This window comes from Capricornis sumatraensis, chromosome 20 (assembly GCF_032405125.1).
Source record: "Capricornis sumatraensis isolate serow.1 chromosome 20, serow.2, whole genome shotgun sequence".
In the NCBI taxonomy this organism is placed as follows: domain Eukaryota; kingdom Metazoa; phylum Chordata; class Mammalia; order Artiodactyla; family Bovidae; genus Capricornis; species Capricornis sumatraensis.
In genome coordinates this window covers 16,451,919-16,593,763 of record NC_091088.1, presented here as the reverse complement: position 1 = coordinate 16,593,763, position 141,845 = coordinate 16,451,919, and the positions used below count along the sequence as shown (strand labels likewise).

Below are 141,845 nucleotides of genomic sequence, written 5' to 3'. Positions count from 1 at the left end.
GGAGCCGCGGGAGCTAGAAGGGGCAGGAAGGACTCTCCCAGAGCTGCTGATTTCTGGAGGGAGCCTGGTCCCGCTGACACCTCCATTTCAGACTTCCGGCCTCCAGACGGCGAGAGACTAGATTTCTGTTGTTTGAAGCCCCAGTCGTGATCGTTTGTTCCAGGAGGCTTAGGAAACTCTGCTCTCATTTACTCCTCCCCTCCCCCACTCACTGTGACCTTCTCCAGGGCAGGGCGCTGTCCCCAGGCCCTTGCACATAGGGGGTGCCCCGCCAATAGTACACGAGTGGGGCTCCCCTGGGGCAGGTGTGCCTCTGCCTGCCCTCCGAGCCCCACACAGAACCCGAGCCTGCTTAGAGTAGGGTCAGACTTGGCTCACGCTCAACCAGGCAGAGGGCCCACGGGCTTCCTCCCCTCCTCCAGCTCTTACCTCTGGCTCTGCCAAAGGGCAGGGATGTACCTCATCTTCCTGTCTACCAGTCCCTCCCACCTGTCCAGCTACTCCACCTCTGGGGGCTCAAACCCACACCCTGATTTCTTCTCTCTTATCATTGCCTCTGGAAGATTTTTAAGATATCTCTGGGAGGCTGCTGCAGAGGCTGGAGTGTGCCCCCAGGCTGGGCTGGCCAGGGGACCCCGCGGCTCCCTCGGGATGGGGCAGGAGAGGGCAGGTTGGCCCTGAGGCTGAGAGCTGCACCAGAGAGTCGAAGCTCAGGTGAGGACTCGGCCTTCTGAGACTTGCACATCCCTCAAAGTCCATGCTGCAAGCCCGGGGAGGGGTCAGTTCTGCCTGTCTTTGCCCAGGATCTGGAAGGGGGGCCCAGCGCCAGCCAACTCTGGTTTGGGGGAGCTGCCCGGCAGCTGGGGGAAGAGGGAGGAACCGAGGACTAACAGCCTGCTATGGGTTATGTCTGGTAAAGCCAAGAGAAGTAGCGCAGACGTTATATGCCCCGGGCTCACCCCCGCAGGCCTGTGTCTGATGGCACCGCTGAGGACATGCAGAGCCATGGACAGCATGCACAGGCAAGACAAACTGGTCTTTCCGATAAGTCTCCAAACATAAAGGTGGGTGCGAAAGGCAACTTGCAAAGCAATGAGGGTACAGAGTGGTAACATCAGAGGTAAATTTTCAGGCTAAATAACACGATCTGTTGGTTATGCATACACACCCATGATTAAAAATACATCAAATGCTGTGAGAATGGGTAAGCCAGGGGGAGGGGGGCCTCATGGAAACGGAGGGTCAGAGCGAGGCTCGGGCTGTGTCTGTCTGGTTCATTTATTCCAAAAAGAGCTGAAGAAAATCCACACAATGGGACCACCTGTGTCACGGGCACCTGGGAATTCGTCAGGTGGTTTTCTCTGATCTCCTGTCTGTTTTGGAGTATAGAAGTTTCAAAACATTTTAAAAACAAAGACACAAAAGAATTCACCAAGCAAGGGCAGGGAGGAGAGACAGAGAGGGCCCCCCTGGACAGGTGGACTTTGAAGTATGACGAAGGGATGGGGCTGTGGAAGCTGGGAAGAGCCGTGAGCAGATGCTCAGAGGCCCTGCCCAGGACGGACAGCCAGGCTGCTGCCTAACAGCGTGTTTTTTTTTTAAATTGAAATATAGTTGATTTACAATGTTGTATTCTTTTCCCCTGTGCAGCAGAGCGACTCAGTTATACCTGTACATACATTCTTTTTCATATTCTTTTTCCATTACAGTTTACACAGATGTTAAATATAGTTCCCTGTGCTCAAACAGTGGGACTTTGTTTATCCGCTCTGTGTGTAATGGTTTGCATCTGCTAACCCCCGACTCCCGCTCCCTCCGTCCCCGACTCCCCCTGGCAGCCGGCTGCTCTCTGTGTCTGAGTCTGTTTCTGTTTTGTAGATAAGCTCATTTGTGGCATATTTTAGACTCCATGTGAAAGCGCTGCCATAGGGTGTTTGTCTTCCTGCTTCTGATGTGTTTCCCTTAGCATGATCGTCTCTAGTTGCACCCGTGTTGCTGCACACGGCATTATTTTGTTCTTTTTTACGGCTGAGTACCATTCCATTGTGTATATACACCACATCTTCATCTCTTCATCCACTGATGGACACTTAGGTTGCTTCCATGTCTTGGCTGTTGTGAATAGTGCTACTATGAACATAGGGGTGCATGTATCTTTTCAGATTATGGTTTTCTCCAGATGTATCTCAGGAATGGGATTGCTGGGTCATATGGTAATTTTATTTGTAGTTTTTGGGGAACTTCTATACTGTTCTCCATAATGGCTGGATCAGTTTACATTCCTGCCCACAGTGTAGGAGGGTTCCCTTTTCTCCACACCCTCTCCAGCATTTGTTATTTGTAGGCTTTTTGATGGTGGCCATTCTGACTGGTCGGAGAAGGCGATGGCAACCCACTCCAGTACTCTTGCCTGGAAAATCCCATGGATGGAGGAGCCTGGTAGGGTGCAGTCCACGGGGTCGCGCAGAGTTGGACACGACTGAAGTGACTTAGCAGCAGCATTCTGACTGGTATGAGGGGTTATCTTGCAGCTTTTATTTGTGTTTCTTGAATAATAATTAGCAATGTTGAACGCCTTTTCATGTGCCCCAACAGCACATATTTTGAGTTTGATGATCAAACACTAACTGAAGTGGAGCTGGTTGCTGTTGAGAATGAATCATTGGTTTGAAAGATCATGAGAAGGAATGTCCCCACACACTCCCAGTGCCCAGCTCCGGGCTGCCTCCCTCTACACCCAGGACACTCGCTGCCCAGGGGCCTGCCTCATGTCTCCCCACACCCCAGCTAATCAGCCTCAGCAGAAGGCTTCCACTGGGTGCTTGTTCCTTCCGCCCCCAGGACTGCCCCTGGAGGGAGGGATGTGGCATATGGGTCTGTCCAGTTCCTGCCACAGTGCTGGGCACACAGCAGGAACCCACTGCATACCAGTAAATGGGTATCACCCAAATGAGCTGGCACTGCAAAAGAGTGCTGTGCTTCTCAAGGGTGTCCCCTGGCACCCACAGCAGAACCATCTAGCATATTTGCTAAAATGCAGATTCCCAGGCCCCAACTCAGACCCCCCCCGCCCCAGGAGTCACTGTCTTTGAGGATCATCCCAGAATCTGCATTTTTAGCAGGTTGATGGAGGGATTCTTAGATACCCTGATAAGGAGGTCTTTTCAGAGGGTAGAGCCTAGTCTTGCTCTTTCCCACTGGTTCTTGGTGGGTGTGGTCCAGGCCCTGCGTGAGCTTGTGAACTTGAGCATCACCTGGGAATTGGTGAAAGGTGGACTCCACAGCCCAGTCATTGGTCTATTGAGTCCTAGTATCCCCAGGGTGGGTAAGTGGGGTCTGTATTTAAACATGCCCTTAGGTCAATGCTGACACATGTTTGAGGTTGGGAACCCCTGTATTTGACCACATGTTTGGAGAAGGAAATGTCACCCCACTCCAGTATTCTTGCCTGGAAAATCCCATGGACAGAGGAGGCTGGTAGGCTACAGTCCATGGGGTTGCAAAGAGTCGGACACAACTAAGCGACTTCACTTTCACTTTCACTTTGAGTTTGGGAACCCCTGTTTTTGACCACAACCCCACTTTCCACCGTTTTGCTAGGAAAAAAGCTTTGATGCCATTTAAAAACAAATTTTGAAATGAACTTAAACTTTTTCATTGTGTAAGGATTACTTGTCATCATGTCTGTGTGTCTGTCTGTGTTCAGTCACTTTAGTTGTGTCCAACTCTTTGCAGCCCCGTGGACTGCAGCCTACCAGGCTCCTCTGTCCATGGAATTTTTCAAGCTAGAATACTGGAATGGATTGCCATTTCCTCCTCCAGGGGATCTTCCTGACCCAGGGATCGAACTGCATTGCAGGCAGATTCTTTACTGCTGAGCTACTGGGGAAGTCTGAAGGTACATACTCACCATCATAAAAGAATTTAAAAAGCAGAGATAAAGAAGATGAGGATAAAAATGATCCAGTACTACACCTCAAGATAGAATTTTTATTCCAGCTGGGGGTGTATCCTTCCAGATTTTCTAAAGCAGCATATACATTTTTATTTTCAAACCTTGAGCTTGTACTCTGTCCATGGTTTTGTCACTTGCTTTTTCCATTCATCAATATATGGTGAACACTCTTCCATATCACTGGATACTACTGTGCGTGCATGTGTGCGTGCTCAATCATGTTCCAACTCTTTGCAACCCCATGGACTGCAGCCCGCCAGGCTTCTCTGTCCATGGGATTCTCCAAGCAGGAATACTGGAAGGGGTTGCCACTTTCTCCTTCAGGGGATCTTCCTGACCCAGGGATTGAACCTGTGTCTCCTGCATTGGAAGATGAATTCTTTACCACTAAGCGACCTGGAAAGCTCCCGAATACTACTATCATTGTCGTTTTTTTTGTGGCTTATACTGGATAGTTGGACAATCATTAACTTAGCCAAACCTCTAAGGCTGGATTAGAGAGTTGGAATTGGCAAGTTGTGACCCACAAACTAGATTTGGCTCCTTGATGTGATGGGATTACACATATATAGCTGCACAGTTTGCCCTGAATTTACATAAGACTACTGAGCCCAAATGCTTACTCCTTGGAAGGAAAGTTATGACCAACCTAGAGACAATATTCAAAAGCAGAGACACTACTTTGCCAACAAAGGTCCATCTAGTCAAGGCTATGCTTTTCCTGTGGTCATGTATGGATGTGAGAGTTGGACTGTGAAGAAGGCTGAGCACCGAAGAATTGATGCTTTTGAACTGTGGTGTTGGAGAAGACTCCTGAGAGTCCCTTGGACTGCAAGGAGATCCAACCAGTCCATTCTAAAGGAGATCAGCCCTGGGTGTTCTTTGGAAGGAATGATGCTAAAGCTGAAACTCCAGTGCTTTGGCCACCTCATGCGAAGAGTTGACTCATTGAAAAAGACTCTGATGATGGGAGGGATTGGGGGCAGGAGGAGAAGGGGATGACAGAGGATGAGATGGCTGCATGGCATCACTGACTCGATGGACGTGAGTCTGAGTGAACTCTGGGAATTGGTGATGGACAGGGAGGCCTGGTGTGCTGCAATTCATGGGGTCGCAAAGAGTCGGACACGACTGAGCGACTGAACTGAACTGAACTGAACTGAACTGAGGCCAGAGTTCTGCAGCATATGACCTGCACAACAGTACTCAGAAGCCCAACTCCAAATCTTGAATTGGTTGCCAGTGTTTCAAAATGGAAAGATTTCACATAAAAATCCAACTCTCAACTTTCAACAAATCTGAAGATCCAGTAACAGTGGGATTACATTCCGGCAGAGAGATGAGGGGCTGGACTGAAATGGCTGCTCTTACGGATGGGGACGTGTGCATGCTCTCCAGGGCCTTACTGCTCCTAACTCTCTGATTAAACCCCTGGCCAGCCTTTTAAACGAACTCCTTTATGTTATCAGTCCGATCCTGTAAGCATTTGAATTTGCCACCCCTGGATGACACTTTTAAATACTTGTTGATTGAACGAATCACTTGTCAAAGCCACAATAGCCTAGAGATGGAAGATGCTTCTTCTGTTTCATTGAAATAATGCAGATGGGAGTTGCTATAGCAACACTGGGACTGTAGATTGCTTCAGGGATGGTCACAGAGCATCTTCCAAGAAGCAGTATCCCTCCCTCCCCCAGACCCTGACCTGGTGGGAGTCACTCCCAGCAAGGCTATGGTTACAGTGGCTTTTTAGCGGGGGGAAGTAGGTGTGCTTATAGAGCGGAATGTTAGCTTTGACAGGAGCACAGGTGCCGTTTAGTCCTGTAGATTCCAGCTCCTCCCCCACGAAGGATTCCTTTTATTATTTACGTCCCCATGCATCCCATATTTGGGAACAGTTGTCTTCCAAACAAATAGCACTTGGGATGTACAGATCTGTTTTCTTATTTAAAAAGAACATCAAAGAGGAATCGTGGTAGCCAGTGTCATACCGTGGTTCAATATATGGGTGCTAATCCTGGTTCTGTCATTCACTTGCTGTGTGACCTTGGCCAAGTTACAAAACCCCTCTGAGTCTCAGTTTCATCACCTCTTAAATAATACCAACAGGGGCTTCCATGGTGGCTCAGTGATAAAGAATCCGCCTGCCAGTGCAGAAGACATGGGACGATCCCCGAGCTGGGACGATCCTGCGGGCTCCAGAGCAGCTTAGCCTGTGCGCCACAACTATGCAGCCTGGGCTTGAGAGCCCTCGAACTGCAACACATGAGCCTGTGGGCCTCAGCTACTGAAGCCCACGTGCCTAGAGCCTGTGCACCACAACTAGAGAGTGGCCCCCGGGCAGCAGTGAAGACCCAGGTCTCCTGCATTAGGGCGGATTCTTCACCATCTGAGCCGCCAGGGAAGCCCAGTGAAGACCCAGCACAGCCAAAAAAAGAAAAAGATCGTAACTAACAATAACCACAGCAGTAACAGTCTCCATCTTACAGGGTTGCTGCAAAATATCTGATACAGGGCAATGCGTGAAGCACTCAGCACCGTGCATAGCTAATAATGGCAGCCACTTGATACAGAATAGTCATTAAAAATTTTTTTTCTCTTTCTTTCTTTCTTTGTTTTTGTATTTTAATTGGAGGATAATTGCTTTATAATATTGTGTTGGTTTCTGCCATACATCAACATGAATCAGCCACAGGGATACGTATGTCCCCTCCCTCCTGAACCCCCCTTCCTGCTCCCACCCCATCCCACCCCTCTAGGTTGTCACAGAGCCCCAGTTTGAGTTCCCTGAGTCATACAGCAAATTCCCGCTGGCTGTCTACTTTACATTTAGTAATGTGTATGTTTCCATACTATTCTCTTGACTTGTCCACCTCCTTCTTCCCCCACTGTGTCCACACGTCTGTTCCCTATATCTGTGTTTCCATTGCTGCCCTGCAAATAGGCTCATCAATACCGTCTTTCTAGATTCCATACATATGTGTTAATATACAATATTTGTCTTTTTCTTTCTGATTTACTTCACTCTGTGTGATAGGCTCTAGATTCATCCACCTCATTAGGACTGACTTGAAAGCATTCTTTTTAATAGCTGAGTAATAGTCCATTGTATATAAGTACCACAATTCCTGTATCCATTCATCTGTCGATGGGCATGTAAGTTACTTCCATGTCCTAGCTATTGTAAAAAGTGCTGCAATGAACACTAGGGTACATGTGTCTCTTTCCGTTATGGTTTTCTCAGGATATATACCCAGAAGTGGGATTATTGGGTCATATGGTAGTTCTATTCCGTTTTTTTTTTTGTTTTTTTAAGGAATCTCCATACTGTTCTCCATAGTGGCTGTAACAATTTTCATTCCCATCAACAGTGCAAGAGGGTTCCCTTTTCTCTACACCCTCTCCAGCCCTGTGTGAGCTTAGCTGAAGTTAATCTGTGCAGCCACACTGAGGTTAGAACAGAGAAACCTGATCCTTATTTCTTCGTTTAAGGGCCACAGGGTTCATCCAAGAAATGACTAGAGGCCATGTCAGGGCTCTCCTCGCTGCCTTGCTAGTGTGTGGTTGGCCCCTGGCGCTGGGCTCTGCCCTGTCTCCCAGGCCCCCACTGGGATCCTTGCCCTCCTATGCTGTAGTCTCTCTCTTGGGTAATGAGCCTGGGTACTTGGGGTTCGTTCTAACTTTTTTGAAAAGTTAAAAATGAATTTCCCAAACTCTCTTGGAGCTCCAATTCCGGATGTGAGTTTGGCCGTTGCAGTTCGGCATTCTCGGGAGATTTGGAAGATGGGAAGAAGATGGGCGCTGTATCTCTGGCCTGTTTTCCCCTGACCGGCAAGGTCATGGGGATGCTGGCGCCCAGTCTCCAGTTCTGGGGTGTCTAGCAGCAGGTGCAGGGCGGCAGTGGGGGCTATCACTCCTGGGCTGCAGCGCTGAAGGTGTGCTCTGACTCCACAGTCCCCTCGAAGCTTTGTGTTTCTCAGTCCTCCTGAGTGTGGCAGCTCCTGTTAAGACATGTTGAGGGCTCACAGCCGCAGTGGGGCCTGGGGCTGCTCCTTCAGGCCACCATCGGCTTTGTAAGCACCCAGTGCGTCATGTGAAACTGTTTTCTGCTGGAAAGACTTCAGATTGTTTCTACTTTCTGCATGGAGCCTGACTCATGACACCCCTCTTCCCGGTACCCCAGTCCTGCTGACTGCCTGGCCTGTGTGGCTGTCCTGCCCTTCCATCAGCAGCCGGCTCTAATTCTAAGCCTGACTCAGATCTCATGGGCTGCTGCTTACCTCCAGTGTAGACAACCCACTTCAAACTCTGACCTGCCTGCCCTGAGGCGTTTGCTCCCGTCCCCCAGCCTTGTACAAGGTGTGGCTCTGAATTCTCACTACTCTGATTGCTGGGAGCGCTCCCTTAGCAATGAGTAACTTCAAGAGTCACTAAGGAATATTTCAAAACGAGAAATAATGAGAAAATGAGTCTGGCCTGAGAATTACTCCCAACATGGTCATATCATAAAAGCCTGGGGGGCAAGGGGAGACATGGAAGAGTTTTCCTTTCCATGCCTTAAAACGCAGTGATTCAACTGGTGACTAAATTGTGAGCTTTCTCTTATTCATGTGTTCATCTTTCTAAGCTACATAAATAATAGATACTCACTGCAACTGATTCCACATAATACGCAACTGGATGAAATAAAGTTTAGAGACCAAACTATAAATGGTGAGCCCCTCAACCATCTGTATTCTTCATCATTTTTCTTTGTACATGTACAAACACACACACATGTACAGGCATACATAGTTGTTTTTGATCAAATGAAATTGTATGTGTAAAATTGCACATCTATAAGAAATTGTATATATACACACACAGAGGAAAAATAATATATAGTTTTGCAATGTGCTGTTTTCACTTCACAGGGCATCAAGGAAGATGTTCCCCATGAGTGCATATAGATAGTTCTTGTTTTATTTAAATTCTTTCCAGTTTTTGAGATCATGAAGCTACAGTGGTTTACTGACATGGTCTCCTACTGATGGACACTGTGACAGGCAGAATTCTACGGTGACGCCACCCTTAAACGGCTCCTTCTCCTTGAGTGTCCGCTGCTACTGCTACTGCGGCTGCTCAGTCACGTCCAGCTCTCTGTGACCCCATGGACTATGGCGCATCAGGCTCCTGCGTCCACGGGATTCTCCAGGCAAGAATACTGGAGTGGGTTGCCACGCCCTCCTCTTGAGTATGGGAGGAAACTACAAATACGATGGGCTGTCGCTCCTGTGAGTAGAGTTCATGTGGTTGGTACCGTGGATTTCAAGAAAGGGAGGTTCTCCTTGGTGGGCTTACCGAGTCAGGTGAGCCCCTAAAAGGAATGGGTTCTCCCTTGTGGGGAGATTCTCCACGGTTGAGGGGTGGGGGGGGCACGTGGAAGAGCCACTCCTGGACAACGGTCAGCAAGAAAAGGGGGCCTCAGTTATAAACCCCGAGGAAAATGAATTCTGCCACCAACCTAAGTATGCTTATGAGAGGACCACGATCTCTAGGCGAGGCTGACAGCTTGATTTTGGCCTTGATACCTTGATCAGAGAACCCAGCCCAACAACGCAGGGACTTCTAACCCACAGAACCTGGAGACCCTAGGTGGGCAGGGGTAAGAGAAGTCTGGTTTTAAGCTGCCATATGGGGGTAATTTGTTCACAGAAAACTAATGCGGCATATAGGTGGTTTTCGATTTTTGTGTGTTCGTTTGTTTTTATTGTTTATTTATTTTTAAAATATATATTTTCAGCTGTGCCAGGTCTTAGTTGCGGTATGTGGGATCTTTAGCTGCAGCATGTGGGATCTAGTTCCCCGACCAGGGATCAAACCTGGGCTCCCTGGATTGGGAGCGTGGAGTCTGAGCCACTGGGCCACCAGGGAGGTCCCTGTCTGTTTTGAATTAACAGCTCCATCTTGAACCTCTTCGCATATGTATATTGATGTTACAGGAGTTTCTACAAGATTTTTGGGTACAAGCATTTAGATGATGATGCGAACAACCACACCGCTCTCCTGAAGCCCTGTGTTGATTGACACTACTCCTGTGTCCCTACACCCTTCACCATCACTGGCTAGGCCTTTTTAAAATTATGGTAAAATGCACATAACATAAAATCTACCATTTTAACCATTTGAAAGCGAACGATTCAAGTGGCATTATATTCACATCACTGGGCAGCCATCACCTCTATGTCATTCCAGAACTTTCTGTCTCTCCAGAGGACGCCTCATACCAGTTTAGCAGTTGTTCCCTATCTCCACCCCCACCCCCTGGCAGCCGCTAAACTGCTTTCTGTTTTATTAGTAATCTTTTTTACTATTTTTGCCAATCGGATATGCAAATAGCGGTGCTTGTTTCAAAATGCTTTGACGACCGGATGACGCACCGCCTCCTCTTTGAGTTCAGGCCTGTGTATTTCAGTTGGGGCTCAACAAACACCAAGAGGACACCTCCTTGCCCTCCTCTTCCTCCTCGGGTTCCCCATCTCCATCCACCTCCATCTCAGCCTCAACAACCTCCCAGCTCAAGACCTACAGACCTGCGTGTCCCTCTCTCTTCCTTGTCTGAGTTCTGTTGATTCTAACTGAGAAAGCCTCCTGCATCTTCTCCTGGCCCCAGCCCACTTCAGTTCCTCCTCTGACCTGGACAGCCCCCCAGAAGCCTCTCTGGAAAGGGGGCTGAGGGCGGGGAAGGAGGCTGAGTGCCAGGGAGGCAGCAGGGAGGGGTGGGCACTGTGGCTGCCGGGGGAGGCCATGCCCTGGTAAAGAGGACACCTTCACCCACGCTGTATGGTTGCATGTTCCCAGAATCTTCTGATTTTTCAGAAGAAGCCCCAGGTCTGGATATTTATGTAAGAAGGCTTGGCATCTCATTCCGAGAGCAAGTTCTCCTTGTTCTGGACAACCTGGGAGAAGCAGAGGCGGTGGGAGCCTGGAGCCATCTCACCCTGCTGGCTACTTCTCTGCCAAAAAGAGAGTGTGGGGACAGTGGGTCCCAGGTTGCCGAAGGCTTGAAAAGTCCCAGACAGACGCCCCAGGCTCATCTCCAGGTCCTTCTCCCTGCTGCCAGGCCCTTTAAGGATTCTGAAACATTCTCTCCGGCTGCCCCTGGGACTGTGGCTGTTTCCATAGCAGTACCAAGTATCTGCAGAGCTTCTGCGGAGCAGCGGGCTTTCCCGGGGCAGGTACCCCACCCTGTGTGAGAGGGGCATGCCTGCCGGGTGGGGGTGTGCGGGTGGGTTTCTGAGCAGATGCTGTGGGAGGGCTCCGACCTGCCCAGCCTGCTGAATTGTGCTGAGATGGCCTTGGGGGCGGGGCTGTTACTGGGCTGAAAGAAAGCAAACCTCAGCCCCCGGCTTTGGGAGCAGGCTGGGGCCACACCAGCTGTCAGGGAGTGGGGGTGGGGTGGGGTGGGGGCAGGGAATGCTGGCTCTAAGAGCCGGCTGGGGCCTTAGAACCTGGCTCCTGCTTGCAAGTTTTTCCAAAAGGCTTTTATTGGGAGTGCCCTGCTGGCCCAGGGGTTAGGATCCAGGACTTTCCCTGCTGGGCCAGGGTTCAGTTCCTCACTGGGGAACTGAGATCCCACAAGCCGTGTGTGGAATGGCCAAAAAAATAAAAAGAAGGCTCTTCTTGACGATAGTCATTAGGCCCCAGGGTCTGCTGTCCTGTAAGATTTCAGGTTTCATTTCCACATGGGAGGGCATCTGGCTTCCTGCCGAGCCCACTGCCTAAAACCTCCGTGTGATGAGAAATTGGTGGGGTAGATAGGAGAGGGGAGCAAGAGCACCTCCCTTTTAATTGAGGGCCTGCTGTGTGACAAGCCCCCCTCCTCCTCATCTAGGCGGGATGCAATACGATTAAGCCATTTTACAGATGTGGAACCTGAGGCGCAGAGAGGGCAAGCTACTTGCCTAAGGTCACAGAGCTAGGAAGTGGTGTGGCTGGCATTTGAACCCAAGTCTGTTGGCCCAAAAGTCCATCCTTGTATCTTTCCCTCAGTTGCTCCCCACCCCTTCCCTCTCTCCTTCTCCTTTCCTCTCTCCCTCCCTTCTTCCCCATCACCTCCAGAACCAACCGTCCTTTGATCTTTTATATTCCAAGTTGGATATTTCTCTGACCTCCAAGCTGCCGCTATCCTTTGTGTGGACCATCGCCACAGTCTCCTGACACCCCCTTGCCTGGTTTTCAAGATCTAAGTCAGATCACATCCTTCCCTGGCTCAGATCAGATCCTCTGTGGGTTCCTCTTCACACAGAGCAGAACCCGAAATGGTCACAATGGCACCAAGGCCGAGTATGAGCAGGACTCTGATGTCTCGCTGACCTCATCACCTGCCCCTGCATCGCCACCTCTGGCCCAAGCACACTGGCCTTCTCCCTGGGCTCCACCCTCACTTTGCACAGTCAGCCTCAGGGCCTTTGCACGACTCCCTCCCCTCCCTGTGCCTGAAGCTCTTACCCTGACATCCCTGTGCCGATTCCCTCTTTCATAGCGCTCTCTGCCCAGCGTCTCTGCCCTCAGAGAGGCCCGCCCTGACCCCTGTTCTAAGTCAGCCCCTGGACCTGGTTGATTTCTCTTCAGAGTGCTAATCACCACCTGCGCAGAAGGAATCTGTCTCTACGGCCCTGCTCCTCTGTATCCCTATCTGTATCTACAGCTCTTTCTACATCTGTGTCTCTATGCATATCTACCTGGAATTCTAGCTATGTGGGTGAGTAGCTTAGGGGGTTTAAAAGATACCTACAGTTCTATGACCTTGTTTCACTTTGTTCCACCTTATTTCACCTCGTTTTGGTGTCCTTGGTTGAGGTCAGATCCGTGATTCTCAGCCAGGGGCAGCTTCGCCCCCTAGGACATGGTTGACTGGAGACAGTTTTGATGCTCTCAGCGGGAAGGGTGGCGGGTGCTCTATGGCGTCCAGTGGGTCCCGGCCTGGACCGTCTCCTCTTCCCTTCTACCCTCCCAGCACCTAGGAGGACGCCTGGGCTGCAGCAGGCGCCCAGTGAGCACCTAGGAGGAAGCCGGGGCCTCAGTGGGTGCCTGGTGGATGGGGTTCCTGTCTTTGCCATGAAGTCTCAGCACTGTGCTGGAAGAAATGTGGGAAACCTTTCAGAGCTTGTGTTGATGAGGCTTTTGTGACATAAAAGCTGAGGATGGTTGAGATGGTTTGTATGTCAGCTTCTCCAAAGATCAGCCTGATGACTTCACTAGTTATTTGTACTGAAGTCAAAACAGTCTTTAACAAACCTGAAAGGAGAGGGTTGGGGGTGCAGGGGTAGGGGCTCCAGGTCAGGGGGGAGAGGGCACAGGTGCTCCCTGTAGCAAATGTCCTCCTCAGGGACCCTCGGCAGAGACGACCCACCCTTGCGGACCCCTGGCAATGACCACCCCCATCCTGACACACCCAAATGCTCTGGGAGTCCCTGGGAATCTACCCTAAGGATCGAACAAGACAGCTGTTTAATTATTCATGATTCACATTTTATTTCAGTTCAAAAAAGGAAAAAGTTAATTCCAGTAGTCGGAGTCGCGGGGTCCTCGGGTTCCCCTCTTACGCACTGCTCCTGAGCTCTAGTGTCGGGGTGATTTCGGCCTGGGATGACCTGGGCCTCTTGGCCTTCAGGTGCCAGGTGTTGACCCAATGCCCCTATCCTTCATGAGCCCGGCCCTGGGGGTGGGGTCACACAGCCAGCAGTGATGGAGCCGGCCCTTGAAAGGCTGAGTGACTGACCCCCAAGTCTGCACTTTCTCACATGAAATCAGGTTCCCTTCACTCAGGGGGCTTTGAGAATCAGCACACCCACTAAAGTAAGAAAAGTCAAAATGCCCAAAGCATCTGCTTGCTCCACCCCTAAGCGTCACTGAGAGGGGCACTGGGCAGAGAAGAGAGGGTCGGGAGCAGCCGTCCTGACTCTGACTCTGGTTGTGCCAGGGACAAGCTGTGTGGCCACGGGGCGGTCCCTCTGCTTCCACGGCTCTCAGTGTCCCTGGGGTTCGGTCAGTCTCCCCAGGCAATTCACGCGGTGATTTAGGGACACCCGGAGGAACAGTCATTCATGTTAGTCACCACACCATGGTCAGAAGGTACTAACACATGCAGCGCTTGCTTCCCTGGTGGCTCAGTGGTAAAGAATCCACCTGCCAGTGTAGGAAACACAGTTTGAGCCTCGTCTGGGAAGATCCCACTGGCTGCGGAACAGCTAAGCCCACGGGCCCCAACTACTGAAGCCTGAGTGCTCCAGAGCCCCGGGGCCGCAGGTACTGAGCCCTGTGCTGAGAGTTGTGCTCGAGAGAAGACACTGCAGCAAGAAGCTGGCGCACCATGCCCAGAGAGCAACCCCTGCTACAGCGCGCAACAGCAAAGTCCCAGCACAGCCAAACAGAGATGAAATTAAAAACACGTGCAATGCAGAGACCTAACGTGGCCCCCAGGAGTTCTGACACGTGGGCATGCAAAGAACCCCCTGAAGGGCATGTTAAAGATCCCCAGGCCCACCCCTAGCATTTCTGGTCCAGTGGGTCGGGGTGGGACCCAAGAATCTTGAAATTCTTGAAGGCCCTACTTGGTGCTGATGCTGCTCCCATGGGACTGGAACCAGTGCTGACTGCACACCTCACATGTGCTGAGTGGGTCGTGGGTGTTCACTGCATACGTTACATGGAGAGGACTGTCTGCCCATGGAGGCTCAGGGAAGCTAAGAGTAGAGAAATCACAGAGAAATCTGGAAGTCAACCTCGGGACTCTCCAGCCTCAAATTCCTCCCCATCGACTGTGTTATCACAGGGCCTTTCAGTCAGCTGAAAGCTTTGTGAGCCCATTCAAAGACAAACTGCCAACTCATCTATTCATGTAACAAACAGTTATTGTGCTCATACTATGTGCCAGGCTGGGTGCTGGGTGCTGGGCTAGCAGAAGTCAACGACACAGAGGCAGAGAGTATGAGAAAATAAAATAGGTAAATACTCTGCGTCATTACAGTTACTGCCAGGAAGGAAAGAAGCAAGAGGAAGGAGGGGCTGCTAAGGATGGAGCTGTGGATGGCAGAGGTGCCGGAGCCCCTTTCAGCAGAGGGACCCTAAAAATACTCCTTTGATTGATACAGTTTAAGCTGAAATCAGAAGGCTGCAGAGGCGTGGCCCAGGGACGATCTGGGCGTGTTGGGGAGAATGGTGGCTGATGCAAAGAGCCTCCTAAAATGTTCAGATCTTAATCCTTGGAATCTGCAAGGATTACTTCATGAAGGCCAAAGGGACGCTGTGGGTGAGATTAAGACCCTTGACGTGGGGCGCGTGACCCTGGATTATCCAGGTGCGCTGATGCAATCACACACGTTCCTCTCAGAGGGAGGCAGCTGGATCTTTGATCACAGAAGAGGTGTGGTGATGGGAGCAAAAGATTGGAGCCATGCAGCCCACAGCCAGGGAGTGTGAGCTTCTCCGGGGGGTGGGAGCGGCAAGGCATGGACTCTCCCCTGGGGCCTCCAGGAGGAACCCCTCTGCTGACACCTTGCTTTTTGCCCGATGAGACTCATCTCGGAACTCTGACCCACTGAACTGTAACAGGATCATTGCAACGTTTGAAGCCCTTGCCTTTGTGGCGATTTGTTATAACATCGAGCAGTCAGGGATTAACCTTGCCTGATTCGACTCGTTCTGGGAGTCACCTTTGGAATATCCTGCCCAAAAGTGTTTACCTGGAGCCACAATGAATGGTCTGTGCTGACAATGTGACTTCTGGAGGGGGGCCTTGGACTCAGCCTCTGGAGAGGTTGTAGGTTGCAATCAATCTTGTGTGTGGTCAGCCAAGTCCACGTGCCTGAACCCTGATAAATACTCTGGAAGTCAATGCTGGGTGAGCTTCTTTGCTTGGCAGTATTTCTGAGCATGTGGTCACATGAGTGCTGGGAGAACTAAGTGCTGTCCACCCGACTGCCTTGGGAGGGGCAGTGGGGTGCTTGCGCTTGGTCATGCCTGGTCTCTCCCGGACTCTGCCCTTTGCTGAACACTGCAGAAAATTGTAACCACAAGTAAAATGGCTTTTCTGAATTCTGTGAGTCCTGAATTATGAAACTGAAGGCTGATCTTGGGGACTCCCACGTGCAGTTGGTGTCAGAAGTGAGGTCTTGGGATTCCCAAGCTTTGCACGCAACAGTGGGCACCGACTACAAATGCAGGGTCTCTGGGTAGGAAAGTCATGTGATGCACTGGGAGCCTCACTAAAGCCACCTTAGCTGGGATACAAAGGAGGGGGGAGGCCTGCCAGCCACGGAGACACAGGGACAGCGTCTCCATCACCAACCATGGTGGTGGTTCGTCCACATTCTAAATGTGCTTTGCTCTGAGTGTGCTTTGAGTGCGGTCCAGCTGTCCACACTCGACGTCTAGCCATCCCCTGCTGGAGATTCATAATGTGGGCCTCCAGAGCTGGGCTGTAAAACCTTCACTCCTCTGCCTGGCTCTCTCCCTGACATCCAGAATCTGTTCTGGGATGTTCGGTGGGTTGCTCTTAGATCTCTGCTTCTGCACTGACCACGGGGAGGTGTTTACTCTGAGTCAGTTCACACAGCTTGTCCATCAGGCATGCTCACTGAAGATGAATCTGGCTCATCCTGGTGTGGCTACATCAGCCTCTTGTGTCCCAAGGTAGCATGGGCCTGGGTGCCTAGAAATCAGTCCCTCAGGGTGCTGACAGCCTCATTACAGGACCACTTCGGGTCCTGTGGGTTGGGGTAGATCGAGACACCAGGAATGCCGATGGGACACACACCATTGGGTCAGTACCACATTTGGGTAAGAAATGAATGAGACTGTGTAGATATATTTAAAGTAGACAATACTTTCCAGGCATTATAGGATGGTTTTCCTAAAGGACTAGAAGATTCTATACCTTTCTTTTAGGCCCTAATTCATTATTTATCTTACTGTATATTTTACATGAGCAGACTTAATTTCTGTACTCTAAGGCAGGGATTGGCAGACTACAGCCTTAAGTCACATGCGGCCACACTGCATTTACTGTTGTCTATGAAAATCCCATGGATGAAGCAGCCTGGTAGGCTGCAGTCCATGGGGTTACTGAGGGTTGGACACGACTGAGCGACTTCACTTTCACTTTTCACTTTCATGCATTGGAGAAGGAAATGGTAACCCACTCCAGTGTTCTTGCCTGGAGAATCCCAGGGATGAGGGAGCCTGGTGGGCTGCCATCTATGGGGTCGCACAGAGTTGGACACAACAGAAGTGACTTAGCAGCAGCATGGTTGGTTTTTGGACTTCCCTGGTGGCTCAGCAGTAAAAGAAATCTGCCTGCAATGCAGGAGACGCAGGGGATGTGGGTTTGATCCCTGGGTCAGGAAAATGCCCTGGAGTGGGAAATGACAACCCGCTCCAGTGTTCCTGCCTGGAGAATCCCATGGACAGAGGAGCCCGGTGGGCTACAGTCCATGGGGTCACAAGGAGTCGGACCCCACTGAGCAACTGAGCACACAGGCGCCTCATGCAGACAGTGCAATGAGTATTCCTGCCTTACCCGGCTCATTCTTATAAGCACCATTTGGGGTGAGTGGTGATTATCTTCATTTCACAGATGCAGGTACTGAGGTTCAGAGGGGGTAATAAGGGACACAAATGCAACTAGAATCCAGGTCTGACTCCAAAGCTCTGCTCTTAGGCCACAGTGTGCTGCCTCTTGCACAGCAGGAAGGCTTCACAAGCCCTGGGGAGATTGCTTCTTCTGTGGTTTGTGCAAAAATGGTTTTTGAGTGTCCCTGCTGCTGGACTCTGTGCTGGAGACTATGGCTGGTTTAGTTTGGGTTCTCAAACCAAGAGAACCCGAAGCAAGGATTCAAGTGCAAGGGGTTTATTCAGGTGGTCTTGGATAGTGATCAGGAGAGTGAGGGTGAGACAGGGAGGGGAAGGAGCCAGTGACGGGAGGGGTTGTGCCCACCTTAGGCTGCCCCCAGGATACACCTGAGTGTCTTCCTACCCAGGCTCAGGCATTGGCTCAGGGTTGCCTTCACTCTATCTGGTGGGCCAGCTTTAAAGGTGGATAAAGTGGGTCCTAGCAAAAGAAAGCTGCCAGACAGAGAAACGCAGGTGTTGGTGGTCAAGGACAGGTAGGGACATCACGTGATAAAGGCAAAGGGGAGTCAGGGGCTGGAGTGGCAAAAGAAAGGGGGAGGCATGTCATTAACTTGTGATGGGAAAGAATCTGCCTGCAATGCCGGGGGCCTGGGTTTGATACTTGGGCCAGGAAGAGTCCCTGCAGAAAGGAATGGCTACCCACTCCAGTATTCTTGTCTGGAGAATTCCACGGACAGAGGAGTCTGGTGGGCTATAGTCTGTGAAGAGTCAGTCGCAAAGAGTCAGACATGACTGAGCGATTAACACTTTCACTTTTTTTCCCCAAGTATATTATTAACAAGGTCCCAAACTATGATGCTGGGGCCAGAGGGACCAAAAGTGAGCAAATGGTCTGGGTGGGGACCACGGTGATCAACCAGCCCCGTTTACCCCAGGACGGTCCAGGTTTAAAACTGGAAGGCCCATGTCCCAGGCAATTCACTGCCCCCCTCCCCGCATGCCCTGTGGGGACTAGGGGGCTGTGCAGAGCAGGTGCTTCCTCCAAAGTGACAGCCCCACCTAGCTCAGCAAACTTCACCACAGTTCTGCCAGATCATCAAAATATTTCAAGAGTCAAAAAGCTAGATTTTGTGTGAAATTTCTCAGTTTCAATGGTTTGGAATTAATCAACATTTTAAAAGCTCTAGGTTGTCTAGGGAGTGATGGGGACAGCTTCCTTCATAAGTGGGCACAGGTCATGGCTTTGGTGAGCAAGGGTCATCTTGGGGGCAGGGCCCAAGGCAGGGCGCTTTGCCCTTTGGTCCTCCAGGCTGTCTGTGAGGGGGTGAGGGCTGCCTGCGGGTGCCCACGACGAGCCCATTGGTGAGGATAGTCCTCCCTGGGTCTATAGAGCCCCATGGGAAGCGAGCTGAGCACCTCTGAGTCCAGTCCCTCATTTCACAAAAGAGGTGCAGAGCCTGAGAAGGCCCTCCAGGGTCCCGTAGCAAACTGCTGACCACAGTTCACCCATCCTGACATCTGTCTGGCCCCCACCTTCTTCCGCTTCACCACCCCTTCCAAGATCTCTGTTACAGGGTCTCAGATTCTTCCTGAACATAAGCACCTTGAACAAGTAACAAGATCCGCTGGCAAACTGGAGGGGCCGCAAGGGCCCAGCTGCTCTTGAGGTTTTATTAGAGATACCTGCCCAATTAAAGGAAGCTGCTGGTTGACTTTTCAAAACAAAGAAGCTAATGAAACAAGATCTTCAGAAGGAAGGATAAATCTGCCCTTTCCTAGTTTATTTTTCAAAAATCTTATTTTGAAGAGAAGCCAGATCTCCTCTGATGTTGCCTTAACATATAATTATTTTAATGACAGAAGTTTGCGGTTCTATGCAGCCTAGACCATTAGTTCTGAACCCTTTCAAATACAAGCCCCCTGCCTCAGGCAAGTGTAGAAAGTGTGAGTGCAGGTGTTGGAGCTGTTGGGAGCCATCTGGCTCCCAACAGGAAATGAAGGAAATTTATTGGAAGTGACCAAGGGCAGCAGTGCCTCAGGAGAGAGTCGGAACCAGATGCATCCCTTCTCAACCCTCTCACTGCCAATCTACTTACTCTCCTCTGCCCACGTGGCCTATAGCTGCCCCCGGTGCCTAAAATTATGAATTGCAAATCTGAGGCACAATATGGTAAGCATATGCTCAGGGGAAGAACCTGATTGGCCCAGATGAAATCAGGTGACCACTCCTGGTCCAATCATCTACGAGTGATTGAGCAGCTGACTTGCAAAGTACAAACAGGGCGTCCTGGGTCCGTGCCAGAGGGGCTGGGGGACAGCTTTGTGGGAATCTGCAGTGCGTGGGTGAGCTCCTGGATGGAGCCTCCTACCCATGCCTTCCATCATGAAATGATACAGAAAATGCCTAAGGACAAAAAGCCACTGCAGATTTAAGACACCAGTGGTAAGGAACCACGTGTTTTATTTCTTAAAACTTCGTTGACATGACTTTGTGGAAGAGCAGATATACTTTGGAGGCATTTAAAAATTCTGTTTCCTAGTGGATTGCAGACTTCTTGTTAGGACTCCACCCATAGCCTGCAGTTTAGGAGCTTCTTGCGTAAGGATAATGAACCCTTTGCTGATACCCTATCAGTCTTTCTCCCCCCACCCCCGGGGTGCCCCCACCTGTTGGGCCCAGGAAAGAGCGCCTCCTGTTCGCTTTTTAGAAGGTCCCTCTAAGCCGGAACAATCCCCACCAAGCTGAGGGGCATGGAGAGGACCTGCCTGGGTGTTTTCTCTGCATCCTGAACCAAGTGAGGAACCAGGAAGGAAGGAGCCAGAGGCTCAGCACGTCAGGTTATCAGCTAATCACTCACCTTCTCCTTCACTCTCGTACCTCTTTCCATTCATGTATTCATTCCTGAGAGTATTGACTGATGAGAAAACAGGCTGTCTTGAGGCTGAGTCCACCCTGGTGTCGGGGTGTGAGAGCCCAGGAGCCCAGGGCAGGAACCTGCCAGAGAGGAGAGGGCATTTGAGTTAGCCTTAAAATTAGGTGCATTCATTCATCCAGTCACCAAATACTTACCGACTGTCAGCCTTGTGCAGACAGTATCCTAGGTGCTGGGGGCACACCAGGGAGATAAACAGCAAGGTTCCAGCCCTTGTTACAGGCCAGGGGATTGGTTCCAGCTGGTAGGGATGAGGGCAAAGCCAGTTGCCAGCCTTTGACTCGTAATACTTGTAAGCCTAGGGCTTCCAAGGTGGTTCAGTTTGTAAAGAAACTGCCTGCAAGGCAGGAGACCTGGGTCAGAAAGATCCCCTGGAGAAGGAAATGGCAGTCCACTCCAGTAATCTTGCCTGGGAAATCCCATGGACAGAGGCCAGGCTACAGTCCACAGGGTCCCAGGAGTCAGACATGACTTAGTGACTAAACTACCGCTTGTAAGCCAGCAAAGGGCTCACGTGCCTGAGTCACAGAAAACCAAACCCTGGCATCGACAGTCTGCAGCAGAGTAAGGTTTATTTGTTGCACGATGCCCAGCGAGGGACTGGAGACGAGCCTCAGATCCGGTGAGACTTGGTGTTTGAATTGGGTGTGTTTTAAGGTCAAAGAACAAAGAAGCTGGGCTTAATTATCATCTTGTGACATTTCATCACAACAAACTGTGGAAAATTCTTAAAGAGATGGGAATACTGACCACCTGACCTGCCTCTTGAGAAACCTGTATGAAGGTCAAGAAGCAACAGTTAGAACAGGACATGGAACAACAGACTGATTCCAAATCGAGAAAGGAGTACGTCAAGGCTATATATTGTCACCCTGCTTATTTAACTTATATGCAGAGTACATCATGAGAAACAGTGGGCTGGATGAAGCACAAGCTGGAATCAAGATTGTCAGGAGAAATATCAATAACCTCAGATATGCAGATGACACTACCCTTATGGCAGAAAGTGAAGAACTAAAGAGCCTCTTGATGAAAGTGAAAGAGGAGAGTGAAAAAGTTTGCTTAAAACTCAACATTCAGACAACTAAGATCTTGGCATCTGGCCCCATCACTTCATGACAAATAGATGGGAGACAGTGGAAACAGTGAGAGACTTTATTTTTTGGGGCTCCAAAATCACTGCAGATGGTGACTACAGCCATGAAATTAACAGACACCTGCTCCTTGGAAGAAAAGCTATGCCCAACCTAAACAGCATATTAAAAAGCAGAGATGTTACTTTGCCAACAGAGGTCTGTCTAGTCAAAGCTATGGTTTTTCCAGTAGTCATGTATGGATGTGAGAGTTGGACAGTGAAGAAGGCTGAGGACCAAAGAATTGATGCTTTTGAACTGTGGTGTTGGAGAAGACTCTTGAGAGTCCCTTGAACAGCAAGGAGATCCAACCAGTCCATCCTAAAGGAAATCCGTCCTGAATGTTCATTGGAAGGACTGATGCTGAGGCTGAAATTCCAATACTTCGGCCACCTGATGCGAAGAACTGACTCATTGGAAAAGACCCTGATGCTGGGAAAGATTGAACGTGGGAGGAAAAGGGGGAGACAGAGAATGAGATGTTTGGATGGCATTACCAACTCAATGGACATGAATTTGAGTAAATTCCGGGAGTTGGTGATGGACAGAGAAGGCTGGTGTGCTGCAGAGAAGAGGTGTGCGACCTCTTTGGGGTCCCAAAGAGTCAGACAGGACTGAGCGACTAAACTGAATTGTGACATTTCTGTGACATTTTCTTAATCATAGCTTTGGGAATCAGGATATCTCTGGTTTATGATTCTCTGGCCAGGCGGTTCCTGGCTGGGGGGTGGGGGTCCTGTGAGTTCATTTTGCCCTGGATAAACAACCCGAGTTTATACATTTATGATGATATCTATGTAGTGTTTTTAGTACGTTGTCGATGTTATCGACAACAGCAATCTGAGTCATCTGATTCTAGGCGATTAGTGTTCAGTTAGCACAGAATTAAGGTCAAAGGGGACAAGAAAGGGAGTAATGTTTCAGATAGAGAGATTAATCATGACTGGGTAAGGGAATTTGGCTTTAGGGGGATTCGGTTTCCTACTCAGCTGGTGAGAATTCCCAGGCCAGACTCCTTCTCCCCAGCTGACATTTATTAAGCACCTACTGCCTGCCAGGCACCGTGCTTAGTGGTTGACCTGACTTTCTCATCTGTCTTCACGCCAGTGCTCTTCAGCGGTCACTCGTTGTTAGCCCCACTTTGCAGAAAAGGGAACAGAGGCTTAGTGAAGCTAAGCCACTTGAACTCTCTTCCCACTCATGCGCCGGGAGATCTGTCCACGGCTCTGTTATAATTCTCTGTCCATCCAGTGCCCTCTCTGGAGGATGAGGACCTCCCCTAACGGGTTCATGGCGGGGCCCCGTGTCCTTCCTGCCCCTGGATCCCAGGTGTCTGGCCCCCACCGTAGAATACTTGCTCTCTGCACCTTCCTGCAGGGTGAGGGCCCAGGTCCAAGAGCAGCAGAGAGTGTCCTTCCAGGGGCTGACACGGATGGAGGCTTTCATACTGGACTTTCAGGCATCAGGTTGGAGAGAAGATTTTTGTTTTATTTTTTTGCCACATTGAGTGGCATGTAGGATCTTAGTTCCCTAATCAGGGATTGAACCCGACTCCCTTACAGTGGAAACATGGATTTTTTTGTTTTTTTTTTTTTTTTTGGCTGTGCTGGGTATCTTCATTGCTGCTTGGGGTTGTCTCTAGTTCCTGTGAGCGGTGGCTACTGTCTAGTCGCAGAGCTCAGGATTCTCATTGCAGTGGCTTCTCTTGCTGCGGAGCACAGGCTCTCGGGCACGTGGGCTTCAGCAGTTGTGGCGAGTGAGCTCAGTAGTTGCAATCCCGGGCTCTAGAGGACAGGCTTAGTAGTTGTGGCAACGGGCTTCATTGCTCCACGGCATGTGGAATCTTCTGAGATCAGGGATTGAACCCATGTCTCTTGCACTGGCAGGCAGATTCTTTACCGCTGAGCTACCAGGGAAGTCCTGGGGAGAAGATTTTAAGCCCCATTTTCCTTCTCCTGGAAGTTGCCCCATGGGATTGCTGGCAATATGTGGATACAGGTTGGGGAAGGATCTGACCCCAAGACTTTCCATTTCTATGTCACAGTGATCTTTATGGCCCACGGGACACCTGCCTGCATTGATGCCCACAGGTCCCCTGGATCCTGGGGTGGGTTCCTAATGCTCCATCTCCCAGCCGAGTTACCCTCAGTTTGGGCCTCACAAGGCGCTCAGTACCCTTTCCGCAATTTTTTTAAAACTGAGAGAAAAATTGAGAGTTGCCACACTTGAAGCACTGTCTTCTTCCAGTCAGTTCGGACTGCTGGCCTCTGTCCTACACTCATAGCCCAAATGCAGTGTTAACCTCAATAGCGGCATGGCCTCCTTCCTGCTCAGATGCAGTTAACCTATCCTGCATGGGATGATGTCCTGATGAAACCAGGGTCCCAGCCGCCAGTCTCCCATCTGCATTGGTGTGTGACCTCAGTAGGCTGCTTCCGAGTCTCAGCTCCTTCACCTCAGAAGTGAGAGGTTCTCAGAGTCCGCAAGGGGTGGCTGAGGCAGTTAGGGGGGTCACACCCTGGCTGACTGCATGGGAATGAGGGCTCATCTTTCTAGGGCTGTTCATTTGTCCAGAGAAACCAGAGCTTTGTGTTTTGTCTCATGTTAAGATTTTACTGTATTTGCTATTGTCATTTTAAAGTTTTTCACATTAACATACAACATTCATGCCCCACAAAAGGTGTTTAAGTGTCCAGCTAGATGGGCCTTTGAGGACTGAACACAGTTCTGCACCCACATCAGAAGCAGGGCGCACCTGCCATGAAATCTCACTTTCCTCCCAACCCCCACCATCACTGCCTTGGTGTCTGCCCATCCCGCACCCCCAGAGGGGGCCACTGTCTCAGCGTCTAACCCTGGCCATCAGCTCTGCTGGTTTGCATAGTACCAACTCTTTACATCCAGGGTATACTTCCTGTTTTGTTTTTAAAATGTGGACCGGTTTCAAAGTCTTTACTGAACTTGTTCCAATATAGTTTCTTTCATGTGTTGGTGTTTTTGGCTGCTAGGCATGTGGGATTTTAGCTCCCCAACCAGGGCTTGAACCTGCACCCTGGGCATTGGAAACACTGAGTCTTAACCAATAGACTGCCAGGGAAGTCCCCAAGGTGTACTTCTGTGTCTGACTTCTTTACCCCACATTATGTCTGAAATCCAGACAAGTTTGGGGCTCAGCTGAAAACCATTCACTAGCAACTTCTATACCATATTTCATGATATGAATGTACCGCAATCGGTTGGGTCATTGTGCTGTGATGGGCATTTGGGTGGTTTTGTGTGTGTGGGGCTAATAATAATACAGCTGCTATGAACATTTTAATTTGAGCCTTTTGGGGGTACAGACAAACACATTTCTATCAAATTACAGGGGTGGAATTGTTGTGTCATAGGGAGGCAGACATTCAGAGAAAGCTGAATTTGGTGTGAAATCTCCCTACTTTATAGTGACAGAAAGCAATGAATATTTGTTTAAACAAGGATTCAGCCAAGTAAAACATTCTTCAGGCAGATTAGGCCAGCTGGCAGCCAGTTCATAAACTATGGCTGGGTTGAACTTGACAGTCTGAATTAGCCCTCATGGTCTGAGATTAGCTTCGTTGGTGTTTTTGTCTTGCTTCTTAAATTTTTATAACACCTTTCATTGTAAAAGAAAATTCAGGAAAAGGAGGAAAACCTACCCCTGAGGACTCTCCCCTGAAGCAAGCATGGTGACATCTTTGGGTACCGTGTTCTAGTGCTTTCCTCCTCCTCTGAATATATGTGTGTGTCTTTGTTTTCTTCAAATGTGCAGAATTGCTCTGCATAAATTATATATTCTGCCTTTTTGACTCAATCATAAGCATTTGCATGTTATTACACGGTGTTCTTGGGCTTCCCAGGTGGCTTCAGTGGGTAAAGAATCCTCCTGCAATGCAGGAGACAGGACATGAATTCGATCCCTGGGTTGGGGAGATCCCCTGGAAGAGGGCATGGCAACCCACTCCAGTGTTCTTGCCTGGAGAAGCCCGTGGACAGAGGAGCCTGGCGGGCTACGGTCCACGGGGTCACAGAGAGTCGGGCACGGCTGAAGCGACAGCACACTGTCTTCCTGTCCAACTGGGGTTGCTTTTAGATTCATTTAACTTTCCACGAGGAGAGAAAATAATTCCTGTCTCTGTTTTTAGATTTATCATTACATCTATGAATACAAGGGCCGCTGCTAAGAGAGTGTTTCCTCTTACTAATAAGCCTTTATTCCAGGCATATAGGAAAGTGGTTTTAAGAGTGTGAAGTCTGTGGCCACTCTACTCAGGTCCAGAATCCTAGTTATACTGATCTCCCACCGTGTGACTTCTCCAGGTCTCAGTTTGCTTTATATGGAAAATGGGGACAATAAACAGTGTCTGCCTCACGGTTTGTTGTGAGGATTGAATGAGGCGACGCATGTCATACGCTTAGAACAGGGTTTGGCATTTTGTAAACATATAGCAAGGTCTAGCTGTTTATTTTTAGCTATAAGAACTATTTTTAGGTGTATTTTCCTGCATATAAAACCAATATTTGTTCATTACAGAAACTTTAAAATACTCAGAGAGAAGCCCTCTGTGAGTATATTGGGGCTTCCCTGTGGTCCAGTGGCTGAGTCCGTGCTCGCAATGCAGGGGGCTTGGGTTCCACCCCTGGCCAGAGAGCTAGACCCACATGCTGCCACTAAGACTTTGCATGCTACAGCTAAGTTGCTGTGTAACGCAGGGAGCCCAGCCTGGTGCTCTGTGATGACCTGCAGAAGTGGGATGGACAGAGGCGGGGGAGGTTCAAGAGTGAGGGGATATATATATATATATATATATATATATATATATATGTATATGTATATATATATATATAAAATTATGACTGATAGAGCAGAAACCAACACAGCATTGTAAAGCAATTTAAAAAAATCCCACGTGCCACAACTGAAAAAAAAAAAAAAAAGATCCTGCATGCCACAACTAAAGGTCCCACACACTGCCCTCTAAGACCTGGCACAGCCAAATAAATGTGGATGAAAGTCAGTCGTGTCTGACTCTGCAATCCCATGGACTATACAGTCCATGAAATTCTCCAGGTCAGAATACTGGAGTGGGTAGCCTTTCCCTTCTCAAGGGCATCTTCCCAACCCAGTGATCAAACTCACCAGGTCTCCTGCATTGCAGGCAGATTCTTGACCAGCTGAGCTATCAGGGATAATTATTAAACAAACAAACACACCCCCCAAAGCTATTTGTGAGTATATTCTGCCAGTCCATTCTCAGGGCTTATCTACCACGCATGTGTGTTTACTCAACATCGTGAAGAGCGACTGTTTGGTAACCTGTTTCGCAGTGATCTGCATTCTTCTCTGTCACTGGGAGCTGTTCTCTGTGGGCCTCTCAGGTTTCTTAATGTTTTCAGGCAGAAGCATGGACCCTCTGTTCAAGGATGTTTGTATAGTGGTGGTTAGATGTGGTGCTTCCCCCTCAACAAGAGGGCAAGACTGGTTTCTGCTCAGTGTAATACAGAATCGCCCTCTAAGACGAGGTCAGCAGGCTGCCTGCCCCCCCCAGAAGAGACCCTAGTGCCCTAAGTTCGGGGTTCCCCAGCAGGGGAGGACGGGCAGTGTGTGCGGCACACTCTGGGGCCCCCTCACATCACCCCGGGGGACCTAGGCCAGGAAGCCCGCTACAGTAAGAAGTCAAGTCCTTTGTCTCTGATCCGGGAGTTGTAGGTCCTTTCCAGGCCCACCTGTGGGCTTGCGCGTTAGGTACAGTCTCTGCTCATCACAGGCCTGGCGAGCACGTCCACGGTCTTCTCCAGCGTGACCTCCAGTGGCTCTGCAGCAGTCCCTCATTTTCTTTATCCCTCTCTGGTCCAGTCTCTCATCATTGGAAACATAGGTTATTTTAAATTTTTCACCATTTTAGCCTTTTAAAACATTTTATCGGTATATTGTTGATTCACAAGGTGGTGTTACTTTCTGCTGTATGGCAGAATGGCTCAGTTACATGAATGTACACATTCTTGGTCACAGTCTTTCCCGTCATGACTTATCACAGATATAGAATACAGTGTGCCCTGTGCTTTACAGTGGGACCTTGTGGTTTAATTTTTTTCACTGTTTTCAACAATTCTGCAGTGAACTGTCTTGGAGCTGAGCTTGGCGCTCAAGTGACTGTTTCCATATGATAAATAGAAATGACAGGATGCTGGTATTGGCATGGCAGTATGCCCATTGTAGGTTGAGGCCCAGCTGAGCCCCTGGAATTTTCTATGTTGTAGCTCTTGGGCTCTTTTTTTTTTTAAATTTTATTTTTTTTAAATGTTATTTATGTTACTTTTTGGCCACGCCTCGAGGCGTCCTAGTTTCTGGACCAGGGTCGAACTCTCGCCCCCTGTAGTGGAACGATGGAGTCTTAACCACTGGAGTGCTTGGGAAGCTCCCAGACCCTGAGCTCTTGGAGGACAAGGACATTCTCATCCTTGTCGCCTAATACTGAACACATAGCAGGTTTTCATCCAGTGTTAGTTGGAGTCAAACAAGGTCCACCAATAGCACCAAGAGAATGCCTCAGAACCATGTTGAATGGCTGGTTGAACACACTGGGTATCTTTCATCACCATTGTCCTCAAGAGATAGTCTCAATGTCACGAAATCATGTAAGGAGATAGAAGGCAAAGGAAATCTAGGATCTGGGGGGCTGCCCTGGGGGGTGCTGCGTTGTCTCCTTAACCCCCTAGATCGTCCCCACAGTTGTGTCTGAGATCCAGCCCTGTTGTCGTCATGCTTGTCATTCTTCCTTCCGTGTGGCTCCCTTCACCCGGGAAGACCACATTAGTTTAAGAATTGTACAGTTGGTGGCTGTTTGGTTATCATATTTCCACGTAGGGCTCTTGTGAGCAGTGCTGCAAAGAGCAGTCTAGCACAAGCTGTCACGCATGGAGGCGTCCCTGTTGGGCAGACACAGAGGAGAGAAATTTCTGGCTGTGGTATGCCTGTGTGCAGCTTTCAGTCACTCAGTGGTGACCAGCTCTGCAACCCCATGATCTGCAGCATACCAGGCTTCCCTGTCTTTCACTATTTCCCGGACTTTGCTCAAACTCATGCCCACTGAGTCAATGATGCCACCCAACCGTCTCATCCTCTGTCACCCCCTTCTCCTCCTGCCCTCAATCTTGCCCAGCATCCTGCTCTTTTCCAAGAGTGGGGCTCTTCACATCAGGTGGTCAAAATATTGGAACTTCAGCCTCAGCATCAGTCCTTCCAATGAACATTTAGGGTTGATTTTCTTTAGGATTGACTGGTTTGATCTCTTTGTTATCCAAGGGACTCTCAAGAGTCTTCTCCAGCACCGCAGCTTTAGTAGCTACTCCCAAATGGTCAAAAAGTGTTTATTCCATAAATGGCTTCTTGAATCCAAGAATCAGGGTGATGTATAAACTGAAGTCATCTCTGCAGTCAGGCCTCCCAGGCAGATGGTCCTGCACTTAGACGGGCCTGGGCTTGGGATTTAGTGTTGCAGGAGGCTTCTCAAAATTGTTAACAATTTTATCTTTATGTGTGTGTTTTGTAAGTGATGTGTGATAGGATAACAGTGCGTGTGCTGGGGCTTGATGGGTCTGCCTGCCACTACCTCCCTGCTTCCCAGAATGAGTTTGAGTCACTGGCTCACTGCTCCCCTCCCCAACCCCCCAGTTACCTCCACTGCCCTCCACCACCTCGTCCTGTGGCCATCCTCTGTCTGAGGGAGCCTGTCATTAAATAGCAAATGAAGAACAGCATGACCGATTGAGTCAGAAGAAGGGAAGAATGAAGAAGAGAAAAAGGTGTTTTCTGCCTTTTGAACAAGGGCTCCACATTTTCACTGATTCCGCAGTGGCCCTGGCTGGGGTTTCTCCCCTGCTCCCCGGGGCCAGGCTCTCTGCCAAGCACTTCACACATGTGATCACACTGAGCCTCTCACCACTCCTGTGAAATCAGCATTATTGTCGTCACCCCCTTTTGCAGACAAGGAACTGAAGACAGGGAGCAAGGAAGTAGCCTCCTGAGTGGAAGCTGGGAAGCGGGCATCGGGCAGGTTTGAAGCCTGCAGCTTCTGTTCCCAAAACCTGTGCCTGTTACCCACTTAGGGCACCCGGCCTCCTGCAGGTCTGGACTCCCGCAGGTCTGGGCCATCTTATCCAGGAGAAGTGGAAGAGCTTTGTAGAAAAGGGACCCTGCATCCGCAGGCATCAGCCAGGGCAGCATCAGCAGAAGGCCTGGCTGGCGTTTAGGCTGGGGCTTAGTCCCCAGGAGCTGGCGGGGGGCAACGTCGGGGTTGGGGGGCAGCGTGCTGGGCCAAGAGGGCTCTGCTTCAGGGTGCTGAGCTTCATGAAATGATCGTGAGGTCACAATTCATAATGCATGAGGGGTCAGGTGGGGGGGCCTCGCCGGACACAGGGCCTTTGTTCCCGCAGGGTTCTGCGGGAGCACTTTGCTTGTAATCATCTCAGAGAGGAAGGAAGCCAACAAGATTTATCTCCCGGAGTCTAATCAACTTCCTCTGTGGCGGCCGCTATCTGTCCCGCACAGAACTCAGAATGTCCCCCCAGAGAACACTTTCGATGAGTTACTAAGGATCAGACTTTGAAGGGCCCAAGATATATAGCTTGCTCACAGCGTCTTAGAAAATACACGTTCTATTGTGTGTGTGTGAGTGTAGCTGCTTTCCCAGACCAGCCATTTCCCAGATCTATGTGTCCTTCGCACTCCTGGCCTCTTTGTGAAGTTTTGTTTATTTATTTCAGTTTGGTTTGTTTTTAAATTGAAGGAGACAGGAGATGACAAGAGGGGATAGGATTTGCCCCGATCAATAGCTCAGCTGGAGATGGACTTAAGATCAGAGGTCAGCCAATCAATCACCAAATGGGCTTTGAGGCGCTCTGGCCTAGAGGCGAGGTTCATGGGAGAGTGAGCACGGTTCTTAAGCCGTGATCCCCAGGCTGAGGCAGCCTGGGGGCTGTAGACCACCTGTCCAGGGAAGTTTCAAGGCACATTTGTTTCTTGCCAACTGCTGACTCTGCTGCTTTCTGGAGGCTGTGTCGGTGGGACCCTGCCCCACCCACCACCCGCAGGCCAGAACTGGTTGCACGAGGGCTGGACATCTGAGCCACGCCAGGCTGGTTGGCGTCTCTGGCCTGTGAGATGTCGTCAGAGCTGATGCTGGAAACAGAGGAGGCAGAATCTTGGCCGGCAGTCCTGTGTGTCTTGTTCACAGGCTAAGCAGGGGTGCAGATGGGGAGCTCGAGGGGCCAGGGGTGGAGATAAAGAGGAAGAGATCTCCTGGATTTCCAGGCCCTGCTTCCAATACCGTGAGACGCAACCACATGGATGCCTTTGGCCTTCCAGTGAACTTCCCTTTAATGATCCAGGGTTCTAGAATGGCCTTATGCAGGACCAGCAACATAACACAGGTTCTTAGTGTAAGGAAATCGTGGGGCCCCTTGTTCAGATGTTATTAAGAATTTCAAGGGGACAGCAGCAGAGCAGGAAAGCAAGTGTGAGGGGGTGCTTCTAGGCCAGGCTCCGTGACTGTGCGGCTTGTGGGCCCGTGGGAGCCAGCCCTGGGCTCGTGTTACCGGCCACCCAAAGAACGTTGAGCAAGACAGACAGGACCCAGCAGGAAAGGTGGCCTTCCCACCTGAACAAAAGGTGTTAGAAAATCCTTCCCAGAGCTGCATCGAAGAAGGCAGCCATAGGCCAGGAAACCAGAATGGACAGAAAAAAGCCCAGGAATAAAAGGAAGATGTTCCCAGGGCCAACGCCTAGCAGGGAGCCCTGGGGTGGGCTGTGAGTTGGGAACAGACTCCTTTAAATTCCCTACCGCTGGGCAGATGGAGAAGAGGCTGAGGTCCAGGGGAGGAAGACACCCAGGGCAGAGCAGTGCAGCTCACGGACCTCACACGGGGGCCACCAGAGCGCACGGCAGTGAGGAGGGGAGCCTGGGCCAGATCAGAGCAGGGCGAGCACGTCCCCTTCGCCCAGTGCGGAGAGCGGGGCCACAAAGCACCACTGGAACCTCTCGGCGATGCGGCCGCATCCCTGTCCTTTGGTGCCTGCTGCCGTGTTTAACCGAGGGGTGAACTGAATCCTCTTCTCGTTCTCCGTCGTGAGCTCAAGTATTCCCATCCCATTACACCCCTAAAGGCCCGTCTCCAACTGCCATCACGTTTGGGGGTGAAGGCTTCGCCATATGAAATTTGAAGGGACACGAACATTCAGACAATAACATCTGGCTGTGGGTCTTACCCTTCTGACCTGGCTTCTGTGTTCTGACTCTGATGCTGTTAACCCATCTTCGCTGTGGAAATTGCTCAGTTCTTCCAGAGAGTCTCTGAATGTGGGTGTGGCCCAGAGACCCCCGCCAGCATGGGTGTGTGTGATTTCTTGCTTTAAGTTTCTGGAAGGTAGTTATATTACTCTCACATGGAACGAACAAATAGGCTTTAAGATTTTGTTAGATGAATGCACAGCAATGGTGTTATTTCAGCAACAGGATCACGTTCTAAGAGCAGCATCCGCGTGGATGTTTCCAGCGGCTGCTCAGCTGGGCGGCTTCCTTCCTGCCCTTGGCCCTTGGCTCTGACCTCCTTCTGATGAGGAGATGGTCGGAACCCACGCCCGCCTCTCCTCCTGCCACGGCAGCCAGGAAATGACGGGGCTGTCCTGGAGCGGGGCCTCACCCCCTGGAAGGGAACCAAATGTGCTTTGCAGCCAGAACTCCCGAATAGAAGAGGAGGTTGTGAGCAGTCCAGGAGGATGCTTCCAGAGACAGTACCCAGGGCCTCAGTGGCTCCGGGGGAATTCCTCTCAGGAATGCAGAGGCGGGACTAGCCATTCTTTTCTGGAAACATCACTGCTCACATCACATTCACTGCCCTGTTTGCGCCCCTGAGTGAGAGGATCAGAGCAGAGTGACTTCAGCAGGCAGAAAGCCATTGTGTCAACAATGCAAACCCGGCAGCCCAGATTGCTCATACATTTGCAAGTCGGTAAATTTTTGTTTCTTCGTTCCAGTTCTGGCTTGCCTGCTGGGACAGCTGTTTGTCCAGTTTCCCAACTGGTCCTCAGGGGGCTGTGCTCACCCAGGAGATTCCCCCTGGCCTGGATGGCAGAGGGAGGGAGTGGGAGTGGGCCTGGGGGTCCTCTTTCAAAGGCAGCAGACCAACCCAGGGTCCGAAACGGGCAGGCAGAGTGACATAGCAGGAGAGCATAGTGGTTAGCACAAGGGTTGGGGCATCAGACGACTCGGGCCCCGCCCCCTGCCCCAGCTCTCCACAGTCACAGTGACTGGGGCTTCACAGGGCCTCGCCGAATGTCTGTTTTGTCGTCTGTAACATGGTGACCGTGGTTTCTACTTCACCCTGAGAGGCACTGAGGCCGAAATGAAATTGTGTCTATAAAGTGCAGGCGTTGGGCAACTGTTGTTAACTGCTTCCTTCCCAGGGCCATCGCGATCACATGCTGGGCGAGGCTCAGGGGGAGGAGGAACTAGCCTTTATCAAAGTCAATGACGTACCAGGAGCTTTACATTTTATTCACGCCAAACAAGAATCCCGTGAAGTGGCCAAAAAAAAAAAAAAGGACTTCCCCGGTGGTCCAATGGTCAGGACTGTGTGTCTCCACTGCAGGGGCACAGGTTCGATCCTTCATTGGGGAACCAAGATCCCATATGCCCCGTGGAGGAGCCAAAAATAAAATTAAAAAATAAGAAAGAGGCAGGGCAGGGCTTTTCCAAATTTTATGTGCATACAAATTCCCTGGAGGATCTTGTTAAACTGTGGACTCTGGAGTCTGGGGCGGGGCTGGGAGCTGGGGTTCCACACTCCTAACAGACTCTCAGGCCACGCTGGTGTTGCTGGGCAGTGACCACACGGTCCTGCAGAGTGGCCTGACCCGCCCTGACCGGGTTCCATCCTTTGTGACCCTTTCTCCTCTCCTTGCCCTGTTATACTGTCCTCATAGCCCTTGTGATCAAGGGATTACGTCCATTTTACAGATGGGGAGACTGAGGCCAGCTGAAGAGCTGGTGCAGGTCGCACAGTGAGAGAATCTGCAGAGCTCAGCTCCTCAGCCCTCTCTGGGGGATGGTGGGTGCATCACAGAATCTGTCCAATGGGTACTGGTCAAGAGGATTTTTGCCCTTAAATTCAGTGAGTTTTGATCCTGTTCATGAGCCAAACCTGCTTCTCTTTTCTTTTTCCTTTTCTTTTCTCTGTTTCCTTTCTTTCCTCTGTGGCAGAGGGCAGCAGTTAAGCTCACCAATTCTGAACCAGGTGCCTGAGTGTAAATCCCAGGTCCGACCTCCTCCTGTGATTTCCAGAAAGTCTGTTAGAGCCTTTCTGCGCCTCCATTTCCCCAGATGTAGTACTTGGCTAAAGTACTCCTGGAATTGTGGAGATGATCAAATAAATCTGCCATTGAAGGGCCCAGAGCAGCAACTGGGCAGGTCGTGAGCACAATTCCTGGGCTTGGTGTTGTTATATTTGAAAATAACAACAAACCTATGTTTGCACAAAGAACAGAGCTCTGTTGGAAGACTCTTTTCCTTGGTGGCAACCGGACTGTGTGACGCTGGGCAAGTTCCTAGACTTTTCTGGGCACTGTTTCTCCCATCTGAGAAAGCAGGGCTCGTCCTCCCTGCAAGATTCCTCTGGGCAGTCAGAGAAATCCTGGGTCTTCAGCAAGGGGCTTGGGTCTCTCCCTCAGAACTAAGGATCTATGATTCACACCATATGACTTCCGAGGCGGAATTGTGTTTCTCTGAGGCTGGAGCGAGCACCACTGGAAAGCCCCTGGGTCGTTGATGGCTCAGCCTCACAAGCTGCAGGCACTGTCTCTCCATTTCCTACATTGTGGGCTGTGGAGGGGCGGGTTTGTCACACCCATGGTGGGGTTGATGCCATTAGAAGCGAGTGTGTCAGGGGAGCTCTCAGTCCTGACCCAGGAGGCGGCTCGCCATCGGTTCTCCCAGACCTCGGCCTCCACTAAGAATGTGCTGGGGCTCGGGCCTTTCGCCCCCGCTCTGAGTGTCACGTGGCTTTCCGGAGCTGGAGGTTCCAGAAGGTCTGGGCAGCGTCTTGGACTGGCAGGGCTGGCGAGGGCAGACTGTGCTTTCCGAGGGCGATTGACATGGAGTCTTTTGACTTCTTAGCTTGGCTGGTGCAGCTGAACAAAAGAGGGAGACAGAGCCCCGGGCTTCATGACTGCGGGGAGGCGAGGAGGGGGCTTGGGGGTGAGCAGGAGAGGGGAACCTCCCCTGGCCTGGGGTTGAGATGCTTCTCTGCACCCAAGGCTGCAAGGGCTGAGGGCAGCCTGCCCCTCTGCCATCACTGCCAAGGTCAGGCTGGGGAGGGGGCTGTGAGAGTCAGGGCTAATCACTGAAGGGGACATGCCTAAAACGGGGCTCCTGAAAATGTGGTCTGGGGACCACTGGCTGGTCAGGAGGAGCCCTCCTTAAGTTCTTCTGGGCCGGTGCTCAGCGGTTCCCTGGACTTTCATCTTTACATAAAGGGGTGTGTGTGTGTGCTCAGTCGTGTCTGACTCTTTGCAACCCCAGGGACTGTAGCCAGGCTCCTCTGTCCATGGGATTTCCCAGGGAAGAACACTGGAGTGGGTTGCCATTTATTTTTCCAGGGGATCTTCCCGACCCGGGGATGGAACCCACGTCTTTTGCATCTCCTGCATTGGCAGGCGGGTTCTTTACCTCTGTACCACCTGGGAATCCCAAGTAAGGGATACTTAGCCGTGACTCAAAAGTTATATTGAGTCCTTGTAAAAAGTTGTTGTCCACGGGGAAAATCTTCACAAAAAGTATGGACACCTGTCTCTAATCTCCCCAGTGGGACTGATGACAGGGTTGCCTGCTGCTGCTGAGTTGCTTCAGTCATGTCCGACCCCATAGATGGCAGCCCAGCAGGCTCCGCTGTCCCTGGGATCCTCCAGGCAAGAACACTGGAGTGGGTTGCCATTTCCTTCCCCAATGCGTGAAAGTGAAAAGTGAAAGTGAAGTCGCTCAGTCGTGTCCGACTCTTCACGACCCCATGGACTGCAGCCCACCAGGCTCCTCCATCCAGGGGATTTGCCAGGCAAGAGTACTGGAGTGGGATGCCATTGCCTTCTCCGATGGCCCCTCTCAAATTTTTATAACTCTGAGCAGGGAAAAGGGTTATGTTTCTTTTCTGTTTCTGTATAACTTTGTTTCTTTAGTACACACATAGCATACATATTTACCAGTAAAAGTACAGTGATATGAAAAAGCCAGGTAATCACCACCCAGACCAAGAAAAGAAGATATAATGTACCCCAAACCTCATTGACTCTCCCCCTTTCCACAAGGGCTATCAACTATTTTGACTTCTGTATTAGTCATTCTCTTGATTTTTAAAATTACCATCTTTACTACTTATATCTTACTTAGTATTGCCTGCGTTAAACTTTATATAGATGGAATAATGCAATATGTTTCTTGTAAATTGCCTTTTTCATTTGATGTTCTAAAGTGTCGGTGGGTTTGATCATTCATTTTCACTGCTGTGCGATATTCCACTGGAGGAAGACATCGCAGTTTATTTCTGGTGCATTCCTTTATAGAGTTCTGCTGTGACACAGCCCTGCTGATTTGTTCATACGCGCTTCTGTGCCCTTATGGCAGAGTTGAGTAACTGCGACAGAGGCTGCATAGCCTGAGAGCCTGAAATGTTTGCTTTTGTACAAATGGGTTGTGTTTCTATCAATCAGAAAAGGAACTGTGGAAGGATGCCCGGAAGAGGAGACAGGGTCTTTGAAAGGAGGGGAGAAAGCCTGGAAGAGAGGGGAGAGCAAGGAGTCCTGGGGAGGACGGGGTGGGCTCCCTGCTGCTTGGGGTGGGGCTTCGGGAAAGACAGTACAGAGGACTCTTGCCGCGTGGTGGCCCCGTGTGTCTCAAATCCGGTTCCTGGCTGTGGGACCCACTCCCTGCTGAGTCTTGAGCTCAATGCCAAGTTGAACTCTGTGTCAGTTCAGATGCCTGGTTGGACTCAGACGCTGCCAGAGGCTGTTCGGGTGGGACACTTGTGATGGGTCGGCGGGGAGGGAGCAGGATGGGAGAGCCCTGGTGCGGGCCTGATACCGGAGAAAGGAGAGGGAGAGGGAGAGGCTCGGCCTGCAGGGCAGTGAAGGTGGGGCGGCAGTGGCTCAGTCCTCATCTCTGTCCCTGGCCGGGAGCAAGGGGGCCATCAGGTCCTGTCCTGGAGGGCGTCTCCTGCATCAGCAGGTGGATTCTTTACCGCTGAGCCAGGGTGGATGAGCACCTGCCAAAGGAGTTCTTTGAAAACAAAATCCAGCTGCCTTGAAAAATCTTATCAGGTGCCTGCTTGGAATTCCCTTCCCCGGCAGGGCGGCTCACTGGCCCTTCTGCCTGAGAATGAGGCTCATTTGGCTCTGGAGGTGCCTGGGGCAGCCGGGCAGTGGCCCCCAGGGCAGGATGGGGCTCCTCATGGAGCCTCTCCTTACGGAACGATGCCCTTGAGGGTGCTGGGTGAGCGCACACGTGCAGTCTTGGGTCCCTGCTTCCCTCGAAAGATGGTGTTGAAAACCAGCCCAGGAGGAAGTTACTGCAGGTCTGGAGTAACTGAGAAATGCGAGTCTTCTACAAAGCAATGCATGTCGGTTTTTTTGCCTTTTAAAAATATCTTGTCTTTCTAAGAGTTCAGTGTTAAAGTGATTTTACTTTATGAAACAGGTGATGATAAATGATATTACTTTTTTTTTTTTTAACGTCCTGGTCAGTAAATAAGCAGACAGCCTTGTTTCAGCCCCTCGGTGTTTTTAATTGGTCCCTGAAATCTGCAAATTGGGAGACCTCAGGGTTCAGCTGTTGGTATAAAGGCACACGCACAAGGGTGTTAAGTGCAGCATCACTGTAGAAGCAAAAGATGGGGAGCATCCGTGGGGCACTGGCTTCGTCGGTTACATGTCCTCAGACAGCGATATGTAATGAGAACAGAGGCTGGTGGGGCTCCATGACGACGTGGAGGATGGAGAGGGATAAAAGTGTAGTTGGCCGCTGGAGTGTGTGTTTAAGGGGAATGGATGGTGGTGAAGATGGATTCATAACAAGAGTTCTGAGAAAATCCACAGCGAGCTTCTGGCCATACTGGCCTCTGAGGAGCAAGACTGGGCACCATGGTGAGATTTCCTTCCTCTCTCCCGACTGTTTGGAATTGTTACTGCGTTCGCATATTAAGGTTTCAACCAACAAGTTAATTAACAAAGAAACTGGGAGCCAGAGTTGGAGGAGGATGTTGATCAGGAAGGAAGTACCCGGTTTGTGGCCTGTAATGGATTTTTCTTCTTTATGCTGATGGTTCTGAAATTCCCATTGGCTGGTACCCTTGGAGGCTGTTAAATGCGCACAGAGCTTGGGTCTCTCATCTCGCTGAGGCTTTGTTCTCAAAACTTGAGGTGTGTGGGAATCAGGAGGCGGGGGCTCCTTCAAACACAGCTGGCCGGGCCCCACCCCAGAGTCTCTGAGACAGGTCTGCCTGGGGCACGAGGGTCTGAATTTCTACCAGGCTCCCAGTGACGCTGCACTGCTGACCCAGGACTCTGTGCTGAGGAGCCCTGCTTTGAGTGCTCCAGCCCTGGAGTTGGGTGCTCCTTTCCCCAGATAACTTGCTGTTGTAGCGCTTGCCCACAAAGCAGTAGGCAGCCGATGGGGGATGTGCCAGCCACTGTGATGGTTAACTGCGGACGCAGAGCAGTGAACCCCGACCGGCTGAAGCTGGGAACCCCTGGGAGCGTTACAGACACCCACACCTGAGCCCCCACCGCAGACTAGCTATGTCAGACGCTTTCGGTGTGGGCTCAGCTGGAAGGAGCTTTGAATACCGAGTGTCCTAGGGCTGGTGCAGTGGAGTACCACAAGCCGCATGGCGTGAACAAGAGAAGTGTGTCCTCTCTCAGCTCTGGGAGCCAGAAGTGTGAACTTCTGACGGTGGGGAGCTCTGCTTACGAGGTCTTTCTCCTTGGCTTGTAGTCATCTGACTACTCTCTCTCTCCTTTTTTCAATTTTTATTTTATATTGAAGTATAGTTGATTTCCAGTGTTGTTAGTTTCATGTGTACAGCAAAGGGAATTTAGTTATACATAAACAAAATATTCTTTTTCAGATTCTATTTCCCATTATAGGTTATTGCAGAGTATTGAGTAAAGTTCCCTGTGCTATATAGTAGGCCCTTGTTTTTGTTTGTTTTTATGAACAGGAGAAAATCAAACTTCTAATAACATGTATACATAGGCTCAGAGGAGGCAATAGCACCCCACTCCAGTACTCTTGCCTGGAAAATCCTCTGGACGGAGGAGCCTGGTAGGCTGCAGTCCATGGGGTCGCTGAGTTGGACACGACTGAGCGAGTTCACTTTCACTTTTCACTCTCATGGTTTGGAGAAGGAAATGGCGACCCCCTCCAGTGTTCTTGCCTGGAGAATCCCAGGGACGGGGGAGCCTGGTGGGCTGCCGTCTCTGGGGTCGCACAGAGTTGGACACGACTGAAGCGACTTAGCAGCAGCAGCAGCAGCAGCAGCAGCATACATAGGGTAGACCCATAAAAATTGAGTGACTCCCCGAAATGGCCAGAACCCTCACCTTTTAAGTAATATCTTCAGCTAAAGACAAAAGAGGGTGTTGGGGGTAGGGCTTTGGAACTTCAAAGCTGAGGCAGGCAATTTACCTGGAGATGGAACAGCAAGTGTTTGGTAAACACTTACTGGGCTGTGCAGAGACAATAGGGCACAGAGTGGACCCTTATCTGAGAGTCTCCGTCCCATTCCTAGCCCGTCTTCATTGCAGGTATCTGGTGGCGGAGGCTCTCTTGCAGGAATTTGTTGTTGTTTAGTTGCTAAGTTGTGTCTAGTTGTTTTGCGACCCCATAGACTATAGTCCACCAGGCTCCTCTGTCCAGGCAAGCATACTGGAGTGGGTTGCCATTTCCTTCTCCAGGGGATCTTCCTGACCCAAGGATTAAATCTGTGTCTCCTGCATTGGCAGGCGGATGCTTTACCACTGAGCCACCTGGGAAGCCCAGGCAGTTAGAGGAAAGTCAAAATTTCTTCCTCTACCTTTTGTGGTTTGATTTTTTTTTTAAGCTCAAAATAATCCACATGTCAAAGGCATTTTGGTGTGGCAAATTTTGTTCCTCTAAAGTCCCACCTTTGAAACTTTTAAGTTTCACAGTCCAGGAGCTGAATTGGTGGATTATTGTGTCTCATGAGTCTTAGTGCTGACAGTAGGTCAGTCCTGTTAAACTGATTGCAAGAGGGAGTACCATATTGTTTTGATCACTGTATCTTTGTAATATAACTTGAAATCAGAAAGTATGATGGTGATCTAACTTTCTCAAGGTTGCTTTTGGCTGTTTGGGCTCTTCATGGTACATACGTACTCAGTCATGTCCGACTCTTGGCGACCCCATGGACTGTAGCCCGCCAAGCTTCTCTGTCCATGGAATTTTCCAGGCAAGGGTACTGGAGTGGGTTGCAAATTGTATTTATTATTATTATGTTTGGCCACATTGCATGGCTTGTGGGATCCTAGTTCCTTGACCAAGGACTGGACCCAGACCACCGCGGTGAAAGCTCCAAGTGCTAACCTAGAGTAGGTCCTTCTTGAGCATCTATTTTGTGTACACGGCTGCGTATATGTTCATCACAACCTCCTGGTTTATCCGCCTCCCTAGCCTTTCTCCTTTGGTAGCTGTAAGTTTGTTTTCTATGTCTGTGAGTCAATTTCTGCTTGGTTTTAAAGTATAATTTTACTGATTGATTTTTGGCTGTGCTGGGTGTTCGTTGCCGCATGGGCACCTCTCCCGCTGCCATGCGCAGACTTCTCGTTGCTGTGGCTTCTCCTGTTGTGGAGCAGGGGCTTCAGGAGCTGTAGATCCTAGGTTCAGTGGTTGTGGCACATGGGCTCAGCTGCTCTGGGCTATATGGGATCTTCCCAGATCAGGGATCGAACCCGTGTCTCCCGCAATAACAGGGCAAATTCTTTACCACTGAGCCACCAGGGAAGCCCCCAGTTTCTGTTTTTTAAGTAAGTTCCTTTGTATTATTTTTTAGATTCTACAAGTAAGTGGTGTCATATGGTGTTTGTCTTTCTCTTTCTGACTTCCTTCACTTAATAAGATAATCTCTAGGCCCAGCCATGTTGCCGCAAATGGCATTATTTCATTCTTTGTCATACTCGGTCTCTTCACATCATCTTCCCTTTATGCACGTCTGTCTCTAATTTTTAAAATCAGGGTACCAGTCATGTTGGATTAGGAGCCACCCTATGCCACTCTGACCTCATCTGAACGAATGTCTGCAGTGATCCTACTTCCAAATAAGGAAGTCTGAAGTCCTGGGGTTAAGACCTGGATGGGTCTTGAGGGAGACAGTTCTACAGCAGACTGGATATAGCGTTTGCTTGTCCAACTAGCATGAACACAAATTCTTGAGGACCTTATGAGGATGCAGGTTCTGACTGAGCAGGCCTGGGGCAAAGCCCAGGACTCAGCGTTTCTAATCAGAGTCCATGGAGTGAAGACCAGCTTTTATTAAGGAAATATTGTTAATGGCATTGTGGTTAGGTAAGAAGGTATCGTTTTTTACAGAGACACGGACAGATTTAAGGCTAAAATGTTAGGATGACTATCATTTTCGTTCAAATAACTCCCGAGAACAATAGGAAATAGGGCAAAATGTTGATGACTGTTAAATCTAGATGGTGGGCGTAAGAAGGTTTGTTAATCTGCTTTTCCTCATGTTAGAAATTTTTCTCTTTTTTGCATGTGTGAATGTTTTTTTGTTTTTTTTAACTGAGGTATAGTTAATTTATAATGCTATTAATTTCTGCTTTTTAGCAAAGTGATTCAGCTTTACATATATATACGTTCTTTTAAAAATATTCTTTGTCACTTTGGTTCATCACGTTGTTCAGTTGCTAAGTCACGTCCAACTCTTTGCAACCCCGTGGACTGCAGCACACTAGGCCTTTTTGTCCTCCAGTATCTCCTGGAGTTTGCTCAGACTCATGTCCATCGTGTTGATGCCATCCAACCATCTCATCCTCTGTCACCCCCTTCTCTCGCTCTCAGTCTTTCCCAGCAGGAAGGTCTTTTCCAGTGAGTCAGCTCTTCACATCAGGTGGCCGAAGTATTGGAGCTTCAGCTTCAGCCTCAGTCCTTCCAATGAATATTCCGGACTGATTTCCTTTAGGATTGACTGCTTTGATCTCCTTGCTGTCCAGGGGACCCTCAAAAGTCTTCTCCAGCACCACAGTTTAAAAGGTTTACCGCAGGACACAGAATATATTTGTCTGTGCTCTACAGTAGGACCTTGTTGATCCGTCCGATACATACTAGCTTGCATCTGCTAACCCCAGCCTCTCACTCAGCCCCTCCCCCAGCCCCTTTTCCCTTGGCAACCACAGTCTGTTCTCCACGTCCTTGAGTCTGAGATGCGTGGAAGGACAGGTGGACGCATGGGGGCTGGGAGATGCCTGGGAGTCCGGCGCTGGAGTCCAGGACTGCGCTGAGTTCTCTGCCTGGGAACGGCAGCTGCGTGTTAATATATACATCAGCATCCTCCGTGTGTTTCTCTCCCACTGCCACTTCCTTCCGCTTGCCTCCCACTGAGTTCTGAGAGGTGGGAATTCAGGAAGGGCCTGGAATTCTGGGATCCCCTGCTGGATTTACGGGCCCTGGGGGCTGGGGACAATTCCTGTTTAAGCCAGAGTCTTTGCTTCTGTGTCCCCAGCCTTTAGGATAATGCCCGGCACACAACAGTCACTCAATAAATGCACTGATTGAACGGACAGTTGTACATTTACTCTGAAAGCCTGGTCTGCTCCAGAGGAGCCAGGCTCAGGGAGGTCAGGTGACCTGTTCTAATGGCCGAGGAGGGTCTGAACTTCTAAGCCAGAGTTGTTCACAGGAAGAGGGCAAGCCCCGTACATGATTCTAATGTAGTGGCGCATTTTCAAAGTGAAAAGAAGCAGGCAACATTAATCTTAATGATCTCTTTAAAAAAATTTTTTCTTACATTTGACCGTACTGGGTCTCAGTTGTGTCGCGTAGGATCTAGTTCCCTGAGCAGGGATTGAACCCGTCCCCCCTGCACTGGGAGGGCAGAGTCTCAGCCACTGGACCACTGGGCAGGTCCCTTAATGATCTGATTTTTTGTAACCCAACACAGTTGATAACATTTCAACTCGTCATCTCTACTTTATAATCAAGGAAAGATAGCACAAGGGGGACCTTTGTGGTATGGGAAGAGTCCTATATCTTGATCGTGGTGGTGGTTACATGAATCTACGCGTGTGATGAAAGGCATTATTCACACATATGTCAGTTTCCTGGTTTTTATCCTGTGTAGTAATTACGGTAACTACATAAGATGTCCCCATATGAAACGGAGCAAAGGGTACCCGAACCTCTGGGTACTATCTTTGCAGCTCCCCGTGAATCAATGCTGATTTCAAAATGAAGCTGAAAAATTTGGAGATATTTTAAAATTAAAATTTCCTTAACTTAAAAAATTTAAAAATATACACCCAAGACTCTGAACTCCAGTGTGGGTTCCACACTCACAGCCCATCTCGGTTGGGACCAGTTAAAAGGCTTGGAAGCCACGCGTGGCCCGTGGCTGCATTGAACAGTGATCCTTCTCAGAGGGGTGTTCCTGGGGGCCTCTTCCGTCTCTCCCGCTTGCCGGTTGTCTGGTAGAAAAGTTACTTCTGTTAACCTTAGATAAGTCGCTGCCCTCCTCTGAGCCTCAGTTTTCCTTTTCTGTAAAGTGGGACTAATAGTGGTTCTTATGCTGTCCCACTGTTGTGAGCATTAAGTGAGAGCTGCGTGTCGGGCACCCGGTTCAGGCCTGGCCCATTGTTCGCTGGGAGCTGACATGTACTCGTAGTGTCACAGAGGAGAGCCCAGGCTGAAGCTTCATCTGCTTCCCCTACTGTTCTGGCACCCTCCTGCCTGGCTGCCTGCTTCTTCTGGCCCGAGCGTCTCTTCTGGTTTTAACTGCCGGGGAGGAGGAAGGCCTGTGTCTCCATGCATCTTTGGCATTTAACTCCTGCTTGTTAGCAGATACCCCGAGACACCCTGTAGTGAGCTGGCTGCAGGCTTGTAGGCCAGACGTGCAGAGACCCCTGCAAAGCTTCTGCAAAACTGAGGACTTCCTCTTTGAGCCCGGGGCTGAACCCGCAGCCGGGGCGCCTGATTTTCACCTTATAAGGCAACCCCTGGAGGCACAGGTGAGCCGGGCTGCAGGGGCCTCGCGGCCCAGCCCCCACGGCGCTCCCAGCAGAGCCTGTGCAACGGGGATGTGACACCTTTTATGGTTTTCGAGAAGACCGAGTACCACAAAAGCAGGAACCCAGAGCTTTATCGTGATGAGAAGGGCTGGGTTGACCTCCCAGACACTGACTGCGAAACCAGGATGCAACTAACCCCGCAGAGCACCTGGCTCGCAAAATACCGCGAAGGAGGCTGCTGAATGTGCCCACGGGAGGCCAGAGGCGGCCACAGGAATCAACTGTAGAACTTAAGCCTTGGGGTGGGGGGTGGCGGTCATGGGATGGGGCTAAATCCCTGAGCCCCAGGGCTCATCCTTGGGGTCTGCCCTGCCAGCCAACTTAGGTTTTCCCGCACAGCCCTTGAACCCTGTTGTGTCTTCAAGGGACACTACCCTCTCAGCTTCCACTTCACAGTGGCATCTGGGGCAGAGGGCAGGAAGGTCTCTGGGAGGTGGGCTCTGACCCAAGGCCTGAAGGTGAGGGGATGGAGGAAGTGGGACCCTCGTCCTGGTGATGGGAGGGCCCGTGTGAGCTGGGGAAGTCGGTGTGCTCCAGGCCTGAGGTGTGGAGAGGTGGCTTGGCCCTGCCGTGGGGCCCACAGGGTCTGCCTTGGTTGGTGGGAAGTTGCTGGAGTGTTTTTTAAGTGTTTTAAGAGAGGTGTGATCTGGCTTAACTGGTGGAAACTCACTGAGCTACAAGGACACCGGCCCGGATGGAGTAGGGGGCAACCAGCCTCTATCCTGGGCGCCTCCTGTGGGGCCGGGTGTGGGGTGCATGGGGTCTGGGGGCGCATGCGTGATGCCAGGCTCTCCGAACACCACATGCCTGGTGCTGCTCCCCGGGCAGGGTGGCACGGTCTGCTCTCTAACCGTTCTCCCTGGCTGCCCCCTCCTGGATTTTTCCTTCCTGTGACCCCTTCAAGGACACTGATGGTGTTTAACTTGGATCATTGGTGGGACCGGAAGAAGCAAGAACCTCAAGTAGCTGTCTTAGGGTCCAGCCTTTGTAAACCCTGGGCTGTGTGTCTCCACTTTGTTCTCCCACCATGTGGCAGGCACCCCCGGGCCCTACTTCTTACCCCACCCCCAGTCTCCTAACTGAACCAGGAGAGACAGGAAATGGTTTAAAAAAGTAAAACCTTTGAGAGGTCCCTGGTGGCCTAGTGGTTAGGATTCTGGGCTTTCATTGCTGGGGCCTGGGTTCAGTTGCTGGTTGGGGAACTGAGATCTTGCAAGCCACTCAGCACAACTACCGCCCCCCGGCCCCTCCCCCAACAAAAGGAAACCTTAGAACACACACACACATGATCCAAGGAGCTTATTATGGAAAAGGCGAGCAAGGGTACAGAGAACAAACTGGACAGGGCCGACCTTGGCCGGGTGATCAAGGTCAACCCCAGCAGTGAGGATTCTCAGGGACCACATGGACCCTTGACACGTTGCGGTGCGAAGGGCACTGTACCTCTGGCGTCTTCATCCCCCAAAGTCCAACCCCAGTCTAACCATGAGGAAAAGCTCCGATGAATCCCGTTAGAGAGCCACCTTACCAAACACCTCTCCCGGTTATCAGTAACCAGGAAAGTCTGAGAAACTGTTACAGCCCAGAGATGCCTAAAGAGATGTGATGATTAAGGAGAATGTAACGAGAAATCAATATTGGTTCATCAGTGGTGATGGATGTTCAGCACTAATGTAAGACGTTAGTCACAGGGGAAACTCAGTCTGAGACATACACAGGAACTCTCTCAGTATCCTCTTCTCAACAAGCTTGTAAATCTAAAACCTGTTCCGAAACGTTCATTGTGAAAACTGACCAGAGCACATTGTTTTGTGGTGATCATGAGCGCCACCTTGTGGGCACATGGCTACATTAGCTGTGCCGCGTCTGGGCTTGGGAAATGGAGAAGTCCTGCCTTTAGCCCCTCGGTGGTGGCTCCTTATTCTGTGGGAAGAGCAAGCACAGGGTTCCTCGTGGCAGCCAGCATCTGCTTGCACCCAGCCTTGGGTTGGAGACTGAGCCGATCCATCCCATTATCACTGGTCCAAGGTAGCAGGTGCCATCACAAAGCCAGCGTTATTTCCTGCTGTCCCTCTTACCTGCTCAGTGTGATGGAGGCAGAGAGCCACCTTTCTGTCCTTGGATGAAAAACCCAGACATTCCCTGGGATTTTTTTCTCTCCATTCTTAGGAAATTAGGTCCCAGGCTCACTTTAGATGGAAAGTGGTCCCAGTTCATTCCTTAAAGCTGTGTCATACCTAGCTAACAGGTGTGGAGCTGGATTTAACATGAAATCTCTCTCCTCCCCTGGAGTGTATGCCCTGGATCTTAAGGGGGAGGGTGGTTTTCTTCTTCTCTGCTCTGTCCTTCTCCTGCAGCTGCTGTTTCTGACTAGGATTGCCAGATAAAACCAGGATGTCCAGCTAAATTTGTCTTTCAGATGAAGAACAAATCCTTTCTTTTTATTTAAGTATGTTCCAGGCAATATTTGCTTCCCTGGTGGCTCAGAGAGTAAAGAATCCGCCTCCGATGCAAGAGACCCAGCTTTGATTCCTGGGTTGGGAAGATCCCCTGGAGAAGCAAGTGGCAACCCACTCCAATATTCTTGCCTGGAGAATTCCATGGACAGAGGAGCCTGGTGGGCTATCGTCTGTGGGGTCACAAAGCGTTGGACACGACTGAGTGACTAACCCTTTCACTTTCAGGCAATATTTGGGTTTATTCATACTAAAAAATAGTCATTGTCTGAAATTCAAATTCTACAGGGTGTTTTGTGTCTTTATCTGCTACATCTGGTGACTCTTGTTCTGCCCTCTGCAGGCTTGTGGGGGAAGCAGGAGAGGTGGTGACAGGCAGAAAGTTTTTATTTGACTGATGAGAGTTTATAGGTTTCCTGTTGCTGCCGGAGCAAAGGACTGCACATTTAGTGGCTTAAGATGTTCATTTATTCTGTTACGGTTGAGGAAGTCAGAAGTCTGAAACCAAGGTGTCTGCAGGGGTATGTTCTCTCTGAAGGTTCTGGAGGAGAATTCCTTCCCTGCCTTTTCCAGATTCTAGAAGTCCTTCGTCTTCTAACTAGTAGACATAGCCTCTTCCAGCCCCTCCCTCCTACCAGTCCTGTCCCCTCCCCACCTCTTCTATCATCACATCTCGTCTGACCTGCACGCTCTCTCTCACGAGGACCTGTGATGACATCGGGCCCACCCGCATAATCCAGGATGATCTCCCATCTCAAGATCCTTAACTTAATCAGGTCTGCAAAGTCTCCTTTGCCATGTCAGCTCATATCCCCGCAGGTCCTGGGAATTAAGACATGGATGTCACTGGGGGCTGCTGATCGGCCTCCTGGGGGGCAGGCTGGCTTCAGGCCATCTGGGACTGGCCCGTGATTTGAGCTGACTTTGATCCCTTCTGTGCCTCCTTGGGGGGCCTTCTGGGCCACTGTAGCTCCCCTGACTGGGCAGTGTCTATCCCCGGACTGGCGGCTCCCAGTCTGCCCTGGGCTGGCTGAGCCCCTGCAGCCTGTCACCGTGGGGCCCTGGGGAGAGCCACCGTGATTCTAGGTGGCTGCGCCCAGTGTGTGCCCTGAGTCCGCCCCAGATCTCATACCTCTGACCATCTGCTGGGTGGCAGGATGGTCACCGCCAGGAGCAGACCCCGCCCCGCCGCCCCCACCCCTCGGCTGTGGCATGTGACGTGGCCACTGGCTGGAGCCCTTGGAGGGGCACTGTGCCCCCACCCCCGAGCCCTGAGGTCAGAGGCCGGCTCCCTGCCCGCCTCCTGGGGACGGACTCAGCCCTCCAACACGTCTCTCCTCAGATCCCCCCTCAGCTCCGTGACCTTGACCCTCTGACACCTTCCTCCTTGGCGGTGTTCACTCTCCCTCCCGTGGAGATGTGAGCTCATGGAGAGAGGATAGAAGGTGTCCAGACGGCTGGAGGAGCTGTGCCCGGTGGGGCTGGTGGAGATAAGGACTGTGCAGAAGGTCCAGGGAAGTACAGACGAGCCCAGGGGTCAAGGGTCCTGCGCCTCAGGCCAGCTTGCAGAGTGAAGAAGCTGCCTTTGCTGGGTCCGTGATGAGCTGAGGGCACCCCAGACCAGAGTCACAAAGGGGCCCTCTGGTTAAAGGGGCCTCTTCTGTCCACGCAGTTTATCACTGTTGTTTTTTTTTTAATAATTAATTTATTTGCCTTCACTGGGTCTTAGTTGTGGCATTGCAGCATGCAGGATATATATATATATATATTTTAAGTTGTGACATGCGGCATCTTTAGTTATGGCTTGCAAACTCCTTAGCCTGTGGCATGTGGGATCTAGTTCCCTGACCAGGGATCGATCCCGGGCCTCCTGCATTGGGAGCGAGGAGTCTTAGCCCCTGGATCGCTAGGGAAGTCCCAGCGTATCACAGTTGATGTCGGCCACAGTCACTCCCTGCGGTGCCTGGTCAGTCTCGTCGTCCATACAGTTCATGCCCGTCCTGTCCTCTTTGGAAGGAGGCTACTGCCTGCAGCCCAGGCCTAAGGAGAGGGAGCCATGGTCCACCTCCTCCCCCTGGGAGCAGCTCTGCAGATTACTGGGGTTCTTTGAAAGGGAGATTTGTTTTCTCTTGCACATTTATTTTGTCCATCACGTGTGTATGAACATGTTTTATGAGCTTTGCCTTCCAGAAGCAACAGCTATATGAATAGAGAAAGCCTCAGGCTACGTTTGACAGAGATTCACACAAATTTCACGTCATAGTACGGTCCAGAAATGGAAAAACCATTTATACTTTAGTTGCTTTGGGATTTATTTTAAAAGCTTAGATTGTTCTGCAGTTGAGACTTTTTAACACAAAAAGTCCAAATGGTCGTGTAGAAAGACGGCACTGAAGTAGCCTATGGCCTGTTTCTTAGTCTTCCCCATCACCGTGTTTCTGATGCTTATTTCGAATCTGTTCTTTCAACCTGGGAACACATACCACCGGAGGGGCTGGAAACCCAAACTGTGCTGTAAGTGAGCTTGGAAAATTCTGGGTATTTCCAAACTTATTATTGAGATGCTGGAGCAAGATCTGTAACTGGGCATTCTCCAAATAAACACAGTTTTCTTGTTTAAAAAAATTACTTTTTACTGAAGTATAGGTGATTTACAAATATCATGTTAGTTTTAAGCATACAGCCCAGTGATTCAGTTATTTGTATGTTTGTGTGTGTGCACGTGCTCAGTCTTGTCCAACTCTTTGCCACCCCATGGACTGTAGCCCACCAGGCTCCTTCTGTCCATGGGATTCTCCAGGCAAGAGTACTGGAGTGGGTTGCCATGCCCTCCTCCAGGGGATCTTCCCAACTCAGGGATCAAACCCATGTCTCTTGCTTTGGCATGTGGATTCTCTACCAGTAGCGCCACGTGGGAAGTTATATATATGTGGCTGGGAAGCCGTCTATATATACATATCCACACGCACATACACAGATATGTATATGTGGGCTTCCCTGGTGGCTCGGACAGTAAAGACTCTGCCTGCAATGCAGGGGATCTGGGCTCGATCCCTGGGTCAGGAAGATCCCCTGGGAAAAGGAATAGCTACCCATGTCAGTACTCTTGGGCTTCCCTGGTGGCTCAGATGGTAAAAGAATCTGCGTGCAATGCCGGAGACCCGGGTTTGATACCTGGGTCGGAAAGATGCCCTGGAGAAGGGACTGGCTAACCACTCCAATGTTTTTGCCTGGAGAAGTCCATGGACAGGGGAGCCTGGCAGGCTACAGTCCATGGTGTTGCAAAGAGTCAGACATGACTGAGTGACTAACACTTTCATTTTTTCAGTTTCATAATCTTTTATCATATTCTTTTTTTTAAAAAAAGATATTTATTTATTTGACTGAGCTGGATCTTGGTCGTGGTACGCAGGATCTTTGGTTGTGGCCTGGGACCTCTTAGTTACAGCATGTGGGATCTAGCTCCCTGACCAGGGATTGAACCCAGGTCCCCTGCACTGGGAGCATGGAGTCTTAGTCACTAGACCATCAGGGAAGCCCCCAGATTCTTTTTCATGATAGGTTATTACAAGATATTGAGTGTAGCTCCCTGTACGATACGGCAGATGCTTGCTGTTTAGCCATTTTCTTTCTAGTTGTGTGTATCTGTTAATCCCAGGTTCTCCCATTCCCCTGCTGGTAACTGTAAATTTGTTTTCTGTTTATGGTTTCTATTTATGAGTCTGTTTTTTAAATGTTTGTATTATTTTTTAGATTCCACATGGAAGTGACAGCATATGATATTTGTCTTTGGCTGACTTCATTTAGTATGATCACCTCCAGGCCCATCTGTGTTGCTGCAAATGGTATTATGTCATTCTTTTTTATGGCTGAGTAATATTCCATTGTATGTATGTACACATCTTTTTTTTTTTGCATTCTTGTATTATTTCTTAAATTTTTCTTTATTTTTTAATTGAAGGATAATTGCTTTACAGAATTTTGTTGTTTTCTGTCAAGCCTCAACACCAATCAGCCATAGGTATACATATATCCCCTCCCTTTAAACCTCCCTCCCGTCTCCCTCCCCATCCCACCCCTCTAGGTTGATACATTCACCTAGTGTCATAATGATACTATACATTAGCCATTCATCTGTTGATGAGCATTTAGGTTGCTTCCATGTCCTGGCTGTTGTCAACGGTGCTTCAGTGAACATTGGGGTGCAGGAATCTTTTTGAATTATGGTTTTCTCTGGTTATATGCCCAGGAGTGGGACTGCTGGGTCATATGGTAACTCTATTGTCAGTTTTTAAAGGAACCTCTGAACTGGTTTCCATAGTGGCTGAACCGATTTACACTCCCTCCGACAGCGTAGGCGGGTTCTCTTTCCGCCACGTCCTTTGCAGCATTCACTGTAGACTTTCTGATGGTAGCCATTCTGACTTGGGCTTCCCTTGTGGCTCAGCTGGTAAAGAATCCGCCTGCAATGTGGGAGACCTGGGTTCAATCCCTGGGTTGGGAAGATCCCTTGGAAAAGGGAAAGGCTACCCACTCCAGTATTCTGGCCTGGAGAATTCCATGAACTGTATAGTCATGGGGTCACAAAGAGCTGGACATGACTGAGTGACTTTCCCTTTTGCTTTCATTCTGACCAGTGTGCAGTGGTAGCTTGTAACATTGATGCATTTCTCTAGTAATTAGCTATGCTGAGTATCAAGTGCCTTCTGTCTGTCTTTGGAGAAGTGTCTATGTAGGTCTTCTGTCCAGTTTTTGATTGGGTTTTTCTTTTTGTTTTTTTAATTTTTATTTTGCATTGGATTACAGTTGATTAACAATGTTGTGTTAGTTTCAAGTGTACAGCAAGGTGATTCAGTTTTATATGTACATGTATCTATTCTTTTTCAAATTCTGTTTTGTTTTGTTTTTTATTGAGTTGTATGAACTGTATGTATATTTTGGAAATTAAAACCTTGTCAGTGGCATCATTTGCAAATATTTTATCCCAGACTGTAGGTTGTCTTTTCATTCTGTTTATGGTTTCCACTGCTGTGCAAAAGCTTATGAGTTTAATTAGGTCCCATTTGTTTATCTTTGCTTTTATTGTTTTGCTTTAGGACTGAACGGTACGATTTATATCAGAGAATGTTTCGCCTGTGCTCTCTTCTAGGAGTTACAGGGTGTCATGTTTTATATTTCAGCCTTTAAGCCATGCTGAATTTCTTTTTGTGTATGGTGTGAAGGAGTGTGCTAACTGCACTGATTTCCATGCATCTGCCTAGCTTTCCCAGCACTGCTTGCTGAAGAGACTGTCCTTCCCACTGTATATTCTTGCCTCTTTCGTCAAAGATGAATTGGCCGCAGTGTGCAGGTTTATTTCTGGGCTCTTTATTCTGTTTGTTGAGGCAAGTGCCTGTTTGGGTGCCAGTACCACGTTATATTATTTGTTTCTTTAGGCTGCCCTGGGTCTTCACTGTGCTGGGTGGGCACTTTGCTGCAGCACGTGGGCTTTCTCTAGTTGTGGAGTGTGTGGGCTGTGTGATTGTGGTGCGTGGGTTTAGTGGCTTTGCAGCATGTGGGATCTTAGTTCCCGGACCAGGGATTGAGCCTGTGTGCCCCGCTTTGCAAGGTGGATGCCCTGGGCCCCCAGGGCAGTCCTGGTGCCATGCTGTTCTGATTCCCATGGCTTTGCAGTGTTGTCTACAGTCCCGGAGGGTTATACCTCCTGCTGGGTTCTTTCTCCTCAGGATTGCTTTGGCATTTCTGGTTCTTTTGTGGTTCCATGTCAATTTTAGGATTATTCCAATTCTGTGAAAAAATGTCATGGGTAATTTGATGGAGATCATATTGAATCTGTAGACTACCTTGGGTAGTATGCCATTTTAACAATGTTAATTCTTTCAATCCAAGAACATGGCATATCTTTCCATTTCTTTGAATCATCTTCAACTTCCTTTATCAATGCTTTACACTTCTCAGCATATAGGTCTCTCAACTCACTGGTTAGATTTTTTCCTAGGTATTTTATTATTTTTTGGTGTAATTTTAAACAGGATTGGTTAAACCCAGTTTTTCCTTGTATTTATTAATTTCTGGCTGTGCTGGTCTGCGTTGCTGGTGGGCTTTACTCAGTTGCCCTGTGAGCGGGGGCTGCTCCCTAGCTGCGGAGCTCGGGCTTCTCACTGTGGCGGCTTCTCTTGTTGCAGAGCACGGGCTCTAGGGTGTGTGGCCTTCAGTGGTGGCAGCACCTGGGCTCTAGAGCACAGGTTCAGTAGTGGTGACACAGGGGCTTAGTGGGATCTTCCCAGACCAAAGATTGCACCCGTGTCTCCTGCATCGGCAGGCAGATTCTTTACGACTGAGCCACCAGTTTTTAAAAGGAAATGTAACAAACCCAGGTTTTAAAGGAAATGTAGGGTACAAGGGGTGGCGGGGGCGCGGCGCGGCACGGCGGTGAGGCGGCGGCAGGAATGTGTGGCAGCGCGGGCGCTCAGCATGGCTCGCCTGGTGCTTGGTCTGATGAGCTGTACCCTCTCTATAACAGTGAATGGTCTGTATTCGTCTAGTGATGATGTAATTGAATTAACCCCCTCGAACTTCAACCGAGAAGTTATTCAGAGTGACAGTTTGTGGCTTGTAGAATTCTATGCTCCATGGTGTGGCCACTGCCAGAGGTTAACACCAGAATGGAAGAAAGCAGCAACTGCCTTGAAAGATGTTGTCAAAGTTGGTGCAGTTGACGCAGACAAACATCAGTCCCTAGGGGGTCAGTACGGTGTTCAGGGATTTCCTACCATTAAGATTTTTGGATCCAACGAAAACAAACCGGAAGATTATCAAGGTGGCAGAACTGGTGAAGCCATTGTGAACGCTGCCCTCAGTGCTCTGCACCAGCTTGTGAAAGACCGCCTTGGCGGCCGGGGCAGTGGCTACAGCTCTGGAAAACAAGGCAGAGGTGACAGTTCAAGTAAGAAGGATGTGATTGAGCTGACGGATGACAACTTTGACAAGAATGTCCTTGACAGTGAAGATGTTTGGATGGTTGAGTTTTATGCTCCCTGGTGTGGACACTGCAAAAACCTAGAGCCAGAATGGGCCGCGGCCGCTACAGAGGTGAAAGAGCAAACGAAAGGCAAAGTGAAACTCGCAGCTGTGGATGCCACTGTGAACCAGGTTCTTGCCAACTGATACAGGATTAGGGGATTCCCTACAATCAAGATATTCCAGAAAGGTGAGCCTCCTGTGGATTACGACGGGGTACGCACGAGATCCGACATTGTTTCCCGGGCCCTCGATCTGTTTTCTGATAACGCCCCACCTCCTGAGCTGCTTGAGATCATCAATGAGGACGTCGCCAAGAAGACGTGAGAGGAGCATCAGCTCTGCGTCGTGGCCGTGCTGCCCCACATTCTTGACACGGGAGCTGCAGGCAGAAATTCTTACTTGGAAGTTCTTCTGAAGTTGGCAGACAAATGCAAGAAGAAGATGTGGGGGTGGCTGTGGACAGAAGCTGGAGCCCAATCTGAACTAGAAAATGCGCTGGGGATTGGAGGGTTTGGATACCCTGCTATGGCAGCTATTAACGCACGCAAGATGAAATTTGCTCTCCTAAAGGGATCATTCAGTGAGCAAGGCATTAATGAGTTCCTCAGGGAGCTGTCTTTTGGGTGTGGATCCACGGCGCCTGTAGGCAGTGGGGCTTTCCCCACCATCAGCACCAGGGAGCCCTGGGATGGCAAGGACAGCGAGCTTCCCGTGGAAGACGACATTGACCTGAGTGACGTGGAGCTGGACGACCTGGAGAAAGATGAGTTGTGAGAGGCTCCGCAAAGACTTCAGCTTTCTTTTCTTGGGAGCAGATTTTCCTGCGGTGAAGGAACGTCCTTTCTAGTCCAAGGAACCTACCAGTGGCCTTTTTAACCGAGAAGTAACCCTTGACTGGTCATTTGAAAACACTGCAACAGTGAACTTTTGCGTCTCAAGAAAACAATGAAAAATTCTATGAATTGTCATAGCCAGTGAAATGAGTTGTATCCTGTCAAGTAATATTTTGAAGAAAACTGATGGGCTGTTGAAGTGTTTTTCCCTCCCTCTGACTTGCTGCTTGGATGTTCTTGGAGGCTGTTTCTTACAAGTTTTTTAATGTGACCCTTTTCATTTGAATATTAACAGCTTTTTTCCATTAAAGAATAAAACAATATTATGGACAATGCCAAAAAAAAATAAAGGAAATGTAACAAAAATGCACAATTTGGGGACTTCCCTGCTGGTCCTGTAGTTAAGACTCTGTACTCCCAATAGAGCGGGCAGAAGTTTAATCCTTGGTTGTTGAACTAAGATCCCACATGCTGCATGTTACGGCCAAAAAATAAAAAGTACAATTTGAAACTTATATAAACGTCAGTTAAAAAATACATAGATTAAAAAATATAAATATTAAAACATGACAGTAACTGCAGTCTGGCCACTGTCTGCTTTTATATAGCCAATGAGCTAAGAATGATTTTCTTACTTTAAACAGTTGGACACAAAATCAAAAGAATAATATTTTCTGATGTGTGAAAATTATGTGAAATTCACATTTCAGTGTCCTTAAAGAAAGTCAGAGAGGAACACAGCTACGTCCAACTGTTTTTCTATTGCCTGTGGCTATTTTGGTATCAACAGCAGCTTTGAGTAGCAGTGACAGAGATGGTATGGCTTGAAAAATCAACAATATTTACTATCTGGCCCTACATAGAAAAAGTCTGCCAACCTCTGGTTTAGTGCATAGCCCAATAAAAGGCTTTTTCAGGGAAGCAAATGATATCACTTGATGATGCTTAGAATTGCTGGCGCTTCGTGATGAATATCAGACTGAATTTTAGTTGGTTTTACTGTTGTGATCTCTACAACTGGGGTGCTCCCAATGCCCCCCACCCCCAATGCCTACCCCTGGGACCACCATGGCCCCCTGCCCTCAGTGGGCTATAGGAAATTGCCTTTTGGCCTAGAATGCAGCCACCCTGGATATTCCTGAAACTACTGTCGTGAGTTTTGTGCTCATAAGTTCAGCGGATCTAATCCTCCCACTCCACTGGCTGCAGGTGGCAGAAACCTGAGTGAGCAGAGCTGGAGCGCTGGGGTTGCTGCCTCTTGTCCCCATCTGCAGGAGGCTGAAGGCTGCTGGGCTTCGGGACACTTTGCTCTTATGGGACAGCCTCCGTGCTCAGACTCATCTCTCCATGAGGGATCAGGCATCGCCGGCTGGCAGCACCCAGGCAGCAGGCAGGAAGGGGCTCTGGCCAGGAAGGATCTGATGGGTAGGAAGATGGGGATGAGGATGGACAGAAAGAGCTTGGAAGACAGTAGACCCCTGATGCAGAAGAGGAAAATGTCCAGATGGCCTTGAGTTCTTTTTTTTTTTAATTGAAGTACAGTTGATTTATATGCAATGTGTTAGTTTCAGGCATAGAGCAAAGTTATTCATATTATATATATGTGTGTGTGTGTGTGTGTATATATATATATATATATATTGTTTTTCAGATTCTTTTCCCTTATAGGTTATTACAACATATTGAGTATAGTTCCATGTGATACACAGGAAGTTCTTGTTGGCTATCTATTTTATATATAGTAGTATGTATCTCTTCATCCCAAACTCCTAATTCATCCCTTCTCCCTTGCCCTTTTGATAACTGTTCATTTATTTTCTATGTCTGTGGGTCTATTTATGTTTTGTAAATAAGTTCATTTGTATCATTTTTTAGATTCCACGTATAAGTAACATCATATTTGTCTTTGACTGACTTAGTCTGGTGACCTCTAGGTCTGCTCTTGTGCTACAGATGGCATTATTTCATTCGTTTTTACGGCTGAGTAATAGCCCATTTGTGTACACGTTCCGCGTCTTCTTATCCATTCCTCTGTCGATGGACACTTAGGTTATTTCTGTCTCACTAGTAGTGTTAGCTGCTCAGTCGTGTCTGACTCTTTGCGACCCCACGGACTGTAGCCTGCCAGTCTCCTCTGTCCATGGGATTTTCCAGGCAAGAATACTGGAGTGGGGTGCCATTCTCTTCTCCAGAGGATCTTCCCAACCCAGGGATTGAACCCGGGTCTCCTGCATTGCAGGAGAACTCTTTACCATTTGAGCTACAGGGAAGACCTTTTGAGCTACAGGGAAGACCCGTCCTCTATGTCTTGGCTATTGTAAACAGTGCTGCTGTGAACATAGGGATGCATGTGTCTTTTCAAATGCTCTGTTTCTCCAGATATATGCCCAGGAGTGGCATTGCTGGATTGTATGGCAACTCTGTAGTTTTTTAGAGAGCCTCCATACTGTTCTCTAGCTCTGCGCTCTTTGTAAGCCTAAAAGTCTCTGTATCTTATAACAGCCCATCTGTTTTTCCAACATAGCCTTTCATTGTCCCAGTCTTTCTCCCCCTTATCTTCCCAACCCTCTCCTCCACAACCACACTCCCCCCTCATGACTGTCCCCTTTCCTCAATTTAATCTTCCGCCTCTGCACTCATTCAGCGGGTGGAACTGAGTGATAACGGACCAGCGGCTGAGGGCGCGGGGTGTGATGCTCACAGTCCTGTCACCATGCCTGGCCTGCAGTAGGTGGTCAGTACTCTCTGGGCACCTTTGACCACCAGGGCTCAGCCCCACAGGTCCATGAGCACCAAGGTCAGCCCTGCAGTCTGACAGGTCAGGCCTATCCGTCCAGGGCATTGGGAATCCTGGACAGCTGAAACTGACAAAGGCAAAGAAAGTTTTCATAGGATATTGTAGAAAGGGGGAGTTTGGATAAAATTTTTAAAAAAGCAGTGTTTCAACAGGCTTAGGGCCAAACAGGGCCAGGTAGGAAGGGGCCAGCATCCGGTCTGGGCTGCAATGTGGACCCAGCTCCTATTCCCATGGGAACCACGGAGTTAGGAGGGCTGTGGACCATCATGGTCAGAAACCACTTATCTGGATCTGCACTTCGGTTGGAAATCCAGGCTGCTCCTGTGTCAAAGTTAAAATTCTCCCGGGGCGGAAAGTTTCATTCTGAAAGGTTTCATTCTGAATGGTAGAATTGCAAACAGCAGAGTTTCTGCTCATCTATAATTTTAGAGTTCAGTTTCTTTTTGAGTAAAACAGTCACAACACAAGAAAGGGGGTTGTTATGACGCTTTACAGTGGCAGCTGCATTTCCTTGAGAAGTGTGGTTCCTTCTGAACTTGAGAACAGCGAAACCTAGCAGCTGGTTTTATCTGTGTCTGTTACCCTGCCTGATCCTGTGATGCCATCTCTGTCTTGGGGGCAGGATAAGGACTTCTGTGCTGATTGTTCTATTGACTCTGGCTGGAGGAGGGAAAGATGCTATTATTGGGGTCTGGCCCAGACCAGGGGGCTCTGGGGATGCAGAGGGAAGTGGGTGGATGCAGGCCAAATCTTGGAGGTAAAACAGATTCAGGAAGTAATGGAACATGGGGAGAAAAGCAGCAGGAGGGGCCTGGGGTGGTTTCAGGTCTCTGACTCAGGCCTAGAAGGTGGTGGCCAGCCCTCAGGAGGGAGGAGTTTGGGTTTGGCTGGGCTGAGTTTGAGGTGCAGCCTTGCGGATGTATGGAGTCAGGGTGCAGGCTAGATTATCAGTTGGACGTGCAGGCTTGGGGGTCTGCAGCACAGACAGGTGGGAAGTGAAGTCACCAGGAAGGCAGTCAGTGGAAGGAAGTGACCTCACGGAGGATGTGTGGAGTATAAATTATCGGGTGGGGGTGGGGGAGGAGACAAGCCAGGGCTGGTGATCTAGATCCCTAGGAAGGAGAGTTTTTATAAGGCAGGAATGCTAACTGTGAATTCAGTGTAGTTCAGTCGCTCAGTCGTGTCCAACTCTTTGCGACCCCATGAACCGCAGCACGCCAGGCCTCCCTGTCCATCACCAACTCCCGGAGTTCACTGAGACTCACATCCATTGAGTCGGTGATGCCATCTCAGCCCTTCACATCAGATGGCCAAAATATTGGAGCTTCAGCTTCAACATCAGTCCTTCCTATGAATACCCAGGGCTGATTTCCTTTAGGATGGACTGGTTGGATCTCCTTGAAGTCCAAGGGACTCTCAAGAGTCTTCTCCAACACCACAGTTCAGAAGCATCAATTCTTCCATGCTCAGCTTTCTTTATAGTCCAACTCTCACATCCATACATGACTACTGGAAAAACCATAGCCTTGACTAGATGAAACTTTGTTGACAAAGTAATGTCTCTGCTTTTTAATTTGCTGTCTAGGTTGGTCATAACTTTCCTTCCAAGCAGTAAGCGTCTTTTAATTTCATGGCTGCAATCATCATTTGCAGTGCACTGTAGATTTAATGAAAGGGCCCCTGGGGCCTGGTTTCAGTGGTTTGGGCAATGAATGGAAGGTTAATAAATCTGGACAGCAGTCCTTAGACATTATGGAGTGAAGCTGGGGTGGAGGGCATGAGGGTGGGCTAGGGTGGGATAAGCTGGACAAGGCCTGAGGGTCAAGGAGAGTTAATTTATCAGGACTGGACAGACTTAAGCACATGGAAATGCTCCTGGAAAGGACTGGTAGAGAACGCAGGCTGAAGTGAGGGTTCCCAGGACGCGGTAGGGTCTGGGTTGTTGGGGAGCAGAAGTGGAGGGGACAGGGAAGCAGGAGCCCAGGTCAGGGATGGGAGGATGAGCCCAGGTTAGCTGAGCGGAGCGGAGGGGTGCCAGAGTGGGTGGAGGGTCCAATTGCTGGGTGACCTGCCTCTCACTGGGGCTCCCTGGGGCCCTCTCTCGTCTCTCCCAGCTCCGCCCTCATCCCAGCCACACCCACGCTGCTCCCACAGCCACCGGTTTCTTCGCTCTAAACCAGAAACCCCGCCCTCCCCACGTGCTCTTCCCTGGCTCCTCCCTTCAGCCCTAAGCCGAGTCCCGAGTCCGCCTCCGGCTCGCTTCCCAGCTCCTCCCCCGGCGCGGCACCTCGGGAGTCCCACCTCCTTTCTTCCTGCATCTGGCCCCGCCCACGGCCCCGCCCTCGCCTCTTCTGTGCATACCCACTGGCTGGATTTTTATCACGCTCCACCCCCTGACTTTCACTCCTGCGACTGGGACAGAGAGCTGTCTGTCAGCGTAGTCGCCTGGCAACGGGGTTGGGCCGCTCCAGACGAAAATCTGGACTGCAACCGGAAAGGCAGATCGGTGGACTCTGGGGAGGAGGGCCAGGACCTCGGTGAGCCGAGCGGTGGACTTGAGGCTGGGGGTAGGGGAAGGTCACCGGCCTGGGGGCCCAGAGGGAACAGCCTGACCAACGAAGCTTTGGGGATGATGACCTTCGTCCCGGGAGCAGTTAGTGCCGGGGTGGACCTGGGCCCTGACCCTTCCTGGCAGCCGGTGCTTCTGCCTTGGGGTGGAGTGGGGAGTGATAGGGGGACAGCTGCGAGGGAGGATATCCCCGCTAGGTCAGTTGGAGCACAGAATTACTCCTACTTTTCACGTCGTTGAGGTCAGAGGGTTCCAGGCCGATGCTTGCCGGAAGGTCCCCAGGGTGAAGGCCAGCTGTCAGGAGGGAGAGCGAGAAAGAGCTGTGTAGACGCGGGAAGAACTGCGGAACATCTTCGGGAAGAGGCGAGGCAGGGGGTTGTGCTGGAGTGTGTGCTGAGTTGGACACAACCTACTTGCTTTGTCCCAGGAGAGTGACGCTGACGGCTAAATTCAGGGCAGCGGGGAGAGGAGGAGAAAGTGCCCCCTGCAGATCAGTCACTGGGGCTCCCTGGACGGACGGAGGCTAGCATGGGGCAGGAGCGGGACAGGTCACCTTCTGGCCAGCAGGGACTCTGTGCAGCCAGCAGCTGGCCCAGGCTCAAGCTGACCCCTCCCAGAAAGGCTGCTGGTTCTGGGATGTAAACAAAGCTTGATGCAGATGAGGTGGTTGGAGTCTTCCCAGAAAGGGTGTACTGAGGGCCAGGTGACTGCTCCCAGGACCATGCTCCCTTGGAGGAGGTGGGGAGTCCAGGGTGTCTCCTGAGGATGGGAACCTTCAGAAAGGCCCTGAAAAGAGTCGTCTGAGCCATCCTTGGATGCCAGCCAGTTTACTGTGGTCCATTCTGCAGGAAAAACAGCTCCTGGCTCCCTCCCCAGCACTGAGAGGTTTGCTTCTTCCAAGCTGGGCTGTTCCCCTTGTTGCAAGGCAGATGCGTAGATCTGGGTTCAAGGTCTCAGATCTTGTTGCTTTGAGCTCATGTGTCTCCTCTGGCCTCCAGAAAGCTGAGTTAAATGCCCTGTGTTACCTCATTTAATCCTCCCCCCTCCTCCTCATTACAGGACTGGAGGCACTTTCCCTGTTTTACTAGGGCTGGAAATGGCTTAGTTACTTGCCCACAGTCACACCAACCAATGTCAGAACTTGAACTCAGATCTATACATCTTTGCATCCCCTGTCCAGAGAGGCAAGCGCTGTGGAGATCAGCGCACTCCAGTGCCGACTGTCCTGCTCTGCCCCTCCGCTCTATACATCTTTGCATCCCCTGTCCAGAGAGGCAAGCGCTGTGGAGATCAGCGCACTCCAATGCCGACTGTCCTGCTCTGACCCTCCGCTCCACCGGTTTTTCATCCCCAGCCCTCCTGACATTTGGGGCAGGGTACTCTTTGTTGTGGGGACTGTCCAGTGCATTGTAGGGTATTTAGTAGGACCGCTAGTTTCTAACCACTAGATGGCAGCAGTGGCTGGAACCACAGCCTCCCTGGCTGTGACAAGCAGACATCATTGCCAGCTGTCCCCTGGGAGAGGAAACCACCCCCAGTTGAGAACCACCGGGGTTAGCAACCTTAAAGGAACATCTGGGTGTGTCCCCTTGACAGAGAACATGATCTATGTAACCCTGCGGGAGACTCAGGCCAGCTCTGGGTGGTTTTATGCACAGCTTGCCAGGAAAGAAAAAGTCTGTTGCATGTACCAAGGTGCACCCAGGACCGTCCTGTGAGAAAACCATTTCAGGGACTGAAAGTTCAGAAACGTGCTTTTGGGGAGAAGTAAGGGCGCGTCGAAGGCCTTCAGCTCCTCCCCAAAGTTAATTGAAGAGGTCTCAGGCCTGGTTCAGGTGATGGCGTCCAGGCAGGATGGACTTGGGAACGCTGTACCACTGCCTTTACTTCACCCTGCCTTTTGGGGGCCTTTTTAGCAGGAGGCGGGGTGTCCTTAGAGCTGTCTTTTCTTTTCAGATTGCATTCACTTATTCAGTCGTTCAGCCAGTTTTTATGATTATTATCACTTTTATTTATGTAATTTTAACTGTGCTGGGTCTTTGTTGCTGGGTGGGTTTTCTCTAGTTGCGGCGAGCGGGGGCTGTTCTCTGGTTCTGGTGCTCGGGTTTCTCATATCAGTGGCTTCTCTCTTGGAGCGTGGGCTCTAGAGCATGCCGGCTTCAGGAGCTGCGGCTCCCTGGCTCTAGAGCTTGGGCTCAGTAGTTGAGGTGCACAGGCTTAGTTGCTCCACGGCATGTGGGGTCTTCCCAGATCAGGGATCGAACTCGTGTCTCCTGCATTGGCAGGCAGATTCCTCACCACCGAGCCACCAGGGAAGCCTCCTAGAGCTGTCTTGAGATGCGTCCTCTCACCGGTGCCCTGCAGACACCCAGACTGGTGGGCCGAGGGGGCGTGGCCCTAGAGGCTTTCCTTCTCCCAGCTCTTCTTGACTCCAGGCCTGTGGCTCCAGCTCCGGGCCGCCACTCCCCGTTCTCCCTCTTCCTGGAAGGAAAGCCAGTGTTGCTGGCTGCCCCGCTTCTGGGCCTTTCCTGGCATGTCCTCCAGGCGCGGCCCTGAGCTCCCATGCCATAGGTTGCACGTCTCCTTACGTTTCTTCCCCGCTTGCCCCCGCCCCGGTCCTCCCTGCAGGCGCCTCGCCCAGCCTCGGTCCTTTCCCACGGGTGTTCAGACAGCAGTGGAGGAGCCTGTTTCTGGTGGGTCCGAGGAGGGGCTGGGTGGAGGCAGAGGAGCGCCAGTCTTGCTCTGTAGCTGCCTCAGGCGCCCTCCCCACACCAGACCTCGCCTGGACGACCCTGGATTTGCCCTGCACCTTTGTGCACTGTGTTTGCTTCCTGGGTGAGCCACCCCTGGGTGCTGGAAACCCAGCCAGAATGTGTCCTTCGGGACACGTTCTCGCCACCCCTCTGTGTGCTCTCATCCCTTCCCCGCCAGTCTCCACAGCGTTTGCTGGACGGGATGCTCCTGCAGGCCCTGTCTGAGGCTTCTGTCCGCTTGCCCTCTGATGGGGCCTGGCCCAGGCAACGCCGTCCTCTGTGGAAGGACTTAGATGCCTGTGCCAGTGTCAGGAAAGCCAGCATCCTGGAGGCGGCGGGCCCCGTGACCTGGGGGAACAGCCCCCGGCTGCACTGGGTCCTCAGCCATGGAAGGGGATGTCCGAGGAGAGGCATTTATGGGCCAGTGGCCTTCCAGCCCCAGCTGTCCCCCTTAAAGAGGCTGGTAGCCCCTGAGAGAGCGATTCCTTGGTCCTGAGAAGGAAGGCCCTCTCCCAGGATGTGGGGAATCTGAGGTGCGGCATTTAGAGGCATCACTGTTGATACCTCCAGGTGGTATCAGCTGGATCCCCTGTCCCATCAGCTCTCCCTGGGGAACCAGGCACCGTGGGCTGTGGGGTGCAGAGGTGGGGAGGGGCTGGTCACGGGTGGTGAACTGAGGGCACTGATCCAAGGGGCCCCTGAGTGCCTGGGGCCTTGGAGTGTGTCCCCTGGGGGCCGAATGCGGGGGACCCGGGCCAGGCCGGCCTCCTGGAGTTTGCACCCAGGATCTGATGAGGTGGTGGGGAACGGGCTGTCCACCTGAGGGGCGGGCAAGGAATGCCAGGCCTTGGATCAGTGTGTCCGCGTGTCCACATGCGCCAGGCTGGCTCGGGTGCTGGCCGCCAGGTGGCCGTGGGGCAGAGTCTCTGTTATGATTTTCAGATTCTACGGGTAAGTGAGTCAGGCATGACCCTGGGGGTGGGTGGGAGGTGGAGGTGGGGTCCAAGCAGAGTGAGCAAGGAGGGGTCTGTGTCCCTCAGGGGAACAGTCAGTTCTCTGAAAGTCAGGAACACTGGGTAGTCTTGGAACCTGAGGCTGAGGAGATGGTGAGGTGTGCAGAGGCAGACAGGAGGGCCTTCCGAGCCAGACAGGGGACCCAAGGGAACTGCTCACGGGGTCTGGCATCTGACGTTCCTAGTGGACCACACGCATCTGCCAGGTCAGCCTTGGGAGCCCACCGGGGTGGGCACAGCTGTCAGCTAGCCCGGAGGGTCCAGCTCTGAGGTGGAGCTGTACTCACATCTCAAAAACCCCCCAGGTGTTCAGAAGGCAGTCATCTCTCCCAGCATAGGAGTCATGGGCCTTCTCTTGTCACAAACCTTCAGGTTTTCTAGAGGAAGTGAAAAGGCGTGATGACCTTTGGTATGAAGACCCTGAGAACAAACTGGAATTCCTAGGGTGTATTTTTATACACTTGCATTTTCAAGATTTCAGCAGGATAACAAGATAGGGATGCAGGGAAGGTTGAGGGATTAGTTTTTGGTGATTTGATAAATTAACAGAGATCTTGAGAGAAATCTTGAATTTCCCTGCTTGGGGAGGGTATGAATCTGAAAATATTTTTGACTAAAGCTGTTGTGATTTACCAGTAATGTAAGCAAAGCGGAGGTAGCAATAAGCAGAAGCAAAACCCCAGGCAGATCAGGTCACCATGTGGGGTCCCAAAATAACCCACAGCCCCCTTCCCGGTCAGAACGGTGCAGATGGCTCATCTCCTCAGCACGTCCTACGCGATCAGGTGGTTTATTGGGCTCTTAGAAGAGTTGACAAAGAGGATGGGTCTGCCTTAGCAAAGCCGCTTGGGCTGTGCCCCCGAGGGAGACCAGGCACCAGCTGGCGCCGCCCCCTGTATCTCAGAGATAAGGAAGCCTCTCACAGACTGGAACCCTAGCCGGGGGCCGAAGGCTTTCCTTTTCAGCTCTTAAGCTGCTGAGAAAGCTGAGCAGTAGAAGCATTTAGGTCAAATGGCCTGTGAGCAACAGCCGCAAACTGCATTGTGTAAGCCCCCATTTCCAGCAGTGTGTTGGAGCCCCTTCTAGGAGCCCTGTGCTGGAAACTTCCTCTTAAGGGCAGATGCCCTCCCCTGCCCCACAATGGTGGGAGTAAAACATGGAAGAATGTTGGAGAGCATGTGGAGAAATGGGAACCCTCATGCTTTGCTGCTGGAAATATAAAATAGAAAACAGTTTGGTAATTCTTCAAAAAATAAACATTAGATTATATGACCTCACAATTCCATTCCTAGGTATATCCACCCCCCTCCCAATCTGAAAATAGGGACTTGAACAAGTACGTGTACACATATGTTCACAGCACCCCCAAGATAGAAAATAGCTCAAATGTCCATCAACAGCTGAATGGATAAGCCAAACACAGTCTCTTCATACACTGCAGTATTACTCACCCATCAAAAGGAATGAGTCCCATTCATGCTACAATATGGATGAACCCTTAAAATGTTATACTGAGTGAAGAAAGCCAAACCCCAAAGACCACGTGTTGGACGACTCATTCACACGAGGTGTCCAGAACAGGCAGCTCCACACGGACAGTGTGTTGGTGGCCGCCTGGCCTGGGGAGCCCGGAATGGGGTGTGACCACTAATGGGCATGGAGTTTCTGTTCGGGTCATGGAAATGTTCTGGGTCTAGATGGAGGTGGTGGTCTCACCCCGCTGTGCGTGTACCAAATGCCACTGACTCACTCAGTTTGAAATGGGCCATTTTGTGCTGTTGTGTGAATCTCACTTCAGTAAGAAGAAAGGCCCCACGTGCACCCCACTTCCTCTTGAGGTCTGTGATCCACGCTCCACCTGGATTGTGGACAGCCTGCCCCCTCCACGTGACCTGGGGGAAACTTACCGGCTGTTGCTTTGGTGGGGTGCCCCTCTCCCCAGCAGTTTGACCATGGTGGGTCCCAGATGAAGTCTAAAGACAGGAGTTAGGAGGTTGTGGCACTGTGCCCCCTACGTGGTTGCTTCATCTCGGATGTGCTGTTCTGTCTGAATCCGTGGATCGGATGGTGCTGGACCCCTTTCTGTAATGAGGTCTGGGACCCGATTGCAGCCCCTGGGCCACCTGCCTTTGGGTGCCAGCCTCTCTTAGTATCCCTCCCAGAGATGAGGCCTAGGCTGGGTTCTCACAGCTTTGGCTAGCATGTGCCATGATCCCATCCATATAAGGTTGGGCTGTGATTATTAACCTGGGGCGCAGAGAGTTTCGGTCACTTGCCCGAGGCTGCCCAGCCACCACGAGAAGCCAGGATCACAAAGGAAGAACGTGTCCCACGGCACTTCTGCTCTGTAGGTGATACTTGCAAGGTGTTGATTTTATTTAAATACGTGTAATCATCCACCCTTATAGATTATTTTTTCAACTCAGGTTTTTAAAAAAATGAATATTTTGATTAAAATCCTGATTTTTCTACCTTTTAGTTACATTAGCTTAGAAACTATTTTGGAACAAAGAAATCCAGATGGTTAGCAGTTATGAGCAGGCTTTGAGAAGTCAGAGGAATCTGACTGAGTTTTCGCATTTTATTTGTGTCAACTAATTTGTCCCCTGGAGAAGGAAATGACATCCCTCTCCAGTATTCTTGCCTGGAGACTCCCCATGGACAGAGGAGCCTGGTGAGCTACAGTCCACGGGGTCACAGAGTCGGACACGACTGAGCAACTAAAAAAAATAATAATAATTTCTACCACATGAAAACACTACATAGGTCTGCATTTTTGCTGCGTTTTGCAAGTAAATCCATGTTGCTTACCTTGACCATATAATTATTGACATTTATTTTCTATGATTGACATATTTTGGGGCTTCCCTGGTGGTCCAGTGGTTAAGATGCCACACTTTCAATGCAAGGGGCAAGGGTTCAATCCCTGGTGAGGGAACTAAGATCCCACACGGCATGGGGCAATAAAATAAGATAAAACAGCAAAATAGTTAAAATATATATATGGTTTAGTCGTTAAGTCATGTGTCCGACTCTTGCGACCCCATGGACTGTAGCCCACCAGGCTCCTTCTGTCTGTAGGATTCGCCGGGCAAGGATACTGGAGTGGGTTGCCATTTCCTTTTCCAGGGGATCTTTCCAACCCAGGGATCAAACCTGGGCCCCCGGAACTGCAGGCGGATTCTTTACCAGCTGAGCCACCTATACATATTTGATTTCTGTCTCTAACGGGTGTGAACTTCTCTCCTGCAGAGTCCTGCCAGCCGCAGGGACAGATGGGGAACAGCAAGAGTCACCCAGGACAGGAGCGCTCCTCGCGGTTTCTCCCCACGGAGCAGGCCGAGGTCAACAGGCTGTTCGATGCTCTGTCGTCGGAGAAGCTTGGCTCCAGTGCCTCGCCCAGAGCCTTCTCTCTGCAGGCATTGAAGGCAAGGGTAACATCTGGGAGTTCGTGTTTAGTCTGGAGCAGGAGTCAGGCTGCTGCTGACCCTCAGTTCCTGTAAGGCAGGTGTGGGAACACGGAGAGATGTGTTTTCTGTGAAGAAACAGATAGTACCGACTGTCAGCCTGCCGGGGTCCAGCCCTGGTGGATCCAGGGTAACTCGAAGCGGGGACGGCGTGGCGAGGAAAAACTTATTTATTTAGAAATATAAAGAGAGATTAGGAAGAAATAGTGTAGTAGGAAAATTTAGTGGAGAAGAGAGGCTGAATAACTTGGTTTACGCAGAAAGCTAATAAAGTTCCAAGACAAGGAACCTGCACCGTCTACATTAGGCCACTGGCGCCCACTTGAATAGTGGAGGGTGCCCCACCTTAGGCTCCCTCTTTCGCGGGTCTTAGAAGCCAGGGCAAGTAAGGAGACACGGAGAGCCTCCACGCCCCAGAGGGGAATTCAGCCTCAAAAGGAGTAAGAAAAAAAGACACGGGGGAAACCAGTTTTTCCAGTGACAGACCCATCCTCTATTATCCGGAAAGGCCTTTTATACATTTGATTTTACATAGAGATCAATGGATAATACAAAATTATGCAGCGTCAGCAGCCCTGACTCTTTATCGAGACCAGGCTTTCTCTCTGCATACCTAGTTGTATACACAAGTCTTAGGTGATTTACATCATCTGGCCGGAAGGCCAATTAGCATTTTACAGCCCTTTTCTGATAAGGGTAATAGTGTTGTTCTTCCCAAAGTCTGGTGCCACTCTCAGAAAGCACTAAATAAAGTTACATTCTTACATAGCAAGGACGCAACAATTTATAACAGAGGAAGAGAAGTACAGTGATTTATAACAAAGAGAAAATTCATTAACTCAAAAGTCTAGCATTGCTAACATCAAAAACTACTATATTCCTATTTCTGCATCCTGTTTACATTGATTAATATCTTCCCAGGTGCCTAAAAGATAAAGGATATGGAGGCCTGGTGGCAAACAGTAACTCAACAAACTCTTCCCCAAACTAATTCTTGGCTCTAAAAGGCTCTATATCTTTAAGATGTTTTAACCTTTGTGCCTCTTACGGTTGGGGGCCGTAAACAATCCACAAGTTGTAAAAGTCCGGGCAGACCTGTCAGATAAGCTAGAAAGCCATCAAAGGGGTTTAAACCGAGACATTCTTTTTATATGCAGGAGACTTGGAGCTCTGAGTTAACTTTCTCCAGAGAAAGGTGGTAATGTCAGAAAACTATAGTATAGCAGACAGCAAACACACAGATTTTGGTTTCGGGGTAGATGCTCAGGCAGAGGACCCCTTGAGACCTGACTCGCCTTGCCCATCAGGCCTCTCTACATGACCTTGTCGTGGGTGGGATCTCCCGTGCTGGCTCCCGGCATCAGCCTTGTGGGCTCCGTGGTCAGTGTGGCAGCTGCTCCACTCTGCCTTCATCTCACACTGTTCAGGGACTTTTCCCACTTGCGGTTGACCAGAGGGGCTGACTGCTTCCCGTCTCTTGCACCACCGTCCCCTGATTTCTCCTTGCAATGGGTGACGGGCTGCCCAGGCTGTATTTGTGGGTCTGATAACCACCAAGTCTCAAGTCCACCTTGGCCTTCAGGATTCGTAAGTGTTTGTTGTCCTAGGAATTTTGTTGTTGCCCCCTCAAAATAATGAAGTTTCAGGGTCAGGGTGCACCTGACAGGGAGTGAAGACTGCCCGTTTCCCCATCTTTTGGGCCCGTTCCGTGAGGCTCTTAACCACGTGCGTTTGGGTGCTCAGAGAGCAGCAACATCACAGGCATCTTTGGCCCATCTGGTGACTTTACAGTCCTGTGTTAGTTTCAGGTGCACAACAAAGTGAGTCAGTTATACAAATACGTGCACCCACTCCTTTTTAGATTCTTTTCCCATATAAGTCGTTACAGAGGATTGAGTAGAATTCCCTGTGTTATACAGCAGCTCCTTGTTAGTTGCCTATTTTATATGCGTGTATGTGAGTCACTCAGGAGCCCACCAGGCTCCTCTGTCCATGCACTTCTCCAGGCAAGAATACTGAAGAGGGTAGCCATTCCCTTTTCCAGGGGATCTTCCCAACCCTGGGATAGCACGCAGGTCTCCCGCACTGCAGGCAGAGTCTTTACTGTCTGAGCCACCAGGGCAGCCCTGTTTTACATATAGTAGAGTTCATATGTCAATCCCAACCTCCCAGGTTATCCCTCCCCCACTTTCCGATGCATATTGAGCACAAAGAACGTGGATAGATAGTTAATATATCTGGAGGTCCCTAATCTAGAGGAGACCAGTGTAGCACTACACAGACCGTATGTTCCATGTGGAAATAAATCCAGATATGCAAATGACAGCTGCCGGAACTAGAATGGAGAAGATGTTAGTGAAAAGCAGCCAGTGGCCAGAGGCAGGAAGGACATGGCCAGTCTGGGGAGACTGGGAAGTGTGGAGGGCAGGATGGGGACAGATGATGGAAGAGTTTGATGGCCCAGATGAGCCACAGCCCGGGACACGTTAGGTGTGTGGGTCCTGGAGTGGTATGACACCCTCAGTGGGCAGAGATGGTGCACCAGGGGTCCGGGAAGGTTCTCTGCGGTTGGTCTTGGTCCCTTAGCTGTTTTCCCATCGTCCTACTGCGTCTGACTTGCACCCTGTCTGGGATTTTCACCCGCTTGTCCCTGCAGGGCCATGTGGGGGACGCTCTTCCCCCCGAGATGGTCACCAGACTGTTTGAGGGCATGCGCAGGGTGGACGGCAGCGGGAAGGCAAAGGGGCCCAGCGAGCGCGTCTCCCAGGAACAGTTCACAGTGTCCATGTCCCACCTGTTGAAAGGAACTGCCGAGGAGAAGAGTCTTGTGATCCTGAACATGATTTCTGCCTTAGGAGGTCCCGTGAAAGCAAGAGATGTCCACAAGGTGAGAGGCCACCAGGCACTTTGCAGCCACCCCAGGCAGTGTTGGTGGCCTTTGGTGGGGGGCTTAGGATGGTGCAGCAGCTGATGGAGGCCTTGTGCAGAAGTGCCCCCTGGGGGGCCCTGGACCACATAACCGGTTGAGGTCAGGACTCCCGGACAAAGAGGCATCAGCCAACTAGACCAGCCGAGGGCATCGTTGGAAAGCTGAATAACTACCCAAGTCACGTGGTTCTTCCCACCCTGGGGTCCGCCATGTTGGCCTTAGTGAGACAAGACGCCCTTCTCCATGTTGATCTGATGTAGGTCAGAGGTACAATGGTGGTGCAATTAATGGTGAAATTGTGATCTTCCAAGTTTACAGAGGACTTGGTTGGCTCTGTGGTACACGTGCTAAACTACAGACGGCAGCTGCGAGGCTGGAGTCAGAAGCCACCCCCAGGCTCCCCATCCAGGGTGCAGGTGCTGGCTGCCCAGCTGTGCTCCGAGATGAGGCTTCAAGGCAAGTGCCCCGTGCTAGTCCCTAGACCTTGGCGTCGGAGAGTGGTTCCACGCCATCTCATATTAAAGTTTAAAGTCAGTAAGTGCGTCTTCCAAATTTGGAGGACCATTGAGATGATCTCTTCCTTGGCATACAGTTGTTCATAGTATTTCCTCATAATCCTAATTCCTGCCAGGTCCGTAGTGACGTCTCCACCTTCATTTCTGATGTTAGTCATCTGAGCCTTCTCTTTTTTTCTGGGTCAGTCTAGCTAAAGTTGTATTCACTTCTTGTTATTTTCAAAGAGCCAGCTTTTGGTTTTGTGGACTTTCTCTGTTGTCTAACCTCTGTTTTATTTATCTTCAAGTCTTTTATTTCCTTTCTTCTGCTTCCTTTAAATTTAGTTTGGTTTTTCCTTTTCTTTTTTTTTAATTGAAGTGTCGTGGATTGTGTTGTGTTGATTTCTGCTGTACAGCAAAGTGACTCATTTAGGCTTAAATATATTCTTTTCCATTATAATTTGTAACAGGATATTGAATATGGTTCCCTGTGCTCTACAGTGGGCATTGTTGTTTATCCCAGTCCATCTATAATAGTTTGCATCTGCTAACCCCAACCTCGGGCTTCCCAGATGGCACAGTAATGAAGAACCCGCCTGCCAGTGTAGGAGACACAAGAGACGCGGTGCGATCCCTGGGTCAGGAGGATCCCCTGGAATTGGAAATGGCAACCTGCTCCAGTACTCTTGCCTGGGAAATCCCATGGACAGAGCAGCCTGGTGGGCTACAGTCCACGGGGTTGCAAAGAGTCGGGCATGACCAAGTGTGCACACACGCACGCACGCACAGCCCCACCCTCCCAATCTGTCCTCCCCCGTCTTCTCCCGCTGGCAGCCACGCATCTGTTTGTTGTGAGTGTGAGTCTGCTTTTGTCTCACAGGCGTATTGGCTTGTGTCGTTGTTCAGATTCCACGTATAAGTAATAGCACACTTTGTCTTTCTCTTTCTGACTTCCTTCACTCAGTATGATCATCTCTGGGTCCATCCATGTTACTGCAAATGGCCTTGCTTTGCTCTTTTTTTATTGCTGAGCAGTATTCGGTCGTATGTAGGCCCCACATCTTCTTTATCCACTCCTCTGCCACTGGGCACTCAGGTTGTCTCCACGTCTTGGCTGTTGTGCTGCTATGAACCTTGGGGTGCATGGATCTTTTTGAATTGTAGTTTTGTCTGGGTGTGTGCCCAGGTGTGGGATTACTGGATTGTGTGGTGGCTCTGTTTTTAGTTTTCTGAGGAACCTCCACACTGTTCTCCATAGTGGCTGTACCAGTTTACATTCTCACCAACAGGGTAGGAGGGTTCCCTTTTCTCCAGACCCTCTCCAGCATTTATATTTTGGAGATTTTTTTTTGAGGACGGCCTATAGATGTCTTCTTTTTTTACTTACTTGATTTTGGCTGCACTGGGTCTTCCTTGCAGAGTGCAGTCTTTCTCTAATTGTGAGTGGGGCTGCTCTCTCGTGTGGCGCGTGGGCTTCTCATTGTGGTGGCGTCTCTGGTTGCAGGATGTGGGCTCCGGGCACGCGCACCAGTATCTGTGGCACGCGAGCTCGGTAGCTGTGGCATGCGGGCCCTGGAGCACGTGGCTCAGTGCTTGTGCTGCGTGGGCTTGGTTGCTCTGGGTCACGTAGGATCTTCCCAGACCAGGGATCCACCCATGTCTCCTGCACTGGCAGGCGGACTCCTAACCGCTGGGCCACCGGGGAAGTCTTGTACATGTGTTCTTGATGTCTTTGTGGGAAGAGGTGAGCTCTGTGTCCTGTTACTCTGGCATCTTGATTCCGATGTCTAGTTTGGTTTTCTTCATCTGGTTTCTCAAGGTAGGAGGTTAGGTTATTGATTTGAGGTCGCTCTTCTTTTTCGTATCGGCGTTTATGGCTGTGCGTCCCCCTCTAAGCGCTGCCTCAGCTGACTCGCATCACTTTTCTATGCTGTGTTCTGGTTTTCATCCAGCTCAGTGTTTTCTGACTTCCCTCATGATTTCCTCTCTGGCCCATTGGTTGTTCAGAGGTATACTCTTTAATTTCTACATATTTGTGAATTTCCCAAATTGCCTTCTGAGTTGTAATTTTATTATGTGTGACTGAAGAACATACATTACGTGACTTCAGTTCTTCTCAGTTTGACAAGGCATGCTTTATGGCCTAACATATGGTCTGTTCTGAAGACTATTCCAGACCTGCTGGAGAAGAACGTGTTCTGCTGTTGTTGGCGGAGAAACAGTATATATTTCAATCTACTTGGAATTTAAAATTGCCTTGAGGTGAATCTTGTAGCCTTGTTGACGTATAAAACAAAGTTGACTTATTTTATAAAAGCGTTACTGATTTATTATAAAGCTGGATTTCTAGACAGAGTTTGAAACATTAAGCGAGATAGTTGGGACTTGGAAAGAATAGTGAGACAATCTGCTGTGAATGTATGAGGCCGTCATGTTTGGATGGAGTCCCGTTGGTCTGTCTTCTGGTGCCACTGCCGCGCCACCTCTGTTCTTAGTAGGTGAGAAACGGAAATCAGAGCCATAGGTGTTGCTTAGAACCATGAAGCATAACCAGTTTTAAGTTTTAAGTTTCGTAGTTAATGAAACCCGTTCTCCCCAGATAAATCGAGGGGTTCCCAGGACGTTACCAACCTCTACCCTGATGTGGGCCTTCCCTGGTGGCTTAGTAAAGAACTCGCCTGCCAGTGAAGGTGACCAGGGATTGATCCCTGGGTCGGGAAGATCCCCTGGAGAAGGGAATGGCAACCCACTCCAGTATTCTTGCCTGAGAAATCCCATGGACAGAGGAGCCTGGTGGGGGCTACAGTCCCCAGGGTCACAAAGAGTCAGGCACGACTTAGCGACTACCCCACCGCCAGCCTGACGTAGCTGGAGGGCAGTGGACGTCTGAGTCCTTCCCAGATGGCTTTGTTAAACTAGTGGCTTTGGTGCAGCCAGCCCTCTCAGGAAGGGGTGCTGGGGAGTTTCAGGGCCCCAGGGGGAGGGTGTAACTGCCTCTGAAATGCAGCTGGGAATGCAGAGAAAAGATAAGAGCATTGATGTTGAGTTGTTTAGATGAGCACCGTCCAACAGGGGTAGGATGTGAACTGCAAGTAAACCACATGTGAAATTTTAAATATTCTAGTAACCACATGAAAATAGCCAAAAGAAACAAGTGAGATTAATTTTAAGAAAATTTTCAAAATATACTTTAACCTTGGCAATGTTAAAAAAAAACCACAAGTTATTTTACACTTTTTTTTTTTCCACACTAAGTCTTTGAAACGGAATGTGCATTTGATACTCGCCACACATCTCGATGCGGATGAAACGCACGTGTGGCTCCCCTGTTGGACAGAGCAGGTTCAGGAAAGCAGATGGAAGGAGATGTCACTGCCCCCCACCCCCCAGCACTGTCTTCTCCTCCACTAGGTGGCGGGAAGCTTCTGGGCCCTCAGTGGCTGGACCGTGACTGTGACCGGGCCGTGCTTGAGGACTGGGTGTTCCGGGCCCACCACGTGGCCACGTTTCTGAGCCTGGTCATCCACCAGGGCTTCCTCCTCCTGCGCTCATCCTTTGAGCTGGCCACCCTGGTCCCTGAGCGCCAGGTGGACCCTCAGCGGGAGTTTGCCAGCATCCTGGATGTCCTGTCCGTCATCTACATCAACTCGCACCTGCCCCAGGAGCGGCGGCTCCGCTGGCGCCTGCTCTTCGCGACTGAGCTCCACGGGAACAGCTTCGCCCAGCTCTGCGGGCGCATCGCACACGGGGGGCCCTGCCTGGTGCTGCTGGAGGACCGTGACGGGCACGTGTTCGGAGGCTTCGCCTCCTGCTCCTGGGAAGTCAAGCCTCAGTTTCAAGGTGAATAGCCCCACGTTGGTAGCGCAGCGTTCCTGGCGATTTCTGGTCCCTCATCCGCCATGTGGGGACCTCCGAGCCCGCCAGCCCGTGTGCGCTGTTTCTTCCGTCTCCTCCCCCAAGCATTTTTTTCTAGATGTGTTTGGGAGGATGGGGAAGCATGGTGTTTATGAGGTTTAACTTCACGCATTTCTGCATAGCCTCTGGCTGCTGGGTCAGGGAAGCCGGACAGGTGTCCTCACCTCCGGATTTCAGGCGAGGAAACAGCGGCTCAGCATCATTAAATGGTGCAGTGCTGTCCAGTGGGGCTGTGTTAGAGCATCAGTGCCCAGGGTTTGTTTTTTTTTACTGGGGAGCCGGCCCTACCAGCGCCCTCTGCCGACACCCACCCACGCCCCAAACTTGCAGCAGGACGGCAGGAGCCCAGCTCTGGCTCCGCTGTCGGTGTACACGGTTAGGGACAGAGAGCCGCTTGCCCACCTTGTCACAGCATCATGGGGAGGGGTCCCTGGGGGTGAAAAGCTGGGTCTCTGTGATTGGAGGCTCTGCTCGAGGACGTGGAAGAACAGCCCCGAGAGTCATTATTATCTAGACGAAACTTGCACTTCTTCCAGCTCCTCTCGTATTAACCCAAAGCTCAGCTCCGCTGTGTCTCCAGCTTTCATTTATGAGAGCAGCATTCATTCCTCTGTTTGAAGAACTGGGAAAGAGCAGTTACCAGGTTTTCAGACGTGAGCTCTTTCTGCCAGGATTCCGGCAGGGGGCAGCCCAGCCTTGCAGATGCCTTTCACGTCCTGGGCGTTTCTCACATATTGGTGCCCCAGTCATCTCGAGTATTTGCGCCTTGAGGAGACGTGACACCCACAGGGTCACTTCGTTTCCGCTTTTGCCGGCCGAGGGGCAGCCGAAGGCCCGCAGTGCTGGGCAGAGTCCAGCTCCGTCCTGGGCGGGGTGCTTTACCCTCTCTGGGCCTGGGGTTCCCAGAACCATGGGGAGGGCAGCCTGTAAACCGTGGGGTGAAGGGGGGTGGTGTGGTGGTGGGAGTCGGGTGAGGAGCCCCCCGTGGGACTGACGCCTTTGTAGGTCATGTGACTCCTCGGTGCTTGCCATGTGCCCTGGAGTGGAGGGTCGTCTTCCCCAGGTGGCCCTGCCCTCTGGGTGTGGATCCTAGGATGGACTAGTGTGGGGTCCATGCTCTGTGGCCCCGACACCTCACTCAGCACCGGGAGCCAGGGAACCCTGGCTGAAAGGCAGCCTTGGGACCAGCAGGTGAAGTGATGGTCCCGGGGCTGCGGGTGGGACCAGGCTGTTACTTGAGGCGAGACCCATCCTTCTGGGCACATGGACTCAAGCCTGAGTCTTTAGCCTGGAGGGCAGCCCTGTGTCTCCCGGTCCCGGTGGCCTCCCCAGGCTCACCTTCCTTCCCCCCCAACTCCAGCGCCCACAAACCTCGCTCTACAGCCAAGGGGTCCCACTGTTCCCTCAGGCCTGCCTCGTCCCTGCGGGGGTCCCTCCTCCACGGAGGGGCCCTCACCTGGCTGTCTCCATCTCAGGCCGTCCTTCCTGGTTTCAGAGGAGCTGAGTCCCTGTGGAGGCCCCCGGGGTCCATCTGGAGGGGAGGCCTGAGCATCGCGGGTCCTGACTCTGTGCCACCCAGGGCTGTCCTCCCTAAGGCCTCCTGGGGCTCCACGCCCGCCTCGTGTCCCCCCTCCGCATTCGGGCTCCCCGCCTGCTTCCTGGAGCTCCCTTCCCCAGAGCCGGAGCTGGGTCCTTTCTCAGGTGCCCTCACACTGTCACCGGGGTGGGGCAGTGCTTCTGGCGAAGGTCCCATGGCTGTGGGGCACGTCCCTGGTTCCCACCTAGCTGGGAGCTCCCCGGGGTGGGGGTGTGTGCCCTCCGCAACCGCCCCTCAGTAAGTGCATGGGGGTGGGGAAGGAGTCTGAGGTGGAGGGCTCCTCATTTCTGGAGCTCTGATTGCACCTCCGCTGAGTGGAGCATGTCTATGCCTGTGCCCAGGTGAAGGTGGAGGGTCACCTCTCCCTGGGTGCGGCCCCCTGCCCAGCCAGCTGCATCTGCAGGCATCCTCTGTTCTCTGGATGGCATGCCTGAGGCCGTGCGGGCGCCCAGCTGGGGCCCGCAGTAACCACCTGCCCTTTGTGCTCTTTCTGACTCTGGGAGGCGGGGCGGCGTCCCCAGCAGGCAGACGCCATGTTCCTTTCTGGCGGTCACCCTCGCCTCCCAGCCGCAGCTCATCCTACGGGCCCCGGGCAGCCGTGGGTCTGGGATCCGCCCGCTGGTCTGAGGGCTCTGCCCCTAAGTGTGGTACCCCCCCCCCACCAACCCCTGCACACCGAGGACCCCAAGAAGCTCCTCCAGCTCGGCCTTCTGAGAGGGCCTGTTTGCGTTTCCTGCTCCTCCCGTGCCCGGCTGCGGTGGGTGATCCGGCTCCTTTGCGCTCTGCTCCCTTTCAGGGGACGACAGGTGCTTCCTGTTCTCCATCTCCCCCAGCATGGCCGTGTACACCTGCACGGGCTACAACGACCACTACATGTACCTGAATCAAGGGCAGCAGACCATCCCCAATGGCCTGGTAAGGACGGGGGCGGGGGCGGGGGCGGGGCGCGGCCCTGCGGTGCCGTCCACCCCATGGTGCCAGCCCCGGCCCCGACGTGCCCCGGGGCGTGCGCCCAACTTCTCGGGCAGCGTGTGGTGTCCAGTCCATCCTGCCCGGATCTCGGGGTGCTGACGCCGGGAGCGACAGCCAGGATCGACCTTCTCCCTCGGAAAAAAACGGGGCCTCTTTTGGGGCGTTTCTGGGCTTTGTGTGTGAATGACGGGTTCCGCCAGTTTCCTGGTCATCAAGTGGTTGGTCTGTGGCCTTTGTGGCTGGAGACGCCGCCCTGGCACTCGTGCCGGGGGCAGGGCTAGGCTCCCTGGACCCGTCAGGCTGGACTCAGCCACAGGAAGAAATGGGCAGGAGTGAAGCCCACAGGTGACGGTGGGGACAGGGCTGTGCGAGGAGCTGGGATGGGCACCCGCACAGATGCTTACCTCGGGTGCGAGAGGCGTCTCCCGGCAGCCCCAGTCTCCTCCTCTTCCCCGCTGCTTAACGAGAAGCATCTCTTGGGAAATTCCCAGTCCCGACTCTGTAGCGCCGAGGGGCGGGGAAGGTGGGTCAACCTCGGCGGTGTGGAGCGGGCCCCAAGCTCCTCCCCGGTTCTCTCTGGGGCTCCCTCGGGCCCCCCGACAGCCCGAGACGCCTTCTGAAAGGGCAGTTTGGTGTCGACGGGGGAGAGGGTCTTGGCCTCAGGGGGTCAGTAGTCGGCCAGCAGGGAGAGGCGGCCCCCAAGTGCGGCTGGTGTCCGCCCTGGTCCCTTGCTCAGCGTTAACTCCGGGCCCCAGGGCCCCGGGGCAGAGGCAACGGTGGAGGTGGCACCCGGAGAAGGGGACCAGAGAGGCTGAACAGCGGTCTGTTCCCACTGGCCTCTCGCCTAGGGCCAGGTAGCGTCCTCCTCTGCCCCCTGCATGCCTGCTCCAGCACAGGGGCCTGGGGCCTGGGGCCCGGGCACAGGTTTCCCGGCCTCGAGCGCTGGGTGGACCCCTCCCCTCATTTTAGGGACTGCAGCGTCTGGGTCTGATCGTCTGCCTGCTTTCGTCCTCTGTCGTCACTTGCATTTCCTTTTAAGAAATTTTACCTGTTTGGCTGCGCTGGGTCTTCAGTTGTGGTGGGCGAACTGAGCTGTGGCGTGTGGGATCTAGCTCCCTGACCAGGGATGGAACCCGGAACCCGGCCCCCGCCCCGCATTGGGAGTGGAGAGTCTTAGCCTCTGGACCACCAGGGAGGACCTGACCTGTGTTTCCTGCCAGCGCAGCCCCGTGAGAAACAGCCACTGGGTGGGACTCAGGACACCTGGATGAGTGTTCTAGGCACCCGCAGTGGGACCCTCCAGTTGTACCAATCCATATCATTTCACAGTTAAAAAGAAGAAAGCTGCATTCGCTTCCGCACGCCCTTGTGGCCTGAGGGCTGGGGTGGGCCTCGGGGGTCTGATGTGCCTCCCTCTGCAGGGCATGGGCGGACAGCACGGTTACTTTGGGCTGTGGATCGACGTTGATTTCGGGAAAGGACACAGCAAGGCCAAGCCCACATGCACCACGTACGGCAGCCCTCAGCTGTCGGCCCAGGAGGACTTCCAGTTCCAGAAGATGGAGGTGTGGGCGGTGGGAGACGCCCCGAAGACAGAGCTGGTGAGCATGGGGGCGCTTCTCCTCTCTCTCGGCTTGATCCCTTGCACACCTTTCACACCTCCACCTGGAGATGGGTTTTCCCAGACTTGTTTCCAGCAGCCGTCGCTGGCCAGAGGAATGCCTGTGGGTGCATAGCTGGGCGGGGAGTCCTGTTTGGGATCTGTGGGCGGTCTCCTAAAAGAACCACCCCAGGGAGGTGGGGTCCCAGATGGACAGGGGCTCCTTTGCAAGCTGAGGAGGGTCTGGGGTCCCTTCTGAATCCAGGGTTCAACAATGAGTTGTTGGCCTCCTTGCACCACGTCACCTCCCAGCGATGGCCTCCCAGGGTCGGGGGTGCACAGTGGGGGCAGGGCCGGAGCCCCTGCCTCCTGCATTTCCCTGTGGCATCAGGAGGGCCCTGAGTCTGCTCTGAGAAATGTGCCAGCGGCAGGACGTCACCGGCTGGTTTTGTCGCTGAACACACCCCTCCTTCCTTCTTCCCAAGGTCAGGAAAACCAGGAGCATTCTAGACATCGACCCCGAGGCCCGGGCCCTGCTGGAAGCCAGTGGGCGGGGCCGCCACAGCGAAGGGCTCCGGGAGGTTCCCGATGAGCAGTGATGACAGCCGGCGCGGGCCACCCTGGAGCCAGAGCGCAGCCTGCCGACCCTCCTGCGTCCCGCGGAGGCCTGACTTTGGTCCAGAGCGTGTGGGTCACATCCTGGCGGTCCCGGCGGTGCCCAGTCTGCACAGAGTACAGTTTCTCTGTTGCCATATGTCCATCAGCGGTGGTGTCTCCCCCGGAATCCCGAGCATACAGCTAGCAACCTGATCCCTAGACTTGGCTCATGCCCTAGGGATGAAATCCAAAGAGGACGCTGAGATGTTGAGACTGGCTGGAACTGCCATCTTTGGGGACTGGAGTTCTTGCAGTGGTGGTGGGGGTGGGGGGGTCGTTTCCACTCACTAGGGGTCACTGGGCCTCTGCTCAGGCCCCCCACTTAAGAGCCTTGAGGCTCCATTTCTTCTTGTCAAGGGCAGAGGTGCTCAGCTGGGAATGCCTGTGATTTGGGGAGTAACTTCCTCTGATACGAAATTTCTATATTTCTAAAAAAAATAAGCGTTAGCAGTGTACTAATGGGGGAAATAGGAGATTTTGAAGGTGACAGTGACCTGGGTCTTCAGTAGGGCTGGATGTCGGCCTTTCTCAGCTTTTTTAGGTGGGTCTGTGCTTGGAGCGCTTGGGAAGCCAGGAGGTGAGCAGAGCAGCAGAGTGGCGGTCCTGTTTCTGATGTAAATGTGGGCACACTCAGGGCCGAGGGTCCTGCTGATACATGTGCGGCCTGTCGCAGGAGCTGGGGGCGAGTGACTCGACAGGACCGGCCTGGGCTCCTGGCCTCCAGCGTCGCTCCGTGCTGCCCCCGAGGGGATGGTGTGTACCGCGGCCTTGTGGACTTGCCGTCAACAGTGACCCTGCCATGCTAGCGGAGATGTGGGTGGGCTGGGCCCTGTCCAGTCCAGCCCCGTCCCTCGGGGGTGGCCCAGAGAACCTCCTGACACACTGAGAATCGAGCTCAGGGGTGTTGCAGGCTCAGCCCTAAGACACCTGCCTCTGTCTTCCCCTGCTCCACGCTGTCCTTCTGCAGATCTGACAATAAATGCTGCCTTATTCTCGAGTCGGCCCCGATTATAAGCCATAGTGAACCGAAGCTGTGTGCACTTGCGGGCTCTGCGCTTTCTACAGGAGGCTCATGAGACCTGCTGCTGAGCCCCAAGCGGAAGGCCTTGCAAGCGGGTCTTCACAAGGAAACGCACACTCGCAACAGTGACACGCATGCTCTGTCCTGATTGACTTTCCTTATAAAAGGGCCAGTTTTAACAGCTTCTCAGGTGCGTTCTGTGGCTTCCTGACTGGTGGGAAGCAGACACAGGATGTTAGGATCCTCAGATATCCTTACCATAATCTGAAGAATTAGGCCCCGAGTCTTCAGTCTGTTACAGATTTTTTATAAAAATGCAGTGGAATAATACCTCACAAATATTAAAAGGTCCATTCAGTACCATTTACTGTCTGTGGCTGTCAGAGAGGCTGGAGGTGTCCGGGCCTGTTTTTTCCTGCTTCGTGCCTCTTCTCACAAGAGTGCAGGTCATGCCCAGGGGCCTGATGGTTTCCCAGGATAGCTCAGCTATAGGACGGGAGCAGGTGCCCGGCCCAGGCGCTTGGTAACCCAGGGGACGTGCCCTTGTGGAGGGCACGTGGGCATGGGGCAGCCATGGGACCCCATGAGCTGAGGGCCTGTGCACAGTGACCAGTGACCAGAGGAACCACACCCCTCCTGGGCCTGGGAAACCTGCAGTGCTAGTTTTAACACATGAGGAATTTGTTCTTTGATAAAAAGGGGATAAAAATTCCGGTTGTATGGGAGGCGGCCTCCCTCCCTTATCAGGAGACAGATCAGGGTCCCTGAAGGTGCTGGAAGGAAGAGCTGAAAAGCGCTGTGTTAACTTTTTAACACATGGCTTTTAAACAACAGAACTTTTTAAACAACTTTTCAAAGCATGGCTGTTGTTAACTTTTTTCCCACCATAGTTATTTTTCAGAAAATTATTTCTTTCTATTGATTGAAGGAAGGATGCTTCCTTCAATTCTCTGCTGCTGTTAAGTCGCTTCAGTCGTGTCCAACTCTGTGCGATCCCATAGATGGCAGCTGCCCACCAGGCTCCGCCGTCCCTGGGATTCTCCAGGCAAGAACACTGGAGTGGGTTGCCATTTCCTTCTCCAGCGCTTACATTCTCTGGTGCTTTACAAGTTTCAAAAGTTTCACACACATGATTTTGTAACCCCATAATTTTCCCCCAGCCCCCTCTATTGCCCGCTCCACTGGTAACCCCTAGTTTGTTCTCTGTATTTGTGAGTCTGCTGCTTGTTTGTTTGACTCGGTAGTTTATTTCTTAGATTTCATGTATAAGCGATACCAGACCGTATTTATCTTTGTCTGACTTCAGTTGGTACAATGCCCTCCAAGTCCATCCATGTTGCCGCAAATGGCAGAACTTCATGGTGTTTTTATGGGTGAGCAGTATTCCATCTCACACACACACACACACACACACACACACACACACCTTCTTTATCCATTCATCTGTTGATGGACCCACTATATTTTCTGATTAAAAGATTAGCTTATGCATACGTGGCAAAAGAGGTCAAAATACCAAAGAATGTAGCCTGAAAGCTAAGTCTAACTCCTGTGCCCCTCTAGCCTTTTTTTCCCTAGAGGTAAGGTGTTACACACCCTGGTCTGTCCCTCACCTTTTTTGGGTAGAAATGGCTCTGTATCTCCCCCTTTGTTCTCCCCAACTGTGTGACGTCCCGTGAGATGGATGCCCCGTTCCTTCCGGCGTTCAACTATCCCCGGCTTGGGAACGGTCTGTCTGCAACTGTTTGCCGCTGGAGGGAACATAATTTATGCTCGTCTTTCTGTGGTTCTGTCTGGAGGATGCACCTTTCGAAGCCAAGTTACTGGATCAAAAGGTACATGCTTTTTTATCTAGATATTAACAAACTAAGACACCTCTTTCAAGCTCAGTTTATACCTTTGAGACCTGGAGTGCCCATTGGCCATGTTTTCACCAACTATTAAAATTTAGCTTTTGTGTACCTGCTGCTCAAAAACCGTTTTCTACTACTGCTGTGCTTTCTAGCCTTCTCCTAAATCTTTGCTCCATCCAAAATGTATTTCCTTTTAAAAAATTGTTTTATTCTCTTTAACATTTTTTTACTTTATATTGAACTGTAGTTGATTTAGAGTGTGGTGTTAAGTTTTAGATGTACAGCAAAGTGATTCACTTTTATGATAAAAAGATGTAAAAGCTATTTCTGTTACTACCTTTCGTTTTCCCCCTTCAAATGCTTAATTCTGTCTGACCTTTGGTAGCACTTTGACTACATCTAAAATGTTTGATGGGGACTTTCCTGGCCGTCCAGTGGTTAAGACTCCATGGTTCCCCTGTAGGAACATAGGTCTGACCCCTGGTCAGGGAAGTAAGATCCCACATGCACTGATGCACGTAGGCAGAACTGACACTGGCTGACGCTGCTTCTTCCTCTCGAAGAACAGGAACATCCAAGTTTGCTACGTAACTTTGTTGTCATTGCTGGCTCTGGGACTGGGCTCTCGCCCATCCCCCAAACCAATGACTGAATACTGGGAGGCTTTCAACATAGTTTTGTGCCCAGTCACGTTGCTGAGTTCTTTTACCCAGTGGTTCTCGACCTTGAGCCCACATCAGGATCACCTCGAGTCCCCCCACCTTTTTTTTTTTTTTTAACAGAATAGTCAAGTTTTTATTTTTTCTTTAAAAGACCATGTAGATAGTAAAATGTCTGGGGGGTATATAAATATATACCAAGATCTTAATGTGTTACTTCTTCATGGTGGAACGAAGGGACAGTTTTCTTCTCTACCTGTGTGTTTAGTTGCTCAGTTGAGTCCAACTCTCGTGTGACCAATTCGACTGTAGCCTGCAAGGCTCCTTTGTCCGTGGAATTCTCCCAGGCAAGAATACTGGAATGGGTTGTCATTTCCTTCTCTAGGGTCTTCCCGACCCAGGGATGGAACTTGAGTCTCCTGCATTGCAGGCGGATTCTTCACCCGACGAGCCGTTGGGGAGATATCTTCTCTATAATAGTCGATGGTTTCTCCAGAAACTATATTGCCTTTCCTCCTGCCCCCACGCCCCAACCCTGATGCCTGGAGAACAGTCCTTTGTTCCTTTGTACCACTTGGTAGAATTCTAGGCATACAGTGAGACACAATAAGTTTTATCGTTATCATTTTATCAGTTATAATTTCTAAGTCACCAAGAGTTAAGGTACTGTAATGAAGTGACTTGGCCAGGATCACACAACTAATTAAGGGGGGTGGGTGTGTGTGTGTGTGTGTGTGTGTTGTGTGTTGGTCGCTCAGTTGTGTCTGACTCTCTGTGACCCCATGGACTCCTCTGTCCATAGGGTTAATCAGAATGAAATCTAGGGTTCATATTCCTAGTCTTCTTTCTTTTGAAAAAACTTTCATTTACATTTGAACACTTTTATATAAAAGAGGGAATATAATTCACCCCCAGAGTTTAGTTTAGCAGTTGTGGGTAGGGATCGAGAGTTGACATTGCTCATAAATTCCCAATTGATCCTTCCTGATGGCTGGTGTGGGGAGCCGCACACCGAGAACCACTGCTGGTCACTGCTTCTGATTATCCACGATTCTCTGCAGGCCTGTAGCTATTAGGGTCTTTTTTTTTTTTTTTTTGTCTGAAAAAAATATTTTGCCTTAATTTTCAAAGGATTGTTGTTGCTTTTTTTTTTTAAGATATTTTGACATTTTCCCCTGGCACTGTAAAGCATCTTTCTATTATGTTTTGGCTGTGTGACTTCTCTTTTTTTCCCTCCAGCTTTACTGAGATGTAATTGACATACAAGATTGTCCAGTTTGAAGTGTACACTGTGTTGATTGCACCTAGTATGATGGCATACCTGGAAATAAGGATAATTTCCCTTCCTTTCTGATTTCTAGACCTTTCTTTTTTTCTCTTGTTATCAGAAAATTCTTTCTGAATTTTATTAATAATGATGCATCCTTCTCTTTCTTGACTTGACTTGAAGTGACCTCAGGTGACCTCAGCCTGCAGCAGCTTAAGCAGGGTTTCGGTTCCCAGCCAGCGATGGAGGTCAGGTTGCGGCAGTGAGAGAGTGGAAGCCTAGCCCCCAGACCAGTGGTCAGGGACAGGGCAGTGCCAACTCCTGCCCAAGCCTCTGGCCTGCCCTGGAGACGTCGGTCTCACCAGCCCCAACAACCAGGTGAGCTAATTAATTACTTAACACAAATGTCCTTCTCTCTTTCTCTGCTCTCCTCCTGTGGTTTGATTTCTCTGGAAAGCCCTGAGGGAGGGGGGGGTCACAGCTGTGGCCGCATTGCACGGCAGGCGGAGTTCCGTTTCTGGTTCCCCGTGGTTGGTTCTGCCTGGCTGCAGACCTCTCTGCCATCTTTCAGCTGCAAGGGTGGGCGTGTGCTGAGAGCAGTCTTGGGGGCTCGCCTGGCGGTCCAGTGGTTGGGACTCTGCGCTTCCATTGCGGTGGGCGTGGGTTCCATCCCTTGGAGGGAACTAAGATCCCGCCTGCCACACAGTGTGGCCAAAAAAAAAACCCACCACCAACAAAGCCAGTCTTGGGGCTCAGGCTGTGGGAAGTCCTGGTTCTGGGGGCAGAGGTCACACCCTGCTCAGCTTCAGAAGCCCAGGCCCTCTCCGCTGAGGCTGCTCAGGCTGTGACTGGCTCTCGCCACATGCTCCGGGGTCACGAACACAAGGCTGTACATTCCCCTCTTGGCCACTTGTAGATAAGTGCGGATTAAAGCCAACAGAATAATCATCGGCCCCCTGGCATCACCGTTAAAGATAGCCAGAGCCCCCATTTCGTGGATGAGGACACGGGCAGAGTGACCAGAAGCCCAGACCCTGCGCCTGCTCCTCTGTCCTCGCCCCCCACCCCATGTCCCCTCCTGCCAGGGGCTGCGCGGCACCGAGCTGTGGCACAAATATGGAGCCAGACGCGGTGCATAAAAATCACCGTCATTTAATAAATAGTGCTGGCTCCTCACGGTCCGGTCCGGGGCCCGGCAGCACGGAGCGGCGGATGCACCCGGGGACCAAGGACTCAGGGCTGGGCCTGCACTCCCCACCGGCTCCCCAGGAATAGCCAGCTGAGCGGGCCTGATGCTGTCATGTCCCCAGACACCTCTCAGAGGGACGGGGCAGGCGGAGGGCCACAGTCACATAAAAATAAGAGATTTGGGGGCCTTTCCACGGGTCAGGGTCCACTATACATCTTCCTGGGGGGTCTGGGCCTTCTGGGCTCTGCAGCAGAACTTTTCACATAGCTTGAAGAGCTCTGACAAGATGAACACGGACGAGGCCAATCCGGTTAAAAGCAATAGATCTGCCAACAGACAAAAAGAGGAAAAGGTCAGAGAGTGCACGGCCTACCCTCTGGTCCCTAGCCCCTCGATGCCTGGCACTGGCACAATGCCTGGCGTGGCCACGGAGCTCTGTCCTCTAGTTTTGGGCAGTTGCAGACAGAGGTGAGGGGCCAGGACGCAGGAGCTGAGGGCCCGACTGTCCATGCCCCCCGAGGGGGCAGAGATCTCTCCAGCCCGGGATGCAGAACACTGCAGAGCCAGCTCCACCAGGACCTACTGTTCTGCGTGGGCGGCTCTGATCTGGGCTTCCCTGGTGGCTCAGCGGTAAAGAATCCGCCTGCAATGCAGGAGATGAGGGCCGGAGAGATCCCCTGGAGAAGGAAATGGCAACCCACTCCCATATTCCTGCCTGGAAAAATCCCATGGACAGAGGAGCCTGGAGGGCTACATACAGTCCACGGGGTTGCAAAGAGTCAGACACGACCGAGAGACTAAACACCAGAGCTGGGCAGCAGGCCTGCCAACTTCGGCTGTAAAGAGAGCCTTCCTGGGGCAGACGCCCCAGACCGTGGCTCCCAGTCCAGCCCCACCCTGACTCATCCAGGTGGCCTGGCCCCCGAGCCTCTGCTTGGCTCCCTGTTGTCGAAGATTCGAGACAGCCGTGGTGCCTGGCACAGATCTCGCACTTCTTTACACAAGGTAACCTGATGGAATTCCCAGTGGATGGAAATAGCTGTAAAAACATTGTTTTTTTCTTTTGTCTGCACTCCCAGTGACCCTGCTTTTCAGATTTCAGGGAAGAAAAACTGAGTCCCCAGGTGTCTAGCATCCTTGTCTCCACCACCTCAGACACAACCGATGGTTTTATGGTCCTCGGATCCTGGGCAGGGCTGGCAGTCGCACCAGCCTCCTTGCCCGCTGGGATCTGAGGTCCCCAGTGCAAAGCTGGGCCGGTGTCACCCCGGAGCCCTCCCCACACAGGCTCTGCTCACTGCTGCTCCTCAGGCCTCTTCCTCCCTCTCTGTTCCCTCCGCTCAGGGTTTCAGGCACAGGAGGCCCAGCCACCTCGCACAGCTTTCACGGAAAGACGGTGGGGCTGCCAGAAGCCTGGGGAGGACGCAGGGGAGCATGCCCAGGGCTCTGCCCCGAGGCGGGTGCGCTTGGGACCAGGAAGGCCGCGGTCTCTACGTATGGCCTTCTCAGCAGGAACTGCCGGCTGGCCCAGTCCAGTCTCCAGGTAAGCGGGGTCCCTGTCACACAGGCCCCATCACAGCCCCTGGTGGGCTGACACTCCTAGGCCCGGGCAGCATGTCAGAGGCTGAGCCAGCATAGACCGTGGTCCATCCGGCTGCCCTGGGGCCTCTCTGCACCCGCTCAGGGCCTCCTGTCCTGGAATGGGGAGGGGGCTGGCCAGGGTGTTGCAACCCCTCTGCCCCCCCCGCCCCGACTCCCAGCAGGGACTCCAGCCTCTGAGTTTCGAGGCATGCCCCCCTCCTGCCCAGTGCTCATGTTCAGGCACAAGCCCAGTCCCCTGGGGACAGGATGGCCCCTCGAGGGGACTTCACGCCCCAGGCAGGCAGTGAGGACGGCCCCCATGAGCCCTCCCACTCACCCAGCGCCCCCAGGCTCTCTGTCTGGAAGACCCTCTGCAGGGGCGGCGTGTAAATGACGGCCAGCTGTCCCAGGATGGAGCCGAGCACGGAGTAGAGGAACGTACGGTTCCGGAGGAAGCCGATCTCGAAGATCAGCTTGGTCTGCGGAGAAGGGCACAGTCAGCGCACACGAGCCGCCAGAGCAATCGGCCGGGAGGCTGCGATCCCGTCCTGCCGGGGGCTCACCTGGGAGCGGCAGGTCAAGGCGTTGAAGAGGTCGAAGAGCACGAAGCAGGTGAAGGCCATGGTTGTGGTGCGTGGCGTGCTTGCCTTGTCCTCGGGCATCTGGAACAGGAGTGCACGGGGTGGGGAGGTGCGGGGGAAACGGGGACCCCGCTCTCGGGACCGCTGTGTTAGAACCTGCGCCTGGCCGAGCGCCTGGGCTGGGCAAAGGTGGGGCCTCTCCACCTTCCCGAGGTCAGGATGCAGGAAGGAGGCAATCCGCGCCTCTTGGGGTGGGATGGGGGCACGCTCGAGAAAAGCTGAGAAGCGGGGGTGATCCAGCGTCCTGGCCAGCCCCTCTCCTGCACACAGGCGATCGGGTGCCTGCCTCACACGCCTGCCTGATTCTCTACCTAGGTCACTGGCTCTCTCAGCCTGAACCTGCGGGGCCACAGAAAGGTGACCCATGGAAAGAACCCCCTGCCTACAGAGGAGAAAAGACAGTCTCTTCAGACTGGATGGCTACAGGTAAGGGTGAAATCAGAACATTCTCTAACACCACACACAGAGAGAAACTCAAAATGGATTAAAGACCTAAATGTAAGACTGGATACTGTAAAAATCCGAGAGGGGAACAGGAAGAACACTTGACGTAAACCACAGCAACACTTTCTCTGATCCTCCCTAATGAAAGTAACAACGAAAATAAACACGTGGGGGCTCCCTAAACTTGCTTCAGCGTGCGAAATGTAACACAGCAGGGGCTTTTGTGAGCTTGACAGTCATCCAGGAAGGAAGGGCCCGAACCTGGAAGCTTTGGCACCTGCTGGCCCAGGCCTCCCAGGGCTGGCTGACCCTCAGGCCAGCAGACCTTGGTCCAAACGGTAAGTCTGTCACTTCGTAAAGCCATTTTAGTGTCCTTGACCAACGGCATTCCTGCTGAGATGCAAGAGGCTTCGTTGCCTGGATGAATACAGGGCGGGCTTTCAAGCCCTGAGACCCTGAGTCCAAGAGCTTGAATTTCTTTCCCGTGTGTTTTTAATTGGAGGATAATTGCTGAACAGTGTTGTGTTGATTTCTGCTGTACAGCGCCGTGAATCGGCCGTGAGTATGCGCACACTGCCTCGCTCCTGAACCACCGTCCTCCCCGGCTAGGTCATCACAGAGCTGAGCGCCCTGAGCTATGCCGCAGCGTCCCACTAGATGTCTGTCTTACACCGGTCAAGCGGATGTTCTAGTGCTACTTCCAGGAGCTGGATTCTCACAGAACATTCCTCTGAGGACTTTTCCAGTTGTCCTTGATATTTCCATGCAATGAGGAGTGTCCAGTTTTCAAGTCTTAACAGCTACTTCTGGGGACTTGGCCCCCGTCTCTGGGATTTGAATGGGAGTCATGGCCCATCTTCCTGTCTTAGAAGCGTACAGTGATCTCTGCTCCCCTTGGGGACTAGCCTCTCTTTCTCGCCTTACAGTTTGCCGCTTGGAGCGGAGGCTCAGCAGGCAGGGTGATGGTGCTGCCAGTTCTTTCTGGACCTCTGTCAAAAGGGAGTGAGCAGGGAAGACCAGCGCTCCCCCACAAGGCTGGGCGTTCTTGGTGCGTGCTGTCCACAGCCCTCCACTGTGCTCGGAACCCTTTGCCGGTGCACTAATCGCTTTGGAGATAGACATGTTAATTTTCTTTTGCACAATACTTAGTACAATGTCTGAATTAATTATTAACATTTAAAATATTTCCTTTCTTAACTCCCCCATTTGCTTTGCTCACAGCCTATTATATTCCTTCATTTGGCAGAATTCTGCAACCTCACCCACTACTGAGATTGCTCGGTCCCTGATGTATTGCTATTGATTTGTTTCTGGTGGCAGCTTGTCCTAAAATGTGTGTAACAAGCAGGTGTTTTATGATAAAGTTGTTGTGTAATGCATGCTCTGTGTGGAATGCAGAGAAAGATCCAGATTCCGCGTAACAGTGCCCCAAAATATAAGTAGCCATTGTTCAAATCACAGCAGTGCTATTTCTCTTTTGTGGCCTTTTAGACTTCTGTTGCCCTAAAATTGCATTTTATTGGAAGCTTGCATTTTCCACCTGGTATTTCTTGGCAGGATTTTTTTTTTCTACTTTAGTTTCTAAATGAAATTCTGTATTTCAAGAAAGAAAACACAACCCTCAGAATGGGAGAAAATATTTTCAACTGAAGCAACCAATAAGGAATCAATCTCCAAAATATACAAACAACCCAATAAAAAAATGGACAGAAGAACAAAATAGACATTTTTCCAAAGATGGTGTACAGATAGATGGCCAAGAGGCACATGAAAATATGCCCAACATTGCTAATTATTAGAGAAATGTAAATCAAAACTACAATCAGATATCACCTCCCACCAGTCAGAATGCCTGTCATCAAGAAGTCTGTACACACTAGAGAAGGTATGGAGGAGGGCAGCCCTCTTACACTGTTGATGGGAATGTAAATTAGTGCAGCCACTATGGAGAACAGTACGGAAGTTCCTTAAAAAACTAAAAATAGAATTACCTTAAGATCCAGCAGTCCCATTCCTGGGCATATATCTGGAGAAAATCACAATTTGAAAAGATACATGTGCCCTGATGTTCGTAGCAGCACTATTCACAATAGCCAAGACATGGAAGCAGCCTGGGTCTCCATCAGCAGAGGAATGGATAAAGAAGGTGTGGGGTATATGTGCATATATATTCTATATAATGGAGTATCACTCAGTCATAAAGAATGAAATCACGCCATGTGTAGCAACATGGATGGACCTGGAGATTATCACACTAAGCCGGACAGAGAAAGACAAATATGATGTTGCTGGATGTGGAATCTAAAAAAAATGATTCAAGTGAATTTATTAATGAAACAGATGCACAGACTTCGAAAACGAACTTAATGGTTACCAAAGGGGAAATGTGGAGGGATAAACTGGGACTTTGGGATGAATTTATATACAAGGACTTACTGTATACAGCACAGGGAACTCTACTCAATATCCTGTAATAAACTGTGAGGTAAAAAAAAAAATCTGAAAAAGGGTGAACGTATGCATGTATAACTGAGTCACTTTGCTGTACACCTGAGACTACACAGCTGGTAAATCAGCCATACTCCAGGATAAAATAAAAGTTTTTTAAAAAGGTAAGGTCTCCCAAATAGCCACCTCCTGGGACTAAAACAGGAGTTTCTCTCAGAGCTGAGGTTGCTTCCCAGGGGTAACAGCAAGCGGGAGAGGCACCAGGTCCCCTTCTTTCTCTGCCGCCTCCGCCCACGCCCACCGCCTGCTGGCCCTCCCCCACGCCCCACGGAACCTGAGACCCCATGGAACCTGAGCGCCGGGGGCGGGACTGCACCGATGAGTCTAACCCGAGCCCGCGAGGACGCCCTCACCTCCTTCCAGAAGATGAAGAGGGTCCCGCTGATGATGGTGGTGGCCGAGAGGAGGATCCGCAGGACAAGGGCTCGGCTCAGGATCTGGTCCTTGACGTTCCGCGGTGGCTGCCGGAGTGTGTCCCTGTCCACCGGCTCCACACCCAGGCTGCTCAGGACAAAACCAGACGCTTTGAAATAAACCACTGAAAAGACGTGCAGAGGTCGAACGCACAAGGTCATGGTGAAGTGACGCGCCAGGGTCCACGTCGAAGGCCTGGGCGGGCGTGGGCAGTGCCTCCAGGTCATCTCAGCCTCTCCCGCCTCAGTCCTCTGCCCCCTCCCTCATCGCCCGGCTCCCTTCGGTTCCTTCCTGGGTACCCCCACGGCCTGGACCCTGCGGACAGCCCTGCAGGTCCTCCACCTGCGGGGCTACAGAAAAGCCCGCCCTTGGCCGACTTAATGATCCTGAACAGCGCCTGGCCACCGCATCACATGCGGGACCCTTCCACCCCAGCTTGGGCCTGGCCTCGTCCCCCTTCAGCCAACTCTGAAATAGGATCAGCTAGCAGGGCGGTGTGGGGTCATCAAGGAGGTAGCATGCTGAGGGAGACCCCTCCAAGGCAGATACGGCTGGGGTCCATCTGCGCTCGCACCTCGTTCCCAGGAAGAGTGTGGAGAAGAGGTAAGCCTCTGGCCATGGGGGAATGGAGCTGTCACTGGCGATGATTAGATCAGTAACAGTAACACTTCAGCGGCCCCACCTACCCTGTGCTCGGATACAGGGAAGCCCCTCGCATGCTCATGCAGGCCTCCCCACCTCCAGAGCCCAACCTGCCTCCTGTCTCTGCTGGCCTCACATCCCCTCCTCACTCATCCAGCCACTAATTCCCTAAGCGCCTGCTGTGTGCCGAGCACCACTGCAGAGCCGAGGACCCTGCAGGGAACAAAGCCTTCCCCCACAAAGCTGACATCCTAAAGGGGAGATGGATTATGATCGGATAAACAATGAAATAGTTTCTCCTCTAGGCAAAAATAAAGCAGGGTAGGGTGGCTGGGAGGGAGGAGGCTGCTGCTAGAGTAATCAGGGAGGACTTCTTGGAGGCAGTGACCAGAATGCAGGTAGCCCAGGGAGAGCCTTTGAGGCAGAGTTTGCCATCACCCGGCCAGCCCACCGGATGCCTCTTCCTGTGCTCAGTGTGTCCCCCTCATCATGTCCCCCCGCACGTCCCCGCCAGCCCACTGCCTCACCTCTGCGCTGGCGGCCCGTCCATGATGATGTTGATCCACAGGATCTGCATGGCGTTGAGGGGGTTGGGCAGGTTGCACACGGTGGACAGCGTGATGAGGCTCAAGGCAGAGATGCTCCTGCAGGGCACACAGGGCAGGTCACCAGCTGCTCCCAGACCCGGCCACTAGGGGGCGCCAGCCTGGACTTACGTGCTCAGCTGAAAGCGGACAAAGTTCTTGATGTTATGAAAAATCCCCTTGCCTTCCTCCACTGCGTTCCTGCAAGAGAGGAGAAAGCGTTTACTGACAAAGACGGCAGGGTAGGAAGGGTCAGCCAGCTCCGTCAGTTGCTAAGGGAAGCGATGGTGTCACGAGTGGTAACGTTTCTCCTTGCTGGCATTCTTGGGAATAGTAGAGAAGGGGGATGTCCTAATAGGTGTCACCAGCCCCTGGGGACGGGTCCCCCAGCCACAATCACCCTTCTGTCCGAAGATTGCACACAGATCATTCTCTCATCCAAGCCCTGGGACCCCAGCCCTCACCCAGGACTCCCAAAGTGCCTCCTGCCCCTCGGCGATTCACCCAGGAGAAGGGGCCCCAACCCTGCTTTCCGTGGTGGCTGGGCCTGGGGACACCGTGTTCATCCACCACAGCAGAGCAGGGGGCCGCCACCCCAGGCACTTCTGTGACTAAGGAACCGCCTGAAGGGCGGCTTACATGATGGCCGAGAAGTCGTCATCCACCAGGATCATGTTGGCGGCCTCCTTGCTGACATCTGTCCCCGTCTGCCCCATGGCGATGCCAATGTCCGCCGACTTGAGGGCGACTGCGTCGTTCACCCCGTCCCCGGTCATAGCCACAATCGCCCCCGTCTCCTGCAGAGCCTTCAGAAAGAGGAGCCCCAGGGGGGCTGCAGCCTGAGCACCTACCTTCCAGACCCTTCTCTCCTGTCGCCCCTCATCTCCCTCCGCACCAGGCTCTCTCAGCCTCAGCTTTTCCATCTGCAAAGTGGGATCACAGTGCCTCCTTTTCAGGGCTGTGGTGAGCCCTAAACTAAGACCACAGGGGACAGTGCCTGTGTCATCTGTCACCATGACAAAAATTGGCCACCTGCTTCTACAAGGAGGAAGCCACCAGCCACTGCAGCTGCCGACCTTCCACACCCCCCAAAAGCAGCTCAGTGTGGAGATGAAGAGTGAGGGAGAAACCCACAGAACAGGCTAGCTATTTTCAGGAGTGGATGTTACAAGCCTCGATTCTTACATCCTTTCATATCCAGAAAAGCGCTAAAAAGTCATCAACAGAGACATCTGCTCCCCGTGACTAGCAGCAAGCCTCTGCTAGAACGTGTGCTGTCAGCACGGCTCCAGAGTCCCTCTAGCTGTCCTCCCCGCTTTGGGGCGGTTCCTCAGCGCTATCTGAGGCGCTGTCTCTGGGCTATCATCCTCATTCTGCCTCAAGTAAAACTTAACTCACAATTCTCACAGTGCGCTTTTTTGTTGTTTTCTCAGTTGACAACCATTAACAAAGAATAATCAGTTTGTCCCGTGAATCCATGTCGTGCCCAATAGGTATTAATATTTTCTTTGATGAATGACTGGCACAGAGATTCACTCTGTAGAACTAAAAAAACCCCAAGTAACACAGAAGAGAAAAACACAAGCATTAAAGAGCAACTTTTCAGAGCATCCGTGTGCAGGAAAAGCACGCGTCTGCAGGAGCCTCTCACTCTAGCCCCCTTGTTTTTGATGTACCGTCACACCAGCTCTCTCCTGGGCACTGCTGTGGGCCAGGCGGCTGCTAAAGGCCTCACGGGCTGGCTTCGTCCCACCCTCTTCTCTGCTGCCTTGTGAATTAGCTGGTATTGCTCACATTCTCCCCAGTTTACAGATGAGGAAACTAAGGCCTGGAGTTAAATACAGGAATACACCAAGAAGCACCCAACTAACCGAGGCTGGCCTCTGCGTTCCTCCCTTTGCACCACCCAGTTCCCACTCCCTGCCTTTGGTGGACGCAGCACGGGGCCTCCCCAGTTCTCCTCTCCCTAGAGGCCGGGGCAGCCACCCTGGCGCCCCCGCTGGGCCACCCATGAGCAGAGCCGCCACCCCCTCCTCCTCGAGCTGTGCCCCGAGGGGCCAGAAGAGGCACACGACTGACCTTGATGATTTTGAGTTTGTGCTTTGGGCTGGTCCTGTAGAAGATGGACACCTGGAGCCGGAGCCAGAGAGGACAGAGCATCAGTGCTGAGGACGGGCTGCCCCGCCCCGCCCCGTCGGCGAGCCCCAGGGGGACCCCACCTTCCCGACGCGCTTGGCCAGCTCGCCCTGCTCGGCGCTTTCCACCTCTTCCCCGGACATGGCGCTCAGCTTCCCGTTGCACAGACCGACGTTCCTTCCTGGGACGGGAAGGGGACGGTCCCTTCTGAGGGCCTGAGCCTGTGGTCCCTGCCCTCGCCCCTCACTGCGCCTGCCTGACATTGGGCCCTGCCTTGGCCACTGGGAAAAGCAGGAACAAAACTGGCACTGACGCAGTTGGAGAGTGGCTGCTATGCTGTGCGTGCGCTCAGTCGTGTCCCACCCTGCGGCCCCGTGGACTGCAGCCCGCCAGGCTCCTCTGTGCATGGGATTCTCCAGGCAGGAATACTGGACTGGCTTACCATTCCCTTCTCCAGGGGATCTTCCTGACCCAGGGATCGAACCTGCGTCTCTTGCATCTCCCACACTGCAGGCTGATTCTTTACCCCTGGTGCCACCTGCTATGGTATGTGACCTTAATTCCATCCACAGAACTGGCAACAAAGGCCTTATATGAGCCCCACTTTAGAGATGAGGAAACAGAGGGAGGTGGTTTTCCCAAGGTCACAGGGCAGGTAAGTGCTAAGACTGGACCTGCCATGGTTCTTTCTGTCTGATTCCAGAGGCTGGGATCTTCCCCTAGTGCCAGGCTGCCTCAAGACAAGAGGGGGAAGAAAACCAAGGTGCGACACCCCTCCCAACAGTAATAAATGAAGTAGGAGGAGGAGGGGGGAGCCAGTCCTCTGCCAAGGAAGAGCCTGAGGGTCAGAGTGGCTCACTGGTTTGCTAAGGGCACACGGCTAGTGGCACAAGACAGACTGGGCCTGTGGAGATGAGGTGTGATCATGGGTGGACGGACAGCCCGAGCACGCAGACGCTTCTCAGTGTGCACAAGGTCTTTCCCTCTTTGGGAGAACCTGCCGATGTTTGAGAGATAAACACCCACTCGGGCGGTGGGATGTGGGTCCTTGAGCCTCAGAAATCTCTCCCTAGCACGTGGAAGGCAGGTGTGAGCTCTGCTGACCAGGTCCCTCGAGGAATAAACACTGGTGGTGGCCCGTGCCCCCTGCCCCTCCTGGGTACCTATCGCCAAGGCCGTCTCCAGAGCATCCCCCGTTATCATCTTCACGGACAAGCCCGACTCCGAGAGAACCTGGACTGCTTCCTTCACGCCAGCCCTGGGAGGGTCGATGATTCCGATGAGACCCAGAAACGTCAGCTTCCCCAGCTCGGGCCCAGAGGCCAGGGCCAGCACTGTGGACAGAGCAGGAAGGTTTGGAGAACTTTCGTCCCCCGTCGGCCCTGGCCCCCACCCCATCCATGTGGGGCTGGGGCCCTAAGTTCCTGGACCACAGCAGGAAGGGAAGATATTCCCAGGGGTCCTCGGGCCCGTGCAGGGCAGCAGCTTTTGACGGCTCACCCATGGTGGGGAGCAGGGCCAGCAACAACATGCCCCATGAGAAATGGGACCCTGTCCACCGGTGGCGTTGTCCTGCCCAAGGGAAGCGGCCAGGAGAACGTCTGTGGCTGCCGCATGGGACGTTCCGACAGCCTGCTGTCTCTCATTGCTCTGCCCTTCTCAGTCACTGCCAGCAGACTTGGGGTGGCAGCTATCAAGTCACGAAAAGGGTGCGGGAGGAACACAGGCGAGAGGACTGTGTTTCAGTAGCACAGAAGCCAGGCCCGGCTCAGGAGCGATGCTCCGAGGAGGGTGCTGTGAGAACTGACCTTACTGTCGCCTTACTGATACTGGAGGGAGGCTGTGGCCAGGGAGTTTCAGCTGTGACCCCTCAGTCATCAAACTGTGCTGGAGATGCAGGGGGCTGTACCAGTGATGCTGGGGACATGTACAGTGATGCTGGGGGTGTGTGCCAGGGATGCAGGGGGCATGTACCAGTGATGCTGGGGACATGTACAGTGATGCTGGGGGCGTGTGCCAGGGATGCAGGGGGCATGTACCAGTGATGCTGGGGACATGTACAGTGATGCAGGGGGCATGTACCAGGGATGCTGGGGACATGTACAGTGATGCTGGGGGCGTGTGCTGGGGATGCAGGGGGCATGTACCAGGGATGCTGGGGACATGTACAGTGATGCTGGGAACATGTACCAGTGATGCTGGGGGTGTGTGCTGGGGATGCAGGGGGCATGTACCAGGGATGCTGGGGGCATGTGCTGGGGATGCAGGGGGCGTGTACCAGTGATGCTGGGGACAAGTACCAGTGATGCTGGGGGTGTGTGCAGGGGGATGAAGGGGGCATGTACCAGTGATGCTGGGGGCGTGTGCCGGAGATGCTGGGGTGTGTGCCAGTGATCTGTGTGCCACGCCTCCCTTCCCACCCTGTGAAGCTCTGGCCCAGAGATCTGCCACATTCTCACCTTCGACACTGGTCAGCGAGCTACTAGCAATTTATAATTCTTGCCCCCTGCAAAGGAAAACTAAGGCAATTGAAACCAATATAGCAAGCCAACGCTGCTCAGTTTTCCCTGAGGGAGTACACGTGTTCCAGAGTGCTTTTAGACGCTTTCTCTGATAACAGGCTGGCACATGACAGCAGGAAGAGTAAGGTTTAATGTTCAGCCCATCAGGGAAGGTGTCAGCTCTGGTGCAGTAAGCTGGAAATGGCCAAGAAATGAAATGTCTGTTCATTTACAGGAACCCTGGCTTTTCCTGAAAGCAAGCCTTGAGCAAGACGACCAATCAGGAAAATCAGCGTTTCTGGGGCGGCCCGGTCACACTTCTTAGAAAACTCAGGACCTCTCCTCGCACACATGAGGTACATCTGGGTTAACAGGTGTCATCTGGTGGCTAGGATGTGGAGGGCATCCTATGTTTCATCTGCCCAGGAGGGTCCACCCTGGCTTTGCTCCCATCAGCACTCTCTCTGACGCCCCTCTGATCTTTATTGTGTTGACCAGGGACCACGCGTTATGACACTTGAGAAGTGAGCATTGTGTGCAGACTCAGCGTAGGACTGGGAACACAGCCACTGACCTCGCAGGCCCAGGGATCCCATCTTCTTCTCCTCCTGCTGGCAGAAGGCTTGCTGCTGCGGCGTCAGTGGCAGGGGGATGCCCCCGTGGTTGTACGTGGTGCAGTAACGAATGACCTCCTCAAAGGCCCCCTTCATGAAGTACATATCTTCCTGCTCCTTGGAAAATACAGAGGGAAAAACACTGGAGGTCACTGCCTGCTTCAGCTCCTGGTGACCATCACCTCATCCACACGGAGGTGTTCACAGTGGGGTCATTGATCTGTTTCAGTTAACAATGATGGTCTGGGATAAATTACCCCACTGGGAAGAGAAGTTAAGGAAATCCACGTGATGGAACCACACACAGCCTAGAGAGGGCTGATCTGTGACCCGGACACCTGCCCCCTGCATCAGGGCCCCTGGTCAATGTTGCTCAGAGCATCCACATGTTTCACGAACTGGTCATATCCCAGCTTTTACATGTGTGACTGACTCCTAGGTGTCCAGTTCAGGGAGACTTCCGAGCGAGGGAGACACCACGAACTTGGCTTACGAGGATGAACCCAAACGAGCAGCTGACCCTTTTCTGGTGTATCTGTTAAGCTCCGTCTCCCCTAGACCGTAAGCTCCAGGCGGCAGGTGCCTTGTCAGTATGACCCCCAGCCCTAGCACAGCGCCCACTTGCTCATGGTAGACACTGAAGGCGCTTGTATGCACTGACACGGAAAGCTGTCCAAGACATCATTTAAGGGAAAAAAACAAACTACACACGCTACACACAGCATGACCTTCTTTAGAAACTACCGCCCCACGTGTTGCTGCCTGCACCTGTAGACTCTGGAAGGCCCGATCTCTGACTGCTGAGGGGCATAGTGGGAATGGGGGGTGGGCAGAGAGAGAAAAGGGGAAGGATTATCAGAAGCTTCCACTTTTTAAGTCACATTTCTATCATTTTTTTTTCAATGAAAATATATTATCATTGCCTTTGGGGGAAAATAAGATTTCAAGGTATTACAACATTGAAAAAAGTCCAGAACGCCTCTTAAGCACCGGGAATCTGTATTATACTCGTCCACTCACGGCAAATATCTGGGATAAGCTGGCTGAGATGCCTTCCACCGTGAATGAGATGGAAAATCTCAGCATAGACAAGACATGGCAGGTTCCAGCAAGAGCAGAAAGTTTGGAGAAAAAGGTGGAAGGCAATAAAAATCTTTTTAAAGAGAAAGAAAAGTTTTGTTTTGTTTTTTTTCAGTAGAAGATCTAAAAAGCTACAGAAAAAAATTTTTTTCAAGGGGAGGGGGAAGATAGGGTGGGCTATCTCACCCAGGGATAGCTGGTAAGAGGTTGGTACATATTCCCCTTGGTGGCTTAGAACATACATGTGCACACACACGTGAGGTCATCCGTCTATGGTGGACACTAGGGGGTGCATCCCGGATCGTTCCCCCATTGCAACAGCTACATGAGCTCATATGTGTAAAGAACCCAGTACGACAGGAATGTGACAAAAGGAGCCCAAGTTAGCAACGGGGTCAGCGTCATCAGTAGGAGCCTGTAGTCACTCTGGTAGGAATTACTCAGTCGCTGTACTGCAGGCCACCAAGTCTCATATGTGAACTTGCATCAGAACCCCCAGCGAACACAGCCAGCTGGATTCCACCCTTGGAATATCTGATTCAGTGAGTCTGGGGCACAGCCTGAGAATCTGCATTTCAAACAAATTCCAAGGAGACGCTGCTGCTGGCCTGGGACCCCACTTTGAGGACCGGAGATTCAGAAGACAATCTCGAAAGCGGCCCCAAGAAACTCAGAGCTTTCATCACCATCAACTGTATTTTCACGTCTTCGGATGTCATAGAAGCAGCTGGGAACTTGAAACTCATCCCCTGAACTCTGCATTTTGCTTTGCTGGGGTGGGGGTGGGGGCTGGAAGGGGGCAGAGAGGCAACCTCACCTCGGTCTTGGAGCTGCATTGAACCGCCATCCACTTCTGCTCCGAACTGAACGGGATCTCTTTCTTTCGGACGTATGAATCTTTAATATCGCCTAAGTCCATCTGGGGTAGTAAATGGGATGTTTTCAGTGAGTCATTCTAAACCAATCTCTATGCAAAGCTCGGTCCATTTAAATTACTCATTATTCAAACCACCTCAGGCAGATGAGAAATCCAAGCATTTAGCTCGTGGAGAAAGGCCATGGGGTTTCTGCCAGGAGGAATGTTTCAGACTTGAAGAGGTGGCAGAAGGAGCCCCTGGGAGTGGGTGCCGGCGGTTACCCCTGGGGTCCCTGCCAGTGACATTCAATTGATCTCTGATGCCTTTCAGGCCAGTTCCTGGACAGATCTGAGCCTCCATTTCCCCAGATGTAAACCAACCCTAATGCATCCCACTGCCCACTCAAGGGGTGAAAATGGGTCCGTAGGGGGTGAAAAAAATCGAGTTCTTTTATGTATAAAGCACAGAAAAAAACACATACAGTATAGGAACAGACATACAGTACATCTGTGATATTAAATACCTGTACACCCGCCTGTGTGTGTTGTTCAATCATGTCCGACTCTTTGTGACCCCATGGACTGTAGCCTGCCAAGCTGCTCTGTTCATGGGATTCTCCAGGCAAGAATACTAGAGTGGGTTGCCATGCCCTCCCCCAGGGAACCTTCCTGACCCAGGGATTGAACCCAGGTCTCTGCATTGCAGGCAGATTCTTAACTGTCTGAGCCACCAGGGAAGGGTGGTGGGAACCTCCCTGGTGGCTCAGTGGTTAGGCCTTCTCCTTTCAAAGAGGAGGGTGTGGGTTCCATCCCTGATTGGGGAACTAAGAACTCACATACCTCGAGGCCAAAAAACCAAAACATAAAACAGAAACAATATTGTAACAAATTCAATGAAGACTTTAAAAATGGTCCATATTTTTTAAAAAAATCTTAAAAAAAAATCTCATGGAGGGCGTGATTAGGGGAAAAACACCTTAAAACCCTCCTAAGAGGGTGCTTATTTAACTTATAAGCAGAGCACATCATGAGAAATGCTGGGCTGGATGAAACATAAGCTGGGACCAATATTGCTGGGAGAAATATCAATAACCTCAGATATGCAGATGACACCACCCTTATGGCAGAAAAGGAAGAAGAGTTAAAGAACCTCTTGATGAAAGTGAAAGAGGAGAGTGAAAAAGTTGGCTTAAAGCTCAACATTCAGAAAACTAAGATCATGGCATCTGGTCCTATCACTTCATGGCAAATAGATGGGGAAACAATGGAAACAGTGAGAGACTTTATTTGAGGGGGCTATAAAATCACTGCAGATGGCGACTACAGCCATGAAATTAAAAGACACTTGCTCCTTGGAAGAAAAGTTATGACCAACCTAGACAGCATATTAAAAAGCAGACATGTTACTTTGCCAACAAAGGTCCGTCTAGTCAAGGCTATGGTTTTTCCAGCGGTCATGTATGGATGTGAGTTGGACCATAAAGAAAGCTGAGAGCCGAAGATTTGATGCTTTTGGACTGTGTTGTTGGAGAAGACTCTTGAGGGTCACTTGGACTACAAGGAGATCCAACCAGTCCATTCTAAAGGAAATTAGTCCTGAATATTCATTGGAAGGACTGATGCTGAAGCTGAAACTCCAATATTTTGGCCACCTGATGCAAAGAACTGACATTTGAAAAGACCCTGATGCTGGGGAAGATTGAAGGTGGGAGGAGAAGGGAACGACAGAGAATGAGATGGTTGGATGGCATCACCGACTCAATGGACATGAGTTGGAGTGGACTCTGGGAGTTGGTGATGGACAGGGAGGCCTGGCGTGCTGCAGTCCATGGGGTTGCAAAGAGTTGGACATGACTGAGCGGCTGAACTGAACTGAAGAGGGTGTCACAGGTTACATGTATCCCTAAAGACACATTGAAGGTCTAACTCCCCAGGGCCTGTGATGGGGTCTGATGTGGAAATAAGGTCATTGCAGGTGTGACAACGTTAAGATGAAGTCACTGGGGGAGCTGATTCCAGTATGATTGGTGTCCTTTAAGGAACAGGACACAGCCACGCGAAGACCTGCCTCACTCAGACAGGACCTTGAATCCCGCTACTGATCCGGCTCCCAGTGAAAGGACTGCCCACGTGGACAGCACAGACCACCTACCTTCATTGCCAGGGCCACCAAGGCACCCTCTGTTGGCTGACCCATCACGGCGTTTTTTCTGATGATGGCGTTGTTGGCGACACAGCCAGCCTGCAAAGTCAGGGAGGGGTTTCTGAAGGTCGTTTGTTAGTGTTTGGAGCTACACCCGTCAGGATCCCGGGCACACTCAGGCGTGTGAAAAGGTCCAGCCCTGAAGGCTTGACCAGTTTTCGGGCCTGGGCTGGGGTGGCAGGGAGGGACGAATTTACTCTTCAAAATGTGCCAGAGTCCCCACTGTGCAAAAGTCACACGGTAACACTGGGTTGACCAGGAAGTTCGTTCAGGTTTTTCCACCACATTTGAACGTACTTTTTGGCCAACCCAATAATTTACTGACTCAGCTGAATGCTGGCTGTCACAAAGCCATCCTGAGGACTGAGAATGGGAAGGCAGACAGACTGGGGCTCACGTGTGTGAGGCCCGCTGATGGGGACATGGGCCTTCTAATCAGGGTGACGATGTGTCTTGGGATCAGACTGTGGTGACCACCTCGTGAAGACACTGCGACCCACTGAACTGTACTCTCTGCGGTGGTGAATTCTGTGGCAGGTGATCTATAGCTCAATTTAAAATAACTGAAAAAGTAGAAACAGCTAAGGAAAGAACACGGGGGTGAATGCAGGGGTGTGAGGGGAGGGAGCAAGCAGCAGAAGCAGGGGTCCCAGTTCTCCCCTGACCTCCCACCTCGCCATCTCTATCTGGGCCGTTTCGATAACCTGACCCCTGGGGTGTGGCCCGGTTGTCACCAAGAACCAGTTGGTCCAACTGCCATCTCTATCTGCAGACAGAATCCCCATCAGCTCTGTTTAAGACGCGTGTTTATTTCCGTGGCAGCACTGTTGATGCTTACCTCCACTAATTTCCCCACCGAGACGTTGGAAAACTGCTTAATGACTTCCTTGGAGGGTAAAAGGCAGACGGTCCCATTGCCGTTGTAGCCAACTCCACTGACCTGCAGGGCAAAGCCGCAGAAAGGCATGTCCCTGGGAGGCAAAGAGACGCTCCCCTGGCTGACCCGTATCTTTTTTCTGGGGGGAAGGGTCCACCCTTGAGGACATGGTCCCACCATGAGCAAGGCTTCAAGCATGACCGTGTCCCCTGCAGAACTAAGTATTCATCAGATACCTAGTGCACTTCAGTATTGCAACAGGGCGTCTTGCAGTCAGTAAAAACTATGGCTGTGAAGACCAAAGTTATGTTCTAGAATGGGGTGGACAAGCTTGTTACAGAGCCAGACAGCAAATGTTTTAGCCTTTGCAGCCCACGCAATCTGAGTCGCAGTTACTCAGTGGTTGGCGTGCGAAAGGAACCGCGGACAGTGTGTAAACCACCAGGGTGCAGCGTCATGCCAGCCAGGGGGTGGCTGCCTTCCATCAGTCATGCTCTTGCTATTTGTATTAATGGCAAGGAGACTGTCCACTAACCCACATTTATGTCTTCCTTATTGTTTTCTGGAAGACTGTGTGCTTTCTCTGAGAAGATAAAGGTCTGGCAGGGCACTCCTTGGTCTCGAACCTTATGAATTCACATGGACTCACCTCGGCGTGGAGCCCATCAGATGTTACGAGTTGGGTGACAGTCATTTCGTTGGCAGTCAGAGTCCCCGTCTTATCGGAACAGATGACGTTGCAGCAGCCTGGCCCGGGAAGACGTCAGAGTTGATGGGAGAGAGAGGTCATCACCATCAACTCTCAGCCTTACAAAACACTCAGGTTGAATTATCATGGCACCAAGAAGCCCATTCAGTCCGATTTGTAAGTATTCAACCAGCGGGAGCTCCTTACCTAAGGTCTCCACGATCGGAAGCTTCTTCACAATGACTCGCTTCCGGGCCATGCGCAGCACTCCCAGGACCAGCGTAACCGTGACGACGATGGGCAGACCCTCAGGGATGGCGGCCACAGCCAGGCTGGATGGAAAAGGCCACATTAAGTGCATGTGAAGTCCAGCTGACGTTGACCATGTGTTTGCCCGGTGACGCTCACCTGTGGTTTCTCCACCTCTCTGTTCTATTCTCTGCTCCCCATCCCATGATCCACCTGCCTCCTGCTTCAGTGTCCACTGCTCTGAGCTTTCCCCCTGCAAAACCCTGTTCTCCTATCAGACATCCGCACTTTAGTGTGAATTAGTCTGTCTAACATTTTTCCTGTTTAAGTACTTTTGCATTTAAATTGTTGCTATTATAAAAGTCTTGGACCCTTGAAAGAAATTTCCAGAATCACACAATAAGTGGACTTCTTGGGTTCAGAAAGTCCCTGGGTTAGTCTAATGGTTTAGACAGTTTCTGTGAGAAAACCAGACAAGGACATGAAAACTGGGGGAGATGATGTAACTCAGCGATGCCTTTGCCTAGCTTAGCAGGTTGCTTTGGTGTCTGCTCACTTCCTTAGGACCCCCTCCCCACTCTTTCTGTACCACGTGGCCCCGCCCTCCACAGTTGATTGGATTAGAGGAGAACAAGTGACTCAAGTTGAACCAATGAGCTCCTCCTTTGGGAATCTGCATTGGAAGCACAGAATCCCCTTCCTGTGGGCAGTGTTGTATCTTGCCAGTGACCTCAGACCCATGGGGGAGGCTGGAAGGGAGGCAGACTGCAGAGCTGTGCAGTGAACGTCACCACACCACACCCCAACGGGGCTCGCCCTTTTTGCACAGCAGAGGCCTGCAGGTAGTCAGTAAATATTTGCTGAACACACAGGAATGAGTGAATACATGGCAAGTGCAAGAGCTCAGACACACCCTGGCCTCACACATCCTCTGCGCTCTACACAGGTGGTCCATAACCAGAAAGCCTGGCTGATGATCTCCATCCAGCCAGAGCCACACTCGGCTACAGTATTTCATCAAATCTGAAGTGCTGTTGATTAGAAAGGGCACCATTACCTTGTGCATCACTAAAGAAAGGAAAAATACTGCCCATTAACCAACAACACAGTGCTTTCTTTTCACCTCACTTGTGAGAAGCAGTCTGACTGCAGAGAAGGTAAAAAGTGAAAAAGAGTGTACATCTTAGAAGTGAGGAAATATGGTATGTGAACGGCGACCTTTTACCCGGAGACAAAGACGCATTCAGGGGAAAGTTACATAAACCAAGGTGAAAGAGTCTGGTCGAGAGACTGTGCCTGGTTTCCACAGTGACAGCAAGAAGGCTTCCTTGGTTTTATGGCATGGGCTGACAAGACCAGCTAAGCAAACATTTGCGAAGGGTTATTGCGGGCCCTTCCCTCCTACATGGCATGGGAAGGACATTGTGTGTGTCTGGGTGCTTTCGTCATAATAAAAAAATTAATTGGCAAACTAATAAAGATTAGGCTAGACCAGGAAAAGCTAGTGGAACTTGGCTCATCCTGAAGGTCCCTTGCAGCAGAGGGAAGCAGGAAAAAGTTTTTAAAAGGATGATTCTTGGGTTATTTATTTTGGAGAATCTCTTGCACACTGGCTATCTTGCCATTTCTACCTTATGATTGAGAGGTTCTGAGTGATTTCACTTCTGCTAAAAACTGAAGAGTCTTGGGACTTCCCTTGCTCCCTCCTTCATACCTCTGCCCAGCCAGTCCCCTTCCCATGTGGTCCAGTGGCTAAGACTCTGGGCTCCCAATGCAGGGGCCCCGGGTTTGATCCCTGATCGGAGAACTAAATCCCACAAGCTGCAACTAAGAGTTCACATGCTGCAGCTAGGAGGCCCGGCACAGCCTAATAAAGAAATAAGTGTCAAAGACAAAGCAAAACTGAACAGCCTCATTTTTCCCAAGTCACAAGTGAAACAAAAAGAGTTGGTTTTCTTTCGAGTTTATCAGAGATAGAGTGTGATGAATGGGATGAAAGGAGCTGTTAAGACCAGAAATCAGAAATAACCCTGGGGAGGGACTTCCCTAGTGGTCCGGTGGCTAAGACGCCACACTCCTGGTGCTGGAGTCCTGGGGTTGATCCCTGGTCAGGGAACTAAGACCTGGTACAGCTAAATAAATAAATAAATATTTTCAAAAAAATCACCCTGGGGAGGTGGGGTTGGGGTGGACACAGGAGCCTATTCTCTTACAGAGCTGGAACTATTTAACAGTCTTTTTGGCTCATGGAACTTTCCACGGTTGATGACATGGGTTGGGATGCGTCCTCACGTGGAGGAGGTTCTCATTCATAATGGTCTGAAGGCTCTGCTTTTTCTGGGAGCCCCTCACGGCTGAGGCTCACCCTCTGCCCCCACCCCAGCCTTTGAAAGACCTAGTCACCTGAGCCCCCTTTCCAGCACCCAGCCTTCCTCCCTGGCCCCACCTCTTGCTGGAGTCCCAGCTGGGGTGGCTGCAGCCACAGCCTCACTTCTCAGACTGATGCTTCCTGAACCAACAGCATCCGTATCCCCAGGGAGCCTGTTAGGAATCCAGGGTCTCCCATCCCCTCCACCCCCTAGCCTGAGTCACAGTCCCTGCAATCTGTTGGGGACAAGCTCTCCCGGGGACCCTCACGTGGTGAGGTTGGTTACGCTCAAGTCCAAGGCCCCCAGCTCTACAGCGTCCTCCTCTTCTAGGAAGCCCTGCCCTCGCCTCCTGTCCACAGCACGGGCAGCAGGCCAGGCCCCTGCTCTCTCCTCCTGCACCTTGGAACACACTGGGGTTCACGCCTCCCACCGCCTCTCTGCTCCAAAGAAGAGCAGAGATGGCCGCATGGCGCATGGAGAAGGGTTCTGAGGATGTGATTGGGCTCTGGAAGAAACGGGGCCCAAGAGGTTCCATGTGATCAGCCCCCAAGGGACCCCCCCCCCTGCCCCGACCCCATCTGGTCTCATTCCCCAGCCAGCTGCACCTCTTTCTGGGTTCTGCGGATGAGCCAGGCTTGCTGCCTCCTCCATGCCTCTGCCCTGCCAGTCCTCTGCCGCCATTCCCATCTGAACGCCCACCCTTCCCACCCCTAGCAGGTCCGCAGCTCTCCAGCTTCAACTCTTCAGAGAAACCTTCTCCAGCTGCCTTTTCTGGGGACACCCCTTCCGATCTCCCCATTTAATCCCTCTCTCAGCTGTCGTCTCCTTTGCAGTACTGATCAGAAGTTGTGACTGTTTTGCTAACATTCACTTAAATTGTTCACGTTTGCTTTCCCCGCCAGCCTGCAGACTCCAAGGTCCAGCTCCAACAGCATTGAGTACACAGTGAACAGTTGCTCAGCAAACATGCACGGGGCAAGCAAACAAGCCAAATGCCAGGGCTGCAGGGGGCAGGAGGAGAGTCCCTGTCCTGCCCGCGTGGTGGCCGGGGGCACTGACCGGGACCCTGGCTTTGGAGCAGAATGCATGGGGTTGGCAGTCTGTCTCCTCCGCTCCCGGAATCCTGTAACTGTGGGCAAGTGTGCTGGCCTAAGCTCCAGCTTCCCCATCAGGATACCAGCCTGCCCAGCAGAGTGGTCCATGATGAACAAGGCCACGTGTTCCTCCAGAGCCCCACCCCTCCTCGACCCTGGCTGTGCCCCCTTCACTTTCCTGAAGATTCTAGAACCGACTCACCTAGTGTACTCAACATTCAGATACAGACACAAGGAAAAACGGCCATCAAAAGCCCTGGGTTCTGTTTTCCTTTATACCATTCAGGGCGTGCATGGCTCTGGAGACAGTCAGGCCGCCCTATTTAACTTGAGATCATGACTTTGTCTATTCAAAAGAACACCTTCGGGGACTCCCTGGTGGTCCAGTGGCTAAGACTGCACCCTCCCAGTGCAAGGGAACAGGGTTCCATCCCTGGTCAGGGACCTAGATCCGACAGGCCACAACTAAAGATCCCACATGCTGCAACTCAGCCCCAGCACAGCCAAATAAATAAGTACTTTAAAAAAATCCTTAAAAAAAAAAAACCCTCAAAAAAAAAAAAATAGTCATTGAATACTTCTGTAATAGGACACACACCTGCCCACAGGTGGACTTTGCCCGCCTGCCTCTCAATGCACACAGTGCCCCATGGTTTAAAAAGAGGCAATTGGAATGTTAAAAGACCCATACCTGACTCTCTTCCTACTGCTAACTGCCAGGTAAAGGCATCCATTCATTTATACACAGACAGACTTGACTAAGTACCAGAGACTTGTGCATCCCACCCCCACTGCAAGGTTCTCCTGCCTACACCGGCCGGCACCCCACAGTCTCCACACTTCACACTGGATGCCCCATCCACTGGGAGGTGCGTCACTGTCGTTTACTATAATGGCAGTTCCAACTCAGCTGTTTGCAAGCAGTTTCCTTTTTTTTGTATAAACTAGAAAGGCTCCAAGGATCCTTGTAATAACAACTTTCTTAATTACCTGCTTTCTGTTTTCTTTGTTAAGGTGTAATTCACATATCATAAAACTCGCCCTTCTAAAGTATACAATCCAATGGTTTTTAGTTTATTCAGAGTTGTATAACCATCACCATAATCACTTTTTAGAACCTCTTAATCACCCTCTAAAGAATCCCCATAACTGTTGTGGCCCCTCTTTATTTCCTGACCTCATCTCCTGGCAGGCACTTTTTCTGTCTGTATGGATTTGCCTATTTGGGGCATTTTATGAGAACAAATGGCTTCCCTGATAGTTCAGTTGGTAAAGAATCCACTTGCAACGCAGGAGACCCTGGTTCAATTCTTGGGTCAGAAAGATCTGCTGGAGAAGGGATAGGCTATTCACTCCATTATTCTTGGGCTTCCCTGATAGCTCAGTTGGTAAAGAATCTGCCTGCAATGCAGGAGACCCCAGTTCGATTCCTGGGTCAGGAAGATCCCCTGGAGAAGAGATAGGCTACCCACTCCAGTACTCTTGGGCTTCCCTTGTGGCTCAGCTGGTAAAGAATCCGCCTGCAATGCAGGAGACCTGGGTTGGATCCCCTGGAGAAGGGAAAGGCTACCCACTCCAGGATTCGACTTTCACTTCACTTCATAAAAACAAAGTCATAGTATGCGGCCATTTGTGTCTGGTTTCCTCCTCTTTGGGCTTCCCAGGTGGATCAGTACTAACATATCTGCCTGCCAATGAGGAGGCAGATCCCTGGTCGGGAAGATCCCCTGGAAGAGGAAATGGCAACCCACTCCAGTATTCCAGCATGAGAAATCCCAAGGACAGAAAAGCCTGGCAGGCTACAGTCCATGGGGGTCACAAAGAGTCAGTCATGCACCATCCATTCGCCCTCCTCTTAGCCTCATGTTTCTATGGCAACCACCCTGTATCAAATGCAGTGCTTCACTCTTTTTTGTGGCTGAATAATAATACACTGCATGTTGCTTATCTGTCCATTAATTGATGGGCATCTAAGTTTGTTTACATCATGGGTTTGATGTACTAAGTATAAATTTTTGCTCACCAACATTAAATATTTAATAAATATTAAAATAATTTCCCACATTTCACCTTTGGAAGTGGTCAAACAGGAGATGGCAAGAGTGAACATCAACATTTTAAGAATCAGTGACCGAATGGACAAGAATGGGCAAATTAATTCAGATGACTATTACATCTACTACTGCGGGCAAGAATCCCTTAGTAGACATGAAGTAGCCCTCATAGTCAACAAGAGTCCAAAATGCAGCACATGGGTGGCAATCTCAAAAATGACAGAAAGACCTTGGTTCATTTCCAAGGCAAACCATTCAACACCACAGTAACCCAAGTCTATGCCCCCAAAACTAATGCTAAAGAAGTGGAAGTTGCATGGTTCTGTGAAGACCTACAAGACCTTCTAGAACTAACACCAAAAAAACAAAAAGATGTCCTTTTCATCATAGGGGACTGGAATGCATAAGTAGAAAGTTAAGAGATACCCGGAATAACAAGCAAGTTTGGCCTTGGAGTACAAAATGAAGCAGAGCAAAGGCTAACAGAGTTTTGCCAAGAAAATGCACTGATCGTAGCAAACACCCTCTTCCAACAACACAAAAGATGACTCTACACAGGGACATGACCAGATGGTCAATACTGAAATCAGATTGATTATATTCTTTACTGAAGATGGAGAAGCTCTATACAATCAGCAAAAACAAGACCAGGAGCTGACTGTGGCTCAGATCATGAACTCCTCATTGCTAAATTCACCTAATTTGAAGAAAGCAGGGAAAACCACTAGGCCATTCAGGAATGACCTAATCAGAACCCTTATGATTATACAGTGGAAGGGAACCCCATAACTGTTGGGGTCAAATAGATTCAAGGGATTAGATCTGGTAGACATAATACCTGAAGAACCATGGATGGAGGTTTGTAACATTGTATAGGAGGTGGATCAAAACCATCCCCAAGAAAAAGGAATGCAAGAGGCAAAATGGTTGTCTGATACGGCCCTACAAATAGTTGAGAAAAGAAGAGAAGTGAAAGGCAAAGGAGAAAAGGAAAGATATATCCATCTGAATGCAGAGTTCCAAAGAATAGCAAGGAGAGATAAGAAAGCCTTCCTCAGCGATCAATGCAAAGAAATAGAGGAAAACAACAGAATGGGAAAGACTAGAGATCTCTTCAAGAAGATTAGAGATACCAAGGGAACATTTCATGCAAAGATGGGCTCGATAAAGGCCAGAAATGGTACAGACCTAACAGAAGCAGAAGATATTAAGAAAAGGTGGCAAGAAGAACTGTACAAAAAAGGTCTTAATGACTCAGATAACCACGATGGTGTGGTCCCTCACCTAGAGCCAGACATCCTGGAGTGTGAAGTCAAGTGGGCCTTAGGAAGCATCACTCTGAACAAAGTTAGTGGAGGTGATGGAATTTCAGCTGAGCTATTTCAAACCCTAAAAAATAATGCTGTTAAACTGATGCACTCAATCTGCCAGCAAATTTGGAAAACTCAGCAGTGGCCACAGGATTAGAAAAGGTATAATTGTTGGATTTCATTCCAATCCCAAAGGGCAATGCCAAAGAATGTTCAAACTTCCGCACAACTGCACTCATTTCACATGCTAGCAAGGTAATTCTCAAAATCCTTCAAGCTAGGCTTCAGTAGTACGTGAACCAAGAACTTCCAGATGTATAAGCTGGATTTAGAAAAGGCAGAGGAACCAGAGATCAAATTGCCAATATCCGCTGGATCATAGAAAAAGCAAAGCAATTCTAGGAAAACATCTACTTCTGCCTCATTGACTACGCTAAAGCCTTTGACTGTGTGGATCACAACAAACAGTGGAAAATTCTTAAGGAGATGGGAATACCAGATCCACCTTACCTGCCTCCTGAGAAATCTGTATGCAGGTCAAGAATCAACAGGTACAATCAGATATGGAACGAGTTGGTTCAAAATTGGAAAAGGAGCATGTCAAGGCCATATATTGTCACTCTGCTTATTTAACCTATGTGCAGAGTGCATCACACGAAATGCCAGGCTGGATGAAACACAAGCTGGAATCAAGACTGCCAGGAGAAATATCAATAACCTCAGATAAGCAAATGACACCACCCTAATGGCAGAAAGCCAAGAGGAACTAAAGAGCCTCTTGATGAAGGTGAAAGAGGAGAGAGAAAAAGTTGGCTTAAAACTCAACATTCAGAAAATGAAAATTAGGGCATCCAGTCCCATTACTTCATGGCAAATAGATGGGGAAAAAAATGGAAACAGTGACAAATTTTACTTTCTTGGGCTCCAAAATCACTGCAGACAGTGACTGCAGCCATGAAATTAAATGATGCTTGCTCCTTGGAAGAAAAGCTATGACAAGCCTAGACAGCATATTAAAAAGTAGAGACATCACTTTGCTGACAAAGGTCTCTATAATCAAAGCTATGTATTTTTCCAGTAGTCGTGTACTGATGTGACCGGTGGACCATAAAGAAGCTTGAGTGCTGAAGACTTGATACTTTTGAACTGTGGTGTTGGAGAAGACTCTTGAGAGTAGTTTGGAGATCAAACCAGTCAATCCTAAAGGAAATCAACCCTGAATATTCATTGGAAGGACTGATGCTGAAGCTCTAATACTTAGGCTACCTGATGTGAAGAGCTGACTCACTGGAAAAGACCCCGATGCTGGGAGAGACTGAGGGCAGGAGGAGAAGGGGAGACAGAGGATGAGATGGTTGGATGGTATCACTGACTCAGTGGACAAGAGTTTGCGCAAACTCCAGGAAATAGTGAAGGACAGGGAAGCCTGGCATGCTGCTGTCCATGGGGTTGCAAAGAGCTGGACACAACTGAGTGACTGAGCAACAACGTATCACCTGAACCATCTTACAGACAACACAAGGTGGGGGTTCCACCCCATGGAAACCAAGAAGGGCCTGAGTGGCTCCTTCACATCCCAGATCACCAGTTGCCCCTCTGCTGGGACAAGCCTCTGTCCCCAGGCAGCCATGGAAAAGCTGTGGCAACTTCACAGCGCCTACCTCCCCCTGCCTGCCTCTGCTCCTCCAGTGGGACGTGGGCTGGGCTGGTCGTTTATGTGCATCACCAGGCCGGGGAAGACAGGTTCCCGGGCTTAAAGCCCAGACCCTGATTCTTCTCCCTGCCGTCAGCCGTGTGTCTTCTGTCCTTTCCTGCAGCCGCCTCCATAAACCAAGGGCTGAGTTCCAAATGCTAATTAGAACATGCACCCACCTTGTGCTCAGTTTGACTGCAGGCACCTGCAAGGGGCACCAGGGCATCCTCACGCACCCCTAGGAGGGTTGATGTCACTCCCATTTACAGAGGAGGTCACAGAGAACCAGAAAGTGAAGATGCTTGCCTGGGGGTGGCCCAGCTAGCAAAAGGGAAAGTGTCGGTCGCTCAGTCATGTCCGACTCATTGTGACCCCATGCACTGTAGCCCACCAGGCTCCTCTGTCCATGGGATTTCCCAGGCAAGAATACTGGAGTGGGTAGCCATTCCCTTCTTCGGGGGATCTTCCCAACTAGGGATCAAACCTGGATCTACTGCTTTGTAGGCAGATTCTTTACTGTCTGAGCCTCCAAGGAAGCCAGCAAGTGGCAAAGGCAGAAACTAAACTGGGCAGGCTGGTTCTCAGTTCAGTTCAGTCGCTCAGTCGTGTCTGACTGTGACCCCATGGACTGAGGCATGCCAGGCCTCCCTGTCCATCACCAACTCCCAGAGTTTACTCAAACTCATGTCCATTGAGTCGGTGATGCCATCCAACCATCTCATCCTCTGTCGTCCCCTCCTCCTCCCGCCTTCAATCCTTCCACAGAACTGACTCATTTGAAAAGACCCTGATGCTGGGAAGGATTGAAGGCTGGCTCTGGAGCCCATATTTAGCCAGGAAGACATAAACCCATGGCTCGAGGGACAAGGACGAGGAGCTGTCATTCCTTTTTCTGATGTTCATTGGACACCCCCACCCACCAGACAATGCGTTGTTGGGGGACTGGGGCTTGGAGGGGAGGGGCTGCGTCTGCCCCACACTGTTCCTGCCCACCAAACTCCCCATCTTCTCTTGCTGCACAAATGAGGGGCAACGGCCCAGCTGTTACCTGACTCCGATGGTGAACATGCTGAGCAGGTGTTTCCCTTGCAGCCAGCCAGTGAACATGATCAGGCCTGGGAGGAGATGGAAACACACACATAAGTACATACACACACACACACACACACACACACACACGTATATATACAGGCTTAAGGAGAAGAGGGCGGCAGAGGATGGGATGGTTGGATGGCATCACCGATGCAGTGGACGTGAATTTGAGCAAACTCCGGGAGATAGTGGACAGGGAAGCCTGGTGTGCTGCAGCCCATGGGGTTGCAAAGAGTCAGATGTGACTTAGCGACTGAACAACAGCAACAGAATGTTTACAAACGCACGCACACACCCATCCACACACACACAAGTACGTCTGAAGGCATTCCAAACTCATTTCCTTAGCGTTTACGGGAATACAGACACAGGACAATTATGAATAACTTCAAACACTTGTCACATCTCCCATCTTTAAGGAAGAAACTCTCCTGCTTACGAAGGAGGATGGTTTTCCTTTTTCAGGAAAGGATCAAGTCAGTTCAAGTCAAAGAAAGAAACAGCCACCCAGTTTATTTGGGGCTGTCTGCAACATTTCTGTGCTATTCCAGAAGTGTCCCACAGGCTGTACGTTTACAGGACTTGCCCCGAGGTTTCTGACGTGACCAACGACAGCCGCTCCCCTGATGGGCTCACGAGCTGCTCTCTCTTAACTGATTTTATTCTGCATTTTGGTGATTAAAGACATTCCTTATCCCATTTTTCTCTTTCATCAATTGTTGACCCAGTATTTAAACACCAGACACTGTGTTAGATACGGGGTATGTGGACAGAGATGGAGCCTTCAGGTAAAGAAGTGGATGACTCATGCTGGGGCCCATGAAAGGCCCGAGACGTTCTGGCAATGGGGAAAAGTTCAGGGTCTGCCAGGCATGGCCTCAGTTTGCTCATCTGTAAAGTGGGGGAAATGACTACATCTTCCTCAAGGACTTATTTTAGGATTTAAGATGGAACAATGCCCTTGGAGATCTCAGCATGGCTCCTGGCCCACAGTAACACCAAGTCAGTTACAAGACAGGTGAGGGGGAAGTAGGAAGTGAGAGGAGTTGCCTGTTGACACATCCTGGGGGACTTGCCGAAGAGCATCAGCTGTGTCTTGTAGGGAAAACAGAGCCAGGGTGAGTTTTCTGCTGGGCAGCAGTGGCGTGTACGTGTCTGCATGTATTTGGGTACATGTGTGTTGGGGGTAGAGAGGTCAGAAGATCTGATTTATTGGGGTTTCTTTTTTTTTTTCATACTTTGACTAGCAATAGAACTCAGTAGTCAAAATCTTAGCAGGAACCCAAATGAACCTAGAAAGATTAGGGGGGATGTTTTACTAAAAATAGGGGCAGAGCCCAACCCACAGGACCTGCCCCCATCCTGGGCCCTGCCACAGTAGGAGGGTGGGGGCCTCACAAAAGCCAAATGTGCTTATTTCTTCCCAAATTCAGGTTCGGTAATTTTCCATCGGTGTCTAGACATAGGACACTGTGAGTACTGAGACCACAGAGGTGACAGACACCACTTTCCCCTGAAACTGGCTATTAAGCCTTTCTTTCCCAGCATCCCTAGGCCTTTCTAAGGGTTCACAACTCCCACTCTGCCAGAGCAGTTCTTGAAATATTTACTAAAAAGAAAAAACATCTGAGCGGTTATCACGGGCCTGGCCATGGACACGCCAATTTAAGTTCTAAGTTAACGTGAGGAATAATGGCTTATACGAGGCAGTGACCCTGCAGCACCTCTGACTTGGAACATTTTTCGGAACAGATTTCATCCTGTGGAAAGGCCTGCTACGAGCATCTATTTGACAATCTGTCTTGAAGCACACCTACTTGGTATTTTCTCTGGGGGCTATTACTACAGCCCGTTCTCCTTCTGGCAACCCCAGGGTCTAGAGCAGGTGGCAGACAGCTTTTCCTCCAACAGGTTGGGTAGAAAACAGCGCTCGCTTCATGAGCCATATGGTCTGTTGCAGCTCAACTTGGCCATTGCAGTGTGCAAATGGCGATAGATAATATATGAATGGGTTTGGCTGTGTGCCAATAAAACAGTTATTTGTGAACACTGAAATTTGATTTTCATATAACATTAATGTCAGAAGATAGTCTTCTTCTGATTCTTTTTTCAATCATTTAAAATGTAAAAAAAAAGTCTTGGCTTGTGAGCTGCACAAAAACAGGTGGCGAACCCAATCTGGCCTGGGAGTCAGAGTTTCCACCCCTGCTCTAGAGAGCCAAAGGGCCCTCTGGGCAGCCAGAAGTGTGTGGCATCCATCCACCCTGTCCCAGACGCCTGAGCAGTGTGACCCCGAGGAGGGCAGGTGAATGGTGGCATAGAGCCACTCTCCCTCCGTGACAGACACCACTCATCTATCACAGTCCTCCTCCACCACGGCTGAGCAGGCCTCCAAACCCTCTCACAGGCACAGAGCCCTCCCTGGCTGTGATAAGACTTGGCAGGTTACAATAAAACCCACCTCCCACGAAACTGCTCCAGGGCAAACTAGGGCGGAAAGGAGGGAAGAGGACACAGAGCTGCTCAAAAACAGGAAACCTACTGACTGAGCAAACTGAGTGCAACGTCCAAAACTGACATCTGGAAAGGAGACCAGAAACCAGAGAGTGGGGAAGGGGAGGCCAGGGGGCAAAGGGCAGCAGGCCTACCCCTAGCACGGCAGGATCGAGAGCTCTGACTTCAGACCATACCCTCTGAACACTTTGCTAATTTTCAGTGCAGTGCAGTCGCTCAGTCGTGTCCGACTCTTTGCAACCCCATGAATCGCAGCACGCCAGGCCTCCCTGTCCATCACCAATTCCCGGAGTTCACTCAGACTCACGTCCATCGAGTCAGTGATGCCATCCAGCCATCTCATCCTCGGTCGTCCCCTTCTCCTCCTGCCCCCAATCCCTCCCAGCGTCAGAGTCTTTTCCAATGAGTCAACTCTTCCCATGAGGTGGCCAAAGTACTGGAGTTTCAGGTTCAGCATCATTTCTTCCAAAGAAATCCCAGGGTTGATCTTCTTCAGAATGGATTGGTTGGATCTCCTTGCAGTCCAAGGGACTCTCAAGAGTCTTCTCCAACACCACAGTTCAAAAGCATCAATTCTTCGGTGCTCAGCCTTCTTCACAGTCCAACTCTCACATCCATACGTGACCACAGGAAAAACCATAGCCTTGACTAGACGGACCTTAGTCGGCAAAGTAATGTCTCTGCTTTTGAATATACTATCTAGGTTGGTCATAACTTTTCTTCCAAGGAGTAAGTGTCTTTTAATTTCATGGCTGCAATCACCATCTGCAGTGATTTTGGAGCCCAAAAAAATAAGTCTGGCACTGTTTCCACTGTTTCCCCATCTATTTCCCATGAAGTGATGGGACCAGATGCCATGATCTTCGTTTTCTGAATGTTGAGCTTTAAGGCAACTTTTTCACTCTCCTCTTTCACTTTCATCAAGAGGCTTTTTAGTTCCTCTTCACTTTCTGCCATAAGGGTGGTATCATCTGCATATCTGAGGTTATTGATATTTCTCCTGGCAATGTTGATTCCAGCTTTTGCTTCTTCCAGTCCAGCATTTCTCATGATGTACTCTGCATATAAGTTAAATAAGCTGGGTGACAATATACAGCCTTGACGTACTCCTTTTCCTATGTGGAACCAGTCTGTTGTTCCATGTCCAGTTCTAACTGCTGCTTCCTGACCTGCATACAGATTTCTCAAGAGGCAGGTCAGGTGGTCTGGTATTCCCATCTCTTTCAGAATTTTCCACAGTTTACTGTGATCCACACAGTCAAAGGCTTTGGCATAGTCAATAAAGCAGAAATAGATGTTTTTCTGGAACTCTCTTGCTTTTACAACCTCCTAAAGTTGTAAGGCAATGGCACTCCACTCCAGTATTCTTGCCTGGAAAATCCTATGAACAAAGGAGCCTGGTAGGCTGCAGTCCATGGGGTCGCTAAGAGTCGGACGTGACTGAGCGACTTCACTTTCACTTTTCACTTTCACGCATTGGAGAAGGAAATGGCAGTCCACTCCAGTGTTCTTGCCTGGAGAATCCCAGAGATGGGGGAGCCTGGTGGGCTGCTGTCTCTGGGGTCGCACAGAGTCGGACACGACTGAAGTGACTTAGCAGCAAAGTTGTAAAGGAATGGGAGATACCTTCCATGCCTTTGGATATATGTTTTCCTTGGTGTGAAATTCCCAATCTTCTCTTTTTTTCACTTGGCAAACTCCTACCCATCCTACAAGACCCAACTTAACATCACCTCCTTTTTGAAGCCTTCTCAGCTCTCCCATGCAAAATTAACAGCTGCCTTCACACTTCATATTTGTTCAGGTGTCTCTCCCCTATTTCTCTGGAGTCCTCCAAAGGGAAGAAGCTGTGTCTCACTCATTTCAGCAGCCCCAGAACCTATCGCAGGGTCAAGTGTGTCATAAGATGCTCATTAAATGAACCAATGCATCTGGATGGCCAGAAGCACAGCAAAACTGCTTCTAGGAGGGACAGCTGCCTCTTCTCCCAAGAACTTTCTCCACTCTGCAGTTTTAGCCAGACTCACTAGAACTTCCTCTCATCACTGCTTGTGCTATGGGCAGTGGTTGGCTGGTCTGTTCCTTTATTCACTAAACCAACTTTTATTGAGAATCTGTAATGGCCCAGGCACTGGTTGACCCTGAAAGCTGAGAACGAAGGACACAGACTCAAAGCCAGAGCTGGAGACAGCAGGAAGGGGCAGGTGCAGGGACCAGGGTATAATTCAGGAATAAGACCTGAATTGGGGCTGCAGCACCATGGGGATACTGTTTGGTATGGTGCCAAAGGTCAGGAGGAACAAGCCCAGGCACAGCATAGAAACGTGGCTGGGTGCACCACCAGACTACATTTCCCAGTCTCCTTTGCAGTTAGGTAGGCCATGTGACTTCATTCTGGCCAATCAAGAATAGGCAAAAGTGATGACTTCACTTCCTGGTCCCTGCTTTTGAAAAATGCTCCCCCTCCCACCCCCACTCCCCACAAGTCTCTATGTTCTTTCTTTCCCCATCTGCTCGTTTAACAGAATTATGGCCCACGCCTCCTAGGAACTGGAGGAAGGCTGAATAACAATACAGCAGAAGCCTGGGACTGCAAGTCAGTGTTTGGAAGTGAGCTACCCGGGAAAGCCATTTCACCAGGAATGTGCCCACGGACTGCAGTGTGAGCAAGAAATAAGTTATGATCCTGTTAAGCCATTAAAATGTAGGAGCTGCTTGTTACAGCTGCTAGCTTGTTCCGAGTGATACAGAAACCTCTTGCTGCTGACCAAGAACCTCTGATCCCAAACCTCAATCCTCACCCAGGTGAGTAGTAAGGTATTTGAGAGACAGCTATGGGTGCACAGGATGGCTCCCTTCCACACACCCCCACCCCCCTCTTCCACCCCCGCCAGGACCCCATGCAGAAACTGCTTCACCCACCAATTATGCCAAATGAGAAGAGTGTCAGTTGCTTCCCCAGCTTGTCCATACTTTTCTGTAGAGGAGTTTTGGGCGTCTGAAAGGATGAGAACAATGAGTTTGTTAGATGAGATCCGGGAGTGTCCCTCCTGTTTCTATTCTCTCTCTCTCTTTTTTTTTTTTTTGGCTGCACTGTGTAGCTTGTGGAATCTTAGTTCCCTGACCAGGGATGGAACTCGTGCTCTCTGCAGTAGAAGCACAGAATCCCAACCACTGGACCGCCAGGGAAGACCCTGCTTGGATTTTTTTTATATCTTAAGCTGAGTGATGATTATACAGGGACACATATATAGAAATCCATGGACTGCTACATTTCAGATCTGTGCATATCACCATAAGTCACATCTTGACCAAAATCCTAATGAGCATTTCAAAGTAAAAAGCTTTTAAAAGTGTACTCACATTAACCATATCATCCTTGTTCCTAAGGAGTAGGTGGGGCAGGTGTCACCAGCTGAGAATCATCTCAAACCCCACCTTACAAGAAACCCAGGGCTTCCCTGCTGGTCCAATGGTTGAGAATTCTCCTGCCAATATGGGGGACATAGGTTCGATCCCTGATCCAGGAGGATCCCTCAGGCAGCGAGGCAACAGGGCCCATGTGCCACAACTACTGAACCCCAGGGGCCCTAGAGCCCATACTCCACAACACCAACCGCAAGGAGAAGCCTGAGCACCACAACGAGAGAGTGGCTGCTGCTCGCTGCAACTAGAGAAAGCCTACACACAGCAATGAACACCCAGTGCAGCCATAAACAAACAATAATCTAAAAAAGAAGAAAGAAACCCAAAGCCCCATCCCTTACCTCTTCAGCCTGCATCATCTTAAACACTTCTCCGAACTGGGACTTTTCTCCTGTTCCGATCACGATGCCCTGCGTCCAGGAGAGAGAGGTGTGAGGTCTGAGGCTGAAGGCCCACAGGTGAGGGACACCAAGGCCCCGGGGCTCACCTGGCCCTTCCCGCACTGCACCAGGGTCCCCATGAAGACAATGTTGCTCAGGGTCGTGAGGTCACCCTCGCCCGTCAGTGGGGTGTCTGTCTTACTGCTTGGCTCGGCTTCTCCCGTGAAACTGGACTCGTCCACCAGGAGGTCTGTGACCTGGGGGGAGCAAAGCGAGAAGGCATGGCACCAGCCCCTCAACCTGTGAGCTGGTTTTCAAAACCCAGGATAGTGTCTAACACCTTAATGTCACTGGTCAACAGACACCAAACAAGAGCGTGCTGAAATCAGGAAACAAGTATCACAGCGCGGCCTCTGGTGCCTCCAGAAATCAGAAAAGCTTTGAATATGAGACCCCTTTCAGAAAACATAGCAATCTCAAATCCTGTTTTAACACCCTTTTCAATTTTAATAAAACTTAAAAAAAAAAAAACTTAGGCAATGGTTAAATTAGAATATCCCTTTCAGAGCATCCTATCTTTCCCCTAACTCCCACATCCTGCCCACCCTGGGGTTCCCACACAATCCGTGTGATTTGAGTAGCACTGAGCCGGGTTACTTGATGATAGCCTCAGGTCACGTCAACACCTGAAACACACATGCAGTCACAGATACACACACTTCCTGATGTTTCCAGGGTGACGTTTCCAGAACACCTACTATGCACCAGGCCCAGTACAGAGCACTTCACAAGGCTTGTTGCTTAATCCTCACACCTTCCATGAAAGACACTATTATTTTATCCACTTTATAATATTTTTTAAAATAATTAATTAATTAATTAATTAGGCCGCACCCATCTTAGTTGCCATACAGCGGATTTTCGATCTTCTTTGTGGTGGGCAGGACCTTTTAGCCACAGCACGTGAACTCTTAGTTGCGGCATGTGGCATCTAGTTCCCTGACCAGGGATCTAACCCTGTATTGGGAGCACCGAGTCTTAGTCACTGGACCACCAGGGAAGTCCCTTATCCACTTTCCATTTGGGGAAACTGAGGCATGGGCTGATTAAGAAATCTGCTCTAATCAGCCCATTAGCGGCAGAGCAGAGGTTCAAACCAAGACAGTGGCTCCAGACACCGCATTCTTAACCATCAAGGTCTTGCAGAAGTGACCACAGGCCCAGCAGGTATGACTCAGGAGGTGAGTCTTCCATGGCCAGAACCATGCCAGGCACCACCAAGGATGTGCAAGGTGTCCAGGGTATACTCCACCCCTAAGAGACTGCTCACTGAAGCAAAGAAAGAGCAACTGAAAGAAGTTATCTTCCTGCAAACTCCCAAGAGAACAGTTAGGTCGGCCTTTCTCAAACAGAAGTCTGTGAGTTCTCTATACTCCCAAGTTTTACAATTCAATACCAGTCTATAAAAATGTGCACACTTCCAGGGAACCCCAGTCCGCAAGGATGGCAGGAGCTACCACTTGCCAAGTAATATCTGTCTGACCCTCCAAGTTCCTAACAGAACCCCGTGGCTCTCAATAATAATCAAACTCATTTGATTATTGGCCTGATGACGGCCCCCATCCCACCCCCCTAGCCCTGTCTCCCAGCTTCCCTGGCAGCTCACAGTGTCTCCGCCCTCTGGACAATGGGATGAATGGTCTTTGCGAAGATCTTTGAAGGCGGCTGAGCTGACAGGTCCTCCTGGCCCCCTTCACCTTTCTCTCTCTCTGCTTGGGTCACTGTGTTCAATGCTGGAGCTCCACAAGCCATTTTACGGGCACTAATGGGATGCCACAGCCCAAGAGGGCAGAGAGGAGGGCTGGAAAAGCCCAGGGCCTTTCTCTCATGGTGAAGCCACCCCGTAGGTTCCACCTCCAGGCTCTCATCACGTGAAATAGGAATAAACCCCTGCCTATTCAAGCCCATGTATCTATCTCAACCTACCACCACAAGCACAACTACTAGCTGATCTTCATGTTTTATCTCCAGGACATTGGAGCAAAGTCACATGAGCTCACGGGCAGCTCCTAACGCACAACGAAAGAAGTGCGGAAAGTGAGTCATCCAGAACCACCAGATGTTGACCCCACAGGTCCCAGGCAGCAGAAACTACCACACCTCCGTGGTTCAAAATTGGGAAAGGAGTATGTCAAGACTGTATATTGTCACCCTGCCTAGCATGCTGCAGTCCGTGGGATTGCAAAGAGTCAGACACGACTTAGCAATTGGCAACCAGAGATTCCCTTAACTATGGCAACCAGAGATTCCCTTTGTAGTAAATGTGATCTGACTGGACATGATAATAATTAGAATAAATTGTAACTTACTTAATTTGAAGCACATAGATTTTGTACCTAACTTTATGTTTGTTCCATTGAAGTTACATTGTAATAAAAATGGTAAATCAGCAGTGAAAGAGAATCCTGCCATTGCCTGAGTTTGAGAGGTGTAGTTAGAACAACCTGATGCCCTAATCAGATCTATTCTGCCTCAGAAGGTTCAGGAAACAGGACTGTGGAGTGGGCGGGGGGAGGATGAGCTGCAGAGGTTCTTGGAGGGTCTCGGACATGAAACAGGCCTTGAGGGATGAGCAAACTCTGGTAAGAGAATCAGGCAGGTCTTTCAGGAGGGAAAAGAAGGCGAGTTGGAGAATTGCTGGTGGGTGGACTTGGTAATAATGAGTTTGATCAAAGCAATGGGAGAGATGGGGGTAGGTAAATAAAGACCTCTCTTCCCTCAGCACCCCAGCCACAGACTAAAAGGACAGAAGCCCAGCATGCCGAGCAGTGGAACTGGGTCATCCTCTCTGGGGACAGGCTCTTAGGAGTGGACAGAGGTGGGCACTATCCCAGGTGCTGAAACCAGTGCAAGGGTTTGTTGGAGGGGGAAGAGTGGGCTCTGCTCTCACGGGGCCTCAACTCCATCAGCTCGAGAAAGTGAAAGTCGCTCAGTTGTGTCTGACTCTTTGCGACCACATGGACTATATTCTCCAGGCCAGAATACTGGAGTGGGTAGCCTTTCCCTTCTCCAGGAGATCTTCCCAACCCAGGGATCGAACCCAGGTCTCCCGCATTGTAGGTGGATTCTTTACCAGCTGAGCCTCAGGGGAAGCCGTCAACATGAGAGGGCACAAGCAAAAAGACAGAAGGTTTGGTCTACATGGGGACCCGTGTGGGGACCAGCATGACTGGAGCAGAGGATGTGTGGGAGGTGTGGCTGGAACCTAGTTGTGTTTGGCATCGGTTAAGAGATTGGGATATAACCTTGTAAAGAATGAGGAGCCATAAAAAGTCTGGAGCAGAGAAGGATAGGCATGGGGAAATGTGCAAAACGATATTAGACATTAGAAGACAGGCCAGTTCCATCAGGAGGGCAAGAAATACAGTGAAGCACAGTAAGGCTCTCAGTGAGGGAGTAGGCGTGGACAGGAGCGCTGGACAGCAAGAAGACGGAGCAAACTAGCAGCAAGTGGAACTAAGGAGACAGGTTAATCTGTCCTGGGCATTTCGTTTTGTATTTTAATCTTTGGCCATACCCGGCAACATGTGGGATCTTAGTTCTCTGTCCAGGGACTGAACCTGCACTCCCTGCATTGGAAGGCAGAGTTTTAACCACTGGACTCCTGGGGAAGTTGCTCTTTGTTCTGTTTTTAATTCTAGTCTTTACACTTGTACCAGACTATGCGAAGGCTGACTGCAGGTCCAAGAGCCCCCTGTGCCTCCATTCTGCTTTCCTAGTGGACCCACGAGAGTTAGAGACTTCTTATGTTTACAAAATCACATTCACATAATTGTGATTTGGGGAGCTTTAGTTTTCCCAGGTATAAAATGGATGAGTCACGAGTTAGAACATCACTTTCCCACTTGTGTCTTGGGGAACCCTCCTTCACAGGAAGTTAATTGCTGCTCTGTGGAAAGTGGGTTCCATGGTGAAAAACAGTTTGGGGAATATGGGGGTAAACCCAGTGAACTGGTTCTCTTTACTGCAGGACTTCTCAGGGTCTTAACTATGCAAATGGATGCTGATACTCTCCACGTAGGGGCTGCAGTGTGTGCACCACCCTGTGGGGCAAGTGTTGGGAGACACTGGGCTAGAAGGTCACTACATCTCCTCTTGTTCCAACACTAACCCCTTCAAACACACCGAGGCTCACAAAATTTGCTTATTTTAAGTTTGGTTTTTGCTGTTTAAAGAAAGATCAATTAGAATATAACCTGCTCACCCAGTTTTTCAATCGGCCGAGTCAACAAGACTTTTAAGTCAGGTTCTTTTTTCAAGAACTTTGGAAATCAAACTCTTGAAACAAATGGAGGATGATGCTAAATTAGAGTGCAAGAGAAACTAAGAGAATAGTAAGCATCGTTGATAGTATGCTAATGCCAACACACATTTGCTGAGTGTATTTTTCTCATGAAACATTCACGATGATGCCATGGAAAAGATGCTGCTCTGATCCCCACTCTACAGATGAGAAAACTGAGGCTCTGAGAGCTTCAGAAACTTGCCCGGGGCCCCACAGCCTAGGTCATGTCGGAGATGGATTCAGCTGCATTCTCTTCACTCAGGCATCCATTCTCTCGTAAGGTCTGGGACGGGGCGATGGGGCAGGCTAGACTGTGAACAGTCAGAGTGCAGAGTTCAGTCTTGATCCACATGGTGTGGGGCCACTGCAGCTTCCTCCTATGGCAGGATGAGCCCCGTGAACACAGAGCCTCAGAGGAGGACCCTCTGAGGGCCTGTTGGGTTGATAAGATGGGGGCACTTTCCAGCTGGAGTGACAGCAGTGGTTGCCCAAACATGAGGATCTTTCACAGAAAGAACCCCTATTAATTAGTTCAGTTGTTCAGTCATGTCCGACTCTTTGCTACTCCATGGACTGCAGCATGCCAGGCTTCCCTGTCCATCACCATCTCCCGAAGTTTACTCAAACTCATGTCCATTGAGTCCTCCAACTATGTCATCCTCTGTCATCCCCTTCTCCTCCTGCCCCCAATCCTGCCCAGCATCAGAGTCTTTTCCAATGAGTCAACTCTTCACATGAGGTGGCCAAGTATTGGAGTTTCAGCTTCAGCATCAGTCCTTCCAATGAACACCCAGGACTGATTTCCTTCAGGATTGACTGGTTGGATCTCCTTGCAGTCCAAGGGACTCTCAAGAGTCTTCTCCAACACCACAGTTCAAAAGCATCAATTCTTCAGTGCTCAGCTTTCTTTATAGTCCAACTCTCACATACATACATGACCAATGGAAAAACCATAGCTTTGGCTAGATGGACCTTTGTTGGCAAAGTCATGTCTCTGCTTTTTAATATGCTGTCTAGGTTGGTCATAATTTTCCTTCCAAGGAGTAAGTGTCTTTTGATTTCATGGCTGCAGTCACCATCTGCAGTGATTTTGGAGCCCCCCAAAATGAAGTCTCTCACTGTTTCCACTGTTTCCCCATCTATTTGCCATAAAGCGATAGGACCAGATGCCATGATCTTAGTTTCCTGCTGAGTTTTAAGCCAACTTTTTCACTCTCCTCTTTCACTTTCATCAAGATGCTCTTCAGTTCTTCTACGCTTTCTGCCATAGGGTGGTGTCATCTGCACCCTATTAGTTGGTGACACATTAAAATGTGAGAAAACAGACCTCAGCCAGCTGATCAAGGTCAGCATCAGCAGGGATGGGTCATGGTGATGGTCGGGGAACTAAGATCCCATAAGCTGCGTGGCGTGGTCAAAAAAAGAAAAAGGCTTTAAGAAATAAAGTCTGTTTTTTCCTTAAAAAGAGGAAAGAAGAGACAGATTGAAGACAGCTGGCTGGGAAACAGGAACAATGGGGGTTAGGGGACTGGGAAGGGGTGAGGATGTAGGTGGGGAGGTGGGTGTGGGTTTGGATATGCTGGAATGGAGGTGGCTATCTGCCCATCTATCTCCTGCCAAGGGCCAAGCCTTCTTCTGGACCCTGGGAATCCAGTAATGACCAAGACAGACAAACTCCCTGCCTTTGTGGAGGGACCTTTGCCAATAAATGTCTGTCTAGTCAAGGCTATGGTTTTTCCAGTGGTCATATATGGATGTGAGAGTTGGACTATAAAGAAAGCTGAGCACCGAAGAATTGATGCTTTCGAACTGTGGTGTTGGAGAAGACTCTTGAGAGTCCTTTGGAATGCAAGGAGATCCAACCAGTCCATTCTGAAGGAAATCAGTCCTGAATGTCCATTGGAAGGACTGATGTCGAAGCTGAAACTCCAATACTTTGGCCACCTGAGGCGAAGAGCTGACTCATTTGAAAAGACCCTGATGCTAGGAATGATTAGGCAGGAGGAGAAGGGGACGACAGAGGATGAGATGGTTGGATGGCATCACTGACTCAATGGACATGAGTTTGAGTAAAATCTGGGAGTTGGTGATGGACAAGGAGGCCTGGTGTGCTGCAGTCCATGGGGTCGCAGAGTCGGACACGACTGAGTGACTGAACTGAACTGAACTGAGCAATAAACAGGAAAGCCAAGTGGCACTGGAATGAACAGCAGGAATCCAGGGTTGGGGGAGGGAGGGGAGGTGACGCCTCAGGAGAGGGATCAGGGAGGCCGGTGGGGAGGGGACGGGTAGGGGCTGAGACCTCAGGAACGAGAACAGCTAAGTCCTGCTGGTGGGAAGTAGGTTCCAGATGGCAGGAATGGCCCTCCTGTGTGAAGATGCATTGCGGGCAGCTGAAAGCAGCAATGCATCTGGCTTCCAAGTCAGGGCTGAGCACACGGCTTGGGTCTCCTCTGCCTAGAACAGCTGATTCACGTCCATTCCAGACGGGCTCAAAAGGCATGGCTTCTAGGAAGCGCTCTGTGACTGCAGTAGGCCAGTCAAGTCTGTCCTGTTTGGGAAGTCCAGAATCCCCCGGGCTTTTCCCACAAGCTCCCCTGTGGTAGATGTGGTCTATCACTCCAGGCTATAAAAGCAGAGGTCTTGTCTGTTTCTCACTGCCTCCTCAGCACAGCACAGGTCCTGTAGTAGTGCTCAGGAAATATTTGACTGACTGACTGATGGGGATTTGGGAGGGGTGCCCTCAGGCAGGCAGGGAAGGAGGAGAGGCTTAGAGAAGGGCTTTGAGGGTGGTGGGTTGAATAGTAGCCCCCTACCCTCCAATCCCTGAAGACACCCAAGTCCTAATCCTTGGAATTTGTGAAAGTGTTGTCTTAGCAGCAAAAGAGACTGTGCGGGTGTGATTAAACGGATGGGTTTGCCATGGGGAGATTAGCTTGGAAGATCCTGGGGGCCCCTAAATGTCATTACATCCAGGGGTCAGGACTCCACGCTTCCAATGCAGGGGCCCAGGGCCGATCCCTGGTTAGTTAACTAGATCCCACATGGCACAGCTAAAAGGTTCCTCATGCTACCACTAAGACCCGGGGCAGCCAAATTAATTAATTAAAAGAGAAAAAAGAGATCAACTGATTTTAAAAAGGGTCCTTATGAGAGGGGAATCAGAGCGGTGTCTGAGAGAAGGGAATACAAAGGCAGAAGCAGTGCTTAGAGCGATTCGGGGCACAAGGCAAGAAATGCGGGCGACCCTGGAAGCTGAAAAATGCAAGGGAGCCAATTTTCCCCTGAAGCTTGGGAATGGGGAACACAGTCCTGCCAGCGCCTTGATTTCCACCCAGTGAAACTGAGTTTGAGTCTGACCTCCAGACTGCAAGATAATAATACACTTGTGTTGTTTATGCCCCTCAGTTCAGTTCAGTCGCTCAGTCGTGTCCGACTCTTTGCGACCCCATAAATCGCAGCATGCCAGGCCTCCCTGTCCATCACCAACTCCCAGAGTTCACTCAGACTCACATCCATTGAGTCCGTGATGCCATCTCATCCTCTGTCATCCCCTTCTCCTCCTGCCCCCAATCCCTCCCAGCATCAGAGTCTTTTCCAATGAGTCAACTCTTCCCATGAGGTGGCCAAGTATTGGAGTTTCAGCTTTAGCATCACTCCTTCCAAAGAAATCCCAGGGCTGATCTCCTTCAGAATGGACTGGTTGGATCTCCTTGCAGTCCAAGGGACTCTCAAGAGTCTTCTCCAACACCACAGTTCAAAAGCATCAATTCTTCGGCGCTCAGCCTTCTTCACAGTCCAACTCTCACATCCATACATGACCACAGGAAAAACCATAGCCTTGACTAGATGGACCTTAGTCGGCAAAGTAATGTCTCTGCTTTTGAATATGCTATCTAGGTTGGTCATAACCTTTCTTCCAAGGAGTAAGCGTCTTTTAATTTCTTGGCTGCAATCACCATCTGCAGTGATTTTGGAGCCCCCAAAAATAAAGTCTGATGCTGTTTCCACTGTTTCCCCATCTATTTCCCATGAAGTGATGGGACCGGATGCCATGATCTTCGTAAGTATGTAATAGTTTGCTCAGCAGCTCTAGACACTTGATACACTGAGGAAACCTGGAGGGAGATCAGGAGAGCCAGGAAGAAAGTCCGGAGTGCTGGCTATCGGGAAAGAGGTGGCGGAGGCTGGGGAAGCTGGTCTGGCATTTATGACTTGGCTTGGATTGTATGGTCACCAGCACAGCCTGTGTGCACCGTGCATGGGACACCTGCTTTCATCATCAAAGGAAAGGACACGTTACCCAGAAGCAAAGAGCGCTCACCCTGAAGATAGGGGTGAACGCCTCCAAGCCAGGACTCCTTCCGCGATAAGGCTCTCTTCCCAGATGCCAAGGTCATGCCTTTCACTATGTACGTGCTAATCTGTCCTTTTGGTGACCTTGAAGGAATGTACCCCTGCCATGTTTGATGGAATTTCTTTTTGTTTGTTGTGACAGGATACAAACAGCGCTGAAAACTATGCTTCTCCGGAGCAGTCTGTCCAGGCTATGGCGAGCCTGTCTCCTGGGCTACAGTCCTCAGTTTGGCTCATGTGCTCCGTTCTTATTAGCGATTATTTGCATCGACACAGGGCCTGGAGTCTGGGCTCCGGAGCCAGGTGGCCCAGGTTCAAATCCCCTCTGCCCCACTGACTGTGTGAGCTCAGCCCTCCAGGCTTCTGTGTCCTCACTGTAAAAGGAGAGCACTGTCCTCTTAAGGTCACTGGCAGATGAAGCAAGGCGGTTTTTACACAGTGGCTAGTGCCGATCTGATTGTTACACACGGTTGACCCTTGGACAACCCAGGGGGCTGCTTCGATGCCTCGGAGCAAGGAAGCCCCTGGGCCACAACTGCTGAGCCTGTGCTCTCAAGCCCGGGAGCTGCAACTCCTGAGCCCACATGCGGCAATTCCTGAAGTCCAGACACTCTAGAGCTCAAGAGAGCTTCCGCAACAAGAGAAGCCGCTGCGATGAGAAGACCCTGCACCGAAACTGGAGAGGAGTCCCTGCTCGCCACAACTGGAGAAAGCCCACAGGCAGCAAGGAAGACCAGCACAGCCGAACGAAAAAAATTATTAAAAAAAACACAACTCTACTATGAGTAAACAAATCTACCGATCTGCAAAAGGGCCAGAGAGAAAATCGGCAGAGTGTTGGCGGCCGATAGCCTTGAAAAAGTCCTCGTGCTGGCAACGACCAGATACCATAGAATCTGATAGAAGCAGGGCAGGAAGAAAACCAGTTGAAGTAGGAGGGGAGTTATTTGGCGTTTAAAAAATTCTTTCAAGGAACTCTTGTCGAGCTTGGTGATGACAAACAGTTAAATCAATGGCTGATATTCGGGACTCTGTCCCCACCTCGGGGGCTGTACAAGCAGGCTGATGGTCTTAGCTCAGTTCGGCATCATGAGAACCCCTCGAGGTGGGAATGAACATTAACCCCTCTGACAGATGAGGAAGCTGAGGCGCAGAGAGGTTAAGCTACTTCCTCAAGGTCACACAGCTTCTGAAGGATAGGACGTGGCTAATGCCCAGCCCCAGGGCAGTAACCACTTCAGCGCTCTGCCTTCCTATAGGTCCATAGTATAAATGCGTCCTGTTTATCAGCTTCCCAGTATGTGGACACCACCCTGGCCCTGTACCTGGGGACTCCTCCACGTTGCAGGGCAGGGCCCATCCCTAGGGAGGCATGGACAATGTCAGACTGGTTTCCCCAGCTTTCTCTGCAGGTGGGGCTTGGCCACTGGACAGCGGCTCCTTGACTGGGAACCACACGCCCTGGACTCGGAGGCCGGATGCTCGTGTGGGGAGAAGCAGACGGAGAGGAATTCACCCTGCTGTGGGGTACACTTGCTGTGCCCTGCCTGGGGATCTGAAAATGGGGGCAGAGGAGCTGGAAAGCCCAGGTGCCCTCTGGCCCCCGCCTCGCCTCCAAAGACAGGCTCAGGGTGCTGTAAATGCAGGTCCCGGAGGCTGGCTCCCAGTCTCTTTTGTCCCCCTCCACTCCCCACCTCTCTCCAGGCCACCCTTCCAACAGCCTGCTATTGACCCAGAGAACACATCCTCCTTAAATAAATAAATCAGGCTGATAACCTGGGCTTAATCCTTTATCACTAAAAGCTTTGAACAATCCTTAAACCTTCTTGGCAGGGACCATAAAATAGGTTACTCACATCAACGGATCTCTCTGAACCTGACTTCACCTTTTCTTTTTTTTTTTCTTCCTTTTCTTGAGGATTCAGGATCATCTTCGAGAGCCTCAGGGAATGTTCTGTGAGGTCGTGACACCCTGAGACCCACAAAGGCTGGGGACGAAGCCCCACACCCAATGTCCCAAACTGCGCTCTTAACAAAGGCTTGTGCTACTTTCTACGGCTGGACTGGTTGTTCTCATCCTTGAGATTAAGCATTCTGACAGCGCTTCTGTCTGCCAACAGCGTGGTTGTTTCTAGAGGCAACTTCTCCCTCATTCCTCGGCCCCACTGTAGTTCATTTCTCTACTGCAGTGGGCTACAAGCTAGGAAAGCATATAACCGGAACGTGTTAGGCTTATACGTACACGAGAATACATGATTTATAAAACGCCATCGGAGGAGCTTCGTGCTTAAAATTAGCTTGCTCGCTAACTTTCTGCTTGTGTGCACACATGCCTATGTCTGTGTGCATGTGTGTGCAAGAAGGAGAGAATGCCTGCCTCTGAGAAGCCAAGTGTCTGCACGGCCCCTGGACAGGGGTCTGGGCCCCTCACCTCTGTGAGACGGATGTCGGCAGGGACGCGGTCTCCGATGGAGAGAGACACGATGTCTCCAGGTACCAGGTCTCGGGCGAGCAGGTGCTGAAGCTTTCCTTCTCTTATGCTGCGTTTTAAATGGGAAAAAGCAAACGCATCCATGTTGACATTTCAATTTTAGGCACTTTGATAAACTTGAGCAAAGGTTACAGAAATACATTTTCTCTTTCCAACGTGGACAAACGCTTGTGCTTTAATGGTTTTACTATTTTTAAAATTCACATGTCCTAAAAGACTCTTGGGAAAGAGCTTGGCTCCTGGGAGAACTCGGACTTCATTTGAAAAGTGGGGTGACTACTGTTCACCCTGCTTGGAAACAAGGCGGGACCACACGGCCTCTGGAAGCTTCTGCAGGTCTAGAGAAGTGGTTCCTTAACAAAGCTGGCAGCTGGCAGTGCTTCTGTCCTTGGAGAACACAGCGCTCTGGTGTGCAGAGCCCGGCTCCAACCTCAGGGACAGCAGAACCTTGTTAAAGCCAGGAGGAGCATCTTAAATGCCCAAGAAGCCAGGGAGCAACCCCCACCCTCACCCCCCGAGGCCTGGGACCACTCTTCACGGCTGTTTGCTGTTAGACACAGACATGCTTCTGTGTACGGGCTCCCACTGGAACCCACGACACGCTGTTCCTTACCCAACATGGCAGAAGCCCCCTGGCTGGACCGGTGCCCCTCCCTGGTCCTCCTTCCTGTAGCAGCCAGAGAGTTCTTAAAGCACAAAATGAGATCACAACTTCCTCCTGCTCCAAACCCTCTCCAGGAACCTGGGAGTTAGACCCAGACACCCTACTCCTGCCACGCACCCCCTTGAATACACCCAGCTCTTTCCAGTCTCAAGGTCTTTGTGGATCTTGAATGGTGGCGCAGACACTCCCCTCTTCCCTGTTAACAGAATGCAGTTATCCAGGTACCTGCCTTTCTCCCCACAGCAGAGTGCTCCAGGGGGTGGGTCCTGACAGATTGAGAAGGTCAGGGTGATCCCATCCCCTGCCCATGACTGACGTAGACACAGGCATGATCTACAACACTGGCCTAAGAGACAGGAGTGGTATTTGGCAGGGGCTCAAGAGAAAGGTTTTCTCATTCTTTACACACACACATGGTCTCTTCTGTTGGACTTTTTCATCTTTATCATGTCTGGTTGTGATGTCTAGAGCTGTGGCAGCCATCCTGGGGCCATGAGGGAATCCAGTATGAGAACAAAGCCAGCAAGCTGAGATGGCAGAGTAAAGAAATACAAGGACCAGGTCCTTGGTGCCATCTTGAATTAACTAACCCCACTGGTCCCTCCCCTCAGACCCCTTGCCATAAAGACAACACAGTTTCCTTGCAGTTTGTGCAGCTAAATTTTCTGGGTTTTATAGCTGAGAGCACCCATCAGATATACATCTGCTCTTCTCTCGACTCTTCCCATGGCTGGCCCCTGCCATTTATCAGGCCTCAACTTAAAGGTCAGCTCCACCTTAAATGTCAGAGCAGAGTAACCTGCCAGCCAGATATTCAAGATTGTTCCCACACCTCCACCAGTCACTGCATCTCCACGAGGTTCTCTTTAATTGTTGTGTGGCTTTGGCCTTCAGTCTTTTTGGCTTTAATGCACCTGCCTCATTCCAAAATCATTTCATTCCTTCACTTCATTATCTGTCTCCTCTGTTAGGAGTGTGAGAGGTCCAAAGGCCAGGGCTTTCCTGTCTCTTCACCTGGGACATCGCCCTGCACACAGTGGGTGCTTTGTAAATATTTAATGAACGCACAAAGGATGGAGGTAAGCAGAAAGGGTCTGCGGGGCAGATGCTTCTCCTGACGTGGGTCTCAGGGGCTTGGGGAGGGAGGCTGTGTCCCTTCACTGCTCTTTCAACTCTCCCAGGTTGCCTGCCTCTGCAGCTCTTGAAAATAAAATTGTCTTTCAGAAGCAACTCCCAGGGACATCAATAATGCATACTATTTGCCTGAAAGGCCAAGACTTGATATTTAAACTTAAGATCAGCTCATCAAACCCCATAAATCATGGATGCTTCTGTCTGCTTTTAGGATTACGTCACACATCACACATCTGGGTTTCTGACACCTTGTTCATCCCATTATTAAGCCCAGACATTTTTACTGCCCCCCAAAAGAATCTTCTAGAATTGACTCATGCCTCTCGTGCTTTCTCAGCATGCTCTTTTGGTCTCTACTTTGTTACTCATTATTCTCTGCCTTGTATCTCTCTCTCTCTCACACACATACTCTTCACTTGCTGACTCCTTGAGAGGAGGGACTTCGCACTAGGTCTTTCTATCCTCCAGCTCTATGCTCAGTTATGCCATCTGTATGCAAATATATGTTAAGGTTCTTTCTCCCAGCTTATCCTTTGGATAAAAGAGAGTTACAATCTGTTGAAATCCTTCCAAAGTACCTTGGATCATGGGATGCCAGCAGTGACTTTCTCATGAGTGGCAGTGTGTATTTGGGAAAGACACATGACTTAATACAACCTCAGCTGATGCCAGGAAGGGTGAGGGAGAAGACCTGGGCCTTTTCCAAAGTGGTTTCATGTTTACAAGGAGACTAACTGGTTGGGGATTGCTGACACACTAAAAATTAAATTGAAACACACACACACACACACAACAGCAGGGCTACAACATTCTCACTTCTGCCTCTGCCATTTCCTTTACCAAGGGCAGCAGCCCCTGCAAACCCTCTAAGCTGAGCCATCTGTGATGGCAGCCACTAGCCTGTGAGGCTGCTTGAGTTCAGCTTAAACAAAATGAAGAATTCAGTTCCTTGGGTGAAGTCCTCAACAGCCATATGTGATTAGTAACGCTGTCCCGGGCAGCGCATATGATGGAATCTTCCAGAAAGTCCCTTTGCACAGCATTGAGCTAAGCAGACAGGCCCAGGAGGTAAGGGGAGACATTCTTGTCTTTCCTTTTTAAACATCTTTGGGGAGGGTGATGTGATAACAAAATGCAAAGCAGCAATGTTCAGGTAGGAAAGGGGCTGGCGGGCAGCTGAGCAAATGGCCAGGGTTTATCACTGAACTGTCCACCCGCTTCAATCAGAGTTCTGAGGCCTCAGCTTATTATTAAAGCCCTCCCCCCCCCACCCCCGCTGCCCCCACCTCAGCTTCTTCTGAGCCTCAGGAAAAATGTCAAATGCCTTCTAGGGAAAATGCACACAATTTTGCACACTTCATCACAGGTTTCATGGCCCACCCTCTTCCCAAAGCCCTGTCATCCACAGCCCCCAGGCTGAGCACTCTGATTAGACACCAGTGACAGAGCGGAGGCCCAGAGAGACTGAACGACATGCCCAGGAACACACAGCAATCTGCTGGCGGGGCCGGGATCAGGCTTGCTAAGCCCCGGGAAGACATGGTTCTCCCATATCACACGACAGAGGACATAAATGTGGCCAAAGTTTTGCCAGACTCGCCGGCCCAGTGACTCCTCTGATGAACCACAAAGTCCCGGGGTCGGGTGGGTGGAAGGTCTCCGACTTACCAGTTGCATTCGGGAGGAACCAGCTTTGTCAGCTCTTCCAGAGATTTCTCCGACCTGTACTCCTGGCCAGAAGCACACGAAACACTGTGTTTATGACGGGTTGGAGGGGCTGGGGCCCCCCCCTAGAGCTCCCATCAGCCCAGGTGACCCCGCCTGGGAACTCAGGGCACATATACACACCTGGATGAAGGCGACGGTGACCACGATGAGCACAGCCTAGGGGGCAAACGGAGGGCACGTTAACACCCATTGCCAATGGGCAGGTAAGCGATCCAGGGGAGAACACTGTCTTCCAAAATGTATTTCCTTTTTCCTTGCAAAATAGAGCACTGTGCAGAGATTTAGAAAACAGAGGAGCCGAAAAAGCACTCCCAATTCCGCCTCCGCAGGTTCACATTTGGGGGTTATCTTCCTAGAGTTTTTGGCATAGATACGCTTGTAACACAGAATGATACAGTATAGATACGATCATTTATATCTCACCAGCATTTAATAACTGGCCACCTGACATGAAGAGCCGACTCGTTGGAAAAGACCCTGATGCTGGAAAAGATTGAGGGCAGGAGAAGGGGCTGACAGAGGATGAGATGGTTAGATAGCATCACTGACTCAATGGGCATGAATTTGAGCAAATTCCAGGAGACAGTGAAGGACAGAGGAGCCTGGTGGGCTGCCGTCCACAGATCACAAAGAGTCAGACACAAATTAGAGACTGAACAAAGAGCAACACAGCTTCTAATAAACATGATTTCACATCAGAAGATGTGGACCTAGCCTCAGGCTCTCCAACAGAAACACTGAATTCCACCACATGGAAGGAATCTGGTTTTGTATTTCAAAAGACAGCGCTTGACAGATAGAAGGAAGCAGGAATGAAAGTCATCAAACAAAAGGTCACATATAAGAGCCACATACAAAAGGTCACACAGCGCAGGATTCTGTTTATAAGAACGACCCAGGATAGGTAAATCCGGACACACAGAAAGCAGATGGTGGTTTCCAGGGGCTGGTCGGGGGGAGGGGAATGACTGTTTAATGAGTACACGGGTTCCTTTCAGGGAAACAAAAACATTTTGGAACCAGATACAGCTATGGTTTTTCCAGTAGTCGTGTATGGATGTGAGAGCTGGGGAGCATAAAGAAGCCTGAGCGCTGACAAACTGATGCTTTCAGACTGTGGTGCTGACTTCACCCGAGAAATCGAATCCATTTCATTTCACTTGTATTCAAACAGCCTCACAGGCTAGCAGCTGCCCCTTCTCCTCCTGCCCTCAGTCTTTCCCAGAATCAGGGTCTTTTCCAATGAGTCAGCTCTTCGTGAGGAAGAACATGGACACTTCCTGTCCTTTCTCTATGCTGTGTTTTCTACTTCTTTTCTTCTTCTTACAGCCTGTTTTTTTCTCCTTGCATAACAAAGATAAACAGACTCAGCAGGACCTCGGCAGCCAGGTCTGGGATTGGGGTGGGGGGGAGGGGGCACTGTCCCCCACCTCCCATGGGGTGCACTCACCACGGCGATGCTGATGGCGTCCTCATACTTCTTTGTGAGGATGCTCACCAAGGCAGAGGCCAGGAGCAGCAGGATCAGAGGGTTCTTGAACTGAAAAACAGGGCGGTGGGATCTTGTCTAGGCTCATGGACATCAGAGACCGGGCTTGCTCTAGTGGAGTGGCGCACCCAGAGCCTGGCTTCCAGGCTGGCCCTGCAGTGACCTGAGGGCCAGGAGGGGAGGACTGTCCCCACCCGGTGGTTCTCCTCCGCCTGAAGGCCCACCACTGTGGTCCACCCGACGCCGGCGTCCTGGGGTCATCTCGACAGTGTCCCTGTCACCAAGACACCAGCCCTGGCCCTGCCTTCCAGCTCTTGGTCTCGCCTCGCCACGCCTCCTCACTGCTCCAGGTCAGAACCTGCCCCTCAGGGCCAGCTTCCTGTGTGCTCCATTCACAACAGGTCCATCTCAGAAACTCTGATGCAGGTTTCAGGATTTTGTGGGAAGCTCTCCAGTAGGTCTCTGGGGGTTGACTCCCACTAAAGGGTCTTAGACTGGAGCACTGGGGCCCCCAGGCATGCCAGCTTTGTGAAAGTATGATGACCCCAGTGTCCCAGCCCAGCCCTGGCAAAGATTGATGGGAAACTTCCCCAAGGGCAGCAGGCCTGTGTCTGCACAAGGGCTGTCCAGCCACGGGCTCAGGGTTAGCTCTGAGGTCCTCAGTCCTGGCTGGGGCCACTCTGAACAGCTGGGACCAGGCACTGGCCTCACCTTGAACTCTAATCCCAAGCCCAGAACCTCGTCCCCTACCCTGTGGCTGGACCCGAGCAGCCCTCCAGACCAGCGCGGACACCACCAGCCTCCCTCCGCCCCTCCTGGAGACCATGCCAAACACCTGCCTTTCTCCATCTGACACAGGTGAGTCCCCATGAGACACAGCATGCAGGTGTCAGGCCCAGTGCAGAGATCCCACCACGGGCCAATAGTGCCACCCTGGCTATGGATAATGAGACCCTCCCGGCTCTGATGGGGCCCCTTTTAAGCCCACACATAAAGCAGGACAGGCAGAAAGCGGTCTGCTGAAACCTTACTATGTGGGGAAGGGATGGTCACCAGAGACGTCCATTACAATAAACAGTAACAGCCCAAAAAGAAGCATTTCCCGAGCACCTCTTCCAAGCCATGCCCTGTGCTTAGCACTTTACTGCAACATTTTACTGGCTCCTCCCAACCCCATGACACTTGTGGCTCAGCTGGTAAAGAATCCGCCTGCAATGCGGGAGACCTGGGTTCGATCCTGGGTTGGGAAGATCCCCTGGAGAAGGGAAAGGCTACCCACTCCAGTATTCTGGCCTGGAGAATTCCACGGACTGTATAGACCATGGGGTCGCAAAGAGTCGGAGCCGACTGAGTGACTTTCACTTTCACAACCCCGTGACACAGGTACTGTTAAGTAGTCCTGCTTAACGATAAATGACCAACCCAAGTTTCTGAAAGAAACTGAACTGCCGAGGATTCTTTTAGATCAGGCAGCTCCAAAACCTGTGCTCTTAACAGTTATGCTCGAACCAAGGCTAGCTGGCAGACACTGGGGCTGGGGGCAACCTTTATTAAGCATGTAATACAGGCTTGGCTTCCTCTTAAGTAAAATTCAGAACAGGAGGGACTTACCAGTCCCATTTCCTAGATGGGGACAATTGAGGCTCAAGGCAGATTGGTGGCAGGCTCAAAGTCACAAGGCTGGAAAGTAGGATCAAACCCGGCAGCCTGACTCTAATCTACCTCTGCTTCGTGACTCCGGGGCAGGGATTTGGGGCCATGCTAAGGCAGAATTCCTAGTGGTGAGTCTTGAGACAGAGAAGCAGGACCGCCTTGTGAAGTGGTGAGCTCCCTGTCCCTGGAGGAGACAGACAGGAGAACCACAGCATCTGGCATGGAGCAAGTGCTCAATGAACACGAAGAATTAATAAGTGAGGCCACATGGACTTCCTGTGCTTGTCGAGGGCTAGAAAACACAGCTGTCAGGAGCTGCCTTCCAATCCCACAGGGACACCCTGCAATGGATCCTTGAACCGATGAGGTTAGGATGAATAGGCATGTTTCCTGCTCTTAGAAACTGAAGAGATTTCATTCCTGGAAAGGTCCTGGCTGGAGGCTGGATGACAGCCCTGGGTGTGAGGTGTTAGCAGGGCAGAGGCCAGGTGAGCAGGGCCTAGTGGAAGGGGCAGCCAGGGCAGAAGTGACCAAGGCCTGGCTCCAGAAGGGAGAAGGTCCCCCGCAGCCCATGTGTCAGCCTCCTTCCCTGAACTTCAACTTCCAGGAGCCTCTGCTGCCTCTTCCCAACACTGGCATTCCAGGAAATTTCTGGGTTTGCCAGAGTCACCTGCATACCTAGAAGCCTCTTCCGGTGTCAAAATACATCAATGAATGATTCACATCCCTGGGGCACTGAGAACTAACCAATGAGCAGGGTGGGGACCGGAGGAGAAAGGACAGTGAGGATGCTACAAGGAGGGCTGTGATTGGTCCCTGATCTGACCAATCAAGGAAGCCTTAAACATGAGCCATGGGAAGGCAGCAGAAGCCTGGGGTATCCCTGAGCTTGACTGAGAAGGGGGTGTCAGGGATGAGAGAGGGTGCAAAAGCCAGGGAGGGGAAACTGAGGCAACCTCGGCTTCAGGTATCTGGGAAATTCCGCCTGTTAACTGGAGCTTTCTGAGCTGGTCCTGGGTGGGGGGGTGGGGTGTTGATTTCTACACTGGAACTTGCAACAGGATCTATTTCCATTTTTTCCCCTTCTTTCCCGTGGCTTCCGGGCATTTGACTGATACAACGGCTATTCAGCACCAGCAGCAAAGGCTAAGAGGGCCAGGGGCTCTGGAGCCAGCTGCCTGGCTTCATTTCCCAGCAGCGACGCCTAACGCTACAGGACTCTGGACCCTGGCTGCCAGGTAAACTACAGGACACTCAGTTAAATGTGAACTTCAGAGAAACAAGGAACTTTTAAAAAATTTAAGTTCAAGTAGGTCCCATGCGACATTTGGAACATACACGAAAAAACTCTCCTCTGCTTATCTACCTGAATTCCAAATGTAACAGACATCTGTAAATTTATTGGCTAAATCTGGCAGCCCTACACAACCTGGGAATATTTCAGCTTCTCTGTATTTCACTCTCCTCAGTTGGTAAAGAATCTGCCTACAATGCAGGAGACCCAGGTTTGGCCCCTGGGTTTGGAATATGCCCTGGAGGAGGAAATGGCAGCCTGCTCCAGTGTTCTTGCCTGGAAAGTCCCATGGACAGAGGAGCCTGGTGGGCTACAGTCCACGGGGTTGCAAGAGTTGGATACGACTTAGCGACTAAACCACCACATCTCAAAGTAGGGATTGAGAGGAAGAGTAAGTTGGTGTTTACTTATTTACTCAGCGTGGTGCTGGCACATGGTTGCCTCTATGAATGGAAAGACTATTATTCGTGACTGCGGCCGCCAGGGTAGTTAGTGAGCCCATCTCTCAGCTAGGAGCAGCCTGAAAGGGGCAAGCCTTCTTTGACTTTGCAGTATAGCTGTCCCATGTGCTGAGACTCGTCCATGGACACCCTCAATCCACAGTTACACGATCAACGGCAGCTCCCTTCCTCACCCCCAGGGTTACATTGGTTAATGCACAGAATGATGGCCATGGTCCCACCTGATCGAGGTATTTCTTCCACACAGGTTCCGTGTTATCAGCAACAAACTCATTCCAGCCATGGACCAGCCTGCGCTGCGTCACTGAGAACTCTGACAGCCCGTTCTGTAAATCTACCTGGAGGGAGAAGGACAGGCAGGTAAAGATCAAGGAGCCCAAGTCACAGGATTCCTACTCTAGAAGCCAGCCACTTCCACGATGATCAAGGAAAATGGGCTGTCCACAGAGGAGAGGGGACCAGCTCAGAAACCTCAAGCAAATGGGCAGAGACAGGAGGAGACCTACAATCTCATTCTTTTTCAATGAACCCGCACTTCTGCCCTACAGATGCTACAGAGAAGACAGCCTTGGGTCTACATTTCAGGGTCTGCAATTATAGCATAGACACCTGGAGATGCAGGGACACTTACATTTTCATCTTTAGGAAGATGAGTCTGGGACGGTCAAATGGTGCAACTGCCATGTGGAAGTATCTCCAAAAATTAAAAATAGAACCACCACACAATCTGGCAGTTCCACTAGTGGTTCCACTGCTTTCTTGATACTGGTATGTATCAAGAGAACTGGAAACCAGTCTTAGTGAGATATCTGTCTATCCATGTTTGTAGCAGTGTTATTCACAGCAGCCAAAGGTGGATGTGACCCGAGTGTCCATCAGTGGGTGAATGCATAAGGAAAATGTGGTACAGACACACAGACAGACAAACACACACACAGGAATATTATTCACCACTAACACGGAAGTTTCAGCTTTGCAAGAGGGAAAGAGTTGTGGAAATGGGTTGAACAACAACGTGAATGTACTTAACACTTTGGAACTGTACACATAAAAGTAGCTAGATGATAATTTTTAGGTTGTGTATTTTGCCTCGAAACAAACAAAAAGGACCCGCCCTTAGAAACAAAAAAAGCTACATGAGTCCATCATGCATACCTTGTGCAGATACAATTTCAAGCTGTTTATACAAACTGACATTAAATATAGCGAATTTAAGAGTCAATAACTATGTAAGGCAACTTTGTTGTCCTGGTGGCAACAAAAGCTTCACTGTCTTTAAAAGGTCGATAAGATAGCTCTACCAGGGACTTCCCTGGCGGTCTAGTGGTTAAGAATCCGCCTACCAATGCAGAGGGCACTGGTTTGATCCTTGGTCGGGAAGCTGACTCCACATGCCTCGGGCAACTAAGCCTGGGTGCTGCAATGAGGACCCAGTGAAGCCAAAAATAAATGAATAGAACAAAAACAAAACAAAAAGGTTCTACCAGATGGTTGAGGTGATGGGAAGGCTGGACTGATTTCTAGATTCTTTTGAATAGAGCAAGAAAACCTCGCTTTTTTCCTAGGTAGGGGGAAATGTCGTGGCAAGGAAAACATATTTCCTTCCCCTCTCCAAATGCTACCAAGTGGGACTCGAATTTGATGGGCTTTTGAGTATTCTCAAGGAAAGGCTGGCCTGAAACACTGACCTCCAGCTTCTTTGAAATTGTGGCATGTGACCTTTCATTAGTGGACTTTTATTGGCTTTCCCAAAGTGTGGTGGGTTATGAGTGGACACACGCACACACACACCATGTTTGTTTGGCTAAGTAAAGATAACTGAAACCATAAAGCAAGCCAACTCCTTCAGCCTCACAGGGGACCCTCATGGAACGGAAGTGGTCTTCGGTTTGGCTTTTGTCTTGCCCTGGCCAGGACTCCAAATTCACCAGAAGAAACTGGCAAGAAGCTGGTTTCAGTCACTGGCAACACCATGAATTATAAAACACGAAGGGTGGGAACGGCAGGTGGTGAAGAGTTTGAGCTTGAATGTCAAAACACCCAGATTCAACTCTGACTGGGCTGCTATGGAAACCTGGGGTCCCCCGAGACACTCTCTGTCTCTCACCAAGAGGGAGGGGAGATACTTATAGCTGACTCAGGGTGTTACATGGCAGAAACCAACAAAGCACTGTCAAGTAACTATCTTCTAACTAAAACTAAAGAAAAGAGAGAGAGACACGCACGGAAAACTGGGAGGATCGTGGCCACCAGGAAGGGTTTCCAGGGTTCATGCCCATCAATGTGGGTGCCCTTCCTGGTGGGGAATCAGAACCATTCAACAGCAGGAGTATTTTCTAACAGTGATGATAACAATGTGTCATAGTTCAGGATTGTGAAGCCATTTTCAGGACCTCGAGCTGCTTTCCTCTTAATCTGAAAACCCCGCTGCCCCAGGCCTCAGAGATGACCTCAGTTCTTACGTAAAATGCTTTGGCTAGGTCCTCTCTGTGGCATTTGCTTGCTTCCTTGGGTGCGAGAGCCACCACTGCCTTCTCTTTCTCGATGGCTTTCAAGTCATTTTGTCCATCAATCTGTGGGGGAAAAAAAAAGTAGGATTGCTCTTAGGTGCACTGGTTTTATACGGATATGTCTTTTTAACGTATAACATACACAGAGAAAGTGTGCAGATCTTAAGTGTATAGCTCAAAGCTTTACACACTGACCCATATAACCAGCCTCCAAATCGAGAAACACACACTCACATGAACAGCTCCCAGGAGATTTATTTTGCTGGGGTTTGAACTCTGTGCAAATGGTAACATGCAATATATATGCTTTTGTGTTTGGTTTCTTTGACTCAAGGTTATTAGTGAGATTCACGCATGATGGTGTGTGTGGTGATGGTTTGCTAATTTTCCATGGCTGCATAGTACTTCACCAAATGAGTATAGCACAATTTATTTTTCTGTTTTACTGCTGATGGATTGTTTCCAGCTGTTGGCTGTTATTGACACATCTGTTTTCAAACAAACTTATTTTACTGAATGGAAAATCACAAAGCTGACAGAGCAGGGCAACAATTTACAGATTCAGAATCTTGGACCTTGAACTTCTGGGATTCTCAGTTAAGAATGCACCAAACCACAGAGAGTGCTTCCTGGTGGTGACTGGTGGTATCATGGCCTGTTTTGGGAGACATTTGCAATAACCTAAGACTTTATTTTGGG

The 141,845-nt window shown here is 50.8% G+C and overlaps 2 protein-coding genes and 1 pseudogene across 2 annotated transcripts; 2 read left to right on the top strand and 1 right to left on the bottom strand.

The window, feature by feature from the left end:
- The first annotated feature begins 52,904 nt into the window (after positions 1–52,904).
- On the top strand, positions 52,905–54,580 carry LOC138096176 (protein disulfide-isomerase A6 pseudogene; annotated as a pseudogene).
- A 5,038-nt stretch (positions 54,581–59,618) lies between these two features.
- On the top strand, positions 59,619–79,304 carry MEAK7 (MTOR associated protein, eak-7 homolog). Its single transcript, XM_068993265.1, has 8 exons — positions 59,619–59,653; positions 66,704–66,879; positions 69,575–69,805; positions 70,159–70,303; positions 73,753–74,181; positions 76,650–76,768; positions 78,247–78,426; positions 78,911–79,304. The coding sequence occupies exons 2-8, from the start codon at positions 66,727–66,729 to the stop codon at positions 79,022–79,024; spliced, it is 1,371 nt and encodes a 456-aa protein (XP_068849366.1). The 5' UTR covers positions 59,619–59,653; positions 66,704–66,726; the 3' UTR covers positions 79,025–79,304.
- Positions 79,305–85,133: 5,829 nt separating this feature from the next.
- Positions 85,134–138,890, bottom strand: ATP2C2 (ATPase secretory pathway Ca2+ transporting 2). Its single transcript, XM_068992457.1, has 24 exons — positions 138,858–138,890; positions 135,190–135,279; positions 133,860–133,895; positions 130,154–130,262; positions 119,129–119,278; positions 118,983–119,051; positions 118,138–118,213; positions 112,658–112,724; positions 103,048–103,172; positions 102,802–102,899; positions 102,114–102,215; positions 101,225–101,314; positions 99,034–99,135; positions 97,097–97,253; positions 95,185–95,355; positions 94,105–94,202; positions 93,965–94,015; positions 92,525–92,691; positions 92,018–92,086; positions 91,829–91,945; positions 90,599–90,746; positions 87,216–87,314; positions 86,990–87,131; positions 85,134–85,397 (listed from the first exon to the last, which is right to left on the bottom strand). The coding sequence occupies exons 2-24, from the start codon at positions 135,213–135,215 to the stop codon at positions 85,279–85,281; spliced, it is 2,388 nt and encodes a 795-aa protein (XP_068848558.1). The 5' UTR covers positions 135,216–135,279; positions 138,858–138,890; the 3' UTR covers positions 85,134–85,278.
- Positions 138,891–141,845: the final 2,955 nt, after the last annotated feature.

Bases quoted from the DNA above. Each gene is read 5' to 3' on its own strand.
- MEAK7 (XM_068993265.1), top strand. From the start codon at position 66,727: ATGGGGAACAGCAAGAGTCACCCAGGACAGGAGCGCTCCTCGCGGTTT. The intron at 70,304-73,752 runs GCAAGTGCCCCG...CTCCTCCACTAG, and splicing joins CTCCGAGATGAGGCTTCAAG to GTGGCGGGAAGCTTCTGGGC. The intron at 74,182-76,649 runs GTGAATAGCCCC...GCTCCCTTTCAG, and splicing joins AGTCAAGCCTCAGTTTCAAG to GGGACGACAGGTGCTTCCTG.
- ATP2C2 (XM_068992457.1), bottom strand. From the start codon at position 135,215: ATGAGGACGCCATCAGCATCGCCGTG. The intron at 118,214-118,982 runs GTAAGGGATGGG...TCATCCTTTCAG, and splicing joins AGATGATGCAGGCTGAAGAG to ACGCCCAAAACTCCTCTACA. The intron at 95,356-97,096 runs GTCAGTGGCTGT...CTCTGTCCACAG, and splicing joins GGGATCCCTGGGCCTGCGAG to TGCTGGCCCTGGCCTCTGGG.